Consider the following 144,179-nt stretch of genomic DNA (forward strand, 5'->3'; position numbering starts at 1 on the left):
ATTGACAGAAAAACACAGAATTGTTGACATTTTTGCAGATTTATTAAAAACTGAAATATCACATGGTCCTAAGTATTCAGACCCTTTGCTGTGACAATCATATATTAAACCCAGGTGCTGTCCATTTCTTCTGATCATCCTTGAGATGGTTCTACACCTTCATTTGAGTCCAGCTGTGTTTGATTATACTGATTGGACTTGATTAGGAAAGCCACACACCTATCTATATAAGACCTTACAGCTCACAGTGCATGTCAGAGCAAATGAGAATCATGAGGTCAAAGGAACTGCCTGAAGAGCTCAGAGACAGAATTTTGGCAAGGCACAGATCTGGCCAAAGTTACAAAAAAATTTCTGCTGCACTTAAGGTTCCTAAGAGCACAATAGCCTCCATAATCCTTAAATGGAAGACGTTTGGGACGACCAGAACCCTTCCTAGAGCTGGCCGTCCGGCCAAACTGAGCTATCGGGGGAGAAGAGCCTTGGTGAGAGAGGTAAAGAAGAACCCAAAGATCACTGTGGCTGAGCTCCAGAGGTGCAGTCGGGAGATGGGAGAAAGTTGTAGAAAGTCAACCATCACTGCAGCCCTCCACCAGTCGGGGTCTTATGGCAGAGTGGCCAGACGGAAGCCTCTCCTCAGTGCAAGACACATGAAAGCCCGCATGGAGTTTGCTAAAAAACACCTGAAGGACTCCAAGATGGTGAGAAATAAGATTCTTTGGTCTGATGAGACCAAGATAGAACTTTTTGGCCTTAATTCTAAGTGGTATGTGTGGAGAAAACCAGGCACTGCTCATCACCTGTCCAATACAGTCCCAACAGTGAAGCATGGTGGTGGCATCATCATGCTGTGGGGGTGTTTTTCAGCTGCAGGGACAGGATGACTGGTTGCAATTGAGGGAAAGATGAATGTGGCCAAGTACAGGGATATCCTGGACAAAAAACCTTCTCCAGAGTGCTCAGGACCTCAGACTGGGCCGAAGGTTTACCTTCCAACAAGACAATGACCCTAAGCACACAGCTAAAATAACGAAGGAGTAGCTTCACAACAACTCTGTGACTGTTCTTGAATGGCCCAGCCAGAGCCCTGACTTAAACCCAATTGAGCATCTCTGAAGAGACCTAAAAATGGTTGTCCACCAACGTTTACCATCCAACCTGACAGAACTGGAGAGGATCTACAAGGAGGAATGGCAGAGGATCCCCAAATCCAGGTGTGAAAAACTTGTTGCATCTTTCCCAAAAAGACTCATGGCTGTATTAGATCAAAAGGATGCTTCTACTAAATACTGAGCAAAGGGTCTGAATACTTAGGACCATGTGATATTTCAGTTTTTCTTTTTTAATAAATCTGCAAAAATGTCAACAATTCTGTGTTTTTCTGTCAATATGGGGTGCTGTGTGTACATTAATGAGGAAAAAAATGAACTTAAATGATTTTAGCAAATGGCTGCAATATAACAAAGAGTGAAAACTTTAAGGGGGTCTGAAAACTTTCCGTCCCCTCTGTATATGTTTAATAAAAAAAAAGCAGAAAACACACTTCCAAAAAGTAGAATTTAAAACAGCATGGATCACCGGCCGGCTTGCGAACGCCCGTTCGCTCAGAGGATCAAACGCGATGACATCGGCACGTTCACGTCCTGTCCCCCCTGACGCCAAGTGTCACAACGTCATTTTATGACGAAACGCAAGTAAAATTTTTACCTGATTCGGCCCTGAAACGGAGCCAAATGGTTAGCGTTCCTGTGCAAGCCACTCCGCAGCCGCAACAGAGATAGAGAGCCGGTCACAATCTCCTGTCATGCGAATTGGATGCCAGGAAAGCGGCATCCAATTTGCATAGGTGTAAACCCAGCCTCAGTGAAGCTACCGCCCTGGATATTGAGTGCAGGCTGTTTATGTTCTTTGCAATCGAGATCTACTTGTTTGTGTAAGAGGCCATCTGCTAACATTTAGGAGTACCTTTTGCCACATTGGAGCACCTTGGAGTGTTTTTTGCATTTATGAAGTGACTTTATTCTATTGGCACTTTCTTGATGGACTTTATTTCATACTTTTTGTATTTTCAATATACTTTTGAATCACATTGCACTTTGCTTAGTATCTAAACACTTTATTAAATTTCTATATGCAATCTATTTTGTCAAAATTATTTTAGGTTGAATTTACATGTGTTCAGTTTAAAGGAACAGTGCAAATTTTCTATTTTTTCGCTTTTTATATGCAATTGTTCTTTGTTGGATCAATTCAGAGTTGATTGTCACATTCATTTAAAGGAACAGCGCACCATTTAGTATTTGCATTGTATTTGTTCCATATCCAGGATTTGGGTTGCAGCAGTTCCATAGGGAGTGTATTACCATAGCGCGGGTATTCCATCTTAAGTTTAGTAATAACTATTCGCCTTTTATGGTTGCAGTCAGCATGCAGGGGGAGTGTCGGCATGAGCAGTACAATGGAAAGTGTTATCACTCACACCAACCCCACTTTTCATATGCAAATATCATAAGCAACGGCAGAGAAGAGATAACGTGTAATAAAACTGCTCATTGTGTAACATTATTGTTGTAGAATTATTTAACAGCTTTATTACTTGTATAAATCTGTACCTCCAGGAAAATTTGTTATGCAATCCAGTTTTATAACAAGAATATGACATAAAAAAAGGGGCATGACCCATTTAAGGACCAATTCAGACCACTGCAGTGACCACACTGAAAAGCACCAGTCACTGCTAGGGCATACCGAAAATAATTGTTTTCTATGTGTCCTATTCACAATGAAATGCAGTCCAAAGCTGTGCTCCAGTGATCTGTGATAAAAATGCAGATATGCAACGCACTGGATAGGATCGCATGTAACTAGGGTTGCCACCTCATCCCTTTAAACCCGAACACATATGAATTACACAGGTTCTGGGGCTAATTTAATGCAGATAAGGCACCAAGTGAATTTAATTACATCCTTAATCAGCCACAGAGCCTCTGTAATTAATATGAGTTTGGTTTTAAAGGGATGAGGTGGCAACTCTACATATAACTGTACAGCAGTGCAATGCACCATGCTGCTGTACAGTGACATAAATGGTCACTTTTTTGCACTTAAAATAAAGTTTGTTCAAAAAAAATGGGAGCTGTGTGATGCGCTGAATCTCCCACCACACTGCCCCCTACTGCCGGCTCACTGCAACTGGAACAGACAGACAGCAGTAAGTGCCGGTTCACACTGGTGCGATGCCAAATATCGCATAGACATCGCATGTAATTCGCAGCGCACTGCCGTTCACATTACATGCTATGTCTGTGTGGTGCGATATCAGCCATAGAGATAGTACGGCTGATATCGCACCGCATTCGGTGCAAACACGCACAGGACCCTTTTTTCTGTTCGGACCAGAATCGGATCGCATGTGTGTTCACACATATGCGATCCGATTCATGTCCGAACTGTCAGTTCGCAGTGCGATATGCAAGCTGAACTGGGGGTGTCGTTAACAATGTATTGACACTCCCCAGCGATTCACATATGGCAGTGTGAACTGACATGCGATGCGGGAACACGCAGTGGATTCGCAGTGTTCTCGCATCGCACCAGTGTGAACCGGCACTTAATAGCTGTGGTTTCACTGTGGGGCAGCTGTCTGTTTATGTGTGAATGGACCCTAAGAGAATGGGGCTGAGCCCCAACCACCCTGTAACCACATGGAATGCATGGTCTTGCCTTACAGCGCCCCAAGCTTTTTAAGGGTTGAAACAGGTGCCCAGGAGCAGGGACGATCCTAGGGTCACAGAAATATTTCTGGCGCCCCCCACATGGGTGTGGTCATCTTTACTAACTCCTCCCCTTTACAAATGTTTCTTTGGCAACGACTCAAACACAGAGATGCTCCCCTAAGGAGTCTTCGTTACCCTGGGATCCTCCCATGATCTGTTAACAATAAAAAAAACACAGGAAGAGAGTACTCTAATGGGACCTGGAGGGTAGGGTTGCCACCTGTTTGGGATTCACCTGGACAGTCCGAGTTTTGAATCCTGTGTCTGTGTTTCAGGCAGACTGAAACCTGGACACATTATTCAGACCAGGCTGTGGCCCCCAAGTAACCAAGATAGTCACACACAAACCTTTTACCGTCTGGGAGCTGCGGGCGGCTGTCTGGGGGCAGGTTCAGAATCACTGGGGGGGCAGGGTGATGATGTCTGCAAGAGCAATTTGGCCTTACCCAAATTTTGCTGCGGCATGCTATGCACACCCAAAGGTGTCCCAGGCCGCTAAAGTATTCAGGTTTGGCTTGAAGAAAATGTGGCAACCCTACTGGAGGGGGGTCTATCTAATGGACACAGAGAGGGCCTCTGTTAAAGAGTCTGTTAGAAAGAGCCCCCAGACATACTGCAGACATAGTACAGGAGATGGTCAGAGACTTTAGACATGATACAAGAGATGGTCAGAGACTGCAGACATGGTAAAAGAGATGGTCAGAGACTGCAGGCATGATACAACAGATGGTCAGAGACTGCAGACATGATACAAGAAATGGTCAGAGACCGCAGACATGATACAAGGGATGGTCAGAGATTGCAGACATGATACAAGAGATGGTCAGAGATTGCAGACATGATACAAGAGATGGTCAGAGACTACAGACATACTAGAGGAGATGGTCAGAGACTGCAGACATGATACAAGAGATGGTCAGAGACTGCAGACATGATACAAGAGATGGTCAGAGACTGCAGACATGATACAAGCAATGGTCAGAGATTGCAGACATGATACAAGAGATGGTCAGAGACTACAGACATATTAGAGGAGATGGTCAGAGATTGCAGACATGCTACAAGAGATGGTCAGAGACTGCAGACATGATACAAGAGATGGTCAGAGACTGCAGACATGATACAAGCAATGGTCAGAGACTGCAGACATGATACAAGCGATGGTCAGAGACTGCGAGCATTATACAAGAGATCAATGCATCAAATGCAGCCTACCAGTGCCAACCAAATTAAGCCTACCAGTGCCCACCAAATGCAGCCTCATCGGTGCCCGTCAAATTCAGGATGGCCCCGCCCCTTACCTATTTAAGAAATGTTACTCGGCTTACAATGCAGTTGGCGGGTGGCCGTGCTAGAAAGTGGAGCAGGGTTTATATGCAACTTTTTAGTGCATCAGATAGAAAAAGCATTTGATTAATGTATGTTAGCCTAACATTGCAGGCAGCCACTTAGATTTAAAAAGTGTCATTGTTCTTTCAATGTTGGGGTAAAATACAAATTTATATCTAAGGCACTAAAGTTGCATATAAAAAACCCCATACTTTATACTACAAAAGGAATACAAATGACCTGTTGCTCCAGGATTGGATTTGCTCAGGTTGTGTTCCTTTGGGCTCATTTACACTTGCTTCAAAACATGGCATTGGATACGCTTTTTTTAAAGCTCTCTGAATGCTAGTCAATGCTCCTGTCACTGAATTAAATGGTTAGCTTACAGTCCTGTTTACACCTTGCATTTGCTTTGCTTCAAAAATTATACCCCTTGTCACTTTAGTGATGCTTCAAAACATCTTCAAAGCCTCCATAGAAGTCTATGACAAAGCTCGCTTGAGGCACCGGAAGCTTTTGAGAGGCGTTCGGCTTCAGCTTCGCTTTGTTTTGGAGATTTTTTTCTCTTGCAGGTGTGAGATATCTACGCACACACGGCATCTGTCAAGCTTCATTAAAGCTTCAAAATAGCACCACGGAAGCATCATCAAAGCACCACGGAAGCATCATCAAAGCACCACGGAAGCATCACAGAAGCAACACCAAAGCACCATCAAAGCACCACCGAAGCATTATCGAAGCACCACCGAAGCATCATCGAAGCACCACCGAAGCATTATTGAAGTACCACCAAAGCATCATTGAAGCACCACTGAAGCATCATAGAAGTACCAACAAAGCACCACCGAAGCATCACAGAAGCAGCGCCGAAGCATAAGAGAAGCACCACCAAAGCATCATAGAAGTACCAACGAAGCATCACAGAAGCATCACCAAAGCATCATCAAAGCACCACCGAAGCATCATAGAAGCACCACCGAAGCATCAGCGAAGCACCACCAAAGCATTATAGAAGTACCACCGAAGCATCATCGAAGCACCACTGAAGCATCACAGAAGCAGCACCAAAGCATCACCAAAGTACCACCGAAGCATCATAGAAGCACCACTGAAGCATAAGGGAAGAACCACATAAGGGATCATAGAAGTACCAACGAAGCACCACCAAAGCATCATAGAAGTACTGTACCACCGAAGCATCATCGAAGCACCACCGAAGCATCACCGAAGCATCACCGAATCATCACAGAAGCACCACCGGAGCATCATCGAAGTACCTCAAAAAAGCATGTTGAAAAGGTAGGCGCTTTAATGTGTGATGAAGTGGAAGCAAGTGTATATGAGCCCTTAGGAGGCCTGTTTAACATATGCATGAAAGTGAAAATAGGTTGTATGTGCGGTGAAAGATTTAAGCCAGCCATAGATAGTTCGAATATAGGCCGATTCAGCTGGGACTGGCTGAGATGCGAACCATCTATGGGCAGGATGAATTTGACCAAGTCAATCCACTGACTGACTTGGGTACAACCAACATGCTGCATTTTCAGCATGCGATTGTTGCCAGCAGCTATAGCTACTAGCAATAATCACTCTGTTCTCCACGCTCCCCCAGCGGGAGAACACAATAGCTTAATGGGAGGGGAATCCCTCCATTGAGCTATTGTGTTTTCCTAGTGTGGGAGGGGGGGGGCGGGGGCAGAGAGCTGTCCCTCCTGAGAGAACACAATGATTAATGCTAGTGGCAATCAGGTGATTTTCTTTCGTGCAACCCGTGGGATCAGGAAAGAAAATCCCATCATCTATGGTCTGCTTTAAGCCCTATACACATGGGTCGAATGTTGGGAGACATTGACTGATTAAAAAAAAAAAAAAACGGCCTACATTCAGCCTGTGTGTATGGCAGCTGGTCCGACAGAAGCTGGTCGTTTGGGCAGCTTCTGTCAGATGAGCATGTTGGAAAACCAGCAGCCGACCGACTCCCGATCAGCGTTCTCAGCCAATGGTGGAGAGCATTGATCAGAGTGTTCTGGGGGCAGAACACAACAGCTCAGCAGGGAAGGCCGCTGTACTAACTACGCATAGTTAGTACAGCTGCTATGACTGGCACTGACAGTTTTTTTTTCATTCAACCCACTGGGTTAAATGAAAAGAAACTCATCGTGTCTACCAGGCTTTTAATCTCTGAGGCGCAGTCATTGCTCAGTATATTTCCTATTGCAGAGTCAAGAAGGCAGATGTTGTTAAAAACAAGAGTTGCCTGCAGATCCTGAAATCCTTGTTTTCGCCGCTTCTTCATATGACACAAATTCCTAGGAAGAGTACCAACTGTACAGCTTCCTCTTCATTTGTCAAACTTGTGCCCTACATAACCCTTTCCAGTGTTATATGAGCATCAGGAACTTTTCTGAAATCTCATTTGATCGGGCTATTGTGTACTTCAACAAAATGTTGTTGAGAAAGCAGGAAACTGAAATTGTTGTTTTTATATGGCGAGGTCACACCCAAGTGACCGCTTTCAGGAGACAAAGTGATTGAACAGGTTGCAAAAATGTGTTGCTGCTTATTGTTTATTTTGTTGAATGAGCAAACTGAAGATAGGGAAATCATGCAGGAAGCTGTATAGCTGAAAGTTTGTAAGAATAAGAACATAGAATAGTGAAGGCAGAAAAAGACGATTGGGTAGGTGGTGGCTCCAAACTGTGCAAGTCTCTGCCCTGCTTCTTTTCAGATAGGACAACCACCACCTGTTGTTGCGTTAAACTCTCTGCCATCTTGTGTCATTCCCTTGGCCTGGGGCATGCCCACAACATCCTTGGCCTTAGGCCTTAATATTTGAGAATAAAGGAATATCCATACACAAATGCATTTTCCGCACTTTACTGTAATGTTTCTGTGACATATCACACTGACATTGACTCTGTCCAGGCCTTTAAGGTCTTAAGCACCCCACTACAGGACCTGCAAAAGGTCAGGGGAGGCAGGGCAACCACAACAATTCCTCCCATGTTTTCTACCAATTTGCCTGAGACTTCTTCCCTGTAAAAAGCATTAGAGATCAGCAGAATAAGTCCAATTGGGGGAACTGAAGAAGTGTCTTGGATAAGCTATGAAATATTGTCAACATAACATAACAAGTACTGTTAAAGAACCTAAGAAGTGTCTTGGATAGGCTGTGAAAGGTCTTCAACATTATGCGTAGAAGTCCATTTGAAGAACTGAGGTAAAGGTAGTGAGGTGAGGTAGTAGATCTTGGATAGGCTATAAAATGTCTTCAGCATTACGAAAGAAGTCCAGTTAAAGAGCTGGAGAAGTGTCTTGGATAGGTTATGAAATGTCTTCAACATTACAGAGGAAGTCCAGTTGAAGAACCAAAGAAGTACCGTATTTTTCCGTGTATAAGACGCCCCAATGTATAAGACGCCCCCCACTTTTCCAACCCAAAATTAAGAAATCAATATTTTAAATAGGTAAAACAGAACACAGTTTTATTTAGTAATTACCGCAGGTAAAGTTTACATACCAGTATATTATGCAGCATATCACTTTATTCAGCCTCTGTTGCATCAATGTTCTCTTCTTCATCACTAGTGCCAGACAGAATTTCTTCAGCTTCTTGTGCATCACTGCTGTCTTCTGAGTCACTGTCTATATATGTGAGATCATCCTCAGTTCCGTCCATTTCATTGCTGATTCCACATTTCTTGAAGGACTTCACAATCACCTCTTGTTTGACGCCATATCATGAGTTAAGGACCCAATTGCAGACCTCAGTAATGGTTGTTTTTTTCACTCTTCCTGCCGGTGTCAAGTTATCACCTGCTTTTTGCATCCATCTACTCCATTCTTCTCTCATCAGGACTTTAAAAGGCTTGTTGATTGAAACATCTAGTGGCTGTAGCTGACCTGTAAGTCCACCAGGAATAACTGCTAGGTGTGTTCGCAAATCTGATGCAACCCTTTTAGTCTTTTCTGTTAAATGTACTCAGAAATGATCAAAAACAAGCAGAGCTGGCTTCTTTAAGAGCCCTCCAGGTCTTCTGGACCAAACCAAATGGCCATAATGTCTTCATTCATCCATCCCTTCTCTTGAACTTGCACAATAATGCCAGGTATGGTCTCTTTAGGATAGGTTTTTCTCTTGAAAATAAGCATAGGAGGCAGTTTAGTACCATCTGCACAGCATGAAAGCACAGCAGTATAGTGTGTCTTTTCATGGCCACTTGTTTTAATTGCCACTGTTTTGATTCCTTTCACATCAACAGTTCTGTTGGAAGGCACATCAAAATTGAGAGGAACCTCATCCATGTTTGCAATCTGACTTGGTTCAAAATCATATTTTTTCCTAAGTTGTATGACATTGGAGTGAAACTGTTGGATTTTATCCTCATAAACTGATGGCATTTTCTGAGCTAACTTTGTTCGTGTTCTCATGGCCAACCCTTCTCTCCTCATGAAATTGAAGCACCATTTTGCCTTTCCTGTAAAATCAACAATGTTCATTTCACTTGCAAACATTCTTGCCTGACATTGAATAAGTTTGGTTGACACACATAAGCCACTCTGGCGCTGCTCTAAAATCCAAGTTTTAAGCCTCGGCTCCAAATTTGGCCATTTTGCTGGTTTTCCCCTTAAGGCCTTCTTCTTTTTTGGCATCTTAAGGAGTTGCTCTTCCTGTTTTCTCCACTGTCTGATCATACTCTCAGTGGGGGGAGGTCCAAACTGTCTCTCTGCAGCTCTATTCCCATGCTCTTTTGCATAGCTAACTACACTGCGTTTGAATTTTGCAGAATAAGACAATCTCTTACTTTTACTACTCTGTGACATCTTGTAAAAACTCTCCGCTCCACTCTCCGCTTCCTGATGCATCTGCGCAAGCTCCACGACGAACGGGATCGCATCAGAGCCCTCTAGACCTCTGCCTCCACCTCCAGCTGACGTCACGAACATTTGGCTCGTGATTGGAGGAAGCCGCTATGACCAGCTACGCATCCGCGCGGCTCTCTCCCAGGCGCTGCTCGATTTTCAGTCAAAATTTTTAGGAAAAAGTAGCGTCTTATACACGGAAAAATACGGTACTATGATTAAGCTATAAAATGTCTTCACCTTTACATAAGAAGTCCAGATGAAGAGCTGAAGAAGTACTATGGATAAGCTATGAAATATCTTCAACATTACAGAGGAAGTACAGTTGAAGAACTAAAGAAGTACTATGTATGGATAAGCTATGAAATATCTTCAACATTACAGAGGAAGTCCAGCTGAAGAACTAAAGAAGTACTATGGATAAGCTATGAAATGTCTTCAGCATTACAGAGGAAGCCCAGTTGAAAAAATGAAGACATGTCTTGGATAGGTTATGAAAGGTCTTCAACATTACAGAGGAAGCCCGGTTGAAGAAATGAAGACATGTCTTGGATAGGCTATGAAATGTCTTCAGCATTACAGAATAAGTCAGGTTGGATGTGAATAAAGGTGGCCATAGTTGAATCGAAATTCAGCTGGTTCAGCAGGGTCCTGCCAAATTTTGATCGATCTATGGCTGTTCCTGATCATGAGAAGTCGATCTAACGGTCAACTTGTCATAAACGGGCTTGTTGGAAAATGTTGCTTCGATCAGCACTGCAGCCAATCGGGTGCAGCGCTGATTGGTGTATTCTGATGGTGGGGGAGTCCCGCTGTTGACGCATCGGGAAGGATTCTCCTCAAATGTGTGAATGGGGGAATTGGTTCAGTGTTTTTTTTTTTTTTGTTCAGCCCTCTGCCTAAATGAAAAAAAAAACAGCCATGTATGGCCAGCTTAACTACTACAGTACAATCCAAGATCCAGGAACACAGCTCCCAGCACAGCATTTAGGGCAGGGCTATAAAGTGGCATTTCTGGTCTTTGGCAGTTGCACGTAACTGAGTTTACTATGCAATTGCCTGGTGTAGGAATGACCTGACATATCAGTGCAGTGAAGGGAGGGACACTCTGTCATGAGAGTATAATACAGGTTGCAGCTTCCTGGACGGTGGACAAAGGTGAGGGTGACTGCCAGAGGAGGGAGACAAAAAGCCGGAGACAAGAACACACAAAAATCCGCTGACTCACACAGGAGGCACAGGGAATTTCCAGCATCCGCTCTGCTCCATAGTAAAACTTTACAAGCACTTTTCAAACTTCGAAGACAGAATGCAGAGAATCCACTGACTGTTCCAAGGAAGAGAAGTGCTGGATATTAGTGAAGACTAACACATTTTTTTGGATATGAAGCTCTTCACGATGGGAAACGCCAGGTGACATTGGGGCAAACCGGAGAGCGGCATAACGGACGTAACCTGAGTCTACGTAGCGAGCGGCGATCATTTCCCAAATCTAGCTGGTAAGTTGCATCAAAAATTAAGAAATTGGTGTTAAAATATATCTAAACTCAAGAACAAAAGTGTAATGTTCTTCGGCATATCAGCCCTTAGATGTGGTGACCGCGTTTTATTTCTTTTGTTTTGTGATTTTTTTCGTAATATATTTTATAATATATATATATATCCTAAAAAAAGTATATATATATAATATATATACTCTTTTTAGGATATTTTGTTCTTAGATTTGGTGACCACACTCGTTTTCATTTTTTCGGGATTCGTTTTTTTTGTAATTTATTGTATGTTTTATGTATATTGGTATGTTTTATGTATATTGTATGTTTTATAACTTATTGTCTTTTTTCCAGGTGATTTTATAATATATTTTAATTTTTTTAGGCTTTTTTTGTCATATATTTCATCTTACCAGTCCTTAGATGTGGTAACAACAATAGTTTTATTTGGGGGGGGGGGGGTTTGTAATATATTATTTTTTTAGGATATCTTTAATATATTTAATCTTACCAGGCCTTAGATGTCGTGACCCCGTTTGTTTTATTTTTTCTCAGGATTTTTTGTAATACATGTTTTGTGACGTATTGTCTTTTTTGAGGATTTTTTTGTAATATATTTCATCTTACTAGTCCTTAGATAGGGGGTGACTGCATTTGTTTTCTTTTTTTCAGGATTTTTTTAGTCATATATATATTCTTTGTAATTTATAGTCGTTTTGCATGATTTTTTGTAATATATTTTATCTTACCAGTCCTTAGATGTGGTAACAACAATAGTTTTATTTGGGGGGGGAGTTTGTAATATATTATTTTTTTAGGATATCTTTAATATATTTAATCTTACCAGGCCTTAGATGTCGTGACCCCGTTCATTCTACTTTTTCAGGATTTTTTGTAATACATGTTTTGTGACGTATTGTCTTTTTTGAGGATTTTTTTGTAATATATTTCATCTTACTAGTCCTTAGATAGGGGGTGACTGCATTTGTTTTCTTTTTTTCAGGATTTTTTTAGTATTATATATTTTTTGTAATTTATATTCGTTTTGCATGATTTTTTGTAATATATTTTATCTTACTAGTCCTTAGATGTGGTGGCCACATTTGTTTTCTTTTTTTTTCCAAGACTTTTTCTCCTTTAGGCTTCATGCACACAGCCATACTGTGGTTATGTGCAGAAAATGCAGTTGGACGCGGTTATGCGCCAGGTGTTGCATACAGCACTTGCACGGATCTACGCTCTGAAGCACACTATCTGCATTCTGAGCATACCTCTGTGCGGGTGCTTCACTCAACCCCCGGTGCATAACCACCAACAGCATCTTCTAATTCATCTCCAAGGACGGCTGTACGCGACAATGGTGGGTCCTGGGAGAGTGATTTTATAGGCTCTGCTTACTGTACAGCCCTTGTATGATCAGAACACCACAATTCCAGATGCATTTCTGCATTTTTGATGCGCTTTTGATGCATTTTTCCCCTCTTTTTTGTTGACTCCATTGGTGTGAACTAGGGCCATTGGAATACATGGAGAACACCGTGCATGCATTTTTGATGCAGATTAAAAATGCACTGGACTGCATCTGGCATGAACCAGCTCTTAGGGTTCTTGCACACAATTTATGGATCTGAATGCAGTGATTTTTGTTTTTTTTTGAGTCAATACATGCAATGCGTATAGATCAGTAAAGTAAAGGTTCAGATCTGTAAACCAAAATTTGATAATTTACATGTGTGGTCAGTAATTTACGCATGTACATGGGTACACACACACTCACCGGACACTTTATTAGGCTCACCTGTTCAATTGCTTGGTAACACAAATTGCTAATCAGCCAATCACATGGCAGCAACTCAATGCATTTAGGCATCTAAACATAGTGAAGACGACTTGCTGAAGTTCAAAGCGAGCATCAGAATGGGGAAGAAAGAGGATTTAAGTGACTTTGAACGTGGCATGGTTGTTGGTGCCAGACGCACTGGTCTGAGTATTTTAAAAACTGCTGATCTACTGGGATTTTCACACACAACCATCTCTCGGGTTTACAGAGAATGGTCCAAAAAAAGAGAAAATATCCAGTGAGCGGCAGTTGTGTGGAGGAAAATGCCTTGTTGATGTCAGAGGAGAATGGGCAGACTGGTTCCAGTTGATAGAAAGGCAACAGTAACACAAATAACCACTCGTTATAACCAAGGTATGCAGAATACCATCTCTGAACGCACAACACAACAAACCTTGAAGCAGATGGGCTACAGCAGCAGAAGCTCACACCGGGTGCCACTCCTGTCAGCTAAGAACAGGAAACTGAGACTACAGTTCACACAGGATCACCATACTTGGATAATAGAAGATTGGAAAAACGTTGCCTGGCCTGACGAGTCTCAATTTCAGCTGCAACATTCAGATGGTAGGGTCAGAATTTGGCGTAAACAACATGAAAGCATGGATCCATCCTACCTTGTATCAATGGTTCAGGCTGGTGGTGGTGTAATGGTGTGGGGGATATTTTCTTGGCACACTTTGGGCCCCTTATTACCTACTGAGCATGGTTGAAACACCACGGCCTACCTGAGTATTGTTGATGACCACGTCCATCCCTTTATGACTACAGTGTCCCCATCTTCTGATGGCTCCTTCCAGCAGGATAATGCACCATGTCACAAAGCTCCAATCATCTCACCACTGGTTTCTTGAACATGACAATGAGGTCACTGTACTCCAATGGCCTCCACAGTCACCAGTCTCAATCCAATAGAGGAACTTTGGAATGTGGTGGAACGGGAGATTTGCATAATGGATGTGCAACCGACAAATCTGCAGCAACTGTGTGATGCTATCATGTCAATATGGAGCAAAATCTCTGAGGAATGTTTCCAACACCTTGTTGAATCTATGCCATGAAGAATGAAGGCATTTCTGAGGGCAAAAGGGGATCCAACCCGGTACTAGCAAGGTGTACCTAATAAAGTGGCCGGTGAGTGTTCATACACTATATTACCAAAAGTATTGGGACGCCTGCCTTTACACGCACATGAACTTTAATGGCATCCCAGTCTTAGTCCGTAGGGTTCAATATTGAGTTGGCCCACCCTTTGCATCTATAACAGCTTCAACTTATCTGTCCACAAGGTTTAGGAGTGTGTCTATGGGAATGTCTGACCATTCTTCCAGAAGCACATTTGTAAGGTCAGGCACTGATGTTGGACGAGAAGGCCTGGCTCACAGTCTCTGCTCAAATGCATCCCAAAGGTGTTCTCTTGGGTTGAGGTCAGGACTCTGTGCAAGCCAGTCAAGTTCCTCCAACCCAGACTTGCTCATCCATGTCTTCATGGACCTTGCTTTGTGCACTGGTCCAAATCATTTGGTGGAGGGGGGATTATGGTGTGGGGTTGTTTTTCAGGGGTCGGGCTTGGCCCCTTAGTTCCAGTGAAGGGAACTCTTAAGGCGTCAGCATACCAAGACATATTGGACAATTTCATGCTCCCAACTTTGTAGGAACAGTTCGGGGATGGTCCCTTCCTGTTCCAACATGACTGCGCACCAGTGCACAAAGTAATAAAAGCTGATCATTGTAAGCGCTACTGCCAGTCTTAAATTGTGTGTCCCATCCCTGTAACTGCTTCATTCTGCTGGTGAGTTTCTTCTTTTGAAAAGACTTACTGGCTGGCTCACCAGATACAAATAAAAGAAAGAAAGCCTAAAAAAGAAAATGAATGCAGCCAAGAATTGGTACGTTCCAATATAATAAATGTTTGCTTTTGAGTTTAATACTGCTTTAGGTCCAGACAAACAGATGAAATACACATATGAGAGATGTCTTGCCTGCCATAGGATTTGTATTTCTGTCCAGCCAGGAGATTTACACAGCCCTTCCATACAGTACAGTCCTGCCTGGCAGGGCAAAGGGACATGATTTGTCTCTGCTGAAGTTCAGTAGAAACTTCCAGGTCTTGTCCCTCCCCCAGCCTGTGACTGGACAGTGAAAGGAGAAGCAGCAAACTGATGAGCTCATCTCTCTGTCGCTCTGCTCTCTCCTCCTATCAGCATGATCCTGTTCGCACATGAGCACTGCATCAAAACTGTCTCCATGTGCTGCTTCTCCCTCTGAGGTCTTCTGTACAGGGGTTGATTTACCACATCTATTTTCCTGGTGATCATTTCTAAAAAAAGACAGAAAGTGATAGGAAATCAAAACTTTTACAGATGTAAATGGCACACAGGGATCGGAGTTTAACCAAAGAATTTCCTTTACTCTTTATTAGCCTGCTTCACTACAGCCTTGCTTCGGGCACTTTTGGTATCGTCAGTGCAAGGCTTGTCAAACACCGCATCTTTGTGCTATGCACATGGCACCACGTAAAGTCATAGGAGCAAATAAAAAAATGAGTGTGCATGTTTATGACATAAAACCTACGTGTTGCATGGCTCGCTATCCAAGATCTGTTTGTTTTAGTAAACACTCATGCAATTAAATCAAGTAATACCATTCGATCTAATTATGCCCGAGGTGATTTGGCATGGAGATGGGTTTTGTTTGGTACAACAAAAGTGAGCAGTCTCTGCCCATGTTATTTATACTCCTGGTGTCCAACCTGCAGGTAAAAGCAAAAAAAAAAAAAAAAAGCAATTTAAATGCTTATTTGTAATGCTTTTTCTTTCCATTATTAATTCAAACAATAATAATGATAATAATACTTACCGGTATATGTATTATTATTTTTTACATATGAATATATATATATATATATATATATACACATATACACAACCATATGTAAATAATAATAATAAATATAATTATTATTGTTTGAATTCTTACAGGAAAGAAAAAGCATTACAAGCAAGCATTTAAATTGCTTGATTTATATATATATTTTTACTTTCTATTAATAAGTCATTATGTAATACTACTACTAATAATAATAATCATCGTCATAATAATAAATTGTTATGATGATGATGATTATTATTATTACTTTTTTTAATTATATTATTTTTTTTATTCACTTGTGATGTGCCTTTGATCTTGCAAGTACATTTGACTACTTCAGGAGTGTCAGCACAGCCCTCTCCCTCCTTGCACGTCATAGCCCTCTCCCCTTTTCAGACTAATTACTGGCTGTGCTGACCCAGCTCCTCCGTCCCTCCTCTTACCTGCCTGCATAACAATTTAGAGGAGGAGCCAAGGGGAAAAATATATAAGTGACAGGTTTGAGCCTGCTTGGTCTGCTGACATCACATCCAAGTTTCTGGGCTTTTAGATATCTACATGAGAGAAGCATTTACAGGTAAAATGCATGAAATGCACATTTAATCTAATGGGAAGGTTGCTGTTAAAATGAATGGTCTGGTTACAGAGTCTCTTTAGGCTTGGTTCACACTGCTGCGCTGTGAATTTGTTCCGTTTTTTGTCCTGTGTGAGGTGCGAATTTACCACGATTTTACGGCGATTTTGCCGCGAGGAGTTGGACATAGCTGCGATTGATATTCTAGCCAATGGAATCATAATGTAAAAAAAAAAGGAGGTATTAACTTCCTGTGTACTTCCTGGTTTTTATGGGGAGTAGTGTGGTGGAATTCGCACATATGTGAACCATCAATGCGATTCAAGAATGATTTACATTGATGTCTATGGAGACGCAACGCAGTAAACTCGCACAAGACCCTTTTTTTTTATCACATCGCATTCGTAGAGGAATCGCAACGCATGTATGTGAACGACCGTCATTGAAAACAATGACTTCAGGGATGACATGCGAATTTAAAGTATTTTTGACACATCACATTCGTTATGAACTCGCATCAGTGTGAACCGGGCCTTAAAGGGGTTGTAAACCCCGTGTTTTTTCACCCTAATGCATCCTATGCATTAAGGTGAAAAAACTTCTGACACTGACCAGCCCCCCAGCCCCCCCAGCTTTACTCACCTGAGCCCGTTCGTTCCCTCGGCGGAGACGCGCTCTACCTCTCTGCCCAGGGTTCTCGGCTCTTGATTGGATAGATTGATAGCAGCGCAGTCATTGGCTCCTGCTGCTGCCAGTCAAATCCAATGACGCGGGCGCTGGGGGGGCGGGGCCGAGTCCGGCATTCTGTGTCTATGGACGCAAATGCTGGACTCGGGAGCTCGCCCGCAAGGTAACCCCCAGGGAGAGCGCCTCTCCTACGGGGTTTACCGATGCGAGGAGGAGCCACCAGCGCCGTTGGAGGACCCCAGAAGATGATGATCGGGGCCACACTGTGCAAAACGAACTGCACAGTGGAGGTAAGTATAATATGTTTGTTATTTAAAAAAAAAAAAAAAAACACAAGGGTTTACAACCCCTTTAATAAATTTCTTTTAACCATATTTGCTTAGCTATCTTTATGATCCTCTAGTTTCAGGATTTAGAGGGCTTTGAATCCAAAGAATTAACATGGCAGTTGGGGAACTAGCTTTGTTCCTTTTCCTTTTCCTTTCCCTTTATTTCCTTTTCCGTTTCTTTCCTTTCCTGTTCCTTTCCTTTTATTTCCTTTCCTTCCCCTTCGCTTCCCCTTTCTCCTCCTGTCCTTTTCCTGTCTGTTTCTTTCCCTTTATTTCCTTTCCCGTTTCTTTCCTTTTCCTTTTATTTGCTTTCCTTCCCCTTTCCTTTTGCTTCCCCTTTCTCCTCCTATCCTTTTCCTGCCTGTTGCTTCCCCTTTATTTCCTTTCCCGTTTCTTTCCTTTCCTTTTATTTCTGTTTCTTTCCTTTTCTTTTCCTTTCCTTCCCCTTTCCTTTCCCTTTCGCTTCCCCTTTCTCCTCCTTTCCTTTTTCTTTCTGTTCCTTTCCCATTTCTTTACTTTCCTTTCCCGTTCAATTTCTTTCCTTTCCTCATTCAATACATTTTATTCATTTTAAAAACATAAAGGAAAAAGTATGTATACACAGGAAAGTTTTATTCTTTTAAACAAATCCTGTTGTACTATTCTGATCATGGCACCGCTAAAATCCCACTAAAAACTTTCCTGTGTATACATATTTGGTCCAGGAATATTGGTGCCTGCTTGAGTCTGTCACCAGCCCACATCACTATCTCTACATAAAGGAAAAAGTATTGCAAATTTGCACAGAGTAAAAAAAATATATTGAGATAACAATAACAATAGAAGTAGATATATATATAGTAGAAAAAAATCCTCCGTGATTCAGTACTGAATCATCACTTAGATAAACAATTGTGTAAAAGCATGGACAAAATAACAGATAAATAACTAAACTGTACTGCTATAAATTAAAGGTAAAAACTAAATAAATACAAATAACAGAAATAAAATAGAGAAACTAATAAAATAAATTAATTAATGGGAAAATACAAAAGTATAAAGGAACTAGCATTTTTCCTATGGGTGTGAACAAAATAGTAAACTATGAAAGTCAGTACAAGTGTCCTTCAAATGAAAACTACAGCATTGGGGAAAAAAATTGGGCACACTTACTGGTCAGCTTAAAGGGTTCCTACTTTCCAATTTACAATCATGTCATGAAAATGCAACAGGAGTGAGAAGCCCAAGTCTGTTTAAGACAACCCAAAGCTCCAAAGTGGGTATGAGCAGAGTTAAAAATGTACCAATAACTATTAAAATGACAATAGAAAAAAATGGCCAAGTTCTTCACTTCATGGCCAGGTTGAGACTGAACCAGCAAGACTCCACCTAGTTCACCTTTGGTTGGATTCTTCCCTTTTGTATGTCATTTAAACTTTGCATCACTTTCCTTAAACAAAGCAAAAATGTAACACTGCTTTTTCTCCACACACAGATACGCATAGAGAAGCGGCCATGGTATACAGCGATTTGCGCAAGGGCATCCATCGAACAGTGGTGACCCTGGGAATGGCTTTCCTTATCATCGGAGTGGTTCTGTTGACTGTTTCAGACAAAGTCTTTATCCTAGGGATTTGCTTCCTGGGGGCTGGCAGCCTGGGGGTCCTCTTCTTCCTCCTGGTGACCTTTTCCAGTTGCGTTAAAAAGAATCGGAGGAGTGTGGATGAAGAAAACACTACAGAAGCGGAAAACAGACAATCAGCCCAGCGTCATGTTGAGGCGTAAGTCCTTTTTTTCAGTTCAAATGTAGCATGTAGGAAAATCAATGGACTGTAGATCCCACCGGAATAGTAAATATGGAACAGAGAGAAAAGTTGGAGAATTGGAAAATCAGAGGAAGGTTAAAACCCAACATTTTCATAACAGATTTTAAAAAGTTCTTGGTAACCACGGTGGAAAGTTTGAGTTTTGGGAAATCTGTGGTAGGTCTAAAACCAACATTTGATTCATGGATTTGAAAAAAAAATTCTACATTCCTATGATATTCTCACAAACTTAAAAAATACACACAAGACACTGGGACGCCACAGCGCAATATTTTATGTGTATTTTTGTGTATCTTTTACATTTGTGAGAAACTCACAGAAAGGTTTTGAATTCATTAATCAAATGTTGATTTTCAACCCTCCATACATTTCCTACAACTCAAACTTTCCTCGCTCCTTTCCAAGAACTTTTTTCACCATTTTTTGTTTGAATCCTAATCGGAAGTGCAGGCCTATTGGACAAGATAAAGTGCAAAGATCAACAGGAAAACAAAAATTTGCAAAGGGCAGTTAAAATGTATCTAAAGCCAAAACTTTCTTAGTTTTTAATCAGTTCAGCTCTTTGGACATACTATGTATGTCCAAAAGTGGCCGTTTATGAAGCAGTTAAAAAATATTCACTGCTCCATTCTCCGGCATTCACAGAGGAGATCATTTTCCTCTGAGTGCCAGCTTACGAAGCTCCTTTGGAGGAGTGAAGCAATCTACAAACACTTCAAACAGTGGAGAACGCCTCCTGATCATGGAATCTTGTGAAACATAAGCGAGATTACAGTACCAGAAATTCACTGAAACACTCGAGGTGTTTGTTTATTAAGCAGTGATAAATTACAGAGGAGACTGCCCACCTAGTTAATAAAATATCTGTCCCCCTACACTATACAGGTGATACTCGAAAAATTAGAATATCGTGCAAAAGTTAATTTATTTCACTAATGCAACTTAAAAGGTGAAATGAATATATGAGATAGACTCATTACATGCAAAGCAAGATAGCTCAAGCCGTGATTTGTCATAATTGTGATGAATATGTCTTACAGCTCATGAAAACCCCAAATCCACAATCTCAGAAAATTAGAATATTACATGCAATCAATAAAACAAGGATTGCACATAGAACAATATCGGACCTCTGACAAATATAAGCATGCATATGTACTGAGTACTTGGTTTGGGCCCCTTTTGCAGAAATTATTGCCTCAATGCGGCGTGGCATGGAAGCTATCAGCCTGTGGCACTGCTGAGGTGTTATGGAAGACCAGGATGCTTCAATAGTGGCCTTCAGCTCTTCTGCATTGTTCGATCTCTTGTCTCTCATCTTTCTCTTGGCAATGCCCCATAGATTCTCTATGGGGTTCAGGTCAAGCAAGTTTGCTGGCCAATCAAGTACAGTAATCCCATGGTCAATGAACCAGGTTTTGGTACTTTTGGCAGTGTGGGCAGGTGCCAAGTCCTGCTGGAAAATGAAGTCAGCATCCCCATAGAGCTCGTCTGAGGAAGGAAGCATGAAGTGCTCCAAAATCTCCTGGTAGAAGGCTGTGTTGACCCTGGACTTAATGAAGCACAGTGGACCAACACTAGCAGATGATATGGCTCCCCAAAGCAACACAGACTGTGGAAACTTCACACTGGACTTCAAGCATTTTGCAGTGTGTGCCTCTCTCTTCTTCCTCCATACTCTGGGTCCTTGGTTTCCAAATGAGATGCAAAATTTGCTCTCATCAGAAAAGAGGACTTTGGACCACTGAGCAACAGACCAGGTTGTTGTTTCTTTAGCCCAGGTAAGACACTTCTGAAGTTGTTTGTTGTTCAGGAGTGGCTTGACAAGAGGAATACGACATTTGAAGCCCATGTCCAGGATCTGTCTGTGTGTGGTGGCTCTTGATGCACTGACTCCAGCCTCAGTCCACTCCTTGTGAAAGTCCAACACTTTTGAATGGCCTTTTCCTGACAATCCTCTCCAACCTGCGGTCATCCCTGCTGCTTGTACACCTTTTTCTTCCACACCTTTCCCTTCCACATAACTTTCTATTAATGTGCTTTGATACAGCACTTTGGGAACATCCAACTTCTTTTGCAATTAACTTTTGAGGCTTTCTCTCCTTATAAAGGGTGTCAATGATGGTTTTCTGCACAACTGTCAGGTCAGCAGTCTTTCCCATGACTGTGATTCTACTGAACCAGACCGAGAGACCATTTATAGGCTCGGTAACCCTTTGCAGGTGTTATGGCTTAATTAGCCGATTAGAGTGGGACACTTTGAGCCTAGAATATTGCACCTTTTCACAATATTCTAATTTTCTGAGATTGTGGATTTGGGGTTTTCATGAGCTGTAAACCATAACCATCACAATTATGACAAATTACGGCTTGGACTATCTTGCTTTGCATGTAATGAGTCTATCTCATATATTATTTTCACCTTTTAAGTTGCATTAGTGAAATAAATGAACTTTTGCACGATATTCTAATTTTTCGGGTAACACCTGTATATATATATATACACACACACACACATACACATATACACATACACACACACACATACACACACGAGACATGGCAGGGGGACATGGTTACTGTCTTGGGGGATATTGATCGAGGAAGTAAAAAATCTTTCTCCTTCCCCCGGGATTCTCTCTTCTCTCCCTGATTCACCACCTCTGAGCTAGTGAATTGGGGAGTGTGAATTCTGACACTGATCGCCAGTCAAGTGCTGAGATTGCAGGTTCATAAACTGGCCGTTTCTGTGTCAATCACAGCTTCTCTGTGTGCGGAGATCATCGGTGGTGAACATGTTCTCCCACGATCATCTCTGTTTCATAAACCGTTTATGGACTGAGATCAGCGGCGATCCCAGGGATCACCGCCGTTCATAGTTTCATAAACGGACACCAAAGAGTGAACCCTTAATCAGCAGCAGCTATCAGCATGTGTGGGTTGTGTGTAGCTGGCTCCCTGCTTGAAAGTGAATGTGGTTTATTAACCCCTTGCGATAGCAATCAAGTACAAAAAAAAAAAAAGAAAAGAAAAAAGTTTTAAAAAATAAAATTATAATAAAATATATTAAAATAATAAAAAAAAAGTCCTGTAACCCCCCTTGCCACGCACACCTGCGCAAATGCAAGCCCAGGGTGCGCGCACGTATGTGAACTGCGGTCGAACCACACGTGTGACATATCACCGCGAACGTCAGAGTGACAACAATAATTCTAGCACATGAGTTCCTAGTTAACTCTAAACTGATGAGCTGTAAAGGCTTTTAAAGCGCCACCTATGGTGATTATTGGGCACCATATTTTTTGGCGATATAGCAGGCGCACGCAATTTTAAGACATGGAATGTTTGGTATCTATTTACTCAATGCAATGTCATATTTTATATTTTAACAACAGAATGGGTATTATATTGTGTGTTTTTGCACTAAAATTTATTTTATTATATTTTTTCTTGAAAATTTGCATTTAATTAACAGCTGCGCAAATGTGACAAAAAAATTTTCAACTATCACCTTTTTATTCTACAGGGCCTCTGCTTTCACAAAATATATAATGTTTATGCAATTTGATAGCAAAAAATTAAGATTTTTACATGTATGCGACAAATAGCCGAACTGGTTAATAGAATTTGGAAGAGATAAAGGCATGTACACAGGATGAGAATATCGGATGAAAAAAAAAAAATGATTTAGTGTTTAATTATTAGCACACAGCTTTTGAGAGCCGAATTTGTGCGAAAATATCCGAAAGTACAAGCACGAACATTTTTCTCGGAAACAAAAGAACACAATACAATACATCACTTCTGAAGTTGTATTCTGTCTTACAAGCATTTTCGTAACTTTTGGAACCTATTGGTTTTCAATATGAGACAAGCATACAAAAAAACCAAAAAACAGACCATCATTCGTCCGATATTCTTATCGTGTGTATGAGGCTTTAAAGCTCTTGTCTGGTTTTTACCACTGTCTGTGTCTCCACTATGGAGATTCAACCTTTCTGTTTGTCCTGGTGAGCATTGTCACCAAGACAGAAAGTATTGAAAAATCCAAAATGTTAAACATGGAATTAGGGGTAGAGGTTCCTTTCTTTGCACTTGCAGTTGTATCTCCAGGACAGGAAGTGAAGGTAGACAGAAAAAAAAACTAAGAAGAAACATAGAGAACAAAAAAAAAAACATTTTGGCTTTCTGTTGATCATAGACCTTATAGAAGGGCCGAGCGCCTAACTGTAAATATACGTCATTATAACGTTAAATACAGTTGTTTTGGCCGCAACTAGCAGCCATAACCCCGTTATCTTTTTTCTGTTAGGTGGCCAGCTTCCCGGTCAATTCAGTTTAAGGGTAAATGAGAGATCTGGGGCCTTTTTGATCCCAGATCTCTCAATAAAGAGGACCTGTCATGCCTATTTCTATTACAATTCCTTGTAATAGGAATAAAAGTGATTAAAAATAAATAAAGGGATTGTGTAAACATAAAAAATAAATAGTAAAATAAATAAGAAAAGTAAAAAAAAAAGTAAAAAGCACCCCACCCCCCTGTGCTCACACACAGAAGCGAACGCATACCTAAGTTTCGCCTGCATATGTAAAAGGTATTATAACCACATATGTGAGGTATTGCCAGGAACGTTAGAGCAAGTGCAATAATTCTAGCACTAGACCTCCTCTGTAACTCTAAACTGGTAACCTGTAAAAATTTTTTAAAGCGTAGCCTATGAAGATTTTCAAATACTCTCATTTGTTTCCTTTCCACGAGCGTGCGCAATTTTAAAGTATGACATGTTAGGTATCTATTTACTCGGCATAAAATCATCTTTCACATTATACAAAAAAATTGGGCTAAATTTACAGTTTGTTTTTTTGTAATTTATTAAAGTGTATTTTTTCCACAAACATTGCATTGAAAGACCGCTGTGCAAATATAGCGGGTCATAAAATTTTGCTGCCATTTTATTCTCTGCTATAAAAAAAAAAAAAAAAAAAATGTTTGGGGGTTCTAAGTGATTTTCTAGCAAAAAATGTTTGATTTTTACTTGTAAACAACAAATGTTAGAAAAAGGCCTGCTCTTTAAGTGGTTATAAAAGGGTTGGATCTCCATGTGCCATCTCACCATCACATGATGTCTTGTTGGCCAGATTCTTAATTACATAGGAATGCTGTGGTTATACAAGTTCTCCTGCTTAGTGCTAATAGAGGAGGTAGAGAGAAGCCAAATACATACAATTCTAGAGACAAGGACAAGAAATAATGCAGACATCTCAAGTCTCCCGCATTTGGGGGGAGCCTCCTGGACACCCAGCAAGTGCTGCCCGATATCCCGCCTGCAGGGCTGATCCTGGATTGTCCCCTGGTTTTCAGTGATCTCATGATCAGTGCAGCAGGAGGGACAGCTGTGAACACCAATCTCCCTGCATAGCTGACAACTGGCTCTCCTTCTCTCACTCCTGCGGCTGTTGGCTAAAAAGCTATACAGGGAGATCAGTAATCACAGCTGTCCTTTCTGCTGCACCGACCATCCCTGACTGTTCCCTTTATCCTCCTCCTCCAGCCCCACTCCGTGTCTTCTACGGCTCCCCTCCTGTCCTTCACCCGGCTCTCTGTCCTCCTCCTCCAGCCCCCCTCCATGTCCTTCACCCCCCCCCTTCTTCACTGGCTCCCTGTCCTCCTCCTCCGCCCCCATCCCCCCCAGCTGGCTTCCCTCCTCTCCCGCCAGCTGTGGGGATCTGTCAGGATGGCGAGCGGAGGAAGGGACCGGTCATTTACCGGCCCCTGCTTTTTCTGAATTGGACACAGTGAGCGAGATCACTCCTGTGTCCTGTGAAAACTGAGCAGAGTAACCTGTGTGTTCCTCTGCTCAGTTTATGAATGGACAGGGGCATCTGTATCCTGTCCATTCATCTTCAATGCTGAGAAAGGGGCTAAGGAATCAATGTCCTCAGTCCCTTTCCATGTCTCAAAGAGGAGATGTCAGGGGTCTGTTGGGGTCCCCCCAACAGAGTTGATTAAAAAAAATGCCAAAAATATTTAGAAATAAATAAAATTGTAAACAAAAATGATAAAAAATTAAATTATAAAAAATATGTAAAATTAAAAACTTACTGACACCACCCCCTGCCCTACCAAAACTGTCCACTGCCCCAACCCCCTCCCCCCAAAAAGCATTGTGAACAAAAAAAAAATTGAAATAAAAAAAAAAATATGTAAAAATAAAAACTACTGACACCGTCCACTGCCCTACTGACACCGTCCACTGCCCTACTGACACCGTCCACTGCCCTACTGACACCGCCCACTACTCTACTGACACCGTTGGGAGACAAACCAGAGCTAATGAACATCATCGTGATATTAAACAACCCCTGAGGGATACAGAGGCTTCCTTCAAATATCCTGGACCTATTCTTATGCCAAAATGGCCCATCATTTGGTGACTACCATAGACTGCTACATAGACATTAGATTTTGCACTCTCCAGTTTTAGTAAATCCCCCTGTAGTGTCTAATGGGATTTATATGGCTTATTCATGCTAACCAACTAATTTTGGTTAAAAAATCTGGAAATTTTGCTAAATTGTTGCCATTTTGCTATTCCAAAAAAGGAGGGACAAGTTAAAGTGGTTGTAAACCCTTACAGACCACTTTTTGTTACAGGTAAGCCTATAATAAGGCTTACCTGTAGCTACCCAGGATATCTCCTAAACCTGAACGGTTTAGGACAGTGTTTCTCAACTCCAGTCCTCAAGGCACACCAACAGGTCATGTTTTCAGGATTTCCACTATTTTGCACAGGTGATTTGATCAGTTTCACTGCCTTAGTAATTACCATAGCTGTTTCATCTGAGGGAAATCCTGAAAACATGACCTGTTGGTGCGCCTTGAGGACTGGAGTTGAGAAACACTGGTTTAGGAGATATCCCTGTATTTGCCGTAATCATCGGCAAATGCGCACTGCCACAAAATGAAGCATTGGCACGTATGTGCCGTTGCTTCAGTGAGTGTGCTATTACTGCGCGAATGCGCGGGAGTGACACCATCGCGGCTACGGCCAATTACAGTGCCGGAGCCGCGATACCTGGAAGTTGCCCCCGGGAGTGATGTGGCCGGCCGGTGCTGTGTATGGGCACCACAGCGAGGGCTTCGATCTCAGGTGAGTATTACGTAATGAGCTAGTATGCTATGCATACTGGCTCATTATGCCTTTGTCTTGTCTTGTCTTTTTTTTTTTTCAAAGTGGGTTTACACCCACTTTAAGGTTGTTATTTTTTGGTATTTAATGGGTTTTAAATAATTACTGAGAGTAAAAAAGCTCCCTTCTACTATCCTGAACCTGTTCTTGTGCTCAAAATGGCCCATTGTTAGCTTCATTCTTTTTTTTTTTTTTATTTGGGACAGAAAAAAAAAAAAGTAAAATGAAAAAAATAAAACCACAGGAATACAGAAAAATTAATTAAACTACTCTAAATATGTCTCTATAAAAAAGAAAAAGATAAAAACATTTCCTAAATAAATAGAGAAAATATAACTTTTCCAAGCATATTTTTTTCTGAGCAGCCTAGTGAAAAAAATGTCCATTTTCCCAAAATTTGCCAGCAAACTTAAATTTTGCTGCAAAATGTCGCCAAAATTGCTTTGCTCTTCCCTAGCACCATAATAACACGAAGCAGTTTAATCCAAAAAAAAATTTAAACAAAATGGTCAAAAAATAAATAATGAAGCTAGCAAGGGGCCGTTTTTATCCCAAGGACAGGACAAGCTCCTGAGGGTAACGAAAATCCTTTTTACTATCCTGGACCTGTAAAGTAAAATACAAAAAGATGAAAACCACAGGAATATAGAACCACTAAATAAAATAAGCTACTCTAAATACAAAACTACTAGCTACTAAAAAATAAATAAATAAATAAATAAATAAACAGGAAAAAATAGAATTTTTCCAAGCATATTTTTCCTAAGCAGCCTAGTGAGTAAAATTTCCCCTTTCCACTCTGGCAAAATTTTGCTGATGGCAAGATCTGTCATATTGCTGCAACATTTTGCCAAAATCGCTTTGCCCTACCCTAGCGCCAACCATAACACGAAGCAATTTAATCCAGTAGTGGTCTCTCTCACCAGTCCTAAAAGGACAGTATAGCTGCAGCTCGCATATAAAATATAAAAATACATCTACATAATATGTAACCTGATTCTACGGGAGATTACTGCTGTTATTCAACTTGACTTTTGTCAATAACAGAAAAATTCAAGTGAAACTATTACACAAATAGCTAACCCAGTCTTCACTAGACCCAACCAGACAGATCTGGTCCTGGTACGTCCGGCGTTGACACTTACATAGAGTCATCTACATGTCATACTTATGATCTCCAACCCAAGTTATGTCAAACATCTCGGTTCAAACACCGCCCATCGCTTTAGAGGAGAATTCTCAATATGCCTTGGGAGACTAACCAGAGCGAATGAACATCAATGCGATAATATATGACACAGATAAACTATAAATAGATAGAGACATCATTAGAGATCGGAGATAAAATTGAAGTTTAATACTATGTTATTATATGCAGAAACCTGTTATTCAGTTATGCAAGACAAAGAGACCGAACGAAAACCTGGCGTTCCGTATTGTTGTCCTCTGAGCCTTTTGTCTTTGCTGCAAGAACACGAGTATCAATCTGTAAAAACAAAAGTATGCTAGAAAACACATTTTAAAAGGATAAGTAAAACTTATTATTTAAAAAATAAATACAATTTACAGTGTCCTGAAAAAGTATTCATACCCCTTTGAAATTTTCCATATTTTGTCACATTACAACCAAAAACGTTAATTTTATTGGGATTTTATGTGATGAACCAACACAAAGTGGCACATAATTGTGAAGTGGAAGGAAAATGATAAATGGTTTTCAGAATTTTTTACAAATAAATATGTGAAAAGTGTGGCGTACATTTGTATTCAGCCCCCCTGAGTCAATACTTTGTAGAACCTCCTTTCACTACAATTACAGCTGTAAGTCTTTTTGGGGATGTCTCTACCAGCTTTGCACATCTAGAGAGTGACATTTTTGCCCATTCTTCTCTGCAAAATAGCTCAAGCTCTGTCAGATTGGATGAAGAGTGTTTGTGAACAGCAATTTTCAAGATTCTCAATTGGATTTAGGTCTGGACTTTGACTGGGCCATTCTAACAGATGAATATAGTATGCTTTGATCTAAACCATTCCATTGTAGCTCTGGCTGTATGTTTAGGGTCCTGTTTGAAGGTGATCCTCTGCTCCAGTCTCATGTCTTTTGCAGACTCTTAACAGGTTTTCTTCTAAGATTGCCCTGTATTTGGCTCCATCCATCTTCCCATCAACTCTGACCAGCTTTCCCTGTCCCTGCTGAAGAAAAGCTTCCCCACAACATGATGCTACCGCCACCATGTTTCACAGTGGGGATGGTGTGTTCAGGGTGATGTGCAGTGTTAGTTTTCAGCCACACATAGTGTTTTGCTTTTTAGGCCAAAAAGTTCAATTTAAATCTCATTTGACCAGAGCACCTTCTTCCACATGTTTGCTGTGTCCCCAACATGGCTTCTCGCAAACTGTAAATAAGACTTCTTATGGCTTTCTTTCAACAATGACTTTCTTCTTGCCACTCTTCCATAAAGGCCAGATTTGTGAAGTGCACGACTAATAGTTGTCCTGTGGACAGATTCTCCCACCTGAGCTGTGGATCTCTGCAGCTCCTCCAGAGTTACCATGGGCCTCTTGGCTGCTTCTCTGATTAATGCTCTCCTTGCCCGGCCTGTCAGTTTAGGTGGACGGCCATGTCTTGGTAGGTTTGCAGTTGTGCCATACACTTTCCATTTTTGGATGATTGATTGAATGCTGCTCCGTGAGATTTTAGTTAGGGGTATCAGAGTAAAGGGGGGCTGAATACAAATGCACACCACACTTTTCAGATATTTATTTGTAAAAAATGTGGAAAACCATTTATCATTTTTCTTCCACTTCACAATTATGTGCCACTTTGTGTTGGTCTATCACATAAAATCTCAATAAAATACATTTACATTTTTGGTTGTAACATGACAAAATGTGGAAAATTTTAAGGGGTATGAATACTTTTTCAAGGCACTGTATAGGCACAGTCTAAAGCCAACTTAAAAAGTTGACAAAAAGCCTTTTTTTTGTTGTCTACACCAGTGGTTTCCTAACTGTGGCCCTTTGCTTGCTTTTGTCTGGCCCTTGGGGCACCATTCCATCCACTGACACCAACAACAGGGCACTATTCTTCCCACTGACACCATCAAAAGGGCACAGTTCCTCCCACTAACACTATCCATGGGGCACAATTCCTTCCATTGATACCAACGATGGGGCACTATTCCTCCCATTGACACCAAAGATAAGGCATTGTTTACTTTCACAGGACACCTGGATGTTTTCTACTCCCACTGGCCTTAGTCTGCCCCCTCTAAAGTCAGAAGGACAGTAAACTGGCCCTTTTTTTAAGAAAGTTTGGAGACCTCTGGTCTACATAATTCTTCCCCCCCATTTCTTGTACTAGCGCCTCAGATAGGGCCGCCGATAGTGGGGTAGAACAGGCCTTGGGCCCCATCAGTTCTGAGTCAGGGGACTCTTCAAATACCTTTGGGCGCATGCACAGTTATTCCAGGAGCTTTAGCTCCCAGTGAATAAAAGTTCCCCAGGTCCCATCAGTTCAGCAACAGGGGCCTGAGATAGAGAGGGGGTTATTTACTAGTTTTCAGGAGCAGGCTAGGTAATCCTCAACGCCATGACTCCTGTCAATTAAATTAAAGTTACGGCCTCTTCTATATTAATCCGCCAGGGCAGTTCAGAACTTTAATTGTTGGGAGGGTTACTCTGCCTGATCCTGAAAATTAGTAAATAGCCCCCCTCTAACCCTGGCCCCTGGTGCTAAACTGATGGGGCCCGGGCATTGGCATACTTAAGGGGTGCAGTCTGCACTGGGTACCGGCATTTTTTGCAATTTTTTGCATTGCTGTTAGACAGGCAATAGCTCCACTGTATTGCAGCTCTGCTTCTGCCCGTCTGACAGTGGCAGTTCAGAGCCAAGGGAATGGTCCTCCTTGGCTCTGATCACATGACACAGCCAAGGGGTGGACTTCCCTCACTCTGAACTGATGCAGATCAAAAAGGAAATCTGCACTAGGGGAGCCTGTACTGAGGGGTGTCTGTGTTGGGTGGTTAGGTGGGATGGTCTGTAATTTTGGGGGTGCCTGTACTGATTGAGTTTGTACTGGGGGTGTCTGTGCTGAGGGGTTATGCTGGGAGGGGGGTTTGTACTGGGGGGGTCTGTACTGAAAGACTATGATGGGAGAGGGGGTCTGTACTGAGGGGTAAGGCTGGGGGGCTGTACTGGGAGGGTCTGTACTGACAGGTTAAGCTGGGGAGTTTTTTCCTTAAGAGTCGGGCTGGGAGGGGGGACTGTTTTATTTTGGGGGGGGGACTGAGCCGATGGGATGGGAGGGGGGGTCTGTAATGAGGGATTAGACCGGAAGGAGGAGGGTCTATATTGAGGGTATAGGCTGGGAGGGAGGACAGTACTGGCTGGTTTCTTTTCTGAGGGGTTGGGATGAAAAGGAGGGGGGGGGGGGGTCTGTACTAAGGGGTTGGGCTGGAAAGGGGGGGTCTGTATTGGGTTAGAAAGGAAAGGGGTGGTCTGTACTGTTGGGTTACACTGAGAGGGGGGCTGTACTGGAGGGGGGGGGGGGTTACTGAAGGGGTCTATAATGAAGGGGTTAAGATGGGAGGGGGATGACTGTACTGGGGTGTCTGTACTGAAGGGTTGAGTTGGCAAAATGGAATATTACTAGACTATTTACTTTCCAGGTCAGATGTTCTTCATTCATAAGAATAGGAAAATACTGGCTTAATAAAAGAAAATACTGCATTATGGCTAGTAGATGGAGCTGATAATCAAAGGAAGTAAATCATGATTTACTATGATCGTCAGCTCTACCTAGTTACTCAAATGTGGTATTTTCCTGATTCACACTTTTTGGAAGATGAATATCCAACCTGGAAAGGAAAGAAATTAGTCTAGAAATATTTGATTTTGCTACCATTTGCACAGAACAAATGTACATGGCTTTCACAGGAGGAATAGATCTGCATTTTTTTTTGTAAATACAACCCTTTTTTATAAATACCTGCTATTGGCTTGGTATCTGGACTGATTGGGAGCAGGAGGAGGCAGCATTAGGGCCTGTGTCAATGGCATCAGGTTGTTATCAGTCTACGACACTCCTGAGGTCATTAAGAATTAATTGACATGTGGATTTGACCTGCAGTTGATCTTCTTCTCACCTGCATTTGACCTGCTTCAAGAAGGGTTTTCACCCCTATAGACTTACAGTATATGGCAATGTAAAACCCATCTGATTCAAAGGGAGGTGACCCAGCTGTGCTGTTTAACTGCAGCTGAAAAAAAGTCAGATCATCAGACAGGGCTGTGCTGGGCGGCAAAGCTGTGTAAATCTCAGGACTGGATGTAGGTAAAGCAGCTTCCATACATGTACACTATATTGTCAAATGTATTGGGACACCTGCCTTTACACGCACATGAACTCTAATGGCATCCCAGTCTTAGTCTGTTGGGTTCATTATTGGGTTGGCCCACCCTTTGCAGCTATAACAGCTTCAACTCTTCTGGGAAGGCTGTCCACAAGGTTTAGGAGTGTGTCTATGCGAAAGTTTGTCCATTATTCCAATAGCGCATTTGTGAGGTCAGACACTGATGTTGGACGAGAAGGCCTGGCTTGCAGTCTCCGCTCTAATTCATCCCAAAGGTGTTCTATCAGGCTGAGGTCAGGAGTGTCCAGGCCAGTCAAGTTCCTCCACCCCAAACTCGCTCATCCATGTCTTTATGGACCTTGCTTTGTGCACTGGTCCAAATCATCTGGTGGAGGGGAGATTATGGTCTGGGGTTGTTTTTCCAAGTGTTGGGCTTGGTTCCAGTTAAGGGAGCTCCTAAACCTTGTGGACGGCCTTCCCAGCAGAGTTGAAGCTGTTATAGCTGCAAAGGGTGAGCCAACTTAATATTGAAACCTAGAGACCAACTGAGATGCTATTAAAGTTCATGTGCGTGTGAAGGCAGGTGTTCCAATACTTTTTGTAATATAGTGTATTTCATCTGTATTTAGCATCTTCTTGGAAATCAACTTTAAAGTGATATTAAACCCTCAGTTTTTTGGGCACTTTCAAAAGCTGATTTAATCACTTACTGAGCATTCAGCGACTTTATCTTTTAGTTCTTGCCTATGTTCCAGTTTAAGTTGGTGCTGTAACCACTGCCCCTGTTTTAGGGTGGCTCCTATGGAGTATTCTATGGAGTAATCCTTGCATGCAGGGGCTAGATTTGTGTATCCCTACACTTTGTGTGTCAATAAAAACACACAGCCCCATGGCCTAGGACGGCAAGGCCCTCCCCTGTTCCTCCTTCCCACTCTTCTCTAGGCTATCAGACTACACTATCCACTGTTAGCTCTTTTCTGTGAAAACTGGAAGTTCAGGGAAGCAGCACTGAGAGAGCAGGAGCCAGTAGCATTAAAAGTTGTAAACTGCAAGAGCTGGGTTAGGAACAAATTGTTTACTGGGGAACATTTATTTTATTGTGCTCAATGTTTAAAGTTAAACAACTTTGAGTGTTTATTACTGCTTTAATACCACTGTATTACAGTAATACATAGTAAATTGTGTGTGTTATTGCAACACACAGTAAAGCACAAAGAATGTTGCTATGTGTTGCAAGGCCATTGTTAACTACTGGCAGTTGTGATATGCACAGTCGGAAAAAATGCTTCATATCCAGTTTGAGGTCCATTGTGATGCACTGAATGCCCATTAAATAAAGGGATTGACTCAAAACGCACTACATTCGAACTTAATACATCTTAGTGGGCCCAGAAAGCTGGAAATTTCCCTACACTTGTTTGGTGAAACCATAGTCAACAGGACAGTAAATGAGGGGGAAATGTAACTAACAGAGTCCTGGTTAGCAGCAACAACCCAAGAGGAGCTCCAGTCCTTCCCAAGGCCATCCAAATGAAGGGTTTTGCCTGGATTTACACTTTAATCCTTTAACCCCTGAGCCTAACTCTAACATAAGGTTACTTTTAAACTTTTCCAAAATGCAACGTCTGCAGAACACTTACCTGAGTCATCAATGTATGCCATCAATGCTGAAAGCCAACATTCCCGTCCTGACACAGAACACCTGAGACCTATTTAGGAGCTAGGATTCCAGATATGCCATCTTCTCTATAACTTCAAATGCACACAGCTTAGAGCTAAGTGTATGAAGATTAACTTTTGTACATAAACCATAATGGCAGAGCCCTTGATGACATCTCTGAAAGGACAGAATGAGAACTGGAACGGTTATATTTACATATAACACGTTTTAATAGCCTACACTTGTTGAAGGAGCTAATGTGCTGAAAAATTCAAGCCAGACATACATTGGCAGACTTAAGCCCTGTACACACGATCGGATTTTCTGACGGGAAATGTTGCCTGTCAGGCTGTTGGCGGAAGATCCGACCGTGTGTATGCTCCATGGGATGATTGTTGCCGGACTTTCCGTCAACAAATGTTGGCTAGCATGTTTTCAATTTTTTTTTTCAAATGTGTTTTCAACACACAAATGTGTGTTGTCGGATTTTCCAAACATGTATACACAAGTCCGTCGGACAAAAGTCCAAAGTACAAATACGTGTAGCACCCCCCTGGGTCTACTGGGAGCAGGAAGGTACCTCCAGATACAGGGAGCAGGCTTATACACACGAGCGGACTTTACGGCAGACTTTGTCCAGCGTACTTTGACGGACTTTACGACGCACTTTCCGAATGAACGGACTTGCCTACACACGATCTACAAGTCCGACGGATTTGTACGTGATGATGTACGTCCGGACTAAAACAAGGAAGTTCATAGCCAGTAGCCAATAGCTGCCCTAGCATTGATTTTTGTCCGGACTAGCATACAGACGAGCAGACTTTGACCGACTCGAGTCCGTCAGACAGATTTGAAACATGTTTCAAATCTAAGTCCGTTGAACTTTTGGGAAAACAAAGTCCGCTGGAGCCCACACACGATCGAATTGTCCGACGAAATCCGGTACGCCAGACCAAGTATGCCGTAAAGTCTGATCGTGTGTACGCGGCATTACATTCACCCCAGGGCTGAGTCCATGGCTATAATGGGAAGTTAGAACAAATGTGGGCGCCAGTCACTTTAGGTATTTTTCAATGCTTTAATTATAACTTGAGAAAGGTTGTAGAAAAGAGGTTGAGGGGAGGTTTCAGATTTAGCAGATCACTTACAGACTCCTTGAATCAAAGGACATCTTTCTTTCAGCAGATCTTGAATACCTGGGTAGGTCTCTCACACAGACCTAGCAACCAGTAAGATGTCTGGATAAGTCTCTCTCACAAACTTAGCAGCCAGTAGCGTATTACCTTGATAAGATTGTATAGCAGCTTGATAGTACCAGAACCTTTAAGCCGACCCGGTAGTCAGATACAGATGCGTCCTCCAAGTGAGTTACCAGGTCCTTCTGAGAGACCAGCCTTCATCCTGGCTCTCTCCAGTAAGGGTCCTCCCTTGGATCTCCTCAGCTTGGCTCGGCTTCTTCCAAACAGGCAAGACAGCCTAGGACCACCTCAGGAGTAGTAGGCCCCAGACAGGTTTCTGGGCCTATTTTCAGAGCTTGCAGCAATGTAGCCTCAGGCCAGGAGGGCCATGAGGGGAAGACTGACTAGAGCACATGACATCTGACCAATAAATACCCCTTCCCAGAATGCACAGCGGCTAGGAACCTCCTACTGGGCTGTTTCTGGAAAAAGAATATTCATTACAGCTCAACCTAGTTGCTATTCTCACACTGTCTTGTGGTACCAGTGACACCTACTGGCAACAGTGGGAAATGCACAACACAGTCAAGTTTAGAACAGAACCATTTAAACTATGTACAATCAATTTGAGCTGTTTACAGCGCAGCCAAAAACTAAATTTACACTATAGCCCCAATTTTAGGAACAGGGGGCAACACACGCATGCTCGAAAGCAGAAGCGGTCGGTCTTGCAAACTAGCGTTCTTAATGGAGAATTAACATTCGTGACATGGCATTATGAAATCTCCAAATGCAGCGCACATTCTCTTCTTCTTTAATGGGATAATAATGAAGCTGCTTTGCTGGTGATACTGATGGAGTTATTGCAAACAAATTTTCAAAGGCTTTTTTTTTCTAGTGATATCAAGAATAATATGTTTTTTTTGTTTTTTTTTTATTTGTGCAAGTTACCACAACACCATTATCCCGTAGTTTTTAAGATCAAAGATACAACTATGTTGATGTCCCTTGTCAATTTTACATTGTATTTTTTAAAATGTAACTGTCTACTCCCAAATTTTAATTTGAAGTAAAACACATAGCCAAGTATTATTCTACACAATTATTTATTGTGCATTAAAAAAAAAAAAAAAATAGACATGCTATCTGCCAATAGAACTTAACCAAAAAGTGCATTCTATGCATCCAAAAATATGGAAAATATACCAAATCAAATCATTATTCAACCAAAAAAATAATGTCAAAGCAATAACTTCAAGGCCAATAATAAATAACACATTATCTCCAAAATGAGCAAACTTTGTAACCAGGCAATGGGAATAGAGAATAGAATTCTAGGATGCATCACTAGAGGGATCACCAGCAGGAGGAAGGAGGTCTTGATTCCTCTATATACATGTTTATTTGTCACTAGAGAGATCACTAGCAGGAGGAAGGAGATCCTGATCCCCCATATAGATCTTTATTTCACTTAAGGTGGTCACCAGCAGGAGGAAGGAGATCCTGATTCCTCTATAAAGATCTTTATATCACTAGATGGGGTCACCAACAGGAGGAAGGAGGTCCTGATTCCTCTATATAAATCTTTAGTGAGACCTCATTTAGAATACTGTGTCCAGTTCTGGAGACCTCACTTACACAAAGATATTGATAAGATAGAATGAGTCCAGAGACGGGTAACAAAGATGGTGAAAGGTATGAGGAATAAAACATATAAAGAGCAAGTTCAGGAACTACAGTTTGGAGGAAAGAATGGAAGGGGGAGGCATGACTGAAACCTTCAAATACATCAAGGGGGTGAATAAGGTTCAGGAGGGCAGTATTTTTAATATATGAAATGACATGACCTCAAACTAACTGGAGGAAAGTTCTAAATTAATCTTAGAAAGTATTATTTTACTGAAAGGGTAGTTGATGCTTGGAATAGACTTCCAGCAGAATCAATGAGTCATCCAACAGTAAGTGGTTTCAAACATGCATGGGCCAAACCTAGATCTGTACTCAAACAAAAACTTAACCAACAAAAAATCAAACAAAAAAAAATCCAAAACATGTATTAAAAAAAGGGCACACCTAACTCAATAATTTGGAAGGGTGTCCACATATTTTTAGATATGAAATGTGACCCTGAAATCTAAACTATGGAATGTTTTTTATACAGGGCATTTTTTTCAGGGGGAATGTGGGGGAGCGCAGTTTCAGCACCTTCAGAATTGACTGTATGTAATGACAAGGGGTGCTGGAGGGTCTATTGATGCTGGCTGCTGGGGGATATCTGTTGTTGAGGGGGGGGGGGGGGGGTTCTATTGTTTCTAGGGGAAAGTCTTATGTTGCTGTGAAGGACCTACTGTTGAGGGAGGGATCTACTGTTGCTGGTCGCTGGAGATGCATTTTTGCTGTTGGGGTCTATGGTTCCTGGGGTGGATATACTGTACATTTGCTGTGAAAGTATTTTGTTGCAGGGGGGCTATTCCTGCTGGAGAGATCTATTGTCGTTGGGGGGTGTCCATTATTACTAGGGAGTAGCAGCCCGTAATGCAGGGTGCAGGGACCTATCCATGCGTCCGGCCCCCTAATCTACATGTTGGATCCGAGCGCATGGATTCCAATGGTTTGTTTTTTTCGAAGCACATAATTAGAGCCAGAGGCTCTAATTGGCTTCAAAAAAGGGTGGGCTTGGGGCGCAGAACACTGTGCCCCGAGCCCACCCATTTGTGTGACAATAGCAAATTAATATTCACTATTGTCTTCCTCATTCTCCTCCCGGCCAATCAGGAAGCCCCGAATGGCCAGGGAGTCTTAGGACTCCCTGTCCAGTGGTGTCTCAAGGCACAGTTCCTGTTCGGCCGGGAGGAGTATGTCTCTCTGTGTGCTCACCGGAAGATTCGGTCAGAGCGGCCCCGGCTCTTCCTGCTGTTAGATTGCCCACCCACCCCTAAAATATTTAGCACCGGCCGCCACTGCTAGGGAGGGTGAGCTGTTTTTAGTGGCTGCACTGGATCTATTTTACATTTTTTTTTTTTTTTTTTTCGTTAACAAATTACATGTAAATAACTTAGCAAGTGTCACAAAAGGATACTTGGTTCTGTTTTCTCTAAAAGGGACTGTACTAGGAGGTAGCTAGGGGGTTGAACCAAGGGATGGTGCTTGGAGGTGTGACTCAGAAGGGGGGATAACCTGCACCTACCCTGCTTGTTTATATTTACAGATACCCTTCACTTTTGTAGGTAGACTTACAATGAATTGACTAGCTAATTAGATTTTATTACAGGCACGGTTTGTTTGTATATGTTCACTTTATTGATGACCCTTTCTCTTTCTCACAGGGATACCAACCAGTTTGATGCCCCTCGTTATGAAGACGTTATCCTGTGTGGTTCTGCTACAGTATGGACAGTAACTTTGGGCCCCCATCCAGACATCGAGCCTCCTCCATACCAAAGCGAACTGGCCCTAAGGCGAGGTGCTGTGGCAGATCTTAGGATTCAAGCGCCTGTGTTACTTCGGGTTAGCTCAGACATTCATGAGTTCAAGAGCTCTGGATTCATTCCAGAGGAAAGGTGGCCAGAGCCTTTAACCCCTCCCCCGGAATATAGCGAGGCCATGACCCAGTGGGATGAGGAGGTTTTTGAGTCAACGCAGGAAGAAGGCCAACACTGAAAACGTATTATTAAGCTGATCAGTGAAACGCTTCAGCTACTGGATCTCATTATGCCAACATTTCATCAAGGCATCTGTGGATGCAAACTTAAGAACAAAACATTGACTTTGATAGTTACAATGCCAAGAACTCTTCACAGGCCTTAAAAATAAAAAGCAGCCCCCCAAGAACTTTTTTGCGAAACTGCTGGACGCAACCTGTAAGGTGAAAACTTACTGGACAAGACATTTTGACTGTTTACCTATTGCTCAGGTATTAGATACCTCTTGACAAGCTACAAGAGCCAAACTGGACTTTGTAAAAAATATTTTTATATTTATTAATTGTTTAATGTGTTATTTATATATTTGTTTTAGACTACTCTGTAGAAATTGGATGGTTTGATCTGCTAATCAGCTGAATGAACTAAAACACTTTTGAAATATGCATATTTTTTGAGGTTTTGGTGAAATAAATGAGGGTATGTGTGTGGTGAGGTCGCGAGTAGACTGATGTTCTGAAACAAAGTTGAGGTGGCAACAACGCACACTGATTGAAATCACATCTTCTGTCCTGTGTAATTTTTGGCTTAGCCAGTAACGACCAGTACCTGGACGGGTTCGCCCAGGGCTAAGATGCAGAACAGTACCCCCTTCACTCACTGCTAATGCATGACACAGAATGCTCAGGGAGTAGTGGTAGAAAGGGGTGTCCCCACACTGCATGCTCCAGATCTGCTTTCACACCATGCTCCAACATGCCCACTCTCCACCCCATCAACCCACAGCTGACACAAAAAACACACTGTGCATGTGCAACTACCTTCTAACTGCTAGGAAGCAAGTACGGTAATTGACCATGGATGTGTAGTGCACACTCTATGCCACTTGCAGGCAGCTGGAGCAAAGGAGGTAGAGAATGGGTGCAGCCCAAAGTAAGAAACCTTTATATAGAATGTTTTCGAGATAAGAGTACTACCAGCCTAATTACACAATATCAGGTTATGTGTGCTTTGACTTTTTTTTTTTTTTTTTTGCAATCAAGCTGCAGTAAGGCTAGCAGTAAAGATTATGAATTAGTTCACTGCCATTAAGGGAATGGCATGTACTATCAAGAGCTGAATTCAGGACCTGGTTTCCATCACTGGAGCCTGCAGGCACCCAGACATCACTGCCCAAAGCAATGTTCCTTTACTTGCAGGGGTAGGCAACCCCGGGCACACAAAGCCTCTTTTGCCGGCACTCGACTCCCTCCCCATCAGCAGAGCAGCTCAGGGAAGTGTCAGTGAGACACTAATGCATTCCAATTTCAGAATGCCACACCTGCACGGAGGGGGAGGCACTGTGCCCCCACACATTGCAAAAGATGGGAAACATTGTTTGGTTCTCTAACTTTGCTGTAGCTGCGATCGTCAGCTTTTGTGATGGGAAGAGATTGGGTAAAGTTCTGCTGGGGGGGGGGGGGGTCGCTGTTTCCAGGAGGAGGAGGACTGTCATTGGCCAATGCTAAAGCCAATCACAGTCCTGCTAGCCCCGCCCACCATCTGGAGGAGGATGAATCGTTTGGTTACCACTACCAATCTCAGAAAGAAGAGATTTCACTGATTGAGAAAACCACAATCATGTCACAGTTTGTAGAATTACTGTTGAGCCTCTGGGAACTTTTGAAATTATTCCTGAACCTTTGCGTCACTTATTACTGAACCCCGGCACTCTGTGTCCCTTTAAGCCACAGACAGTATTTAGCGCAATGAAAATCGAACCCAACCCCTTTTTCTCAGCTGCGGGGGCCCAAAGTATGATCTTGCACACAGGCCCACTGCTTTTAGAAAATGCCCCTGACCTGAGCTCATCATTGCACATCCATTCTAGATGCTTGTATGTGACATCACATACATCACATACACATTGTGCTCGAAAGGTTGCCTAACCCCTGGTATACTTGTATCACTTTTGTGACATAGAACATTTTCTTGTTTTACTGGTTCTCTCTTGGTTTAGACTATTATAGCAATGCATAAACCAGAGATGACTGGATTTCTATGGATAGTGGTAAAATATTGTGTGGTCAACAACTACACTGTGGTGCCTACAGGAAAAAGTCAACTGACTAGTAGTCAAGTCCGATCTGGCAGATCAGCGTTCAGGCAGAGCCACAAATGGGACCTTTGTTCTAGGACTGCCCAGTGGGGAGACCCTGAATTGCTAATAGTTGTTTATTTCACAGTTCTATTTATCAAATTATTATTCTATTTAATAAATTATTATTATTCGGTTCTATTTATCAAATCCCCCTTCAGTTTATTATGCTGCTAGACTAATACACCTCACTAAACTCATCTGCAGATATCGCCCAAATTGTCCCCTCCGCTCCTCCCAGGACCTCCTGCTCTCTAGCTCCCTTGTTACCTCCTCTCATTCTTGCCTTCAGGGCTTCTCCAGAGCTTCTCCCATCCTCTGGAACTCCCTGCCCCTGGTATATCCGATCCACCTTTCGGAGATCCCTGAAAACGCACTTATTCAGGGAAGCCTATCCCACACCCACCTAACAACTGTCCCCGAGTCACCCCCATCAAATCATTCCCCGCATCTATTACCTTTTGTACCACCACCCCCTCCCTTTAGGATGTAAGATCTACGAGCAAGGCCCTCCTGTCCCTTCTGTATTGAACTGTACTGTAATTGTGCTGTCCCCCCTCTACATTGTAAAGCGCTGCGTAAACTGTTGGCGCTATATAAATTGTGTATGATAATAATAATCAAATTAGATTGTCAGGATATACAGTGCATCTGGAAAGTATTCAAAGCGCTTCACTTTTTCCACATATTGTTATTAGAGCCTTATTCCAAAATGGATTAAATTCATTATTTTCCTTAAAATTCTACAATTATCCCATAATGATACCGTTAAAGAAGAAGTTTGATTGAAATCTTTGCAAATTTATTAAAAATAAAAAAAAAAATCAAATGTACATACAGTATCTCACAAAAGTGAGTACACCCCTCACATTTTTGTAAATATTTTATTATATCTTTTCATGTGACAACACTGAAGAAATTACACTTTGCTACAATGTAAAGTAGTGAGTGTACAGCTTGTATAACTGTAAATTTGCTGTCCCCTCAAAATAACTCAACACACAGCCATTAATGTCTAAAGCGCAAAATCACGCACCTATGTGATTGGACACAGCAGGAACCAATCAGTGGGTCAGGCGGACTCGATGTCCCCGGCGATCGTTCTGAGAGAGGCAGAACGACGGTCTGCCTATGTAAACAAGACAGATCGCCGTTCTGCTAGTAAGGATCACAGAGATCTTGATCTCTTCCTACTGTTAAACCATCCACCACACAATAAGAAATCACTCCCAGGGAACTCATTTAACCCTTTGATTGCCCCTGATATTAATCCCTTCCCTGTCAGTGTCATTAGTACAGTGACAGTGCATGTTTTTTAGCACTGTTCACTGTATGGGTGTCACTGGTCCCCAAAAAGTGTCACTTAATGTCAGATTTGTCTGCTGCAATGTTGAAGTCCTGCAAAAAATAGCTGATCGCCGCCATTACTAGTGAAAAAAAAATAAATAAAAAATCCATAAATATATTCCATAGTTTGTAGACGCGATAACTTTTGCGCAAACCAATCAATATTCGCTTATTGGGATTTATTTGCCAAAAATATGTAGCAGAATACACACTGACCTAAATTGAAGAAATTTCGATTTTTTACATTTTTTTTATTGGATGTGTTTTATAGCAGAAAGTAAAAATATTGCTTTTTTTTCCCAATATCGTCGTCCGTTTTTTGTTTATAGCGCAAAAAATAAAAACCGCAGAAATAAATCTCTATTTGTGGGAAAAAAGGACATCAATTTTATTTGTGTACAGCATTGCACGACTGTGCAATTGTCAGTAAAAGCAATGCAGTGCCTTTACGCAAAAAATTGCCTGGTCATGAAGGAGGGTGAACCTTCCGGAGCTGAAGTGAACCTTCCAGCACACTGAACACCCGGCACATCGCACTATGGCAGCAAAGATGTCAGTGTGTTGCCTGACCAACAGGGGCGGACTGACAACTCATGGGGCCCCCAGGCAATAGGGGATCATGGGGCCCCCTTTGTCCCCACCCACACACAAGCCTCACCCTCACAAAGCCCCACGTATATATTGCACTGCTACATGCATTGGTCACAGAATTTCTCTACTGTATGTTCAAAATAAATGTTTAACCACTTGACGACCGCCTCACGCCGATGTACGTCGGCAAAGTGGCACGGACAGGCAAAATCACGTACATGTACGTGATTTGCCTTCCGCGGGTGGGGGGTCCGATCGGACCCCCCCCGGTGCCCGAGGCGGTCGTCTTTTGTCCAGCGGCGATCCGTGATGAGGGGGAGACCATCCGTTCGTGGCCCCCCCCTCGCGATCGCCGCCGGCCAATGAGAACACTCCTTTGCTGCTGTATGCTAAACAGCAGCAAAGGAAGTGATGTCATCTCCCCTCGGGTCGGTATTTTCCGTTCCGGCCCGAGGAGAGAAGACATCTATGTGAGTGCACAACACACACACACACACAGTAGAACATGCCAGGCACACAAAACACCCCGATCCCCCCCCCCGATCCCCCCCCAATCACCCCCCCCCCCCTGTCACAAACTGACACCAGCAGTTTTTTTTTTTTTTTTTTTTCTGATTACTGCATAGTGTCAGTTTGTGACAGTTACAGTGTTGGGACAGTGAGTATTACCCCCCTTTAGGTCTAGGGTACCCCCCTAACCCCCACTAATAAAGTTTTAACCCCTTGATCACCCCCTGTCACCAGTGTCACTAAGCGATCATTTTTCTGATCGCTGTATTAGTGTCGCTGGTGACGCTAGTTAGTGAGGTAAATATTTAGGTTCGCCGTCAGCGTTTTATAGCGTCAGGGACCCCCATATACTACCTAATAAATGTTTTAACCCCTTGATTGCCCCCTAGTTAACCCTTTCACCACTGATCACCGTATAACCGTTACGGATGACGCTGGTTAGTTCGTTTATTTTTTATAGTGTCAGGGCACCCGCCGTTTATTACCGAATAAAGGTTTAGCCCCCTGATCGCCCGGCGGTGATATGCGTCGCCCCAGGCAGCGTCAGATTAGCGCCAGTACCGCTAACACCCACGCATGCAGCATACGCCTCCCTTAGTGGTATAGTATCTGATCGGATCAATATCTGATCCGATCAGATCTATACTAGCGTCCCCAGCAGTTTAGGGTTCCCAAAAACGCAGTGTTAGCGGGATCAGCCCAGATACCTGCTAGCACCTGCGTTTTGTGCCTCCGCCCAGCCCACCCAAGTGCAGTATCGATCGATCACTTACACTTACAAAACACTAAACGCATAACTGCAGCGTTCGCAGAGTCAGGCCTGATCCCTGCGATCGCTAACGTTTTTTGGTAGCGTTTTGGTGAACTGGCAAGCGCCAGCGGCCTAGTACACCCCGGTCGTAGTCAAACCAGCACTGCAGTAACACGTGGTGACGTGGCGAGTCCCATAAGTGCAGTTGAAGCTGGTGCGGTGGCAAGCACAAGTAGTGTCCCGCTGCCACCAAAAAGACAAACACAGGCCCATCGTGCCCATAGTGCCCTTCCTGCTGCATTCGCCAATCCTAATTGGGAACCCACCGCTTCTGCAGCGCCCGTACTTCCCCCATTCACATCCCCAACCAAATGCAGTCGGCTGCATGAGAGGCATTTTTATGTCCTCCCGAGTACCCCTACCCAACGAACCCCCAAAAAAGATGTTGTGTCTGCAGTAAGAGCGCGGATATAGGCGTGACACCCGCTATTATTGTCCCTCCTGTCCTGACAATCCTGGTCTTGCATTGGTGAATGTTTTGAACGCTACCATTCACTAGTTGAGTATTAGCGTAGGGTACAGCATTGCACAGACTAGGCACACTTTCACAGGGTCTCCCAAGATGCCATCGCATTTTGAGAGACCCGAACCTGGAACCAGTTACCGTTATAAAAGTTAGTTACAAAAAAAGTGTAAAAAAAAAAAAAAATATGAAATAAAAAAAAATAGTTGTTGTTTTATTGTTCTCTCTCTCTCTATTCTCTCTCTCTATTGTTCTGCTCTTTTTTACTGTATTCTATTCTGCAATGTTTTATTGTTATTGTTATTGTTATTATGTTTTATCATGTTTGTTTTTCAGGTGTGTAATTATTTACACTTTACTGTGCTTTATTGTTAACCATTGTTAACCATTGTTAACCATTTTTTTGTCTTCAGGTACGCCATTCACGACTTTGAGTGGTTATACCAGAATGATGCCTGCAGGTTTAGGTATCATCTTGGTATCATTCTTTTCAGCCAGCGGTCGGCTTTCATGTAAAAGCAATCCTAGCAGCTAATTAGCCTCTAGACTGCTTTTACAAGCCGTGGGAGGGAATGCCCCCCCCCCCCCCCCACCGTCTTCCGTGTTTTTCTCTGGCTCTCCTGTCTCAACAGGGAACCTGAGAATGCAGCCGGTGATTCAGCCAGCTGACCATAGAGCTGATCAGAGACCAGAGTGGCTCCAAACATCTCTATGGCCTAAGAAACCGGAAGCTACGAGTATTTCATGACTTAGATTTCGCCGGATGTAAATAGCGCCATTGGGAAATTGGGGAAGCATTTTATCACACCGATCTTGGTGTGGTCAGATGCTTTGAGGGCAGAGGAGAGATCTAGGGTCTAATAGACCACAATTTTTTCAAAAAAGAGTACCTGTCACTACCTATTGCTATCATAGGGGATATTTACATTCCCCGAGATAACAATAAAAATGATTAAAAAAAAAAATATGAAAGGAACAGTTTAAAAGTAAGATTAAAAAAGCAAAAAAATAATAAAGAAAAAAAAACAAAAAAAAAAAAAACACCCCTGTCGCCCCCTGCTCTCGCGCTAAGGCGAACGCAAGCGGCGGTCTGTCGTCAAACATAAACAGCAATTGCACCATGCATGTGAGGTATCACCGCGAAGGCCAGATCGAGTGCAGTAATTTTTCCAGTAGACCTCCTCTGTAAATCTAAAGTGGTAACCTGTAAAGGCTTTTGAAGGCTTTTAAACATGTATTTATTTTGTTGCCACTGCACGTTTGTGCGCAATTTTAAAGCATGTCATGTTTGGTATCCATGTACTCGGCCTAAGATCATCTTTTTTATTTCATCAAACATTTGGGCAATATAGCGTGTTTTAGTGCATTAAAATTAAAAAAAGTGTGTTTTCCCCCAAAAATGCGTTTGAAAAATCGCTGCGCAATTACTGTGTGAAAAAAAAAAATGAAACACCCACCATTTTAATCTGTAGGGCATTTGCTTTAAAAAAATATATAATGTTTGGGGGTTCAAAGTAATTTTTTTGCAAAAAAAAAAAACTTTTTCATGTAAACAATAAGTGTCAGAAAGGGCTTTGTCTTCAAGTGGTTAGAAGAGTGGGTGATGTGTGACATAAGCTTCTAAATGTTGTGCATAAAATGCCAGGACAGTTCAAAACCCCCCCAAATGACCCCATTTTGGAAAGTAGACACTATTGCTATTTGCTGAGAGGCATGTCGAGTCCATGGAATATTTTATATTGCGACACAAGTTGCGGGAAAGAGACAAATATTTTTTTTTTTTTTTTTGCATAAAGTTGTCACTAAATGATATATTGCTCAAACATGCCATGGAAATATGTGAAATTACACCCCAAAATACATTCTGCTGCTTCTCCTGAGTACGGGGATACCACATGTGTGAGACTTTTTGGGAGCCTAGCCGCGTACGGGACCCCGAAAACCAAGCACCGCCTTCAGGCTTTCTAAGGGCGTGAATTTTTGATTTCACTCTTCACTGCCTATCACAGTTTCGGAGGCCATGGAATGCCCAGGTGGCACAAAACCCCCCCAAATGACCCCATTTTGGAAAGTAGACACCCAAAGCTATTTGCTGAGAGGTATAGTGAGTATTTTGCAGACCTCACTTTTTGTCACAAAGTTTTGAAAATTGAAAAAAGAAAAAAAAAAAATTTTTTTTCTTGTCTTTCTTCATTTTCAAAAACAAATGAGAGCTGCAAAATACTCATCATGCCTTTCAGCAAATAGCTTGGGGTGTCTACTTTCCAAAATGGGGTCATTTGGGGGGGTTTTGTGCCACCTGGGCATTCCATGGCCTCCGAAACTGTGATAGGCAGTAAAGAGTGAAATCAAAAATTTTCACCCTTAGAAATCCTGAAGGCAGTGATTGGTTTTCGGGGTCCAGTACGCGGCTAGGCTCCCAAAAAGTCCCACACATGTGGTATCCCCATACTCAGGAGAAGCAGCTAAATGTATTTTGGGGTGCAATTCCACATATGCCCATGGCCTGTGTGAGCAATATATCATTTAGTGACAACTTTATGAAAAAAAAAAAAAAAAAAGTGTCACTTTCCCGCAACTTGTGTCAAAATATAAAATATTCCATGGACTCAATATGCCTCTCAGCAAATAGCTTGGGGTGTCTACTTTCCAAAATGGGGTCATTTTGGGGGGTTTTGTGCCACCTGGGCATTCCATGGCCTCCGAAACTGTGATAGGCAGTGAAGAGTGAAAGCAAAAATTTACACCCTTAGAAATCCTGAAGGCGGTGATTGGTTTTCGGGGCCCCGTACGCGGCTAGGCTCCCAAAAAGTCCCACACATGTGGTATCCCCGTACTCAGGACAAGTAGCTAAATGTATTTTGGGGTGCAATTCCACATAGGCCCATGGCCTGTGTGAGCAATATATCATTTAGTGACGACTTTTTGTAAATATTTTTTTTTTTTTTTTGTCATTTTTCAATCACTTGGGACAAAAAAAAATAAATATTCAATGGGTTCAACATGCCTCTCAGCAATTTCCTTGGGGTGTCTACTTTCCAAAATGGGGTCATTTGGGGGGGTTTTGTACTGCCCTGCCATTTTAGCACCTCAAGAAATGACATAGGCAGTCATAAACTAAAAGCTGTGTAAATTCCAGAAAATGTACCCTAGTTTGTAGACGCTATAACTTTTGCGCAAACCAATAAATATACGCTTATTGACATTTTTTTTACCAAAGACATGTGGCCGAATACATTTTGGCCTAAATGTATGACTAAAATTGAGTTTATTGGATTTTTTTTATAACAAAAAGTAGAAAATATCATTTTTTTTCAAAATTTTCTTCTTTTTCCGTTTATAGCGCAAAAAATAAAAACCGCAGAGGTGATCAAATACCATCAAAAGAAAGCTCTATTTGTGGGAAGAAAAGGACGCAAATTTCGTTTGGGTACAGCATTGCATGACCGCGCAATTAGCAGTTAAAGCGACGCAGTGCCAAATTGGAAAAAGACCTCTGGTCCTTAGGCAGCATAATGGTCCGGGGCTCAAGTGGTTAAAGAGTTAAGAAAATAAAGAAAAATAAACTCACATTAACCACGTACATTTACTGCGGGGCTGCGTCTCCTGTGAGCAGAATCACGTACAGGTACTTGATTCTGCACTTGTGGGTCTGCGTGCTGTTTGACCTGCTGCTTTGCCACACCGAGAGCTAATCAGCGGGTCTGGCGGACCCGATGTCCGCCGGGCCCCGATGATCATTTCCAACAGAGGCAGAATGGTGGTCTGCCGACGTAAACAAGTCAAATTGCCATTCTGTTAGTAGGGAAGACCGAGATCCTGGGGCTAGAGCCCATAGCAGCAAAGTAAAGAAAGTCATATGCATGTATACAATATACACACATATACACATATATATACATATTCACACACACACTGCAGAGGTTGTGGACATGGTACAGGGGTCAGAGGTTGTGGACATGATACAGGGTCAGAGGCTGCGGTCATGGTACAGGGGTCAGAGGCTGCGGTCATGGTACAGGGGTCAGAGGCTGCGGTCATGGTACAGGGGTCAGAGGCTGCGGTCATGGTACAGGGGTCAGAGGCTGCGGTCATGGTACAGGGGTCAGAGGCTGCGGTCATGGTACAGAGGTCAGAGGCTGCGGTCATGGTACAGGGGTCAGAGGCTGCGGTCATGGTACAGGGGTCAGAGGCTGCGGTCATGGTACAGGGGTCAGAGGCTGCGGTCATGGTACAGGGGTCAGAGGCTGCGGTCATGGTACAGGGGTCAGAGGCTGCGGTCATGGTACAGGGGTCAGAGGCTGCGGTCATGGTACAGGGGTCAGAGGCTGCGGTCATGGTACAGGGGTCAGAGGCTGCGGTCATGGTACAGGGGTCAGAGGTTGCGGTCATGGTACAGGGGTCAGAGGTTGCGGACATGGTACAGGGGTCAGAGGTTGCGGAGGGATCTTACCAGGCTGTGATGAGAGGTGTACGTCACTGCTGAGACCTCACAAAGTGCCACTGCTGCCTTACATTTAAAAATAGTGCCGCCTGGTGCCATTATGTCGCTGCGCCTGCATGTTCGAAAATGACCGAACGTGTATGGGCTTGCCCGCACAGCGGCGGCGCTGCATGTGCAGATGACACTCCAGCCCCCCTCATCATACCATACAGGGTTAATGTTACTTTATGGTATGTGATGAGGTGGGGGTTTTGGTGGAGGAAGAGAGCAGTGCAGCTGGCTGGAGCATTGAAACAGGTAGGTGAAAGAGGCTTCCCCTTACTCCCCCCCCCACACACACACACACTGCAAGAATGGACTTTATATTAATTTCCTGGAGATGGGCTGTATTGTGGCACCACATCCTTTGCTGTTATTGCTAAAATTCATTAATATGTTAGGAATATATTGGGACTTTTCAGATGCTACAGAGATATTATACATACACATATATTAAAAAGAATTATTTTGTGAAAATGCATCTATGTATGTAGTACCTGAAAAGTCCCAGTATATTCTTAACATATTGAAGCATTTTACTTTCACCAGACCTGTCCTGCTGAGGTACAGGACAAGTTTAAAGCACAGAATTATACAGTGTGGAAGGCAGAACAATCGTGACTCACAGGAGAAGAATGAATGCAGTCTGTCATTTGTCCTGTTATCTTGCCTTGGAGGAGCTCCGGTGACTACTTTATGGGTAGCAAGGATCGCTACTGTGTTGTCCTGCTTGCCCTGTTCTCCCCCAGGAGGGGAGGGGAGAGGGAGGCTCGGGAACTGCCTGACACACACACAAGCATGGAAGAGATCGAGTTTCTCCTTTCTGGACATTCCTCTGCATGCTCGTTACCCGCTCCTCACTTGTCCATAGACCCGAGGAGTGTCTTATATAAGCAGTGACAATGTCCAGGCTCCTGGGTCGACATTCTCCCCCTCGCTCACTCACTTACTCAGCTCAGTTCAGTTCAGTTCAGTCAGTGTCCAATGTGTGCTAATTGTCAGCGCTGACATTTCCCATCCTTCCTCCAGCTAGCTCCTCTCCTGCTCAGGACTCAGATTTGGCGCCACAATTTCAGCTTCTCTGGAGCCAATGAGAGAATAGAGAGCGATTCTCTCTCTTCTATTTACACACAGCCGCAGCACCCGATGAGAGACTCACGGGCCCCCTACTGGCCAGGGGCCCTCGGTCGGCGTCCAAATGACCGAATGGTCAGTCCGCCCCTGCTGACCAATATACAGTAAAACCCTGGATTGCGAGCATAATTCGTTCAAGAAACATGCTTGTAATCCAAAGCATTTGTATATCACAGCAAATTTCCCTATAAGAAATAATGGAAACTGATGATTCGTTCCACAACCATTTATTCCTTCAGTGTATAGTCCATATAAAAACATTATAGCAATGTGATAGGTTGTGTAACTATAAAATGTCCATCCACAAATGGAAGCCTCCGCAAGGGGATTAGAAGCAAAATCCAGCAGGAGCTCCAGAGTATAAATGATAAGAGAGATGCCTCTAAGTGTAGCATTATGGTTACATTTAATGAAGGTACAACATTTATCAACTCACATGGTTGATGATTAAAAGAGGCGCTTCCGGGGTGAAGCTGTCCACATAGACCATCTCCCACATCGCCAACTCTGTCAGTTTGCAATCGTGACCGGAAAGACTACCCTGCAGTAGAGTGATTGAAGCTCTCGTGGAGCGCAGCGTGGAAGGGATGATGTCGACAGCGGTGAGGAGGATGGTCTATATGGACAGCTTTACCCCGGATGCCTGCATACTTAGATGTGCCTGCTTTAATCATCAACCATGTGAGTTGCTAACTGTTGCACCTTCATTAAATGTAACCATATTGCTACACTTGGAGGCGGCTCTCTTCTCTTTTATAGTCAGTTGTGACTTGTATATCAAGACATCGCTTGTATATCAAGTCAAAATTTATTAAAAACATGTTGCTTGTCTTGCAAAATGCTCTCAAACCAAGTTACTCTCAAACCAAGGTTTTACTGTAATCAAAATACAAACAAGTGTCCACTGCCCCCACCTATAACTGGTCTTTACAGCAAGGAGTGGTGGAAGGGCGACGTATGTCAAACAAATACAAAGATTTCCAAGCTCAAATTTACCAACCAGCCAGCGACCAACCGAAATGACCTGTTTAACAATATGCGTTAAAAACGAGGATCTTGTGATCTGAGAACACCTTCTTATGGCACAAAGGAGCCATCCCCAACCACATCCCAAGTAGCTTCCAATGAACCTGTGAGGGTCACTTGTTGACATGCTTTAGGTCCACTTTATTGGCCTAAGTTAGTAGAGTTCATCATCATTATTGTACTCCACTGAATCTATCGATTCCAATATTTGTGGACAGGACCAGAAAGTGGGCATTGTCTAGGTGTGATTGCCTGGACAGTGTGTGCCACAGGCAGTAGTGACAGTGTCCCTGGGCCTGGGCCTAATTGGTTGGTAAGTATGAATCACGTCTCTGCAAATGACATCCAGTTCTACAAGGAACCAAGCACTGTAAATATTTGCACACGATAGCCATATCTAGGAAAAATGCTGGTAAAAATGCTTTTCAAACCGCCCGAAACCAGTCTGCAAAAATTCTGTATTTCTGCTAAAGAACAGATTATCAAAGAGGACCTGTCCTTCAGTGCAATGACCAAGTTCTTACAGTGTAGAAGAGACAAGCAATATCTGTGTGGTGTTTGTACTTTTGTTGCGTGGATTCCTTCTAGATCTTTCCATTTCTTCTCACAGCTCTTCCCCCTGCTTTATATACAGGCCATATATTAGAAATATAGATCACAATGTAACACTATACCTACAACCTAAGTTGAACAGCGCTCAGAGTGGGAGAGCCAATCACAGGTCAGTTGCTTTGTGCAGTCTTCAAGTGTTAGGGTTCACACTTGTGCTGCTGTGGCAGTTGGGGTCCTTGGCGAGGGTATACAACATGAGGTATATTGATGAAATGGTGAGACCCATCCCAGGTATGGAGTCCTCCTGGTTGGTCTGGTTCAGTCTAGACTGACCTGGTAGTTAAGGTGGTAGGGGTCTGTAGTCAGTGTAGTCCTCGAGGCGGTGTTTGGCCACTGGGGACAGAACCTAACTTGGCGGGACCACAGATTCCAAAGTTGTGGGAGATGGTGTTGTCAAGGACCTGCAGACCCCCCCCCCCCCCCCCCCACACACACACACACACACACACACACACACACACACACACACACACACACACACACACACACACACACACACACACACACACACACACACACACACACACATATATATATAGCATGGGGTGTGGGGTGTGCTGGAGGGTCTATTGATGTTGGCTGCTGGGGGATCTATTGTCACTGGTGAGGATCTGATTTTGTGTGAGGGTCTATTGTTGCTGATAGGGAATCTGTTGCTGGGGGGGATTCTTATGTTGCTGGAAGGGATCTACTGTTGAGGGAGAGGTATATTTTTACTAGCTGCTGGAGGATCTATTGATGCTGGCTGCTGGGAGATCTGTTGTTGCTGCTGGGGGGTCTAATGTTGCTTGGGTGGATATTTTGTTACTGGGTGTGATATTTTGTTGTGGGTGGTTCACTGTTGCTGCAGGGAATCTATTGTTGTTGGGGTGGAGTTCGTTGTTGCTGGGGGACTCTATTTTTGTGTGGGGATCTATTGCTGGGATTCTATTGTTCCTGGCTTCAGGGGATCTAATTTACTGCCTTTCTTTTTATCATTAACATGTTCCATACAAATGATTTAGCACCACAAAATGATACTTGGTTCTGTATTCTCTAAAAGGGGCAGTACTGGTAGGTGGGTAGGGGGTGGAATCAAGGGACGGTGGTCAGAGGTGGGTAGGGGGAGAGACAAGGGGTGACTCAGATGGGGGTAGTTCCTGCACCTATCTATCTATATTTTTTTCTAACACTCTTTTTCTAACACCATATTTGCGCAGCGGTCTTACACATGCACTTTTTTTGGAAAAAATACACTTTTTTGAATTAAAAAAATAAGACAACAGTAACGTTAGCCCATTTTTTAAAAAATTTTGTGAAAGATAATGTTACGTCGAGTAAATTGATACCCAACATGTCACGCTTCAAAATTGCGCCTGCTCGTGGAATGGCGACAAACTTTTATCTTTAAAAATCTCCATATGCGACAGTTAAAAAATTCTACAGGTTGCATGTTTTAAGTTGCAGAGGAGGTCTAAAATGATTGCTCTTGCTCTAACGATCACGGCGATACCTCACGTGTGGTTTGAATACCGTTTTCATATGCGGGCGCTACTCACGTATGCGTTCCCTTTTGCACACGAGCTCAGCGGGACGGGGCGTGTTAAAAAAAAAAAAAAAATTAGCTTTTTTATTTTACTTTTTATTTTTACACTGTTCTTTTTAAAAAAATGGTGTCACTTTTATTCCTATTACAAGGAATGTAAACATCTCTTGTAATAGAAAAAAGCATGACAGGTCCTCTGATGCCGCGTACACACGACTGGACTTTCCGTCAGAATAGACTCCGACTGTCTTTCCAATGGAGTCCCGACGGAGTCACTGATCGTCTCCGCAGGCGGCTCCAGTAAGTGGCGGAGGGCACCGGAGCTCGGCGGGAGGGGGCCCCTCTCCCGACACCGATAAAAGTGATCTTGCAGCGAATCTGCCGCAGAGACCACTTTTATCTGAAATCAGACCACCCGCTGAAGAAGTGGATACCGGGGATATGGCAGCTAGCTGCTGCCATAACTACAATATTCCACTTCAAAGTGCCGCTGTGTAATGACGGCGGGTGATCCGTAAGTGGTTAAAAATGTTTTATGTTACTTATGGTTTTTGGTTTAATGGCCGAACCGACCATTTAACTCCAACACAGTTTCAGTGTCATTATTGAAGATAAAGGGTGGTGGTAGAGTACAATTTTGTGTTATGGTAGTAGGTGTTATCTGAACTACCCTAGTCATGTGGTATATACAGGCCATATATTAGAAATATAGATCACGATGTACCTACAAACTAAGTTGAACAGCGCTCAGAGTGGGAGAGCCAATCACAGGTCAGTTGCTTTGTGCAGTCTTCAATTAGCAGCTTATACAGGCCGACCTTTTATCTTGCTTCTCTTTCATATATGGGTGTGTGTGTGTGTGTGTGTGTGTGTGTGTGGGGGGGGGTCCTTAACAAAAACCACTGGCCCCCTAATACCTGCTGTTCACAGGACAGGCTGACTATAACAGTTATAAGTCCCCTAGTGACCGTTCCACCTAAGCTAAGGAAGAAGAGAGTGAACTGCGCATTTGTACAATTCGAACAGCCTGGAGTGGCCACTACAGAGCTCAGCTAGAGAAGGAGAAAGTGCCTGGAGCGGTCAGTAGGGGGCATACAACTGTATTAGCCAGCCTGTCTTGCATATGGCAGGACAGAGGGGTGTCAAGGCTATTTTTTTTTGCACAGAGCCCCCCCCCCATGGGAGGAGCACTGGAAAATACAGAACAGCATAGGGCACTTTTTGGAAAATGTTGCTGAAGCTGAACTTACATTTTAAATGTATTTTTAAATACAAGCAGTGTAAGTACCTAAATTTTACCTTTTCCAGTCCCTGTACAGTAGAGCTCAGGCTGGAAGCAGAACGAGGAGCCAGTGAGTTGTGCTGCAGTGAAAGGGGCGTGCTAATAGGAGGAGAGAGCAAATGAGCTTATCACTGTGTTGCTTCTTCTTTCACTGTCCAGTCAGACTGGGGGCGGGTCCTGGTTGACTTGGTTGAATGATGCTATTCATCTGACTGAGGACATCTATTGGCAGATAAGAAGTACTGCATTGAAAATCTCTGGATTGGAGGTGAATATTGCAGCTGGATATGATATAGTTTATCCTTCAATAGGCCATTCATTTTTATCTTTTGGTTGGAGTTCTGCTGTAAGAGCAGTAGAGAAACCTTAGGTCACTGACCTGCCAGTATTGTTTTTAGATTACAATTCTTGCGTGACTGATATATTACAGCTGTAAAGTTAGTACAGTCAGTGACAGTCAGTGACGCAAGAGTTAGAATATCATGTTTTAATAACTGCTGGGAAAATCCAACCTCATGACTTCTCCTGGGGTCCACTATCATCATCAGAGGGAAAATCCAGAATTCTGAGTTAAGGAGACATCTTCTATTGAGGATACTAGTTCCAGTGACAAAGATGAAATGTCCCCTTATTTTGCAGAAATTTACATTCACTTCCTGTTAAGTCTCTGAACAGGAAGTGTAAGGAAATCTCTCTGAAGGGTTCTCAGACAGCACTAAAAAATGTACTGCAGTTTTAATGTTTCCCACTTCATCCAAAACGTTAAAGCGGTATTAAACCCAAAACCCAAAATTGTATATATTGCAGCTTACCTTACCAATCATCAGATGCGATGGCTGCATTAGTTTTATCTTCTTTGGCCTTTTTCCTTCTGTTTTCACCTGGTGATCTGGACAGTAACACACCTCCTGTATTAGAGTGTCCCCACTCTGGATGAAGGAGCACAGGGGGCACAGAAGACAGCAACATTGTCACTCTAAGGGGAGGGGAGTGTTAGATGGACTAGCAGATTTAGAACCACTAACAAATTGAAGCTGAACTCCAGCTCACACTTTATAATAAGTTATAGCCAGGACCGAGACAAGGGTGGGCAAAAGGGGTGGCTTCCCTGGGCACTGTGGTAGCATGTGAAGGTGGGGGAGAAGGACATGGGGAGGGGGTAATTTGTGTTGGGAGGGGGGATTTGGAGGGTGGCAGGGGATAAGAATTGTTCCAGAAGAGTAGGAATGGTGATTTGGGGGGATTTGTGTTGGGAGGGGGGATTTGGGGGGTTTGTGCTAGAAGAGGTAATATGGTAGAGGGGGATGGACTTTTTGCTAAGAGGGGGATTTTTTGGGGGGGGGGGGTTGGTATTGTGCTAGTAGGAATGATTAGGGGGTATTTATGCTAGGAGGGGACATTTGTGGGGGGGAGGGGTTGTGCTAAGAGGTGGTGTTAGGCGGAGAATATGGGCCAGGAGGGGGGGGCTAGGGGAGAATATGTGCTTTGAGCAGTGTTGCCAACCCCCTGAAGTGAAAATTACTGGCAGGACGCCAAAATTTACAAACTGACCCAATTTTTTTTCTATGACAAAAATCATGAAATTTACTGACATTTACGTACACTGCAGAAAAAAGTACCTAAAATGTTTTCAGTGCTAAACAGTGCAAATATCAATATTTAAACATGTAGCTAGTGCTATTAGCAAAGTGTTTAAGTTAAATAAAAGTCAAAACGCATATTTCTCTATTTACATGGTACAGGGGGTCAGAGGCTGCGCGGACAGAGTACAGGGGGTCAGAGGCTGCGCGGACAGAGTACAGGGGGTCAGAGGCTGCGCGGACATGGTACAGGGGGTCAGAGGCTGCGCGGACATGGTACAGGGGGTCAGAGGCTGCGCAGACATGGTACAGGGGGTCAGAGGCTGCGCAGACATGGTACAGGGGGTCAGAGGCTGCGCAGACATGGTACAGGGGGTCAGAGGCAGTCTGTGTAGTGTTCTCCTATTGGATGACTCTGCTCTGCTCTAGCTGTCCTCCCTCCTCCTCCATACTTGGCTCAGTATAGGGGAGGCTCAGGCTGATCTGCACAATACACATCAGTCTGACCTGGAGTGGATAGTCACAGTCAGCGGCGCTCCGTTCCAGGCAGAGACCAACCTTCTCCTCTTCCTCTGCTGTAGCGAGACGCTGCCAAGAATGAGTGCCTGCCATTCAAAAATGGCGCCAAGCGGTGCCATCACGTCACTGCAAATACATGACCAGCCAAGCGTGTACAAGTTTTCCCGAGCCCAGCAGGCTTCGGAACAGCGCATGTGCAGTTGCGCTGTTGGCCCGCAGTAATCTTTTTTATGGGCACAGCTGCCCATAACGGGCATTTACAGGCAGCCCGAAATTTACGAGTGGTTGGCAACACTGGCTGGGGGGGGGGGGGGGGGGATGAATTTCTGCTGGGAGATTCTGAGTGGGGGGGAAAGGATTTGTGCTTGGAGAGGAAATTTGAGGGGTAGAGGATTTGTGCTAGGTGAGGTGTTATTTTTGGGAGGGCGGATTTACGGAGAGAGAGGATTTGAGTTTGAAGGGGGATAGGGGGGCAGAATTGTACTGGGAGGAGGGGGAATTTATGCTTGGGGGTAAACATGCAGTTTTAGTACTCAATTTTTTTTTTTTGGGGGGGGGGGGGTATTTTGCTGACACATAATTCTCATTCTTCTTAGGAGGGTGCAGTTTGGTATGTTTGCCCTATGCTTTGGATGACCTTGTCCCAACACTGGTTTCAGCAAATCTTTTTTTGTTCCTTTTGGGAGAAAGGTTTTACATGAATAAAAGCTGATTGTTTTTGCCAGTGTTAAGTGGTTTGTCTCATTCATGTAAACTGATCCATTCTGCTGGAGGGCTTGTACTTGTTAAAAAAAAAAAAAAAAAAATAACAGACTTTCCGTCTGGATCACCAGATGAAAATAGAAGAAAGAAAGCCTAAAAAAGCAAAGTAATACAACCATCATTGGTAAGCTGCAATATAATAAATGTTTGCTTTTGCGTTTATCACCACCTAAAGGGCTCATTTAGACTTGTGACTGGGGGGAAGGGGGGGGGGGGGTGTTAAAAAAAAAATACTCCAACCGCCTCCCCTGCAAAGGCAACAATTGGGGTGGTTTACATGCCATGGTTGGGATGCTTTTTGCCTATGGCAATAACTATTGCTCCTGTCACATCCAACGGGCAGTAATTCCCCCCCCCCCCTCATTCAAGTAAATGAGGAAGCGCTTTAAATGCCCCACAACTGTGTGAAATGTATGTGTGTGCAGTGTGTTGGTACAGCAACTTTAGGGTTAAAACAGGAGGTAAGGAGGCAGCGTATGTAGTGCGTCTCCTCTCCAATGCAACTCCCCCGCCATGTTTTCTGGGCTCCACTGTGCCACTTGTGGGCCCGGGACCCCCATGACAGGTGTCGCTGGGTAGAGGGGAGAGAGAATGAACATGGAAGTGGAGTACATTAACATATCCTCCAACATTCTGAGACGGGAATGAGGGACATCTGTAAGAAAAAGTATGTAGGCATAGGGCACACCCCTTGCCATGCCAATCTTAAAGGAACATTGTACAAAAAAAAAAAAAAAAAAGATTGGTTAAACCCACAAGCACTTTTTTACCACTACTATTCTTTTATATTGCCTTTTAATATTTACAAATGCAAAAAAAATTTAATTGGATAAAAGGTTAAGCACTGGCAAACACTGTGATAGATAAGTAAGGCATTTTATATAAGACTATATAGATAAAAATTGACCAAAATGAGAGACAAATGAGGAGGAAAGAGGGACAGAGGGACTTTGTTCCAAAGCAGGGACAGTCTCTCGAAATCAGGGACAGTTGGGAGCTATGCATTAAGCCAGTTCCAGTTTTGGCTATCACTTTCCCTGGCCGCTGTGGCCTGGGAAGAAGTTAATTGTACACTCTGAGTTTTAGCAGATGGCAGGTGAGACATTGGTGTCAAATAGACCTCTGATGTCTCCCTAAAGAGAACCTGTCTAAACAAAATTCTATCACATAGGGGACTTTTGGTTCCCTCTAGGACAAAAATAAAGCTAACCATTTGCCCACTGGGCACTTAAACCCCCTTCCTAACCAGACCAATTTTCAGCTTTCAATGCGCTCTCATTTTTAATGACAGTTACTCAGTCATGCTACACTGTACCCATATGCATTTTTTGTCTGTTTTATTTAATCACCACTGGGTTTTTTTATTTTTTGCGCTATAAATGAAAATTTTGTAAAAAAAATGCATTTTTCTTTGTTTCTGTAATAAAATTTTGCAAATTAGTAATTGTTCTGCATAAAATTTTTTGCCAAAATTTATACTGCTACATAACTTCAGTAAAAATAATCCAAATCGGTGTATATTATTTGGTCTGTGTGAAAGTTATAGAGTCTACAAGCTATGTTGCCAATCACTGAGAATTGATCACACCTGATGTACTGACGGCCTATCTCATTTCTTGACACTAACAAGCCAGGAAAGTACAAATACCACCCAAATTACCCCTTTTGGTAAAGTAGACAGTCCAAGGTATTTAGTAAGAGGCATGGTGAGTTTTTTGAAGTTGTAAGTTTTTCCCTTAAATTTAAAAGCAAACAATATCACTTATCCAGCGCTTAGGTGAAAAATCTACAATTAGAACAAATAGGCTGCTGCTATTGAATAATTTTTTTCCCACAATTCTTTGCAAAATGAAGATTCTTTTTTCACAAAATTGGCATATTAACAGGTTTTTCTAACACACAGCATATACATACCACAAATTACACCCCAAATTACAGTCTGCTACTCCTCCTGAGTATGGCGATACCACATGTGTGGACTTTTACGCAGCCCGGCAACATACAGAGGCCCAACATTCAGGGAGCACCTTCAGGTGTTCTAGGGACATAAAATACACATTTAGTTTCTTGACTACCTCTTGCACTTTTGAAGGCCCTGGACCACCGTGACAATTAAAACGCCCAAAAAATTACCCCATTCTGGAAAGTAAACACCCCAACGTATATTCTATGAGGCATAATGTGTCTTTTGAACGTGTCATTTCTTTTCCACACGTTTTTGGAAAATGTGGAAAAAAAATGAAAACGCATTTTTTTTTTTTTACACAAATTTGTCAATTTAAACAAAATTTCTAACACACAGCATGTACATAGCCAAAATTACACCACAAAATACATCCTGCTGCTCCTCCCGAGTATAATGATACCACATGTGTGAGACTTTTACACAGCCTGGCCACATAGAGAGGCCCAACATGCAGGGAGCACCAGCAGGTTTTCTAAGGGCATGCATTTCAAATCCAATTTAACTACCTATTACACTTTTGTGAGGCACTGTAGTGGCACTGATGGGCACTGTAGTGGCATGGATAAGAACTGATGTGGCACGGATGTGGCACAGATGAGTACTGATGTGGCATGGATGTGGCATGGATGAGCACTGATGTGGCATGGATGTGGCACAGATGAGAATTGATGTGGCCTGGATGAGCACTGATGTGGCATGGATGTGGCACGGATGAGCACTGATGTGGCACGGATGAGCACTGATGTGGCACGGATGAGCACTGATGTGGCACGGATGAGGCATAAATGAGCTATGGATGGGGATGCATGAGCCATGGATGGGGATGCATGAGCATGAATGAGCCATGGATGGGGATGGATGAGCAATGGACAAGGATGGATGAGCCATGGACAGAGATGGATGAGCCATGGATGAGCATGAATGAGGATGGATGAGGCAGGAATTGGCACATATCAGCGCTGTGGGCACTTTAGATCCAACCCACAGCGCTGCTGCACCCAATCTCTCCCCTCTCCTTGCACACAGTACCAATCAGTACAGAGAGGGGAAGAGCTGAACCAGGCATGTGCCAGCTTGTTGACAACTGATCGCTCCATCATTGAACGGAGCAATCACGTGGTAAAGGGCCACTGTCATTGTCCCTCTACCGCGATGCATCGGGCACCCCTGTCCCAGCTCTGTACAGAGCTTCTCCTGTTAATTCATTCTGTGTAGCTGAGGTTGCAGAGATGGGGATTGAGGGAAATCTTCTTTCTCTATCTCAAAGGTGAAACATTAGCAGTCTGTTTAGACCCTTGATATCTCACCAAGGCCCCCAATGAGGTTCCTAAAAAAAAAAAAAAAAAATGACTGACACCAGTGGTGGACTACCAGGGTTACAAAGTTTGCACTTGTGACCAGTCCCTGGCATTCCAGCACCGTAGGAAGGCCATGTGAAAGGGTCCCACTGTCGGACTGTAATAAAGGGTCCCGCAAGCGGAGTAAAGGGCCCCTAAACGATGGGCCCTGGCTAGGGGTGCCCTTTATGGTTTCTTGCAGCTTGGCCCTGAGCTCTGGTTCACACTGATGCAATGCAGGAAATCCACAATATTTGCTGCGTTTCCCAGCATCGCATTGCATACCAATCACACAGTGTCCATGAGATCTGCTGCGGGCATCAATGCCCGAAACAGGTCACAAAACGCAGTGCGATTGCCAGAATCTCATCTATGAACACCCATGTGATGCAATTCAGGTGCGGAAAAAAAGGGTCCTGCACCATTTTGGTGTGGATGTGGTGCGATTTAAGCCATACAAAATGTAGGCTGAAGGATCTAGTTTTGCTTCTGTCTTCAGGGTCTCTGCTTTCAGAAAATATATAATATTTTGAGGGTTTAACTAAACTTCAGGCCTAAAATATATATATTTTTTAAACATGTCAGCAAGAAACGGCTCTGACAGTGAAAGGGTTAAACCAAGAATTGCGAAATCCTTATACTAACAATCACCACTTTGCAGGTCTTTATCGCATGTGGGAGTGAGTGCATCTAACCTGATACTACGTATCCTGTAGAATCAGCTTTATAGACTGAGGCAGGAACAGGCTGGTTGTGGGTGAAGGTTGGCAGTCATTTTCTTTGTAGAATCCAGAACAGAGGAGACGCACACACCTACTGACGATAGACGAGGCCACGTGTGTGTGACTCAGCAATGAGCCATAGTCATCCGGAGCCATTGTCACACATTGGGTTCAATTCACTACAGGATATTGCATGTGATATTTGGATCACGTGACTCATTTCAGCAAAATATCACATGCAATATAGAAAAGGTGAATTCACTATCAGTTTATGCGGTACTTACCGCAAAAATAACAAACGCACAGTAAATACCCCATAAACTGACATTAAAAAAGAAAGTATGGGTTTTCGCTTTTTTTGCAGAATTATACTTACATAGGTGGTCCGATACTGCATCTGTCCCCCTCCGGCTCTAAAACTGAGAACTGAGCGTTCAAACACCGCCGATCACTCAGTTCTCTCTTCTCACCGTCTCTCTGCTTTGCCCCCTCCCCTCCCTCCCTCGCTCACTGGAATGCTAGACTGTGGAGCAGCATTCTGAGAGGCTGAGCCAGGTGTCGGTCCAGGCATGTGAACGAATCCCCACTTTATTGTTGCGATCTTGCTCTGTGATGTCACTTGATAGCGGGCTTCAGCCAGGCGCCTGCTAAAAACGGGTCACAGGAGTGCAGAACAAACGGCACTCCTGTGATCCACAGGAGAGGTAAAGCCAAACAAGCTTTGGCTGTACTTCTCCTTTAAAGTCAATTCGCAAAAATAAGTGAATAAATATATTTGTTAAATAAATAGCGGTCTAGTCTTGTGTTTTTTAAAGAATGTATGAAAGTAATAGAGCTGATTGTTAAGGAGCTGGCACTCGCCAGTGTCCTAACAACCATAACTCATCCCTGCTGTCATTGGTGGATTCACTGCTGACAGCAAAATGTAAACAAAAGAGCCGAAATAAAAAAAAAAAAAAAAAAAAAAAAGCTTCTCCACAACAACCCAAACAAGGCCCTTCAAGTCTGGTTTCGATTTTGGAGGGGACCTAACACCCAAAAACAAAGAAAAAATTGTGTTATGTCCCCCCCAAAAATCTGTACCAGACACTTATTCGAGCATGCAGCCTGGCAGACCAAGAATGGGGGGGGGGGGGGGGGTGAGTGTGTGCTCCTCCCCTCCTGAACCATACTAGGCCACATTCCTTCAACATTGGGGGGGATGCATTGCCGGGATGGGGGGGGGGGGGGGTCTGGCAAAGCACCCTGTCGGCTTGTCCCAATGTTGATGAGCACAAGGGCCTCTTCCCCACAACCCTGGTCCAGTGGTTGTGGGGGTGCGGGGGGGAGACTTATCGGAATCAGCCGCCGTCGTTGTACATCAGGACTTTGACGTAGAATACTGGGGTTATGGCAGCAGATAGCTATCATAACCCCGGTATTTTCTTCAATGGCGGGCAGTCCTCTTTCAGATATTAGTGGTCTCGGTGGCAGATTAGCCGCAGGATCACTTTTATTGGGGGCAGGAGAGGTGCCCCCCCGCCGAACTCCAGTCTTCTCCGTAGCCGCCGGCAGCAGCAAAGACAATACGATCCTATCTCCTCAATAGCATGGAGCCAAGTGAGGAAAGATAGCCCCCGCTCGGGTCCATAACATTGGATGATGGAAACGACGGCAAACGTCACTTCCGTCCAATGGTCTTAAAGGGGAAATTTAAAAAAAAAATTTTTTTATTGCATTTAAGTGTAAATGTGAGACCAGGGCTGGACTGGGACAAAAATTTGGCCCTGGATTTCCTCATGACTGGCCCAGTTTAATTTTGAGTGTCCCCAACAGCGCCCCCCTTACATTAGAGTGTCTCCAACAGCATCCCCCTTACATCAGAGTGTCCCCAACAGCGCCCCCCTTACATCAGAGTGTCCCCAACAGCGTCCCCCTTACATCAGAGTGTCCCCAACAGCGTCCCCCTTACATCAGAGAGTCCCCAACAGCATCCCCCTTACATCAGAGAGTCCAACAGCGTCCCCCTTACATCAGAGTGTCCCAATCAGCAGCTACCTTCACATCACAGTCCCCATCAGAGAGCTCCCATTAGCAGCCCTTCACATCAGTGTCCTCCCTCTCCTCCCCCTCCCACATGTACTCACCGTTTTGAAGGCAGCTTCTCATTCCTCTCTCCAGTCATGTGATAACAAGTAATAGGGGAGAGAGGAAGGAAAGTCTGCCGTTGGTCTATCTCCCCCTGCAGGCTGGAGGGAGCATAACGCCTAATGCTCTCTCCAGCATATGACGGAAGCTGCTCCTCCTGACAGGAGTGAAATTGCGATCACTCACTGTCAGAGAGGAGCGGCTCCAGGACTGCACCTGATTGGCCCACTGAGCCATCGGCCCTCCGGGAATCTCCCGGCAGTCCCGATGGCCAGTACATGCCTGATGTGAGATCTGAGGTCTTTTTGACCCCAGATCTCACATTAAAGAGGTCCTGTCATGCTTTTTTCATATTACAAGGGATGTTTACATTCCCTGTAACAGGAATAAAAGTGACCCAATTTTTTTCTTTTAAAAGGACAGTGTGAAAATAAAAATATATTTAGCACTAGACCCCCTCTGTAACTCAAAACTGGTAACCTGTAAGAATTTTTAAACGTCGCCTACGGGGATTTTTAAGGGTTAAAGTTTGTCACCATTTGACGAATGGGTGCAATTTTGAAGCATGACATGTTGGGTATCAATTTACTCGGTGTAACATTATCTTTCACAATATTAAAAAAAAAAATTGGGCTAACTTTACTTTGTTTTATTTTGTAATTCTAAAAAAGTGTATTTTTCCCCAAAAAATGCGCTTGTAAGATCGCTGCGCAAATATGGTGTGACATAAAGTATTGCACTATTTTGACTAGTATTGACTGCCATTTTATTCTCTAGGGTGTCTGAAAATATATATACTGTATATATAATGTTTGGGGGTTATAAGTAATTTTCTAGCAAAAAAAAATATTTTAACTTGTAATCAACAAGTTTGAAAAATAGGCCTGGTCCTTAAGTGGTTAACATGGAGGCCCCCAGTTCCCGCCCCTCCCTTCAAGTAAATGAGTAGGGGATACAGTAGGGAATATATAGTACCCCTACTCATTCACCAGAAAAAAATGACAAGTGTAAAAAAAAAAAAAAATCATCACAGTTTTTGACAAGCCCTTCATAAAAAAAAAAAAAAAGTCCCCAATGTACATCCATTCGTAATCAGGAGTGAAAAAAAAAACTTGGGTAATATAGTATATTGAATTTCTGCGCCCTAAAATTAACTTAAGGCAGAGTTCTGCCCAAAAGGGACCTTTTTGGGGGGGGGGGGGGAGCGGGTGGTTGTGGCCCCCCTCCTTACCCTGCAGCCTTCTGGGACACGTCAAGGGTCTCTGAAGACTGTGGCCCGTGTACAAAGAGCAGTGTGCTTTGCACACGCGCAGTAGGAAACCGACTGAAGCCACATGGCTTTACTACCGGTTTTCCTTAGTCAAGATGGCAGCGCCAGCACCCGATAGCCAACTGAAGAATCATCTTGGGTGAGGACATCGCTGGATGCCTGGACAGGTAAGTGCCCTAATATTAAAAGTCAGCAGTTACATTATTTGTATTTGCTGACTTTTATTTCATTTTTATTTTTTGTGGAAGCCTGAAGCTCCACTTTAAAGTGTCACTAAACGCACATAAAAGACTATCAATACATGGTGTATTACATGCTGTTCATACTCAGTCACCATGAGATTAATTTTCTGCAGGTGGAGATGGGGAGATGGTGATCCTGTTGCTCTCCATCTCCCCCTGCTGTCCAAGTCCCCAATTCAGCCAGGGATTTTGCAGCTGTGGTGGCAACTCTGCACATGCTCAGTTTTCAGTGAGTTTCTATGCTGAACATTTTCCCCCCCATTACATCTGAGCAGCCTATGTGACTATAGAGTCACACATGTGGGCGTATACACAGTGATAAATGACAGCCCACTCCCTTTTTCCTCCTCCATGCCCACCTACCAGCTAATACAATTACATGTAGATTGATTGAGGCTTCACTGCCACCAAATGTAACCCATTCTATGCATTAAGATAAAAAGGCTTCCGTGTGTAGCAGCCACCCCAGCGCCCCCTAAGACTTACCTGAACCAAGGGTCAGGACAAGGGTTGGGCAGAAGGGGTGGCTGCCCTGGGCGAAATGGTTTATTGCAGGGATGTGGGCACCCTGATCCTAACCCAAGGGAAGGGGGGGGGATGCTCAGTTTAGACAGATGTATGACAAAAAAAAATTGTTTAGTTTCGATTTGTTAATCTAGTTATTTTGTTTCGTTCAATTCGGTTGATTCGTTCAATTCGGTTGATTCGTTCAATTCGGTTGATTCGTTCAATTCGGTTGATTCGTTCAATTCGTATTCGGAATTCGTATTCAGAATTTTCAAATTTTGTTCGAATTTAACGTTTTTTTTTATTCGAAATGTTCAAATCGATAAATTTTGGAATTGGTCGAAACAAAAATGTTATATTGTTTTCGATTTGAAAGCAGCAAAGTGAACAATTAAAAGAAAAATCTTCATCAAACGCTTATAATGACTCTTTAAATCACCTTTGGTTTAACAGAAACATCATTATTTCAAAATGGTACTCTAATAACACACACAGTTTTTGATTTCAGCAATATGTGCTGTTAGAATTCGACTGGAGTTCAATGTAAATTTCGATTTGAATTTCAGTCCGAATTTCATTACGTTATTTGGAGCATTCGGTAAAATTAGTTTATATTGGAATTCGGGTATTTGGATATATCCGAATAATGAAAAAAAGTCTTCTGAATGTTAATTTGGAACGAGACGAACCGCACATGTCTAGTGCAGTTTGGCATCTTTGTCCTGGGCACTGGATGGCCTTGTCCCGGCACTGCCTAAACCCCATCTCTATCCAGCGATGTCCACGAGTCCCTCGGCCGATGGAGACTCTTCCTCCTTATTGGCTTAAACAGAGCAGCGGTGCCATTGGCTCTTGTAGCTGTCAATCAAAGTCAGTTAGCCAATCAGGGAAGAGAGGGGGAGGGGCCCAATGACATCTCCATGTCTGAATGGACACAGGAAGCTGTGACTTGGCTCAGGTGCCTCCATTGCAAGCTGTTTGCTGTGGGAGCACTCGACAGGAGGGAGGGGCCAGGAGCAGCAAAGAGGGACCAGAGAAGAGGAGGATCCAGGCTTCCTTGTGCAAAACCACTGCACAGAGCAAGTAAGTATAACATGTTTGTTATTTTTTTATTTTTTTAAAAACTAGACTTTATAATAACTTTAAGTGAAGAGGGTTGCTCCACAAACCATGTGATGGTGCAGCATTAAAAGGAATGCAGACCCTACCACTTTTCTCATTAGAACCCTGCAGGTGCAGCAGCGGATAGACAATTATAAAATCACCCCCATTCACCTTCACATGGACACAGAAAAACACACAGCTACAGCATTTCTTCAGAATAACAAAAGGTAGGAATCTGCAACAGAGTTTGTTAAAATCTTCGCAATGTACATCGATCACCTAGAGGGGAATGTTTTTATTTTGTTCTCTATAAAAGGGGAGTTACTATTTCAGCCTCGGATCACACTTATGCAGTGCAGGATGTGCAGTGATTCCTGTGTGTTATCCGCACCGCATTAAATCACATTCCGTTCATGCGAACCCCTGCGGGTGTTAATGTTAACTTGAAAACACCCCAAAAATGTTTTGCAAAACACAGTGCGTTTGGCAGAATCAGATCTCCTAGGTGTGGACACCCATGCAATCCAATTTAAGTGTGGCAAAAAAAAGGCGCATGCATCTTTTTCGTGTGGGTGCGATGCAATTTGAGCAATGCAAAATGAATGGGCTCAAAGCGCACTGAAAAGAATTTCATGTGATTTTGACACTACATAAATAATGTATAATAATAATAATAATAATAATAATAATTTGAACAGGAATGTGGCGCGATTCTTGTCCAAATCACAGGCTAAAGGGACACTTGCAGTCTTCATCATCAGGAGCCCGTGTGATATGGTGACAACCCATGGGCACAATTGGGAGGCAGGGATGGAGCGTTGTCATCCTTTAGCAGGAGGGGTCAGAACGAGGATGGCATGGGGGGGGGATAAACCCAGAAATAAGGGGGCTTGCTCTGTAGCTCTGCAAGTCAATGTTTTCTTACACTAGTGCTCAAGGAGCTGTCATAGAGGGAAGGTGTGTCTGGTAATTACACAATAATTACAATATGAATGAGTCAGTGCCAAGGTCAGTGTGTGACTCCCTGTCTGTACAGGTAATAATTAGCAGTTCACCTTTGGAATGACTCAACATTCCACCATGCTGGAATGCTGGATATACACAACACAATGATGGTGCAATAGGGCCTCATGCACACTGCAGCTGTCAAATGCCTGTTTTACTGTTTTTTTTTGCACCTGAATGCCCCCATGTTAGTCTATGTGTCCATGCACACATAGGCGTTTGGAGGAGCTTAACCACTTGCCAACCGGGCCAATTCTGACATTTCTATCATATATGTAAAAATGTGTGTTTTTGTGCTAGAAAATTACTTAGAACCCCCAAGCATTATATATATATTATATATATTTAGCAGAGACCCTAGATAATAAAATGGCAATTGTCACACAGTATTTGCACAGCAGTTTTTCAAACGCAATTTTTTGGGAAAAAATACAAGTTAATTAATTTAAAAAAAAAAAACACAATATATAACCCATTTTTTTTTTGTAAAACATGAAAGATGATGTTATGCTGAGTAAATAAATACCCAATATGTCATGCTTTAAAATTGTGCATGCTCACAGAATGGCACCAAACTACGGTATTTAAAATTTCCATACAATAGGTGACACTTTATAAGCCTTTACAGGTTACCAGTGGGGAGTTACAGAGGGGATCTAGTGCTAGAGTTATTGCTCTCATTCTGACATTCAGGGTGATACCTCACATATGTGTTTTCAACACTGTTTACATATGTGGGCGTGACCTACAAATCCCTTCACCACTATACGCGAGCATGGGGGGACAGGGGCAATTGAAAAAAAAAAAAAAAATTTTATGTCACACAATAGTATCTAAATGGTTTATCAAGCACAAATTTGAGTTCAAAAATACAATAAAAATAAAGTTCCGTTTACAAAGATGACTTCTGCTCTAATATTGAAAGTTTTGGTAAATTAGATTCTGTATGGGGGGGGGGGGGGGGGGGTACACGTTAGCGGGCCTAAGGCTGTATTCACTTCTATGCATTTTTAGTGCTTTTTGCATTTTGCAGATTTGCACTACAGCCCATTTAACAGTTTCCTATGGAACACGTTCTGTAGTGCAAATCTGCAAAATGCAAAAAGCACTAAAAATGCATAGGTATGAATCCAGCCTAAGGGAGAATCTGGCCCTGATACCCCGACTAAGGACCACTAATTACACCTGATTAAAGCCTCGTTCTCATTTGGGTGATCCGGAATCGCAGGCAGAATCTTGTTTCCGGAACAAATTAAAAGTGCATTAAAATACACAACACATGTTTGGGTGCCATTTATTGTTACTGGCACCCTAAACCCACTAAAGAAATAGGCGTTTTGTTGTGCGACAAAACACCACAAAATGTGCAAAAACCATGCTTTTCAAAAATGCGCCAAAGTCAGCTCCAAAAAAGGGCACAGGAGCTACTTTGGCACATTTTTGGAACAGAGGGCAATCAAGTGAATGGTGTCGCTCCAAAAACGGGCAAAAAAAAAGTGTGAAAACACAACGCTTCCCTGTCACTCAGATGTTATTGGGGCCTAAAAGAAACCAAGCTGGGAACTGGGAGCTGTAAGGCTGCATTCCCACTATGCCGCTTTGGAAATGTGAGCAGAGTCATGTGTTCCTGCCTGCGTTTTCAAAAATGTGGCAAAACGCGTAACATGCTTGTGGTTCTTAACCCCTTCACGCCTAAGGGTAAAACAAATCTTAATTCCCAAGCCCAATTTGCAACTTTGACATGTGTTAGTAAAACCATATATATCATCACAATTACTTTGTGCATCCAGGTGGATTATACCGCCTTTGTTTCAGAACAAATTGGGCTTTCATTTGGTGGTAAATGGATATTTCCAGATTTTTTTTTATTATCTAAGAAACATTAAAAATAAAATAAAAAAAAGCAAAAAACCCATTTGTTTGAAATGTAACTCTATACAGTATGTCTTGCTACTACCATAACCTACCACCAATGACCAACCCAAAATAAATTCTCCTGCTCCTGACGATCGCAACGATACCACATACGTGTATGTCAGTTGTTGTTTGTACAGCTCAGAAACAATAGTGCCCATTTTGCTTTTTTTTTTTTAATCCTAACTAAAACACACCGACACTAACTGACACTGATACTAATTAAAAAATAAATTAAAAATCCTGTCCAAAAAATACTGACCTTTGACCCAAACACTAACTCTGGGGCTGACCCAGATCAAACCCTGATCTAGGTATTTTTTAATTTATTTTTTATTTTTTAAATTATTATTATGTTTTTGTTTTTTTCTACACACTTTTTTTTTTCTTTCTCTGCAAGGACAGAGAAAGGTACAATGTATCTCTCTCGTCCATTCACAGATAACATGGGGGCGGGCTTCGCGGTGACAGATCACTGTGGTAGCCAATCAGAGGCTATAACATCGTTCAGGTGATCCGGAATTCCAGGTCCGATCGTTAGAACGGGCCATGCGGCGCACTCCCAGCACAAAGGGAGATACGCAAATATGCAGCCCCATGGAGAAAAGCCCAGTCCAGTGGGGCCGCATATTTGCGAACGGTAGGCGTGAAGGGGTTCATGACACCCCAAAAAAGTGGTGCAATTTTGCCATGTTTGTTGTGCAAAAATTGTGGCAAAACGCGTGATGCTAAACGGATCTGGCTCAAAGTCTCTTTGGCACGATTGTCGCACATAAGGAAGCCTATTCAAGTGAAAGGGCTGTCCTATGTGCAAGGCACAGAAACACGCCATAAATGTTCAAAAGACCGCAAGCGAGAACATTAGTTCCCTCTACGCGAAGTGAGAATGGGCCTAGGGCAGGAAGCTCCCTGCAGAACGATATGGAGATGTACATTTTGAGATGATAATTAAAAGTCTGGTCCAGGAGAGGGGGATGGGAGCTCCAATTGAAAGGAGCCGCTTACTAATAATAAAATATGAAGACTGCAGGGTCCTTGTCACTTTCTGGGAGAAGAAAAGACAGCAAAAATGATATTATACTTTTTTTTTTTTTAACCACTTCAATACTGGGCACTTTCACCCCCTTCTTGCCCAGGATAATTTTCATCTTTCAGTGCTGTAACATTTTGAATGACAATTGCGCGGTCATGCAACTCTGTACCCAAATTAAATTTTTTGATCATTTTTTTTCCCCACAAATAGAGCTTTCTTTTGGTGGTATTTGATCATCTCTGCAGTTTTTATTTTTTGCGCTATAAATAAAAAAACACGACAGTTTTGTAAAAAAAAAAAAAAAAAACACAATATTTTTTACTTTATGCTATAATAAATATCCCAAATTTATTTAAAAAAAAAAAAAAATTTTTTTCCTCAGTTTAGGTCGATATGTATTCTTCTTCATATTCTTGTTTAAAAAATTGCAATAAGTGCATATTAATTGGTTTGCGCAAAAGTTATAGTGCCTACAAAATAGGTTATTTATTTATAGCATTTTTATTATTCCTTTTTCTTTTTTTTTTTTTTTTCACTAGTGGCAGTGATCTGCAATTTTTATCATGACTGCCACATTGCAGCGGACAAATCGGACACTTTTGACACTTTTTTTTTCTATTTACTTTACTTTCTAATACTTTCTATTGACATTTATACAGCGATCAGTGCTATAAATAGCCACTGGCAGGGAAGGGGTTAACACTAGGAGGCGATCAAGGGGTTAAATGTGTTCCCTGACTGTGCTGTGGGGGGGGATGGGACTGACTAGGGGAGGAGGCTGATCAGTGTTCCTATATACTAGGTACACACGATCGGCCTCCTCTCCCCTAACAGATGTGGATCTGTGAGTTCACACACACAGATCCACGTTCCTGTTCTGTCACGAGCGATCGCATGTGCCCGGCGGGCATAGCAGCTGCCGGGCACGCGCATTAGCTCCTTGGGGAAGCGGCACACGCGCACGCCCCCTAGGGTTACCACTTTTTATTCAAGCCAAACCCGAACACTTTAACGGCGCACAGAATTTTTTTTTAGATTTTTAATATACACTATAGAAATGTAACAGACCTGGGACACCTTTGGGCACTTCAATAAGAATAGTAATGCGGCACACATAGTGCCCTCCCCCTCACCCTCCTGTCAGGCCCTGTTCTGAACCACATTACTGTCTGAATATTGTGTCCGGGTTTCAGGTGGACTGAAACCCGGACACATGATTTAAAACCCGGACTGTCCAGGTGAATCCCGGACAGGTGGCAACCCTAGCGCCCCCTATGCCAGCGGGAAGCCAAAGATGACATATGATGCCTGCCCAGAGGGACAGAGTGTTCCTGCGGACGTCATATGACAATGGCCCGGTATGGAAGGGGTTAAACTACTGATCCCATCAATTCACCATATAATGATGAACAAAGGCAGAGGTGTTTTTTTGAAGTCCCGCCTGGGTGACAACCATGGCGCCCATGGTGAGCGTTGTCACCCTAGGACAGGAAGCATGTGATTCCCATGATCAGCATTTGATAATGAAGGACAAAAAGCCTAAAAACGAATGCAGCCACCACATCTAAGGACTGGGGAGCTTCAAGCTAATAATTTTTTTTTTGGTTTAGTTACACTATAATACTTGTTCACCTTCGGAAAGATTTACCAAAACCCCCCCTATGCATTTCGATATCCTCTGAATAATACATACCAACTCAATAGTCCTCCTGTTACAGATGTGACTGTCGGGGGGGCCTCTCCACTTAGAACGCTGGCCCCTCACTCCCCCTGCAAAAGGCAGATGGGTTGAATGCTACAGTAATGCACCCCCCTAGTGGCCGTTCAAACTGCACATATGCACAGAGCGCTCTCCCGTAGAAGGAGGCTGCGGACATGCGCATGCATGCAATTTAAATATCCTGGAGTGGCAGCTATTGAGCAAATTTGAAGGCGTAGGGTGCACTATGCATGCATGCAGGTTGAACAGCCTGGAGCGTCCACTAGGGGGCGCATTACTGCAATGTTCAGCCCATCCTGTAATAGGGCAGGACAGAGAGGGATTTAGCAGCTAGAATTTTTTTTTTTTTTTTTTTTTTTTGTGGACAGCCCCCCCCCCCCCCCCCCCCCCCAGCAGCTGCATGTGCAATTGGAGAAGGTGCACCTTATACAACAAGAGGAGCTTTGGTTACTTTAATTACTATTCAGAAGATATAGAATTGCCTAGGGGAACTTACACTTTAGAACAGTAGTAGACAAAGATAGAAGTAGACAAAGGGGCAATCTAATAACAATGGTCTGTACTATTGTATAACAGGTACAAGATATGCTCAGATAGTGAGAGTGAAGTATATGGAATGCATGTATTGTCTGGAGGTATGCTGAGAATTCCAGGAATGCACTGCAGAGCTATAGCTGTACAATCTATTAATCATATTTTCATTTGGCTATAGGGTGTATTACTGCTGGTCATGTACACAGGGAATTTCCATTTAAAATAACAAGAAAAAAAATTTTCATTTACATTTTTTAGATAAATAAGTTTAGTGGTACATTTCTGCCCCTAGAACCAAAGACATTCCTTCCACAAGCATGTTATCTATCAGTGTACTCCCCTGCCATCTACTGGCTGCATTGGGGTACTGCAGGGAAGGCACCCAGACTTAGGAAGATATTCAGGGAGAGTCTTCACCCCAAGACTGGAAATAAGAAACTGTCGGGATTGTCAACTCCTAACGAAGGTATATACAGTCATTTATACTGCCAGTGACCTTTGCCAGTAATACACAGTTATTTATACTGTACCATACAATCCCAGCACCACGGGAACCCACCTCCTCAGGAGATTTACAGCCTATATGGGGGGGGGGGGGGGGGGGTCTTCTGAATCGGGAGAGGCTGAACCCGACAGAATGAATGGATGGATGGATGGATGGATGGATGGATGGGAAGAGAAAAAATAACTAAATAAAAATAAACTTTAAAAGGCGTCCGGAGCAAGGATGAAAAAAAGAACACTGGTGTGGCAGACAGCCGCCCTTTTATGGGCTAGAAAAGAGGTGGTCCTGGAGGGGTCAGAGGGGGCGGAGCTGACCCATAGTAGGCTGACATGGGGAGGTCCAGGAAAAATAAGTTTAATGGTACAGTTCTACCCCTAGAGCCAAAGACCTTCTTTTCACAAGCATGGGCCCTCTGATCCCTCCTGTAGTGATTTATATTGAAAGTGTACTGTCTGCCCCCATGCTGTAAAGCGCTGCGCAAACTGTTGGCGCTTTATAAATCCTATATAATAATAATAATAATAATAATGTTATCTATCAGTGTACTCCCCTGCCATCTACTGGCTGCATTGTGGTACTGCAGTGAAGGCACCCAGGCTGCTCCCACTTAAGGAGATATTCAGGGAGCGTCTTCACCCCAAGACCAGAAATAAGAAACTGGCGGGATCATCAAGTTAACTCTTTCAATGCCAAGCTGTTTTTGTACACGTTAAAAAAAACCCCAAAAAGCAGTTTAGGCCTGAAGACTAAAACGGTATTAAACCTAAAATCAGAAATGTAATATATTGCAGCTTACCAATCATTAGAAGCGGTGGCTGCCCTCGTTTTCTTTTTTAGGCTTTTTTCCCTTAAATTTCACTTGTGATCTGGCCAGTAATACACCTTCTGTATTAGAGTGACTCCACCCCGAATGAAGGAGCACAGGGGGCACCTCTAGGCAGCAGCATTGTTAATTAGGGGGAGGGGAGATGTACTAGCAGATTTGGATACACTAACAACTTGAAGCCAAACTCCAGCTCACACTACAGTTACACAAGCAGTTACGGCAATTGTTTTTTTTTTTTTTTTTTCATTTTGGGATAAAGCACCCCTGTTAGTAGTAAATGGTTTGTCTCAACAGTCACACATATGCGGCTCTGAGTCAATTTTTTGCGTGGGCACGGCAGCCCATTTATTTTACTCTCCTGAAGTGCAGGGAAAAGGTAGCTGCAGCATTTTAGAAGACGCAGCCCTGCAGTTCCCAGCACAGGTGTGATTTTCAGTGCCATTGGTATTATTGTCATCCGCACCCATCCAGCACGTTTTTCTGTGCTGCTGAAGGAACAGGTGCGGACCCGCACAGTTCTGATCCTAACCCAACTGGAGAGCTTGTTCTGTTGAAAAACAACAGACTTACTGGCTGGATCACCAAATGAAAATAGAAGAAAGCCTAAAAAAGAAAACAAATGCAGTTGTCACATTTTAATATAGTAAACAATTTCTTTTGGGTTTAATACTGCTTTAATTAAAACTCCTAAACCTTATATATTTTCTGAATGCAAAGACCCGGAGAATAAAATAGCGATAGTTCCACTTTTTTAATGTCACATGATTTTAGCTCAATGACTTATCAAGTGCAAATTGTCATTAAAAAATGCAGTGTGACCCCTGTGCGAATGACATGCGATGTGCCACATTGCAGCAGTGAAGTGTGATCCTAATATTGTAAGTTTTGGTAAATTAGCTTGGGTTCTCATTGCCCTGTGTGTTGGGGGGAGGGGCACAGGTTAGCTGGTATAAATTCATCTCTGATCTTCCAGCCAGGGATCATTAATTACTTCTGATTAAAAGACACCAAGCGGGGTACTGGGAGCTGCAAGGGGTTAATATCATAGCAAGAGACTCCCCGCAGAATGACAGAGAGATGTAATTAATGAGACGATAATTAAAGGTCTGATATAGGAGAGGAGCTCCAATGGAAAGGAGCAGCTTATTAATAAAATAGAAGACATTAAAGGGACTGGAGGATATTGGAGTGGATGTCATATCAGATGATTGAACCCCTTCCTGCCCAACCCCCGCCTTTATTTTAGTGCAAAATAAATGCAAAATTTTACACAATTTGTGGGGATTGAATAAAAAAAAAAATTGAGGTTGCACTGAGTAAATATACTATATTACCAAAAGTATTGGGACACCTGCCTTTACACGCACATGAAATTTAATGCCATCCCAGTCTAATGCCGCGTACACACGAGTGGACTGTACGGCAGACTTGGTCTGGCGTACTGGATTTCGTCGGACAATTCGATCGTGTGTGGGCTCCAGCGGACTTTGTTTTCTCAAAAGTTGGACGGACTTAGATTTGAAACATGTTTCAAATCTATCCGACGGACTCGAGTCCGGTCAAAAAGTCCGCTCGTCTGTATGCTAGTCCGAGGGACAAAAAGCCACGCTAGGGCAGCTATTGGCTATGAACTTCCTTGTTTTAGTCCGGTCGCACGTCATCACGTACAAATTCGACAGACTTGGGTGGATTGTGTGTAGGCAAGTCTGTTCATTCAGAAAGTACGTCGAAAAGTCCGCCGGGCAAAGTCTGCCGTAAAGTTCGCTCGTGTGTACGGGGCATTAGTCCGTAGGGTTCAATATTGAGTTGGCCCACCCTTTGCAGCTTCAACTCTTCTAGAAAGGTTGTCCACAGGGTTTAGGAGTGTGTCTATGCCTCTATGGGAATGTTTGACCATTCTTCCAGAAGAGCATTTGTGAGGTCAGACACTGATGTTGGACGAGAAGGTAGGGTTGCCACCTCATCCCTTTAAAACCGAACACATATGAATTACACAGGTTCTGTATCTGACCAAGGTGTTAATTAAACTCACTTGTTGTCTTATCTGCATTAACTTGTGTAATTCATATGTGTCCGGATTTAAAGGGATGAGAAGGCAACCCTACGAAAAGGTCTGGCTTAAAGTCTGCGCTCTAATTCATCCCAAAGGTGTTCTATTGGTTTGAGGTCAGGACTCTGTGCAGGCCAGTCAAGTTCCTCCACCCCAAACTCGCTCATCCATGTCTTTATGGACCTTGCTTTATACACTGGTGCGCAGTCATGTTGGAACAGGAAGGAGTCATCCCCAAACTGTCCCCACAAAATTGGGAGCATGAAATTGTCCAAAATGTCTTGGTATACTGACACTTTAAGAGTTTCCTTCACTGGAACTAAGGGACCAATCCCAACCCCTGAAAAACAACCCCACACCATAATCCCCCCTCCACCAAATGATTTGGACCAGAGCACAAAGCAAGGTCCATAAAGACATGGATGAGTGAATTTGGAGTATAGGAACTTGACTGGCCTGCACAGAGTCCTGACTTCAACCCAATAGAACACCTTTGGGATGAATTAGAGCGCAGACTGTGAGCCAGACCTTCTCGGCCAACATCAGTGCCTGACCTCACAAACGCGCATCTGGAAGAATGGCCAAACATTCCCATAGACACACTCCTAAACCTTGTGGACGGCCTTCCCAGAAGAGGTGAAGCTGTTATAGCTGCAAAGGGTGGGCCAACTCAATATTGAACCCTACGGACTAAAACCTGGTACACACGTTCAGATTGTTGGCCAACAAAGCGTCAGACTTTTGCACAAAGGGCATGTGCCAGGAACTTGTCTTCCAAACAGTACACAATTGTTGGGCAACAAAAATGTAGCGACATACTATGAGGAATTTCAGCTCTTGAGTGCCACCCTTTGGGCACCTTCTGCTAATGTTGTGTTTGGTGAACATGGATTCTGAGCATGCGTGTTTGCACTTTCAACGTTTGTGTGACGGACTTGTGTACAGATGATAGGAAAATCTCACAGCAGGCTAGAGTTGCCACCTCAACCCTTTAAACCCGAACACATATAAATTACACAGGTTCTGGGGCTAATTTAATGCAGATAAGGCACCAAGTGGGTTTAATTACATCCTTAATCATCCACAGAGCCTGCGTAATTGATATGTGTTCGGGTTTAAAGGGATGAGGTGACAACCGTACAACAGGCCGTTGTCCCACGAAAATGTACTAGCCTGCCATCCAACATTTGTTGGCGGAAAGTTGGACAACAGTTGTATGAAGGAGCGTACTAACGGTCAGATTTTAGGCCTACAGTCTGTCAACAGACAATCCCCTGCCGAAAATCCAATTGTGTGTACAAGGCTTGAGGCTCGATTCACACCTATGCATGTTGCTTTTGAGCGTTTTTGGAGTTTTTTTTTGTCATGCTTGCCACGTTTTTGAGCAGCGTTTTTGTAGCGTTTTTACAGCGTTTTTGTGGCGTTTTTGCCGCATTTTGCGTTTTTTTTTTTTTTTTACAGTTTTTTTTTAGACTGTATACAGTCTAAAAAATAATTAAAAAAAAAAAAAAAGCCAAAAACGCATCAAAAACGCTGCAAAAACGGTGCACTTGCGTTTTTGATGCTGGTCCATTGAATTCTATTACATGCAAAACGCTGCATTTTGCATGAAAAAAAGTCCCTGACCCTTTCCAAAAATGCAGAGGTACAAAAAGGCATTGATGTGAACATGTTCCATAGGAACCCATGTTAAAAAATTCCAATGCATTTCTGCAAAATGCAAAATGCATCAAAAAACGCGCTAGTGTGAATGGGGCCTTAGACTGGGACGCTATTAAAGTTCATGTGTGTGTAAAGGCAGGCGTCCCAATACTTTTGACAATATAGAATACATATAAACCCAACCACCAAAGTTTTATATATAACCTATCATGTCAATTTAAAAAAGTGTTTTCATTATTTTTAAGTCTGCAGACCTCACTAAAAATACTTGTCATGTAGTTCCTTGTTCAGGCACTTCCTGGCATAGGGTGACAACGCTCAGTCCCAGTCTCCCAATTTCACCCTTGCGTTGTCACCCCTTCAATATTTCCGATATAGAAAAGCATCCATTTCAACACACAGTATGCAGGCACAGTCCACTGTTTTCACCTTCCCTGGTTATGAGAAAATCCATGCAGCCGTCACTAGAGTGCATGTAGACAGGAGGTGGCTGCAAAGTGGCTACAGGAGATCAGCATTGAGATGCAACACAGGAAGAAAAAAAAGGTGAAAACAAGTCATTTATTATTGTTACTTTGTTTTTAATGCAGTGGTTTAGCAAACTACATGTCATTAATGTAGGGTTTATATCCCTTTACTCGTGAAATGAAAGCGGCGTTAAACACAGAAGCAAACATTTTATTATATTACAGCTTATCAATTCTTACATGTGATGGCTGCATTCGTTTTCTCATTTGTCCGGCCTGTGAACTCCCCTCTCCAGCCACCGTGTGAAATTTGGAGGTGGGTGGCAAAAGCACAAATCGCCCAACTATTTTTACTGCTCCTCCACCATCGTTTGAACCGTCTTACTGCTGACCACAAAGTCTCCGGTAATCACCGACAATTCTGGTCTACCCAAGAGCTGCATTGTGGGGTGGTCCGTGGTTTTCTAATGCCGAGACGTTCTAATTGGCAGTCCACAGGAAGCGTACATCCTGGGGTGCCAACACTGCTCCCGCTAATGCCCCGTACACACGATCCGAAAATCGTACGAAAAATTCCGCATTCGAATCGATCGTGCGATAATCGGATTGTTAGTACAGAGCTTTCGAGAGCCGATCAGGACAGTTCATCTGATATTATTCTATCGGACATGCACAGAAATTTTTTTCGTACGATTTTTCGTTTAATTAGTACAGCTATTGTTCGAAAATGCAATACAAATGCATTACAACACATGACATCAATTTTTATTCTGTCGTACGAGAATTTCCGTGACTTTGGTAAACTCATCATATTCGACGTGAGATTAGCATGCAAAAAAAAAAACGGACGATCATTCGTCCGATAACCGGATTGTGTGTACAGGGCATTAGGCTCGGTTCACACATGTGCGAATTGGATGCATTTTTAACCGCATCCAATTGGCATAACGTGTGAGTTGGACCGGCTTTTAATAGAGCCGATTCACACATGTGCGGGGCGGCCTCGGTGTGGTTTTAAAAAGGATCCTGTGTATTTTTGGGTCCGGTTCAGGTGCGATTTCAGGTAAAATTTGCACCTGAACCAGTGAACAGAACCGCACCGGACTCCCGCATTGAAACTGTGGCCACATATGTGTGACTATAAACCCAGCTTAACTACTAAAGGACCGTAAGATTTCCCCCCTTAATGACCAGGCCATTTCTTGCGATGCGGCACTGCGTCACTTTAACTGACAATTGCGCGGTCGTGCAATGTTGTACCCAAACTAACTTGACGTCCTTTTTTCAACACAAATAGAGCTTTCATTTGGTGGTATTTGATCACCTCTGCGGTTTTTATGTTTTGCGCTATAAACAAAAAAAAAGAGACAATTTTGAAAAAAGAAAAAAAAAAAACAATATTCTTTACTTTTTGCTATAATAAATATCCCCCAATTTAAAAAAACAAACAAACAAATTTCTTCATCAGTTTAGGCCGATATATATTCTTCTACATATTTTTCATAAAAAAAAAAAAAATAACTGTATATTAATTGGTTTGCGCAAAAGTTATAGCGTCTGCAGAATAGGGGATAGATTTATGGTATTTTTATTCTTTTTTTTTTTTTTTACCAGTAATGGCGGCGATTTTTAGCAGGACAGCAGGACAGATCGGACACTTTTTTTTTGGGACCACTGACATTTATACAGCAATCAGTGCTATAAATATGCACTGATTACTGTATAAATAACACTGGCAGGAAAGCTGTTAACACTAGTGGTGATCAAGGGGTTAAATGTGTTCCCTGGGAGGTGTTTCTAACTGTGGGGGGAGGGGACTGACTGGAGGAGGAAAGAGATCGCTTTTCCTGATCACTAGGAACAGACGATCTGTCTCTACTCCTTTGTCAGAACGGGGATCTGTTTGTTTACATTGACAGATCCCCGTCCTGGCTCTCTGTGGTGTGATCGCCGGTGGCCGGCGGACATCACGGGCGCCGGGCATCACCTTCCCCTGGGGTGCAGCGGGCGCGCGTGCCTGCTTTAGGTCTTAAGAGTCGACATACACCTATGGCGATTTGGGGGAACGAGACGATCTGCCGCAGTATAGTGATGGCAGCTGGTCAGCAAGTAGTTAAAGGATCTGTTCAGAGAGCGTTGTCACCTTTAATAGTGGAAATAAGAAACTGGTAGGATCATCAAGTTAAACTGTTTGCTACCAAGCTGTCTCTGTATGTTTGCAGGATCACATTTTATATATATATATATATATATATATATATATATATATATATATATATATATATATATATATATATATATATATATATATATATATATATATATATATATATATATATAGGCATGGATCCTGTGTTCCTGGACTCATTCCTTCCCCTAGTAAAAGCATCCCCCACACAGTTGGAAAACATATTTTAGGCACACATTCAACCCTTTGATCGCCCCTGACGTTAACCCCTTTCCAGCCAGTGTCATTAGTACAGTGACAGTGCATATTTTTAGCACTAATCACTGTATTAGTGTCACTTAGCGTCCATTTTGTCCACCACAATATTGCAGTCCCGCTATAAGTTGCTGATCGCTGCCATTACTAGTAAAAAAATAAATACATACAAATTCCATAAATCTTTCCCATAGTTTGTAGATGCTATAACTTTTGCGCAAACCAATCAATATACACTTATTGGAATTTTTTTTTTTTTTTTACCTAAACTATGTAGCAGAATACATATTGGCCTAAATTGACGAAGAAATTCGATATTTTAAAAAAAAATTTTATTGGATGTGTTTTATAGCAGAAAGTAAAAAATATTGTTTTTTTTTGTTTTTTTCAAAAAATAAAAACCGCAGAGGTGATTAAATACCACCAAAAGAAAGCTCTATTTGTGGGGAAAAAAAGGACATACATTTTTTTGGGTACAGCGTCGTACGACCGCGCAATTGTCAGTTAGAGTAACGCAGTGCCGTTTCGCAAAAAAATGGCCTGGTCATGAAGGGGGTAAATCTTTCGGAGGGCAAATGGTTATTTTTTTTTTTTTTTTTTAGTATAATTCTTTATTCAAAAGATTATAGGTTAACAATTGAAGCAATTTTCGCCTATCATATATTTTGGAGGTTACTATTCTTTTTTTTTTTTCTTTTTCATAATGAATTTTCATTAAGGTGGTGTATTAATTCACAACCCGTACCAACCTCCTATTATTATTATTTTTTTAGTTTACGAACTCAATAAGTGCTATTGTTGGTTTATTTGTTATATCTGCTTAGGGATGTTGGTTTTGATGCTATTTATTTTTTTATTCTAAAATAGGCTTATTCCCTTTTTTGGTTAATATGTTTATGCTGGTTATAATTGGAAAAAAATCTTTTGAATAAAGAATTATTAAAAAAAAAAAGGGGGCAAATGGTTAGTAAAAAAACCACTAAGCATGATATATTTTCTGAAAACAGAGAACCTGGAGAATAAAATAGCGACAGTTCCAATTTTTTTAATGTCACATGATTTTAGCTCAATGATTTACCAAGCACAAATTTACATTTAAAAATATACCAAATGTAAGTTTACAAAAATGAGTTCCGCTTTATTATTGTAGGTTTCGGTAAATTATCTTGGGTTCTATATGCCGTGTGTGTTGGGGGGCACAGGATAGCTGGCCTATGGGTATGAAGTATAAATTTGTCTCTGATCTTTCAGCCAGGGATCATTAATTACTTCTGATTAAAAGACGCCAAGTGGGGAACTGGGAGCTGCAAGAGCTGAATATCATAGCAGGAAACTCCCCGCAGAACCAGAGAGATTTAATTAATGAAACAATAATTAAAGGTCTTGCACAGGAGAGGGGGAGAGGAGCTCCAATGGAAAGAAGCCGCTTACAAATAACACATGAGACATCGAAGAGAATGGAAGATATTGGAGTGGATGTCACATCAGATGTTTGAACCCCTTCCTGCCCAGCCCCTGTCTTAATTTTAGTGTATATAAATGCAATTTTGTACACAATTTTTGGGGGTTAAATATAAAATTTGAGGTTGTGCCGAGTAAATAGATACCCAACACATCAAGCTTTAAAATTGTTTGCGGTCGCTAAATGACGACTTGTATGTGGCGGCAGGGCAGGCTCAAGATTTTATTATTTTTTTTGCTTTGGGAGGTGGTGGGGCATTTAAATGATTGGATGTACCTTAACTTTTTATTAGCGTAACAATTTTTTGAAACCACTTTTAATGCCAGCGACATATTACATACATCAGTGGCAGTAGAATGGTTAAAATACATAATTGAAAGGAAGATAAGTAATGAATGGCAGGAATGGAGGGTAAGTTACTATTTTAGGTGTATTACATTGTATCAAAACAGTTTTTTTAGAAAATCAGACTAGATCTAAAATCCAATGTGTTTTATATACAGAGTACAGCAATATAAAGGAACTTCATTTTCTGTCTGATATGTGAATTATCTGGGGACAATAGACAAAGAGCTTCTCTGACCCAGACGTATAATTATGGCATGTAGCTTTTATCCCAGATCTCCTGTACAGGAGGAGATCAGAAGACTGCTATTCATGGAAATGACATGGATCAAGGCTGTGATTAAACCATCATGGGGTTTAAATTATCATTATATAAATATTAATGAGATAAATGATCACTGAATTCAGTACTGGGGGAAACGCCACTGAGTACATGGAAGGTAATACACGCTCCATACCATGCTTGGTGGCTATGGGAACTCTCCATAATGAACACAACAGGTGTACAGACTTCTGAACTGAGCACAGGGATGGTGAGAACCCCTAATAATGAGCACAACAGGTGTACAGACCTGAGAACTCAACACAGGGATGGTGGGAACCCATCATAATGGGCACAACAGGTGTACAGACCTGAGAACTCAACACAGGGATGGTGGGAACCCATCATAATGGGCACAACAGGTGTACAGACCTGAGAACTCAGCGCAGGGATGGTGGGAACCCATCATAATGGGCACAACAGGTGTACAGACCTGAGAACTTAGCGCAGGGATGGTGGGAACCCCTCATGATGGGCACAACAGGTGTACAGACCTGAGAACTCAACACAGGGATGGTGAGAACCCCTCATGATGGGCACAGCAGGTGTACAGACCTGAGAACTTAGCGCAGGGATGGTGGGAACCCATCATAATGGGCACAGCAGGTGTACAGACCTAGAAACTCAGCACAGGGATGGTGGGAACCCCTCATGATGGGCACAGCAGATGTACAGACCTGGGAACTCAGCACAGGGATGGTTGGAACCCCTCACAATGGGCACAACAGGTGTACAGACCTGGGAACTCAGCTCAGGATGGTGGGAACCCATCATAATGGGCACAACAGGTGTACAGACCTGAGAACTCAGCACAGGGATGGTGGGAACCCATCATAATGGGCACAACAGGTGTACAGACCTGAGAACTCAACACAGGGATGGTGAGAACCCCTCATGATGGGCACAGCAGGTGTACAGACCTGAGAACTTAGCGCAGGGATGGTGGGAACCCATCATAATGGGCACAACAGGTGTACAGACCTGGGAACTCAGCTCAGGATGGTGGGAACCCCTCATAATGGGCACAACAGGTGTGCAGACCCAGGAACTCAGCACAAGGAATAGTGGAGGCTGGTGCTCAAATTTTTTTGGGGGGGGGCAAACAAACTGAAAAATTCTGAAAAATACTGAAAAAAAAACATCAATTGCAGCCACTGTGCCCCATCCAATGCTGTCACTGTGCCCTCTTCCTGATAGGCGTCCAATAGCAGCGCCTGTCCTTTCAGCCAATCAGGTGATGGGTAACAGGCCCGCGATTCCTGATTGGCAGAGAGGCGGTTCATTGTTAGAAAAGCGAATATTCTTTTGCTTTTCTAACACACCTGGGTGGACTCCAAGCACAATGCTTTGCGCTCCAAGTTCACCTTTTTTGAAGCCTATTAGAGCCGATGGTTCTAATCAAGTGCTTCAAAAATACACCCCCGCCTCTGTAATTCAGGAGCCCAGTGTCCAAAAAGGGGCCTGAATAGGGAGTGGCGGCGGTGTCATAGAGGGGGTAGCTGGAGAGAGGGGGCAGCGCCTGTGCGCCGTTAATGGACTGACAGGGATGATGGGAACCCTACATGATGGGCACAGCAAGTGTATATAACCAGGAACTCAGCACGGGGATGGTGGGACCACCTCATAATGGGCACAGCAGATGTATAGACCCGGGAATTCAGCACAGGAATGGTGGGAACCACTCATAATGAGCACTAAGGTATGTAATGAAGGTTTAATTTACAAAAAATAATGCATGTTAGTGAGGGAGGGGCAGGGAGTGCAACCAGGGAAGGCAAAATAGATTCAATTTTAGCCTTTAAGTCTACTTAGATGCAATCTTTTTTTTAGCTTTGGATGAAATTAAAGAGGATTACAATCCCTGTTGGGTTTTTATTGCTGTCTGATTATTTTTCCCACTGGGCAGGAAGTGAGGAGAAATCAGCAGAAATCATCCAAATTGGAAAGCAGAAAGGAAAAAAAAACCACACATTTACAGGAGCTTTAACCATTCTGTACACCATGTAAACCTAAAAAAACCCTTTATTCAGTTCATTGTCTCAGGGACATTCTTTCATCTGATCTTGTTTTATACAAATTTTATATTGGCTGTATATTTAAATTTATTATTACTCAGGATTTATATAGCGACAACAGTTTACACAGTGCTTTACAACATGAGGGCAGACAGTACAGTTACAATACAAATCAATACAGGAGGAATCAGAGAGCCCTGCTCTTTAGAGCTTACAATCTATAAGGGAGGGTCAAGTGATACAAAAGGTAAACTTCCAAAATAGAAAATGAGACTCTCTTCCCTCTTCTGAATTTTTTCACCTTGTAAAAATTCCATCAGTGTGAAGCAACTACTCGTTAGTGTCTATTTGCAGGCAGGTGACAAGGAGATGACAGACGTGGAATTTGGGAGATTGATGACGAGATCACAAGATGTATACAATGATTCTACCTGGAAGGAAAAGTACAATGGGAATTTATAATTTTTTCGTTTTGGATAGAGCAAGGGAGGATTATAACCCCTCCTTCACTTCCTGTCCCATAGTCCAACAGGAAGTGAGAGGAAATCCCTCCAACGTGAGGGAATCCCTGGTTGTCACAAAACTAGTGTCCCCATTGGATGATTACCCCTCTATTCCTGTTCTGGTGACAACTCATAACTTGGATTTTTTTTTTTTTTCAGTTTTAAGCCTCTTACTAATGGTGCGATTGTTGGCAGGGGATTGTCAGTTGACAGACTGCTGACCTAAAATCTGACCGTTACTACTCTCCTTTTAACAATTGTCCAACTTTCAGCCAACAAATGTTGGATGGCAGGCTAGTAAATTTTCGGCGGACAACGGTCTGATTTTCATATTGTCAGTACACAAATCCATCACACAAAAGTCGAAAGTACAAAAAGGCATGCTCGGAATCAATGCTCACCAAACACAAAATTAAGGGTGTCGCTAAAGAGCTGAAATTCCTCGTAGTACCTCTCTACGTTCGTGTTTGTGGCACGCAAATTTGTGTACCGTTAGTATGCGAGACAAGATCCGGGCACACGCCATCAGACGCTCGGTTGGCCAACAGTCATACCCAGTGTTGCCAACCGCCTGTAGATTTACGGGCAGCCCGTAAATTTTAACCCTTTTTCGGTGCGCCCATGAAAGTCCGTTACGGGCACCGGTGCCCGTAAAAATGATGGCCGCGAGCCGACCACGTAACTGCGCATGCAACGTTCCAAAGCCGGCCGGGCTCGGGAAAGCTTGTACGCACTCGGCCGGGCGGCACATGCGCAGTAACGTAATTGCGCCGCCTGGCGCCGTTTTCAAATCCATCGAGAGAGACCACGGCGGCCAGCCAGGCGACTCTGTCCTGTCATGCAGTGCATGACTGCACTGCACACTCCTCATAGGCGGAGCGGAGGTACCGGAGGAGAGTGAAGCTGTAGGGGGGATAATATCCGTAGTAAAAGGAGGGAGTCGGGAGAAGTAATATGATGGTGAATAGAGCACATCAGTCTCTGTCCCTGGGCCCTGGCTGCATGGCATATGCAGGGGACAGAGACTGATGTGCTCTATTCACCATCATATTACTTCTCCAGTCCACATCAGATTCATCAGTGTGCTGTGTCCTCCTCCTGTGCCCCTTTCATCTCTCCACAGGTCAGGGCAGCACAGTGCTGCCCTGACCTGTGGAGAGGTGAAAGGGGTACAGGAGGAGGACACAGCACACTGATGATGTGGAGAAGTAATATGATGGTGGGCAGAGGAGGAGGCTACTGTGAGGATGTAGTATGTCTGCAGCCTCTGTCCACCTCCTGTATCATGTCCGCAGCCTCTGTCCACCTCCTGTAGTATGTCCGCAGCCTTTGTCCACCTCCTGTAGTATGCTTGCAGTCTCTTTCCACCTCCTGTAGTATGTCCGCAGCCTTTGTCCACCTCCTGTAGTATGCTTGCAGTCTCTTTCCACCTCCTGTAGTATGTCTGCAGCCTCTGTCCACCTCCTGTATCATGTCCGCAGCCTCTGTCCACCTCCTGTAGTATGTCTGCAGTCTCTTTCCACCTCCTGTAGTATGTCTGCAGCCTCTGTCCACCTCCTGTATCATGTCCGCAGCCTCTGTCCACCTCCTGTAGTATGTCTGCAGCCTCTGTCCACCTCCTGTAGTATGTCTGCAGCCTCTGTCCACCTCCTGTAGTATGTCCGCAGCCTCTGTCCACCTCCTGTAGTATGTCTGCAGCCTCTGTCCACCTCCTGTAGTATGTCCGCAGCCTCTGTCCACCTCCTGTAGTATGTCTGCAGCCTCTGTCCACCTCCTGTAGTATGTCTGCAGCCTCTGTCCACCTCCTGTATCATGTACGCAGCCTCTGTCCTCCTGTATCATGTTCGCAGCCTCTGACCATCTCTTGTCTTTTATCATGTCTGCAGTCTCTGAGGGGATCCTAGAAAGGAGTCAAGAGTGGGAGCGCCGCCGGGATGGGGGTTACGGGAAGAGACAGACATGTGTGGACTGTGGAGAGGAGACTATAGAATAGCCGCCAAGCTGGAGCTGTCTGACTGAGCCCTGCAAGGTGCACCTGAGGTCAGTGACTGCGCCACCAGGCCAGTCTGGGGGATCACTAATGTAAGGGTGGAGTGAATACAATAATGTAAGGGGGCACGCTCTCTTTTGACTTTTGTTTAACTTAAACACATTGCTAATAGCACTAGCTATGTGTTTATAGTTCAAATATTGATATTTTCACTGTTTAGCACTAAAAACAGTAATTGAAGGTACTTTTTTGCAGTGCCAGTAAAGAATGTGGATCCGCCAGTAAATATCATGATTTTTTTTGCAAATTGGCACCGTTTGTAAATTTTGGCGTTCTGCCAGTAAATTTCACTTGGGGGGGGTTGGCAACACTGATCATACCGTGTGTACGAGGCTTTACTCTCAGTGATAACCGTAAACAAGACAAATAGAGAGGGTTAATCTCCTTAACGGTGACAGACATTGATAAAACCTAACCAGGGTTCTAATCCCTCTCCACTATCCAAAACCAAAAAAAAAAGTTTCATCCTTAGTTATACTTTAACCACTTGCTGTCTGCCCCATAGCAGTTTTACTCCGGCGGCAGTTGTGCTCCGGGAACACGTATATATACATGATGCGGCTCCTCCGGTTAGGGGGCGTGTATGCGTATATAAACACAGTGGGAGCCAATCATTTATGTAAAGAAGGCAGATCGCCTTTCTGTCAGTAGGAAAGGCATGGATCCTGTGTCTCTGCAAAGCACCCCCCCTCTGCCACCATCACACCCTGCCTCCATCCCCCTCTGCCACCATCACGCCCTGCCACCATCACGCCCTGCCACCATCACCCCCTGCCACCATCACCCCCTGCCACCATCCCCCCTCTGCCAGACTGCCTCCATCCCCCTCTGCCACCATCACCACCTGCTCCATCCCCCTCTGCCATCATCACCCCCTGCCACCATCCCCTCTGCCACCATCATACCCTGCCTCCACCCCCCTCTGCCACCATCACCCTCTGCCACCATCACCCCCTGCTTCCACCCCCCTCTGCCACCATCACCCCCTGCCACCATCCCCCTCTGCCAGACTGCCTCCACCCCCTCTCCCACCAACACCACCTGCTCCAGTCCATCCCCCTCTGCCACCATCACCTTCTGTCACCGCCGCTCAGCCTCTGTGAGATCCGCCCCCCGCCGGCCAAATAGAGGATCTGCTCGGCAAGCTCCGGAACTGCGCATGCGCAGTTCCAAGCCGGACCGGTCACGGCTATTTTTTACTGGCACATTCCCGCTACTACGGATATTTACGGGCGGGGAAAAAAGTGCCCATTGAAATACGGGCGGTTGGCAACACTGGTTGCCACCACAGCTGCAAAATCCCTAGATAAACTAGGGACATGGACAGAAGGGGGAGATAGAGAGCAGCAGGATCAACCAGGGTTTTTTTTTCTGCAGAATACAGAAAACAAATCTCATAGTGACTGAGTGAGTATGCACAGCATGCAATACACCATTTTATTGATAGTTTTTATGATGTGGGTTTAGTGGCACTTTACTTTATTTAATGTATATTTCTATATTAATGTAATGTCAAATCTAATCCAACAATCAAAATTAACCACATCAATTAAAAATATTAAAATCTAATATATATATTTTGTAACGGTATGCGAGGCCCGGGTTTTTCCAGCCTCTGTGACAGGCTTGGTTCCGGTCCGAATTTACTGACAGAAACTAAGAAAACCTTTTTTATTTTCAAAATTTTTTGTCTTTTTTTTTTTTTTTTTTTTTTAAGGAAAAAATAAAATACCCAGAAGTGATTAAATACCACCAAAAGAAAGCTCCTATTTGTGTGAAGAAAATGATAAAAAATGTCATTTGTTTCTCTGTCTAACCCCTTATTAACCCTTAATTTACTCAAATCAGCCGTATTAACTCCTTATTTTTCTTCATTATTTAATTATTATATTCCTGTTGATTTTTTTTTTTATTCGTTTCTATTTTATAAACTATTAAAACTTTTTTGTTTGCTTTGTTCGTTAAGATTTTTACACCTTTAACATATATTTACATGTTTCACATTTAAAAAAGCTCAAAATTATAAAAAAGAAACATTTAATTCATTTGTAAATAACTTTTCAATGCTTTGTACCATTGATGACAGCCAAAGTGCAAACAAAAAGGTTGCGATCGGTAACTGGTATTAGTGAGTACAAAAAAAAATATCAGTACTCGTAAAAAAAAAAATGGTATTGGTGCATCCCTAATATATACTGTATACAGTATACTCATGCTGTATATTTATATTAATATATCAGATTCAGTAAAATAAAAAATGGTGACTTTGTGTGAACTTTGCAGAAATGGTGATCCGGATGACGGCAGCAATCACTGTAGTAGCTTATTACTACATTGCGTCTCACCTTCCCCAAGGGTCACACAAGTATATTACATATGCACACTTACATGAAACCAAGCTGGACCAATGTAACTATGCAATAAAATCCACACCCAGAATTCAGTTTAACGGTTTAAGGAGCAGGGAAGGGTTGGAAGGTTTATCTCAAAACCTCAAGAAACCCTGAAATGTTATATATAATATACAGAACACGGGTGTAGTTAATATTAGCTGTTGTTATTTGAAATACATAGGAAAACAGCAACATCTTGTGGACCTTGTTGATTACTGCAGCAACAAAAAATTGTGTTTGATTTAGCAATTCCAGTTACTGTATGCAAGAGGGAGACACAAGATCATATATATATATATATATATATATATATATATATATATATATATATATATATATATACCGTGAGGGAAAAAGTATTTGATCCCCTGCTGATTTTGTACATTTGCTCACTGACAAGGAAATGATCAGGCTATAATTTTAATGGTAGGTTTATTTTAACAGCGAAAGACATAATAACAACCAAAATATCCAGAAAAAAGCATTTAAAAATAGGTTATAAATTGATTTGAATTTTAATGAGTGAAATAAGTATTTATTTGACTCCTTCGCAAAACATGACTTAGTACTTGGTGGCAAAACCCTTGTTGGCAATCAAACAGAGGTCAGACGTTTCTTGTAGTTGTCCACCAGGTTTGCACACATCTCAGGAGGGATTTTGCCCCACTCCTCTTTGCAGTTCCTCTCCAACTCATTAAAGTTTCAAGGCTGACGTTTGGTAACCTTCAGCTCCCTCCACATATTTTCTATGGGATTAAGGTCTGGAGACTGGCTAGGCCACTCCAAGACCTTAATGTGCTTCTTCTTGAGCCACTCCTTTGTTGCCTTGGCCGTGTGTTTAGGGTCATTTTAATTCTGGAATGCCCATCTACGACCCATTTTCAATGCCCTGTCTGAGGGAAGGAAGTTCTCACCCAAAATTTGATGGTACATGGCCCCATCCATTGTCCCTTTGATGCAGTGAAGTCCTGTCCCCTTAGCAGAAAAACACCCCCATAGCATAATGTTTCCACTTCCATGTTTGATGGTGGGGATGGTGTTCTTGGGGTCATAGGCAGCATTCCTCCTCCTCCAAACATGGTGAGCTGAGTTGATGCCTAGTAGTTCAATTTTGGTCTCATCTGAACACAGCACATTCTCCCAATTCTCCTCTGAATCATTCAGATGTTCATTAGTAAACTTCAGACAGGCCTGTACATGTGCTTCCTTGAGCAGGGTGACCCTGCGGGTGCTGCAGGATTTTAGTTCTTCATGGTGTAGTGTGTTACCAATTGTTTTCTTGGTGACTATGGTCCCAACTGCCTTGAGATCATTGACAAGATTCTCCCGTGTAGTTCTGGGCTGATTCCTCACCGTTCTCATGATCATTGAAACTCCACGTGGGGAGATCTTGCATGGAGCCCCAGACCGAGGAAGATCGACAGTTATTTTGTGTTTCTTCCATTTGCAATAAACAGCACCAACTGTTGTCACCCTCTCACCAAGCTGCTTAGCGATGGTCTTGAGAAAGTACATTTGATCATGTGCGCTCAATCAGCTGAATAAAGAGAGAGTGGGTAATTAGAACTCTCTTTCACATCGAGTTCATGAGGAGGAGTACATTTGTGGCACACGGACAGTTGAATTGTTCTTAGATGAGCTGACTGTGGATGGCTGCCAGCTCGTGACAAGCTAGAAGTAACTCTGTGGAACGCAAAGACAGAGGGAGAGTCAGATGAAGGAACATGCATGCTCCGAACGTGCGCTCCACCCTGATCTCTCCCCAACCGGAAGTGATGTACATCGCTGTCTGTGAGCCGTCCTGAGTGTCTGAAAGCGCTGGGAACCACCGGCATCCCTGGACCCATCAGCTGCCTCTTCACCAGTGAAAAGATAGTCTTTTCCACGAGTGGGTGAACCCAGTGGCGTAGCGTGGGTTGTCAGCGCCCGGGCGGGACAAGTAATTTGCTCCCCCCTGACTCGCGATGTAACCTATTTTCAGCTAGCTCCAGTCTGGTTACATGATCCTCTGTGTGAGCCAGCGGTGGCTGCAGGGGAGAGGAGAGCGTGCTTGACAATGACTGGTAAAGCATGGAGTGGTGACATCACCTATAGGTTCCTATGTCCCATCTGTTGTTGGCGCGCCCTCCTCTCCCCTGCATACATCACAGGATCACACAGGGAATAACATGACCAGACAGCCTGAAAATAGGCGTTTACATCTTTTCTTCACAGGTTAGCCATCATAGGCATTAGGAGGGGGGATTTTATAATATTTCAGTTAATGGAAGCTACATATCTCTTATTCACACTATAATACTTGTTGCAGCACTGTGCAGTTGGGATCAATACCCAGTAGGGTTTTGTATTTAACCTTTTTGAAAATGTTCTATATATATTTTGGTATATCTATATATAAACCAATATATATATATATATATATATATATATATATATATATATATATATATATATATATATATATATAAACCAATATATATATATATATATATATATATATATATATAAAAATTCAAAAAGGTTAAAAAAAAACCCTAATTGGTATTGATCCCAACTGCACAGTGCTGCTACAAGTTTTATAGCGTAATTATGAAATATGTAGCTTCCATTAACTGAAATATTATAAAATAACCCTACTGTTAGTGAGTCCCAATCACCGGTGCTGCCAGAAACCTCAACCTCATTGTGCAAATAAAGCAATTAAATAAAGTACAGAAAATGTCATAAAACAATTCATCAAATACAATAATTCTAAGATAGTCCTGCTGGGATAATGAATTGTGCAAATATATAAATAAACAAACTAATTCCATATAACAATCAATAAAAAGCATCCAAAAAGCATGGCTATGAAATAACATTTTATTGATAAATATATAAAATGAGGTTGTTTATTTATATATTTGCATAATTGTGTGTTTTTGCAACACTGGTGATTTGGATTCACTGAGAGAGACATTGGGTTTAGAGAGACAGTGGAGCTGAGGGAAAGGGGGGAGGCTGAGAGATGACGAGAGAGACTGCTAGCCCTACCTTCCATGCCAGTGTGTCTCCTTTCATCCTTCCAGTGGCTCCCTGGCAGCATGCCCGTCCTCTGGGTCCCCAGTCAGCCTGTTGCCCGGGGAGGAAGTTAGAGCAATCCATGCTCTAGAGGCACGGGAGATTCTGCGCCCGCCGCTTCTCACCTCTTGGTGGTTGGGGGGGCAAGGTGAAGGAGGAGGCGGCCGCGGAGGAACTATTCTCCCGACTCCCGGGCTCTCAGGCCATTCTGTCCTCGGCTCGGCCCCTCGCTGGTCACCGCCATGAGAGAGATCCCCCTGCTGCTCGCCCGCTCCCCAAGAATGGCCGCTGTTGCTGGACAATGTGGACTCATCATAAGTTTAACAGGCGCTTTTATCCCCGTGCTAGACGGTCCACACTCGTGACAGCGCCCCTCTAAATTTGGTGCCCGGGGCGGTGGCACCCCCCACGCTATGCCACTGGGTGAGCCACATTATTAATGCCACATGCGCTGACATCTCATACATCTTGTGACTTAAAAATTGTCTTTTATGGAATAAAATATCTTAATAATGTAGTACTTAGATGGCGCTGCTCTCCTTCTGTCTTGGCGATGGTCTTGTAGCCCTTTCCAGCCTTGTGAAGGTCTAAAATCTTGTCCCAGACATTCTTGGACAGCTATTTGGTCTTGACCATGGTGGAGACATTGGAATCTGATTGCTTCTGCGGACAGGTGTCTTTTATGCAGGTAAAAAGCTGAGATTAGGAGCACTCCCTTTAGGAGAGTACTCCTAATCTTAGTTTGTTACCTGTATAGAAGACACCTGGGGGCCAGAAATCTTGCTGATTTAATAGGGGATCAAATATTTATTTCACTCATTAAAATGCTAATTGATTTAATTGAAATGCGTTTTTCTGGATATTTTTGTTGTTATTCTGTCTCTCACTGATAAAATAAACCTACTATTAAAATTATAGACTGATCACTTTTTTGTCAGTGGGAAAATGTACAAAATCAGCAGGGGATCAAATACTTTTTTCCCTCACTGTGTGTAATGTATATGTAATCTATGTGTATATACTGTGTGTGTGTATATGTATGTGTATATATATATATATATATATATATATATATATAGTGACATCAGACAATTCAACTTCACTTGCCTCCTTTACTAAAATTCCACTTCACTTCGATAAAGCTTTTCGGTGGAATTTGTACAATAAAGACAAAGTACACTTTCAGTGAGGTTAAAGAAGAATTCCAGGTATGGCTATTTTATACATAGTTACATGATTTGCTTCATAAAGATAAAATAGCTAGATCAGGGCTTGATCTAGGTCAGTGGTCTTCAAACAGCAGCCTGTGGGATCAATGTGCCCTTTGCTTGTCTTTATCTGGCTCTTGGGGCACTATACCTCATGACACCAATGGGGGGGGCACTATTCTTCCCACTGACACCAATGATGGGGCACGATTCCTACCACTGATACCAATGATGGGGCACTATTCCTCTCACTGATACCAAAAGGGGGGGGGCACTATTATTAATACTGACGCCAATGGGGGGGGGGACACTATTGCTACCACTGACACCAATGATTGGGCACTATTCCTCCCCCTGACACCAATGATGGGGCACTATTCCTCCTACTACTGACCACAGGCTCTATGTACTTTTTTTACTCCCACTGACCACCAATCCTGAGACATTTTATACTCCCACTGACTACAGTCCGGCCCCTCTAAAGTCTGAAGGACAGTAAACTGACCCATAAATGAACAATAAATAAATCTGTGGTCCAGCCCTAAAGAACTACAATCCCCAGCATGCCTTGTCGGTGACTTGTACTATGTTACCAGTGGGTGGATGTGAAGGAACCCCCCTTTATACTTGGTTTGTAGTGTAGCCCAACCCTGACAGCACAGGACGGAGGTGTCATTCATTCTCGGGGTTAGCTCGCTGTGCATTGCACAGTTTCCGGCTCAGAAGCTCCATACAGACAGAACTGACTTCAGTGACAGATGGCGGAGATCTCACGTTTGATCCTCACCCTGGGCTGCCTCGGCTGTAAGATTCCCATGATTTAAACACCATTTACAAGTGCAGGTTGTTGATGCCAAATTTGCTTTGCAAAAATCTCAATTAGCACTGAAGTCCTTCTCTGGAAACTGAGAGAAGCAAAAGCTGCCATTACTGATTCTGAAAATACTAGTTGCCTGGCTGTCATAGTGATCCTCATGTTTCAGTGCTTTGTGTTGCAAACCCAGAAGAAGGGTACAGACATAGAAGTTTGATGTTACTTTGATTTTATTTTTATTTACTTTGACTGCCCACTTGTCAGTGACTCAGAAACCTTTGTAGCCAAGAAGTTGCCATAACAGCCAGGAAACTGGTATTTTTAGAATATCAGCAATGGCATGTTTCTGTTAAGAAAATATTTGCATTATTGCTGACTATACAATTTTTGGGATGGGGTGTAAAATATTTTTTGAAGATCTAACAATTCCTAGGAGTGCATATACTGTGGATGAGCGGAGCGATTTTTGGCAAATTTATTTGTCGTTAAGCTGCCTAGAGAACATTTGTTTAGAGAAAAAAATTCTAATTAATGTGTTTTTGGGTGGTTTCATTGTGGTGGTTTATTTAATTTATGATTCTTCTATTTGTGTTTTTTTTCCTGCTATTTGTGGTGTACTATCACTTTACCATTTTTTTTGTATTTTACCTTTTTTCTGTGGGAAAAAAATAAATAAATAAAAAATAATGAAGCTAATGAGGGGCTATTTTTTGCACAAGAACAGATCCTGGATTGTTAAAAGGAGATTCTCCTACCCTTGGGTCATTTAAACCCCATCTACACTATATTGTCAAAAGTATTGGGACACCTGCCTCTCCACGCACATGAACTTTAATGGCATCCCAGTCTTAGTCTGTAGGGTTCAATATTGAGTTGGCCCACCCTTTGCAGCTATAACAGCTTCAACTCTTCTGGGAAGGCTGTCCACAAGGTTTAGGAGTGTGTCTATGGGAATGTTTGACTATTCTTCCAGAAGCACATGTGAGGTCAGGCACTGATGTTGGACGAGAAAGCCTTGTTTGCGGTCTCCGCTCTAATTTAGTCTCCTAAAGATGTTCTATCGGGTTGAGGTGCAGGCCAGTCAAGTTCCTCCACCCCAAACTCGCTCATTCATGTCTTTATGGACCTTACTGGTCTGAGCTAGGCTTGGTTGATAAATTAAACAAAATCCATAAATGGCGTAGCACAACTAACACATACAGTCTTTATTCTTGCTTTGTGCACTGGTCCAAACCATTTGGTGGAGGGGGGATTATGGTGCAGGGTTGTTTTTCAGGGGTTGGGTTTGGCCCCTTAGTTCCAGTGAAGGGAACTCTTAAGGCGTCAGCATACCAAGACATTTTGGACAGTTTCATGCTCCCAACTTTGTAGGAACAGTTTGGTCCCTTCCTGTTCCAACATGACTGCGCACCAGTCCACAAAGCAAGGTCTATAAAGACATGGATGAGTGAATTTGGGGTGGAGGAAATTGACTGGCCCACACAGAGTCCTGACCTCAACCTGATAGACCACCTTTGGGGTGAATTAAAGCGGAGACTACAAGCTAAGCCTTATCGTCCAAAATCAGCGCCTGGCCTCACAAATGCGCTTCTGCAAGAATGGTTAAACATTCCCATAGACACGCTCTTAAACCTTGTGGACAGCCTTGACAGAAGAGTTGAAGCTGTTATAGCTGCAAAGGGTGGGCCAACTCAATATTGAACCCAACAGACTGTCCCAAAACTTTTGACATAATAGGTAATCACAATAGTAACAAAATTTTCGACTAATTTGAAATAAATTATAAGGAAAACTAAGAATTCATTCATATTCATTTGTTTCATTTAGATGACAGGAGGCGATAGTTTGGGACTTTTGCCAATGTTTAAAGCATCCGAAAATTACGTAACAACATGATCCAAATTGATTCAGATCAATTTCTTTTTATTCTAGTGAGCAAAGGGTTGCTATTCTAATACGATTCTCCTCATATTGGGGTTAAGAAACTATTAATTTCATTTGTATGTGAGCGGCCCAACAAACAAAGTCAGTTGGCAATCGTGCATATTGAAATTACAGACCTAAATCCACGGCGCAGTACACTATACACTCCCAATCATATTAGACGGGGGTCTGGAACTTTTCATCCACATCTGATCAGTATTTCCAGAAGTAGCCAATTGCTTTTCACATTTTGGAGGTTGAGGACTCTCAGGGGGCCTAGGGGCACTGCAGGTCACTATGAGAGGGCTGGAGGCTCTGCCACAGGCTGGGGGTGGGGGGCACTGTGGGAGGTTGGGGGGCAATGTGGAGGCTGAGGGCTCTTAGAGAGCCTGGGGCCCTGTGGGCCACTTTGGAAAGGGTGGGGACAATAGAGGACTGGAGACACTGCAGCAGAATGGGGACATTGTAGGATGTTGGAGGCACAGTGAAGGCTGAGAGCTCTTAGGGGGCCTGGGGGCACTGTGGGTCACTATGGGAGGTTGGAGTACTATAGAGGGCTGGTAGCTCTGCAAACAGACTGGGGGACACTGTGAGAGGTTAGGGGGGCACAGTGGGAGGTTGGGGGGCAATATGGAGGCTGAGGGCTCTCAGCGGGGGCTGAGGTCACTGTGGGTCACTTAAGAAAGAGTGTGGACAATGGAAGGCTGGAGACACTGCAGCAGACTGGGGACACTGTGGGTCACTATGGGAGGTTGGAGTACTATAGAGGGCTGGTAGCTCTGCAAACAGGCTGGGGGACACTGTGAGAGGTTAGGGGGGCACAGTGGGAGGTTGGGGGGCAATATGGAGGCTGAGGGCTCTCAGCGGGGGCTGAGGTCACTGTGGGTCACTTAAGAAAGAGTGTGGACAATGGAAGGCTGGAGACACTGCAGCAGACTGGGGACACTGTGGGTGATTGGGGGGCACAGTTGAGGAATCTAGATCTGCCAAAGGGAGCCCATGACCTGGCATTTGCCCATAGCCCGGTGGTTGAGAATCACTATGTTAGACAACAAATCTGAAACAAATAGAAACATTGTAACCCTTTTGTTGCTGTTCCTCTAGGTGTAAGCCTTGCAGTAGATGTCGTTCAGACCCCACGTTTAATCATGCCAGCCGCAGGGGAAAAAGTGCACCTGAAATGCGTTCACAATGTCAACGGCTTCCCCGTTAAGCTCTGGTACCGTCAAGTGAAACCAGGGCAACCGATTATCTTGATTGGATACAACTACAGGGAACAGCTTAATATGGAAAGCAACTTTGAGGGAAAACACTTCCAGATCAATTATAAGACAGAAATGGAGAGCGTTCTGGAGGTGTCCAAAGTCTCCATCCAAGACAACGCTGTCTACTACTGTGCCAGCAGTATACACAGCGAGACAGCAAGGGAGCAACACTGTACATAACTGGGGCCACCAAGATCCCCTCCTCTCCCCTCTATACAGAGATATACAGTATAGAGCCAGTTCAAAAAAAAAAATAAACCACAAGGCTTCCTGATAGATGATATGGAATGTGCTCATAAGAAAATACCACTTCCTGATAATTAAAGCTGAGCTTCAGCTTTCCCATCAGTTGTACCGACTCCTCTCCTGAACTGAAAATGCTTACTTTGATTTCACTGCACACTGTGAAATTACACAATTAAAGTGCATTTTTATGAGTGCATATTTTGAATTAGTATTGCAGCATTAAAGCATTAAACCTACATTTGAAAATTATAAGTCACATTTAGAAATGCTAATTGTGTCAAAGCAATATCCTGAAAAATGTATCTTTTTGCCGCGTAAACACGAGCGGAATTTCCGTCTGAAAAATCTTGGATGGTTTTTCCAACGGAATTCCGCTCAAGCTTGGCTTGCATACACACGGTCACACAAAAGTTCGCTGAACGTTCGACCGTCAAGAACGCGGTAACGTACAACACTACGACGAGCCGAGAAAATGAAGTTCAATGCTTCCGAGCATGCGTAGGAATTTTGCGCGTAGGAATTGGTACAGACGATCGGAATTTCCGATCGGAACTTTTTCTGACCGAAAAGTTGAGAACATGCTCTCAATCTTTTGCTGGCTGGAATTCCGACAGCAAAAGTCCGATGGAGCATACACACGGTCGCATTTTCCGACCAAAAGCTCTCATCGGTCTTTAGCTGGCCGAATTTCCGATCGTGTGTACGGGGCATATGTCTTGAAATTATACTGGAAAAATAGCAATGCACTTCTTTGTGATGTGGGGGTGCCTAGGCACTCCTGTTTTGTAGCCTCTAGACATGTGCACTGCTGAAAAATTTGTTTGTTTTTGTCTTCGTTTCATTTGTTTGTTTGTTTTTTGGTCATTCGTTATGATTGCAATTCGTAAATTCGAAAATAAAAAATAAAATCCGAAAATTTGAATAACTATTAAATTATAGGTACAAATTAATAATAATAAAACATTTTTATTATTGTTATTATTTATTATCATTAATTTGTTACCTTTCATTAGCTTAGATGCGGCATTCGTTTTTTCGGATAATTCATAACTTCGGATAAAGTCGTATTAGTTACGTTCCCTAACAGCCAAATTTGAAAGGAAATTCCAATACCTATAATTTAATAGTTAATAATAGTTAAGTTATTATTAGTTATTATTTTAGATTTTTTAATTTTCTGAATTTTTAATTTCGAATTTACGAATTTACCAATTTTCAAATATTCAAATTTACTAATAATCGGAAACATTCGTTAAACGGATTTTAGTTAATTCGGATATTTCCGAATTAACAAATTTGTCGAAATTCGTTAAAAAATGAATTTGGAACGAAACGAATTGCACATGTCTAGTAGCCTCATATCTGTATATCTGCAGTGTGAGATCTAAGGCACTGCTGCTTCTAAACTTCTAATCTGTCAGATCACCTGAGGCCAGGTGACAGATGCATGCCATTGGGGTTAGGAGTGCACCGCTAAGGTAGTGGACCTTACGGCTGACTGCCGCGGATGGAGCTCTGGGTGGTTCAGGAAAGCAGGTCCTCTGAAACACCAACACGGATCGCACTGGGAGCTAGAGCATGAGATTCCCCAGGGCCCAGAGTCTAAGAGCCAGCAGGTGTTCACCAGAGCCCCTAGTGGTGAGGATGGACTTTGCTGCAACTGGCTCTAGGTCACGGTCCCCAGGGTCTCCCAGCTCAAGCTCACGAAAGGCTACTGGAGGATAGAGAGGAAGCAGCAGACCTGGACAACAAGGCATAGTCATGAGATAAGCCAAAAGGTCGGGGCAACGAGCAGACGGGTAGTCAAAGAATACGCCAAAGGTCAGAGTATGAAGCAGACTGGCATGTACCTGGTCCTGAAGCCGAAATGCTGAGAGGGCTCTCCTTGCGGCTGATTGCTCGGTGCCCCTGAAGGTGGTAACAGGGGACACGAAGCCCAAAGAAGCAGGGGTTGCCAGCTGTGCCACAGAGGAGAGATGGTGATGTGGAAGTCTCTCTGCAGGTGAATCCCAGATGAGATGTGCAGTAGGACCCAGGAGTAGGTGGTGCAGACTGCACACAGCAGGAAGCAGTTTGCAATGGCAAATGAAGCAGGCTGGATACAATAGGTAAGTGATGCAAGCTGGAGCAACAAGTCAGTACTGTAGATAGGTACTTCAGGCTTGATACAGCAGGTAGGCACCAAGTTGGATCACAGTAGACAAGGCACAGCAGAAGGTGTAGTCGGGGATGGTAGCAGAGGTCAGGAAGCCAGTGGTCAGCAGATCAGGTATTAGAATCGTGGTTAGGCAAGCCGGGGTCATACACAGGATGGGAGACAAGAGAAGATCGGTGGGAAATCCGAGGTCAGAGCTGGCAGCGAGACAAGAGGTATCCAAGGGCAAGCCGGGTCGGTAACAGGTGATCAGAAACAGCAGCAAACACAGGAAGCAGGAAGCTGGAAGCTGAAGACCAGTCAGCAATGTCCATGTGCCACAGTAATCCTTTTAAAGGCCTGAGGGCGACAGGGTCTGACGTGCATTGCGTGCGCTAACACGCACATGTGTTCCCCATGGCGAACATGCATTTACAATACGTGTGCGTGTATTTATGCGGGTGCGGCCATATTGGGAATTGGCTACTGTGCCAGGTCTGCAGATAACTATCCTCTGGTTTGTTCCCTGACGCAGACAAGGATAGTCAAGAACAAGCCAAGGACGGTAAACAGAATCAGGCATAGAGCACACAGCGAGACACACACAGGAAGCCAAACAATGTTGATCAGTGAGGCCTGGCTGCAGTGCAGTTAATATAGTGTTTCCTGTTAGAGGCTGGGGTGGAGCCATGCCGAGGGAAGATTACTTAGCCATGTAGGTGTGAGAGTGCAGACCCTAAGGCTGCTGATACACAGACCAGAGGTAAGCGGACAGGGCATCAAAAGTATTACTGCAGATTCATGACATAATCTCAGGAGATTTGGAGTTAGATTGGGTGAAATCACTTCTGTGCTCCTCTCTGTTCTTTTTGCTGGAGGTTGTGACCTGAGGAAGCAACGCCCTGCCTTTGCCAGGATGGTCACCTCCACACTGAGACACACCTAATCATTCCCTCAGACAGAGCTGTTGGAACTCCAGGATGGTGTTACTGGCCCCCAGTAATACCCAAATTGTCTCACCAGCAGTTCAATGATGCACAACCATTGTCAAAGGCAGCATTTCTCAACCTTATTTTATCCACGGCACTCTCTAAATTATGTAAAATCTCAAGAAATCTCAGTCTAAAACAGCCTTTCTAAAACTTTTCAACACAGAGGAACCCTCAAAATAACGTTCCAGTCTCAGGGAACCCCTGCTAAAAAATTACTATATCTACAACTCATGATACAGTACATTAATGAGATGGTCAGTGGGAAGAAGGCTCCTTACACTTGTGGTCATTGGGAAGAATTACCACCTTATAGATAGCTAAAAAGATCAATTGTGTCAGTGGGAACTTATCTAAGAAGCAGAAAATGCTCATTGCTCAAGGAACACCTAACAACATCTAAAGGAACTCTAGGGCTCTATGGAAACCTGGTTGTGGAACTCTGGTCTAAAATGTAGAAAACGCAAATGTTACTAATCAATGGAAAACTTCATATCAGAAGCTCCATTTCACATAAGAGGTCCCCATCACAGTAGAGGTCCTCCTATCACATCAGTGCCCCACCCTCAACATAGGAGTTCCTCCTTCAGGTCAGGGGCCTCATCACATCAAAGTTTTCCCTATACGTCAGAGGTTCCCCCTTCACCACAGAGTCCTCCCATCACAGAGTCACAGTTCCCCATCTCATCAAAGTCCCCCCTATTCATAAGAGCCCCCATCACATTAGTGTACACCCATGACAGAGATAACCCCCCCATCACCAGAAAGTCCCCCCTGGAGCACAGGTCCTTTCATCCATCTCTGGTCCAGGGCAAACAAAGTCTCATGCTTGCGTCACTCTGGGGGAACTTAAAGGGCACCCTGGTTGAGAAAGACTGGTCTGAGGAGCTCACTGGGCAGGTTGGGCTCCTGACTGCACACATGTAAAGGAAAAACATTTTTTAACCACTTCACTACTGGACACTTTCACCCCCTTCCTGCCCAGGCCAATTTTCAGCTTTCATCGCTGTTGCACTTTGAATGACAATTGTGCCGTCATACTATACTGTACCCAAACAAAATGTTTATCTTTTTTTTAGACAGATAGAGATTTCTTTTGGTGGTATTTAATCACCACTGGGTTTTTTATTTGCTAAACAGAGGAAAAAATTCACAAAATTTTGAAATAAAAAGTTCTCGTAATTTCTGTTATAAAATTTTGTACATAAGTAATTTTTCTCCTCCTAATGAGGCTGCACTGATCGGCTTCACTGATGGGCACTGATGAGGTGGCACTGATGAGGCAGCATAATAGGCAGCACTGATGAGCACTGATGGGCATCACTGATGAGCACTGTTACAGTACTGATGGGCACTGATAGTCACTGGTAGGCATCACTGATAGGCACTGACATGCAGCACTAATGGGCACTGACAGGCAGCACTGATTGACACTGAGTTACTTGGGTAGACATGTGCAGAATGAAAAAATTAGTTTCATTTAGATCTGTTATTTACAAAAATTTGTTTAGTTAAATTAGTTCGACCCCTTTAATTTGTTTTCGTAATTCGCTTTGTTTATTCGTATTCAAATCGATTTGAATTTTCGGAATTCAAATTGATTCGAATAGTTTTCAAATACTTTCCAAATAGTATTCGAATTCAAAAAGTTTTCGAATAGTTTTCGAATTCGAACAGTTTTTTGATTTTGAATAGTTTTCCAATTTCCAAAGAGAATAATATAGAATAAAAAATAATGGAATAGAATAGAAAAAAATATAATAGAGAGAAAAAAAACAGAAAATAAAATAATAGAAAATAATAGAGTAAAACAGAACAAAATAGAATAGAAAATAAAAGAACAGACTAGAATAGAATAGAAACGAATAGAATATAATAAAAAAAATAGAATAAAATAGAATATAAAAATCTTTTTAAATTCAAATAGAATAGAATAGAATACAAAAAAAAATTAAAAAAACAATAGATTAGAATAAAAATTTGAATTTGAATAGAATAGAAAATAATAGAATAGAAAATAACAGAATAGTATAGAAAAAAATAGAATAGAAAGAATATAACTATCTTCCTATTCTAATTGATTCTCTTCTATTCTATTCAAATTCAAATTGATTCTATGTGAATTTTGGGAAATGGTTTTATTCTTTCTATTCTATTGTTTTTTTACTTCAATTCTTTTTCTATTTGTTTTGTTCTATTTGTTTATTCTATTACTTTATTTTCTATTCTATTCTAGTCTTTTCTATTTTATCCTATTCTATTTTATTATTTTCTATTCAAATTCAATTTTTTTCTATTCAAATTTAAGAAGATGGTTATGTTCTTTCTATTCTATTATAATTCTTTTCTATTCTATTCAAATTCAAATTGATTCTTTCTTAATTCTGGGAAATGGTTATATTCTTTCTATTTTATTTTATTCTATTGTTTTTTTTTTAAACTGTATTCTTTTCTATTCTATTATAGTCTATTTTATTCTATTCTCTATTCTTTTATTTTCTATTTTGTTCTGTTTTACTCTATTATATTCTATTCTTTTAATTTCTGTTATATCCTTTTCTATTCTATTATATTTATTTCTATTATATTCCTTTATTTTCTATTCTATTTTATTCTTTTTGGAAACTGGAAAACTATTCGAATTTGAGAACTTTTCGAATTTGAAAACTTTTCGAAATTCGAATTCGAAAACTATTTGAATTTGAAAACTATTCGAAACGATTCAAATTCGAATTCCGTCCAAAAAATTTTATCGTTCTTTTGGATTCTTTTAAATTCTGTACTATTGTAATTCAGAAATTCAAATACATCCGAATTTCCAATAAATTAAAATTTGCCCGAATTTCTATTCGGAACGAAACGAACTGCACATGTCTACTGTTGGGGCTGTCAGCGTGAGGTGAGGAATGCTGATAACCAGCATATCCTGTTTACACTCTGATCGTCTGTGATTGCCTCTTTAACATTATCAAGGACACAACGATCACAGATGCCTGCAGATGCATCAGGAGACATCCCTGATAATAATTCGCTTAACCACTTGCCGACCGCCGCACGCCGATGTACGTCCCTTTTTTGGAGACGGATATCGTTGTTATGGCAGCCGCTAGCTGCCATAACCCCGGTATCCCCGTTTTCGGACGGCTACAAGATAAAAGTGGTCTCTGCAGCGGATTCACCACGAGATCAATTTTATCGGTAGCGGGAGAGGCCCCCCCTCCCGCCGCGATCCGGTGCCCTTCGCCGCTTACCGGAGCCGTCGTAGCGGCAGAGGCGATCGCGTCTGTTGCCTAGCTGTGCATGGAGACGAGTGAGGGGAAGATGGCGCCCACTCGTCTCCATGGCACTGCAGGGCGGAAGCGACGTCAAAATGTCACTTCCGCCCATACGTCTTAAAGGCATATTTTTTGCAATGTCATTTTTTTAAATTACTTTTTTTTTTTTTTATTGCATTTTAGTATAAATATGAGATCTGAGGACTTTTTGACCCCACATCTCATATTTAAGAGGTCCTGTCATGCTTTTTTCTATTACAAGGGATGTTTACATTCCTTGTAATAGAAGTAAAAGTGACACAATTTTTTTTTTTTTTAAAAACAGTGTAAAAATAAATAAAATCATGTAAAATAAATAAGAAAAATAATAAAATTTTTTTTTTAAAACACCCTGTCCCGACGACCTCGCGCAGAAGCGAACGCATACTTGAGTAGCGCCCGCATATGAAAACAGTGGTCAAACCACACATGTGAGGTATCGCCGCGATCATTAGTGCGAGAGCAATAACTCTAGCCCTAGACTACCTCTGTAACGCAAAACATGCAACCTGTAGAATTTTTTAAACGTCGCCTATGGAGATTTTTGAGGGTAAAAGTTTGGTGTCATTCCATGAGTGGGCGCAATTTTGAAGCGTGACATGATGGGTATCAATTTTCGGCGTAACATTATCTTTCACAATATAAAAAAAAAATTGGACTAACTTTACTGTTGTCTTATTTTTTTTATTCAAAAAAATGATTTTTTTTTCCCAAAAAAAGCACGCTTGTAAGACCGCTGCGCAAATATGGTGTGAAAAAAAGTATTGCAATGACCGCCATTTTATTCTCTAGGGTGTTAGAAAAAAAACAGTTTTAAACATGTAAACACCTAAATTCCAAAACGAGGCTGGTCCTTAAGTGGTTAAGAAAACAGTCAACAAATAAAGACCAGTACATTTGTATTCATGAATATTGTATAATAATTGTATAACAATATGATATTGTGTTTTTAAATTTTATATATATATATATACATACAGTATCTTTGTTAGACTTTTTCTGAAAGAAACACAGAGAGTTCCAGTCTGATCAATCTTATCATGATGTTGTTCCTTAGGCTTTAACATTAATGCCACATTAATGCCGCGTACAGACGATCGGACATTCTGACAACAAAATCCTGGATTTATTTCCGACAGATGTTGGCTCAAACCTGTCTTGCATACACACGGTCGCACAAATGTTGTCGGAAATTTCGATCGCCAAGAACGCGATGACGTACAACGCATGCGACGAGCCGAGAAAAATGAAGTTCAATTGCCAGTGCAACTCTTCTGCTTGAATCTGTGCATGCGTGGAATTTTGTGCGTCAGAATTGTGTACACATGATCGGAATTTACAACAACGGATTTTTTTGTCGGAAAATTTGAGATCCAGCTCTCAAATTTTTGTTGTCAGAAATTCTGACAACAAATGTCCGATGGAGCCTACACATGGTTGGAATTTCTGACAACAAGCTCACATCCAACATTTGTTGTCGGAAATTGCGACCGTGTGTACGTGGCATAAGAGATAGATAGATATATCTATATATACAGTATCTCACACAAGTGAGTACACCCCTCACATTTTTGTAAATATTTTATTCTATCTTTTCATGTGACAACACTGAAGAAATGACACTTTGCTACAATGTAAAGTAGTGAGTGTACAGCTTGTATAACAGTGTAAATTTGCTGTCCCCTCAAAATAACTCAACACACAGCCATTAATGTCTAAACCGCTGGCAGCAAAAGTGAGTACACCCCTAAGTGAAAATGTCCAAATTGGGCCCAAAGTGTCATTATTTTGTGTGGCCACCATTATTTTCCAGCACTGCCTTAACCCTCTTGGGCATGGAGTTCACCAGAGCTTCACAGGTTTCCACTCGAGTCCTCTTCCACTCCTCCATGATGACATCACGGAGCTGGTGAATGTTAGAGACCTTGCCCTCCTCCACCTTCTGTTTGCCCCACAGATGCTCAATAGGGTTTAGGTCTGGAGACATGCTTGGCCAGTCCATCGCCTTTATCTTCAGCTTCTTTAGCAAGGCAATGGTCGTCTTGTAGGTGCGTTTGAGGTCATTATCATGTCGAAATACTGCCCTGCAGTCCAGTCTCAGAAGGGAGGGGATCATGCTCTGCTTCAGTATGCCACAGTACATGTAGGAATTCATGGTTCCCTCAATGAACTGTAGCTCCCCAGTGCCGGCAGCACTCATGCAACCCCAAACCATGACACTCCCACCACCATGCTTGACTGTAGGCAAGACACACTTGTCTTTGTACTCCTCACTTGGTTGCCGCCACACACACTTGACACCATCTGAACCAAATATGTTTATCTTGGCCTCATCAGACCACAGGACATGGTTCCAGTAATCCAGGTCCTTAGTCTGCTTGTCTTCAGCAAACTGCAGGCATTCTTTTGCATCATCTTTAGAACAGGCCTCCTTCTGGGACAACAGCCACGCAGACCAATTTGATGCAGTGTGCAGCGTATAATCTGAGCACTGACAGGCTGACCCCCCACCCCTTCAACCTCTGCAGCAATGCTGGCAGCACTCATACGTCTATTTTCCAAAGACAACCTCTGGACATGGTGCTGAGCATGTGCACTCAACTTCTTTGGTCGACCATGGCGAGGCTTGTTCTGAGTGGAACCTGTCCTGTTAAACCGCTGTATGGTCTTGGCCACCATGCTGCAGCTCAGTTTCAGGGTCTTGGCAATCTTCTTATAGCCTAGGCCATCTTTATGTAGAGCAACAATTCTTTTTTTCAGATCCTCAGAGAGTTCTTTGAGGTGCCATGTTGAACTTCCAGTGACCAGTATGAGAGAGTGAGAGCGATAACACCAAATTTAACACACCTGCTCCCCATTCACACCTAAGACCATGTAGCACTAACGAGTCACATGACACTGAGGAGGGAAAATGGCTAATTGGGCCCAATTTGGACATTTTCACTTAAGGGTGTTGCCAGCGGTTTTGACATTAATGGCTGTGTGTTGAGTTATTTTGAGGGGACAGCAAATTTACACTGTTATACAAGCTGTACGCTCACTACTTTACATTGTAGCAAAGTGTGATTTCTTCAGTGTTGTCACATGGAAAGATATAATAAAATATTTACAAAAATGTGAGGGGTGTACTCACTTTTGTGAGATACTGTGAGATACTGTGTATATAAATAGATAGATAGATAGATAGATAGATAGATAGATAGATAGATAGATAGATAGATAGATATACACCTGTAACACTAATGTTAAACAATCAAAAAATCAAATTAAACACCTTTATATCAAGAATCATCCCTCTTTACCTCTCCTTTACAATAGCTAAGCCACATACTAACATTCAGGTTGCAAGGGAATTTACTCTTATGCCGTGTACACATGAGCAGATTTTCCGTCTGTTTTTCCAACGGCATTCCGCTCAAGCTTACTTTCGATTGTCAAGAACGCGGTGACGTACAACACTACGAGGAGCCTAGAAAATGAAGTTCAATGCTTCCGAGCATGCGTGAAATTGTTTCCGAGTATGCATAGGAATTTTTTCCAAGCATGCGTAGAAATTATGCGCGTCGGAATTTGTACAGAGGATCGCATTTTCGGATAGGAACTTTTTCCGACCGAAAAATTGAGAACCTGCTCTCAATCTTTTGCTGGCGGGAATTCCGCCAGCAGAAGTCCGATGGAGCATACACACGATCGCATTTTCCGACCTAAAGGTCTCATCGGTCTTTTGCTGGCAAAATTTCCGATCGTGTGTACGCGGCATTAGCTTAGTGAATGAGGTAGAGCTCTACCGACTTCCATCATCCAATCACGTAAAATAAAAAATACTTGTTTTGGATTAGGTATTCTTTCCAAAGTGAAATTTCACCACATTCACTAAGCCAAAGGAAAAATTCCTTACAAAGCGCACAGCTTATTTGTATATAGTACATTAACCCCATACTGTGCCAAACCAGGACCCTTTCCCAGTACTATACCTAATCCACAGCCAATTTAACTATTCATAGTGAAAATGCAATATGTATAATGATGCCTTTCCCAATCCACTTTTCATTCTTAGCTTTTTAGTGAATATCTTCCAGCGTTGAAAACCACAAACATGATACTGTGGGGTTGATTTACCAAAGTTAAAAGGAAAGATTCACTTTTTCTCGTCAAATTTGTTTATTTTTTAAATATAACAAAGATTGACAAATTAAATACATACAAGGATGGTGGTACAATATTCAAATAGCAATAAAGCTAAACCTATTGATTTATGAACAGGATGAGGACATAACAATGTAAAAATGTAACGAGTAGAGCAACGAATAAAACAATAAAGTGTTACATCAAAAGCATTTGAAAATTCTGTCAGAAGGAAAAAAGTAAGCTAGTGACTATTGATTTATTTTGCAAGAGCAGCAATAAGTAGATCAATCTAATAGGTATATATTAAAAACAGAAGCGATAATGTGTATATAAGTACCACACAATATTAAAAGAAATGTAGAAAACAAAAAATAGGAGTTAGAGAGAAGAGGATAGAAAAAAAAAGGGGGGGGGGGGGGGAATATGGGTGATGTGATCCCAGATGAATAGAAATTATAGTCAAGGCAAATAGAGTAAAATTACCAAGGCAATAATAGTGTGTGATCAAAGTCTGGAGGTAAACAATGCTTAATCCAAGGTAGGCAGAGTATCTAAAACTGACTATTTCGATCTCTTTCGATTGCTTCAATTTTAGAATGAATAAGAGCTTTACTAGTTCTGTGTATGGTTTCAGCTAGAATTAAATATTTTGTTTTCTATGCCTTAGCAATGGTTTGTTTTGCAGCTGTTAGGAGCTGTAAAAGAAGGCAAAATTGATTCTGTGTGATCCCATCAGGTTTCAGGTTTAATAGGGCTGTAGCAGGATTGGGCTGTACAGATGTATCAAAGATTTTTGAGGCTAAAGCCTTGTGCACACAATCAGATTTTTGGCCAACAAAGCTTCAGACTTTTGTCCAAAGGGCGTGTGCCGTGAACTTGTCTTGCATACAAATGGTACACAATTGCCGGCCAACAAACGCAAAAGTAGTGATGTACTACGTGGACTTTCAGTTCTTGAGCGCCACCCTTTGGGCACCTTCTGCTAATGTCGTGTTTGGTGAGCATTGATTCTGAGCATGTGTGTTTGTACTTTGGATTTTTGTGTGATGAACTTGTGTACACATGATAGGAAAATTTGACAACAGACCGCTGTCCGCCGAAAATTTACTAGCCTGCCATCCAACATTTGTTGGCGGAAAGTTGGACAACAATTGTCTGATGGAGCGTACTAACGGTTGGATTTTAGGCAAACAGTCTGTCATCACACAATTCCCTGCCGAAAATCCAATCGTGTGTACGAGTCTTAAGTCAAAAACTGCCTTCCAGAATTTTTGAGCAGTTGGGCATTCCCACTAAATATGAAGCTCCAGGGTAATCAGAAGCATATTTCAATATTCTAACAGGAACCAAATACCTACGGGTTAGCACTTAAAAGTTAGTTTCCACAGCAACAACATTAAAAGAAGCAGACTTAGTGGCGGACCATATGCTAGACAATTTAGTAGCATTAAATGAGCGAGTAAGGTCTAGTTCCCATTTGGAGACATATTTGAGGGGACCAGTGTTAGTACTAGCTAAAATTTGCTTATAGAGAAAGGAAACGAGTCCTCTAGCATGAAGGTCAGAAATGCATATGCGTTCAAAACGCCTGGGATAGTTGGCAGTTGGAATTAAGATAAGGTTTAAAAAAATTTTTGATTCGCAAATATCGGAACAGTTCCAAATGAGGAAGTCCAAATATATCACAAAAAGTAGGAAAATAATGTATGGAGGAGGCAGATACCAAATGATATAAACGGGATAAATTATCTGTAGTCCATGCTTTGAAAGAATTAGGAGCGATCCAAGCTGGGTAAAAAGCGGAATTTTTAACAAAAGAAAGGAGCAGGAAATTAGAAGATTGAAGGCCTGGAGAAGTTTTGAATCTGTCCCAGATGGATAAAGAATGTTTTGTGATAGGATTGCGAATAAAAGTACCAGGGCCGTCTTTAACCACTTGCCGACTGCCGCACGCCAATGTACGTCCAAAGTTTGGCGGCGGATATCGTTGTTATGGCAGCAGCTAGCTGCCATAACCCCAGTATCCCCGTTTCCGTGCGGCAGTCGGCTTTCAGATAAAAGTGGTCTCTGCGGCAGATTTGCCGCAAGATCACTTTTATCGGTTGCGGGAGAGGGGCCCCCCTCCTGTCGCGATCTGGTGCCCTCCGCTGCTTACCGGAGCCGTCGGTAGCGGCAGAGGCAATCGCGTCTGTCTCCTTTCTGTGCCTGGAGACGAGTGAGGCTAAGATGGCGCCCACTCGTCTCCATGACACTGCAGGGCGGAAGCGACGTCAAAACATCACTTCCGCCCATACGTCTTAAAGGCACATTTTTTTCAATGTCATTTTTTTAAATTAATTTTTTTTTTTTTTTATTGAATTTTAGTGTAAATATGAGATCTGGGGTCTTTTTGACCCCAGATCTCATATCTTAATATGAGATCTGTCATGCTTTTTTTCTATTACGGATATTTTTCTAAACGGATGTTTACATTCCCTGTAATAGGAATAAAAGTGACACAATTTTTTTTTAAACAGTGTAAAAATAAATAAAATCATGTAAAATAAATAATTAAAAAAAAATGTTTTTAAAACCTCCCGTCCTGATGAGCTTGCGCGCAGAAGCGAACGCATACATGAGTAGCGCCCGCATATGAAAACGGTGGTCAAACTACACATGTGAGGTATCGCCACAATCATTAGAGCGAGAGCAATGATTATAGCCCTAGACGCAAAACATGCAACCTGTAGATTTTTTTTTAAATGTCGCCTATGGAGATTTTTGAGGGTAAAAGTTTGACGCCATTCTGCGAGCGGGCGCAATTTTGAAGCGTGACATGTTAGGTATCAATTTACTCGGTGTAATATTATCTTTCACAATATAAAAAAATTGGGCTAACTTTACTGTTGTTTTATTTTTTTATTCAAAAAAGTGAATTTTTTCCAAAAAAAGTGCACTTGTAAGACCGCAGCGCAAATACGGTGTGAAAAAAAGTATTGCAATGACCGCCATTTTATTCTCTAGGGTGTTAGAAAAAAAACTATATATAATGTTTGGGGGTTCTCGGTAATTTTCTAGCAAAAAAACCTGTTTTAAACATGTAAACACCTAAATTCCAAAACGAGGCTGGTCCTTAAGTGGTTAAGGTAGGGCAAAAGGGGCAGCTGCCCTGGGCCCTGTCATTGTTGTGGGGCCCAAAGCAGCTGCCTCATACTTGCTAACTATCCCAGTTTAAATTCCCTTTTCCCTTATAGATTTAGTCCCGTGCTGTGTCCCAATATCTCAGTGTGAAGTGCTGGTACGCATGCTGCCCGCCTCTGCCCTATTGTTGTGTACAGATGACTCCCCTGCAGACCCTGTGTTCACAGGTAGATAACCACCATTCATATGTAAATAGCGGCAACATTCATAAGTAATTAGCTGCGGCTGGCAACATTGATATGTAAATAAAGGCGGCATTCATATGTATATCATGTCCCCCTGCAGTGAGGAGATGATGTGCTGTAACCTCTAGCAACCAATCAGTGAGCTGTATTACTGTACAGTAATCTCTATCAACCAATTAACAAGCAGAAATCATTTGCTGTAACCTCTAGCAACTAATCAGTGAGCCGTAATGTGTGCTGTAACCTCTAGCAACCAGTCAGTAAGCAGTAATGATATGCTGTAACTGCTGGCAACCAATCGCAATTGCTGCCTGATCTGATACAGTAAACTGATTTTAAGTCTAGCTGCTATTTATTGTATGTCTCAGAGCAAGTGGGGAGTGAAATTGCAAGGGGGGGTGGGGGCTGAAAAGTACGATCAGTTGGTCTTAACCATAACATGTTAAATACTGAAATAGGGTCACAGTCAATAGATTCAAATGTTACCCATAAAGGAATTTCTTTGATTACATGGTATTTTGGTAAATGTGCAAGGTGTGCAGCATGATAGTAAGCAGAAATATTTGGGAGACCTAAACCTCTGCAGTATTGTGGGAGACAGAGAGTGGATTTACAGGTCCAAGGTTTCCTTTTAGGAAAGTTTCACTTTTCATGGGAATTTGACCTGCACTTAGTGAATGAGGTGTAGCTATGCTGACTTACATCATCCAATCATGTGCAAGAAAAATGCTGTTATATTATCCTTGTATGAGATTGGGTATTCATTGCAAAGTAGAATTTTAACAAATTCACTAAACTCTGGGGCAAACTCCCTTGCAAATTGCAATTTCCCTTGCAAAGCAGACAGCCTATTCACCTTGAGTAAATCAGCCCATATGGCTGGAAAATTCTAAGCAACATCCTTTACTATTTTTCATAAATTGTAGGTGGAGCTGTGCCTGTGTAATGTGTTATTATGTGACTCCAACTTCTGTGATATTCAGTGTCATTTCCTGTTCAGCTATCAGTCTTTGTGTTCAGCTTACAATCATTGAGCTTGAATATGATACGGATTCTGCATTTCCTCCTATCCATCTGCTTCTTGCCTTGTAAGTGAAAAAATTCATTTGTAACTGTGTATTGATGAGAAAAGATACTGCATGTACTTTAATCCTTCTATTTTATATATTTTTTCTACATTCCTCTAATTTTTAATCTTGTGCAATGTTGTATGTATATAGTTAATATGGGTTCATGTGTGATTGTAAATTTACTCTAAAGTTGCTAATACAGTATTAAAATAGCACAAAATGTTCTAGTAGACGTTTGAAATAGTGCCCTTTAGTACACCTGGTGATTATCAATGATCAAATCTCACCATGTATGGACATACATAGGACAAAAAGGATCTGACCACCATACCATGCTATGAGCAATGCATATCAGGCTGAAAAAATATACAGGGGTACTGGTATGCTGAGCTAAAGTGGTATAAAAATGATTATAATATTCCTGCACAGGATCTTATAATATAATATAAGCAGTTTTGGTATTTTAGGTTGAATATATTTTTATTATTATTTTTTGCATATAAAAATCAAAGCATATGCGGGTACAGAATAGAAGAAAGTGAGGGGAAATAAAGTGTAACAATTATCATAAATATATAAAAAGGACCCTTCATAGGCCACGAGTTACAATTGTGGTATTTTAAATAAGATACAATCCAGGTACTTTCTAACATAGAAATATAGAAGCATGACAGCAGAAAAAAGTCAACTTAGTCCCATTTTTTTGTGTTGTTTTTATTTTTTTTTCTACCAGAGTATAGATCTATGGTTTTTCTCCAGCATGTTTGAATCTACTTGTTGTTGACTGACTCACTACATCTGCTGGAAGTCTATTCCAAGCATCAACTACCCTTTTGGTAAAACAATACTTTCTAAGATTCGTTATGAACTTTTCTCCTGCTAGTTTGAAGTCATGTCCCTGTGTTTTTGGTTTTAGCTTCATATTGAAAATCCTACCATCCTGAACCCGAACCCCCTGCTAGCTTAAGATCATGGTCCTGAGTTCTTGATCTAAGCTACATTTTGAAAATACTTCCCTCCTGAACCCTGTTCATACTCTTTATGTATCTAAAGGTTGTAGTCATGTCTCCCCTTTTCCTTCGTTTTACCAGACTGTACATATTAAGTTCCTGTAGTCTCTCATGGTCTTATCAATATCTTTTTGTAAGTGAGGCCTCCAGAACTGGACACGATATTTTAACTAACTAAATATCTATATAGGATAATCAAGACCTCCTTCCTTCAACTGATGATCCCTCTAGTGATAAATAAAGATCTATATAGAATAATCAAGTCCTCCTTCCTCCTACTGGTGACCCCTCTAGTGATATAAAGATCTATATAGAAGAATTAGGACCTCCTTCCTTTTGCTGGTGACTCCTCTAGTGATAACTAAAGATCTTCATGATGGAATCAGGACCTCCTTCCTACTGCTTGTGATCCCTCTACTGATACCTAAAGATCTACATAGAGGAATAAGGACCTCCTTCCTACTGCTGGTGACCCCATCTAGTGATACAAAGATCTATATAGAGGAATCAGGACCTCCTTCCTCCTCGTGGTGAGCCCTCTAGTGATACACTTCAGAATTGTATTCGCTTTTCCCACTGCCAGCTTTCTCTTTTTGCAATCAATATATACCCTCAAATGTTTTACCTCTTTAGTGCTGACCAGTACTGTACCCCCAATATTGTACTCTATCAATGGATCCTATTCCTTAGGTGCCTTATTTTCCACTGCTTTGACCAATCTTCCATCAAAAATCCATGCCAAATCATGTTCGATGCTAAAGACCCCTCCTGGGATATCAACCCATTTACACACTTTTGTGGCATCAGCTATAAATATACTTTACCCACCAAACCTTCAGTAATATCAATTAGATGATGAAAGTTTTTTTTAATTCCATAAGAATGGGTGAAAGTTCATTAAATAAAAAAGGAATAAAACTTTGCATAAAAAAGTGGATTTTAATTCCATTCTTGGTCTGGTAATGGCATGAGCCAAAAATGTAGAGGACAATAATTTCCAGGGAAAAGCTTCAAAACCAGAAGGTCAATGGCATTTAGTAGCTATGGTATGCAGATAATTTTTCACACAATGCTAAACATTACAAAGGAGAAAGTATTTACAAATTACCAACCATAGATATTCATAGATTTTAAACTGTGTGATTTTCAAAATTCTGCGTTGCTATACTTATAACATATAACATATGTTAATATAACATATACTTATAACATATGTTGTAAAAATGAATATAGATGCGCATAAAAACTCAGATACGTTGACGACATACAAAGTATTTTTTCTGTCCCAGCAGTCTCGCTGGCTGCTGATGTTATCCAGACACCAAAGCTGTACATGGCTCAGTCTATGGACAATATATCACTGACATGTACACATGAGGACTCCAACTTCGATAACAAGTATTGGTACAGACAGAAGATGGGGAGAAACCTTGTATTAATAGGCTTCACAACATTCAAGGAAAAACCTGCAATGGAGAAAGATTTTGGAGATGGAAGATTTATCATTCATCCTGAAAAAACTGAGAAAAGTATTCTGATCATCAGCAAAGTCACTACAGAAGACAATGCTCTCTATTACTGCGCTAGTAGTATCCACAGCGAGAGAAGATTAGCCACAGAGTGTTAAGAACCACTTCCCTGATAAATTGTTACATATAAATATGACACAGGAAGCGTTAGTTGGAATTTATTAAAGCAGGTGCAGTGTCTGTATTGTATCAATGGCAGTGCTTTGATCTATTTTGTTTGTGATCACATGACATGAAGGTTTGGGGTGTTTCCTCTATGATTGCATACATTTGTGGAAAGTATTCCATCTTGTTTGCATAAATAAATGTCCTTATTTATCAAAGCAGAACTCTAGGCAGATATAAAAAGGCACAAGTTAATGGCTAAGTTCAAATTTCTGAACATGTTACAGCCGTTTTTAACATGTAACATGTTCAGCATGCACCCCTCTCAATGCACAAAATTCCACACATGCTCGGAATCAAGCAGAAGAGCAGCACTGGCTATTGAACTTCATTTTTCTCGGCTCGTAGTACGTGTTGTACGTCACCGCGTTCTTGACGTTCGGAATTTCCGACAACATTTGTGTGACCGTGTGTATGCAAGACAAGTTTGAGCCAACATCCGTCGGAAATAATTCCAGGATTTTGTTGTCGGAATGTCCGATCGTGTGTACACTGCATAACAGTGTAACGCAAGCCGGCTGCCCCCTTGCAAAGTGCTGCCCTAGGCCTGTGCCTTGTCGGCCTAGGCCAGGATACAGCGTTGGATGAGACACTGAATAAATCTTAATTATTAATATACATTATTGTATTATTTTATCGTTGCTTCATATGGGTTCATTTAGGTATGTCATCTACAAGTGCCCTACAACCTTGTCCAGTACAGCAAACAAGGGGTTAAAGCAGGCAGCATTGTGTTGCTTTCTCACAACCTGCTTTAACCAAACAAAAGAACTCGCTGCTCCAGGTGAGACAGGAAGCCTAATGATATCACGGGTGCCCACCTCGGCTCGCCTCCGCACACGATCAACACTTAAGAAATGGCTGCACTCCAAGATCCATCAAAGTTCTTGTTTAATAAACAAACATCCCAAGTGTTACAAACAGTTCAAATGGTACATTTGAACTGTTTGTAACACGGGACGTTCGTTTATTAAAGCGGGATTCCGGCCAGGAAATTTTTTTTTTAAAAGTCAGCAGCTTCAAACACTGTAGCTGCTGACTTTAAATAAGTACACTTACCTGTCCTGGGTGCCCGCGATGTCGGCCGCCCGAGGCCGACCCGTCCCTCGGCTCTCCGGTCCCGGCACCGCCATCCTAACTAAGGGAAACAGGCAGTGGAGCGCTCTGTGAATGGCCCCGTGGTTTTCTGGGAACACACAGTTCCCAGAAGGCGACGCGGCCGCTCACCGAGGAGCAGAACACGCTGCGGAATATTAAGAGGCAGATTAGGAAGACTGCCTAGCAACTAGGGTTCAGGTAAGTTTAAAAAAAAAATTTTTCCCAAATGTTTTTTTTTTATTTTTTTAGGATTTTTCTTGCTATTTTTTATTTTAGGGTGGCCCTCCACTTTAACCGCTTGTACTTGCACTGCGTCGCTTGAACTGACAATTGCACGGTAGTGCGACGTTGCACCCAAACAAAATTCACGTCCTTTTTTCCCTACAAATAGAGCTTTCTTTTGGTGGTATTTGATCACCTCTGCGGTTTTTATTTTTTGCGCTATAAATGATAAAGAGTGACAATTATGAAAAAAAACGCATTTTTTACTTTTTGCTATAATAAATATCCCCCAAAAATATATATAAAAAAATTTTTTCCTCAGTTTAGGCCGATATGTATTCTTCTACATATTTTTGGTAAAAAAAATCGCAATAAGCGTATATTTATTGGTTTGCGCAAAGGTTATAACTTCTACAAAATAGGGGACAAATTTATAGCATTTTTATTATTAATTTTTTTTTTTACTAGTAATGTCGGCGATCTGCAATTTTTATCGTGACTGGGACATTATGGTGGACACGTCGGACAATTTTGACACATTTTTGGGACCATTGGCATTAATACAGCGATCAGTGCGAATAAAAATGCATTGATTACTGTAAAAATGTCACTGGCAGTGAAGGGGTTACCACTAGGGGCAGTGAAGAGGTTAAGTGTGTCTTAGTTTGTGTTCTAACGGAAGGGGGATGGGGACTGTGCAGGGAAGATAACAGATCGCTGTTCATACTCTGTATGAACAGATGATCTGTCTGTTCTCCCCTCAGAGAACCGGAAACTGTGTGTTTACACACACAGTTCCCGGTTCTCTGTGTCTCAGCGGCGATCGCGGGAGCCCGGCGGCCGCAGGGCGAAGTGACGTTACATAATATCGTTTCGCCCAGCCATGCCATTCTGCCACAGTTCTGCGGCACTGGTCGGCATGCAGTTAAATAAGAATTTTGAAGGACCTTGTAGTGCAGCCATTTCTTCAGTCTTGACCTGCTTTAACCCCTTGGACCTCTGAAAAGTGGTCCCAGTATGTATGACAGGTGGTGAGGAGGCGATATGTTGCCTCCTCACCACCTGATTTAAACCCATGATTGCCATTCAATGCATGTGTTTGCGACACGGTAGTATGATAATTAGAGGTTTAAATCAGGTGTAAGGAGGCAGCACTGTGCCCGGTGATCTTTGACTTCTATGTTCGGGTAGATCTCCACCTCTTTAAGGTTGCCTATCCCTGGTCTATAGTAATATCACTGAATTACTGTCACTGGTGATGTCAGTGTTAGTTAGTCAATTCCCACCCAGTGTCAGTTAGTGTCAGACTATCACAGTCCCATTATAAGTTGCATTCTGGAAGGTTGGGGGGTACTGTGGAGGCTGAGGGCTCTCAGGGGACCTGGGAGCACTGTGGGCTACTATGGGAGGTTGGGGGAAACTATGGAGGCTGGTGGTTCTGCAGCAAGCTGAAAGGCACTTTGGAAGGTTGGGGTCACTGTGGAGGCTGAAGACTCTCACGGGGCCTGTGAGCATTGTGGGCTACTATGGGGGTTGGGGGGCACTATGGGGGCAGATGGTTCTGCAACAGGCTGGGGGGCACTCTGGACTGGAAAGTTGGGGGGCGCTGTGGAGGCTGAGGGCTTTCGGGGGGCCTGAGGGTACTATGGACCACTATGTGAGGTTGATTGGCACTTTGAAAGGTTAAGGTATCTGCATGTGGAGAAGGGGGGCAGTGGGCTATGGCCCAGTGGTTGTGAATCACTGTATAAGACTACAAATATTATGAAATACGTTAAAGTCTTGTAATCCTTTTTGTTGCCTGTCCACTAGGTGTAAGCCTTGCAGTAGATGTCATCCAAACTCCCCGTCTGGTCTTGCCAACCGCAGGGGAAAAAGTGCAACTGAAATGTGTTCATGATGACAGTAACTTCCCTAGGAAATTCTGGTACCGTCAGATGAGATCTGGAGATCCGATTATATTAATTGGATACAGCTACAGGGAACAGCTTACTATGGAAAAAGACTTTGAGGGGAGAAACTTTAAGATCAACCGTAAAACGGACACGGAGAGCATTCTGGAAGTGTCCAATGTGTCCATCCAAGACAACGCTATCTATTACTGTGCTAGCAGCATACACAGTGAGACAGCAAGGGAGCAACACTGTACAGAACTAGGGCCACCAAGACCCCCTCCTCTCCCCTCTATACAGAGACATATGGAGCCGGTTATAAAATAAACCACAAGGCTTCCTGATAGATGATATGGAATGTGCTCATAAGAATATACCACTTCCTGATAATTGAAGCTGAACTCCAACCTTCTCTTTAGTCTTGAACAGTTTTACAGGATCATCTCATGTACTGAAATAGTTTACTCTGATATCACTGCACACTGTGAGCTTCTCATAATGTGAAGCTGTAGCAAGTTAGATAGAGCCTGTCTAATTTCCTGGCTGGCGGATATCCAGCTTCATCTAGCCTTTTTCTCCCCAGCCTGGCCTGCCCCTTTTATTCAATGAATTTCAGTTCTTTCAATTATGGAGGCTCGTTGTCACCTAGGGTTGTCTGCATTCAAATACAACCTGTCTAGGAACACCCACCCCCCCAGACTGACTGACACCCACCCATTAAGCTATTTTGATATTTGCATAACTCCTCCCAAGAGCCAGCCCACTGCTTGCATCAGGACTGAGTATGGCATGGTCATAAGGGGGGTAAAATCCGCAACATATTTAGCCATTCATGGTGCTGAAATTGCATACACATATAATTGCATTCCCAACCCCTCTTTCATTTTTTGCTCTTTAGTAAATATCTTCCAGCCTTGAAACCCACATGCATGACACTATGAGGTTGATTTACTAAAACTGGACAGTGCAAAATTCAAGTAGTTGTGAAGCCTCAAGGTTTTTTCACCTTAATGCATTCTATGCGTTAAGGTGAAAAACCTTCAGACTCCCCCCGACCCCCCCCCCCCCCCTTTTCTTACCTGAGCCTGATCTGATCCAGCGATGTGGTTGAGCGCAGCAGCTCCAGCCTCTGTCTCTCTCCTCATTGGACAGATGGATATCAGCAAGAGCCATTGGCCAGTGACATGGGAGAAGGGGGCGGGGCCGAGTCCCGCTGTCTGTGTCAAATTGATGCAGCAGCAGGACTCGGGAGCGCGCCCGCACGGGTGCCCCCAGGGAAAGCAGCTTTCCGTGAGGGCACCTGATGAAGAGGAGGGGCCTGGAGAAGAAGATTGGGGGTGCTGTGTGCAAAATGATTGCACAGAGCAGGTAAGTATAGGCATGTTTGTTATTTTTATTTAAAAAAAAAATGAGGGTTTACAACCCCTTTCAGTGCTGCTGTGCATAGAAACCAATCAGTTTCCATTTTTTTAACTTTATAAGCTGAAGTTAGAAGCTAATTGGCTACCATGCACAGCTGCATCAGATTATGCACTCTCCGCTTTTAATAAATCAACTCCTATGGGTTTGAGTTAATAACCACTTGCCGACCAGCCGCTGCCATTATACTGTGGCAGGTCGACTCTAGGGGTGCAACGGATCAATAAACTCACGGTTCGGATCGTTCCTCGGATCAGGAGACAGGGTTCCGATCATTTTTGGATCAACAAAAAAGAATCCCCCCCACTGTAATATCCATGTCATCTCCCCCACTGTAATATCCACATCATCTCCCCCACTGTAATATCCACGTCATCTCCCCCACTGTAATATCCACGTCATCTCCCCCACTGTAATATCCACGTCATCTCCCCCACTGTAATAATATATTAGCAGGGTATTGGCAGAGTATCGGCAGGGTATGGCAGGGTATTGCAGAGCATTGCTGGCTGCCTCGGAGGGGACAGCGAGGGGGCGGGACGAGTGCCATACATACAGTGAGAATTTCCTGATTACACGGTGGCCTCTGTAATAGGAAGTCCCGTCTCCTGGGCTGCCGTTGGACGACTGTTCTTTCTATCATAGGAGGCAGGACTTTGTATTAAAGAGGCCGCCGAGAAAACAAGAGATTCTTCTGTATGTAATCTGTGGGCACTCGTCATGCCTCCCCTCCCTGTCCCCTCCAAGGCTGCCGATGGGCATAGATCAGGCTGCACTGATGGCAATGGTGAGTCCGCATTCATGGAAATGGGGTGCTGCATTCATGGCAATGGGGATGCTGCATTCATGGCAATGGGGATGCGGCATTCATGGCAATGGAGATGCTGCATTCATGGCAATGGTGAGTCTTCATCCATGGCAATGGGGGTGCTGCATTCATGGCAATGGGGGTGCTGCATTCATGGCAATGGGGATGCGGCATTCATGGCAATTAAGACGCTGCATTCATGGCAATGGGGATGCGGCATTCATGGCAATGGAGATGCTGCATTCATGGCAATGGTGAGTCTTCATTCATGGCAATGGGGGTGCTGAATTCATGGCAATGGGGGTGCTGCATTCATGGCAATGAGGATGCTGCATTCATTGCAATGGTGGGGCTGCAGATGGGCACTAATTAGGCTGCATTGATAGTTCTTTATTTAAAATTTACATTTTTTCCTGAAACTTCCCTCTGTGTTATACGCCGATTAAATATGGATACGCCGATAAATATGTTATAAATATCCAAAAAACACGCCCGATCTCATCTCTTCACCACACACAGCATCAAAGGCAAGATAATTCTTGTTGGGTAGTATATTAGTGCTCAGACAAACACACTTAGACCGAATTTTAATGGTTCAAAGAATGTCAGTCAAAATGGTCGGCCCTCACGCATGTTCACTTCATCAAATCTGGCCCTCTTTGAAAAAAGTTTGGACACCCCTGGCCTAAACTGATCAAGACATTTTTTTTTTACATTTATTTTGGATATTTATTATAGCAAAAAGTAAAAAATATTGTTTTTGTTTCAAAATTGTCTGTCTTTTTTTGTTTATAACGCAAAAAATAAAAAAAAGCAGGAAGTGATCAAATACCACCAAAAGAAAGCTCTATTTGTGGGAAAAAATACATACATTTTGTTTGGGTATAATGTTGCACCACTGCACAATTGTCAATTAAAGTGATGCAGTGCCGTATCGCAAAAAATGGCCTAGTCATTAAGGGGGCAAATCCTTCCGGTCCTTAAGTGGTTAAAGGCAAATAGGCTGTTCACTTTGCTAGAGAATTTGTCCTTTGCAAGGGAATTATCCCCAGAGCTTACTGAATGAGGTGAAACTCTGCTGACTTCCACCATCCCATGAAAGAAAAAGACTGTTTTTGGTTTTTATTTTGTTAAATTTTCCTTGCATGTGATTGGTTTTTTATTCTTTGCAAAATTAACCACATTCACTGAACTAAGGAATAATTTCCCTCATAAAGTGCAACTTTCCTTGCAAAGTGAAAAGCCTATTTGCCTTTAGTAAATTACAGTACCCCTATTACTGACAAATTCTAAAGCAGCTTTTGTCTGCAGTACTTTACTATTTTTCATAGATTGCAGGCGGAGCTGTGCATGTGTAAGGTGTTATTATGTGACTCCCAATTACTGTAGCATTCATTGTCACTTCCTGTTCAGCTATCAGCCTAAACTTGTCTTCACATTTCTAGCGTTGTAACAGAAGGTAGTGTAGCGCTAATAAAGAACCATATGTTGTATGATATGAAAAGCAATATGCTTTTCATATCATACAACATATGGTTCTTTATTAGCGCTACACTACCTTGTGTTATTTTGTTTTTGCTTATATCCTACTAGCTGTGTTAGCTGCTTGCTGTTTGGGTAGCGCAGAATTATTTTAATTATTATTTATATTATATGTTACATTTCTAGCGTTGAGCTTGAAGAATTCATTTATCACTCTTTACAGATGGGATAAGACCATGGATCTTAATTCTTGATGTTCAATATTGTATGATTGTGTAAAGTTCATATAGGTTCATGTGTGTTTGTAATTTTGCTCTAAATTTGCTATTACTGTATTATAGTAGCACAACATTTTCTAGAAGAAGTTTAAAATAGCACCTTTAGTATAACCCATACCTTGCAATTAACAATTTGGACACAACCATGCAACGATCTCAAAATGAATACATACGCTGCTCTCCCAAATGCGCTCCGTCCTGTCCCTGAAGTGAAGCAGGTGATCTGTCAGGAAGGATCCCCATACCATCCCGATACCGGTCCAGTATTTTAGACGTTTTTTGCCCGATGTAGTGTGGCGCACTGATGCGCCTGTCTATGTGAATACCCCACAGGGGCGTTTATTTGTGATTAATAAACTGTTCAAACTATATTACACCATCCGGTCCTTTTTTTACTGAACCAAGGTATTGCGCTGACGGATCCAGGAGTCTGGTTAAAACTGCTGAGCCCCAGAGGTGGTTCAAAGGCGTCTATTGACTGAGCTTAAGTGCAAAGTCACACTCTCTGAGATGAGTGCCTATTACCTAGGGGGGAGCACCTGAGTGTGATCACTGCAGCTTGCTTTGGATTATCCACACAGCAGTCTCCAAATTGCATGGACTTTAAAGCACCTTTGAACTGACACCATTGGATGTCACATATGCACACAGAAGCACTTTCTCTTTATATTTTTTAGTGGATCTATTATATATGATCCTATGGACACTATATATACTTTTTGCATAGCTATTTATCGCATGGATGCACAGTAGCATTTTTTAAACTACCCTGTTTCCCCTAAAATAAGACCTAGCGTGATTGTCGGTGATGGCTGCAATATAAGCCCTACCTCCCAAATGAGCCCTAGTTAAAGTCCTTGTAGGTCTTATTTTCAGGGTAGGGCTTATTTTCGGGGAAACAGGGTAAGGCTTATTTGGGGGGTAGGGCTTATATTGCAGCCATCACTGACAATCACGCTAGCTCTTATTGTCGGGGAAACAGGGTAGTATATTTAGTATATGCTAAAGTATGTTATCTAGGATGTGTCCTATACATAGTTGTGTTCACAAAGGGTGAACCAAATATAAATAGTATAAAAAGATTTTTTATTTGCATAGGTCCTAGAACCATATACAGTCATGAAAAAACATCATATGCAACATTTAGGCATGCAGTAGACAGTATATTTTGAAAGACATAATAAAGACACTGGTTGTACAATTTACAACAGAGAATAAATGCAATATATGCTGGATAAATATGTGCATCGATAGTTATTAACTCAACGCGTTTCTTGGCTTGTAACCAATCATCAGGAGTCCGATGCAATTTAAGCTGCATTGAAACAATAAACGTATATTAATATGTGGGCAGATATGTAGGAGAAAAATGCAAAAGAAGTTCCAATTGGCCATCGTACTCACAGACAGTGTCTTGGTCCATGATAACCTAAATCCTAGAGTGCAGCAATGATCCGGGTCTATAAAGTTTTTTTTTTTTTTTTCCTTCTAAACTTCCTTATTTTCCTCCCTTTTCCCCCCATTTTTTTCTCTTCCTTTCCGTTCTCTGTTTTTTTCTTTCATTAATCCATTTTTTATTATTTTCGAATACTGATACATACATCTTTATCCTACTATTCCCTGAGTGCAGTTGGTGTTGTGGTCTGTCTGGTCCTATACCCGGGGTTGCGATGCGCCCAGCTCTTGACCTGTCACCCGTCCTGTCATGTGACGGGGGCGGGCCTTGACCTTGGCGCATCGGCGTCATTTTCCCACGCCCCGCACGCGGCGCCAGGTGCCGCCGCTCTGCGGGAATTAGTGGCATACCACTCTCTGGCTTTTGCGCTGCTAGGATGGGAGGCGGCCGCCTTTATGTCCGGGCTGTCTGTCCCTCCCCTAGTGCGTAATTACACCAGCAGATGACGTTGGCAGGTGCACGCCCCTGGTCCGCGGCATATAATGGCGGCCCCAGGCCGGGTGCATGTAGGTTCGCTAGGGATTTGTGGCAATCGGCCGAGCCCATCACTCTCAATACACAGGTAACTTCGTTGCACTTCTCCACTTTGGCTCTTCTGCCCCCCTGTTCAACACACATTCTCTCCCTTATTTCCTTCACACACTTCCCTATCTCTCCTTCTGTGTTCCTTTGGGCTCCGGTCTATAATCCACATTCACCTACTTTTTGATTTTTTCACCTTACCCATTTCTTCACGGCTGTCCCATGCTCAAACACTTATTTCATTTTTCACAGCTATTCCAGGGTTTTGTGGCTTCATTGTTTGTCCCTGCCTGGCGGCCCCTATGTGTACCCTGGTCATCCTGGTGGCTGTCGCCGAGGACCTCCTGGGGTGAGCTTCCTGCCTCAACCCCGGGGAAGACTTTATAGACCCGGATCATTGCTGCACTCTAGGATTTAGGTTATCATGGACCAAGACACTGTCTGTGAGTACGATGGCCAATTGGAACTTCTTTTGCATTTTTCTCCTACATATCTGCCCACATATTAATATACGTTTATTGTTTCAATGCAGCTTAAATTGCATCGGACTCCTGATGATTGGTTACAAGCCAAGAAACGCGTTGAGTTAATAACTATCGATGCACATATTTATCCAGCATATATTGCATTTATTCTCTGTTGTAAATTGTACAACCAGTGTCTTTATTATGTCTTTCAAAATATACTGTCTACTGCATGCCTAAATGTTGCATATGATGTTTTTTCATGACTGTATATGGTTCTAGGACCTATGCAAATAAAAAATCTTTTTATACTATTTATATTTGGTTCACCCTTTGTGAACACAACTATGTATAGGACACATCCTAGATAACATACTTTAGCATATACTATTCAGTCTACATCTCCACCAACATGCCTCACGTAAAGTCCCGCTTTTCTCCTCTATCTTCATTTATCACCCAATTGGGATGGAGGCATGTTGGTGCATTCTTTATAAGTCAGTGGATAGGTCACACCCCCCATTTTTTAACACTTAACACCAGGGTGGCAAACACCTATTTCCTGTGACCTAATTCCACCTATCAAGTCTATACATATCCTTTGCAATTTACTCCATCTTATTCATACTCCGTTTTATGTTTTACTTTTTTCAATTTTCATATGTTGTGTTCCTTTTTTCTAGAGTAATTTATAATAGATTGAGACCTATGGTCCCCCCCTTTGTCTATTGAAATATTTTCAGTGCAAGAGTGGTATACTATTTTTATAATTTATATATATACTCCTTTACATAATATTTATTTACTGTAAAAAACTTTGAATAAATAATTTCTCCATTTTTTATTTTTTAATACCCCTGAAACTTTCTTTTCCCCCCCTTTTTATTCATTTTTCAATTATTTATTTTTTATTCTTCTTTAGTCAGATAATACTGATTAAATTCAGGGCTAAAGTTTCTGTTCTCCCTTCAGTCAGATAAATACTGATTTAATTCAGGGCTGAAGTTTTTGTTTTTGTTTTTTGTGTATCTTTAGTCAATATTATGCTGATTCAATTCAGGACTAAAGTTTATACCTTTCACACTTTTTTGTATTTTGATTTATTCAGTGCAAAGAATGTGTATTTTATTACTGTGCCATTTTTTTTTTCCTTCTAAACTTCCTTATTTTCCTCCCTTTTCCCCCCATTTTTTTCTCTTCCTTTCCGTTCTCTGTTTTTTTCTTTCATTAATCCATTTTTTATTATTTTCGAATACTGATACATACATCTTTATCCTACTATTCCCTGAGTGCAGTTGGTGTTGTGGTCTGTCTGGTCCTATACCCGGGGTTGCGATGCGCCCAGCTCTTGACCTGTCACCCGTCCTGTCATGTGACGGGGGCGGGCCTTGACCTTGGCGCATCGGCGTCATTTTCCCACGCCCCGCACGCGGCGCCAGGTGCCGCCGCTCTGCGGGAATTAGTGGCATACCACTCTCTGGCTTTTGCGCTGCTAGGATGGGAGGCGGCCGCCTTTATGTCCGGGCTGTCTGTCCCTCCCCTAGTGCGTAATTACACCAGCAGATGACGTTGGCAGGTGCACGCCCCTGGTCCGCGGCATATAATGGCGGCCCCAGGCCGGGTGCATGTAGGTTCGCTAGGGATTTGTGGCAATCGGCTGAGCCCATCACTCTCAATACACAGGTAACTTCGTTGCACTTCTCCACTTTGGCTCTTCTGCCCCCCTGTTCAACACACATTCTCTCCCTTATTTCCTTCACACACTTCCCTATCTCTCCTTCTGTGTTCCTTTGGGCTCCGGTCTATAATCCACATTCACCTACTTTTTGATTTTTTCACCTTACCCATTTCTTCACGGCTGTCCCATGCTCAAACACTTATTTCATTTTTCACAGCTATTCCAGGGTTTTGTGGCTTCATTGTTTGTCCCTGCCTGGCGGCCCCTATGTGTACCCTGGTCATCCTGGTGGCTGTCGCCGAGGACCTCCTGGGGTGAGCTTCCTGCCTCAACCCCGGGGAAGACTTTATAGACCCGGATCATTGCTGCACTCTAGGATTTAGGTTATCATGGACCAAGACACTGTCTGTGAGTACGATGGCCAATTGGAACTTCTTTTGCATTTTTCTCCTACATATCTGCCCACATATTAATATACGTTTATTGTTTCAATGCAGCTTAAATTGCATCGGACTCCTGATGATTGGTTACAAGCCAAGAAACGCGTTGAGTTAATAACTATCGATGCACATATTTATCCAGCATATATTGCATTTATTCTCTGTTGTAAATTGTACAACCAGTGTCTTTATTATGTCTTTCAAAATATACTGTCTACTGCATGCCTAAATGTTGCATATGATGTTTTTTCATGACTGTATATGGTTCTAGGACCTATGCAAATAAAAAATCTTTTTATACTATTTATATTTGGTTCACCCTTTGTGAACACAACTATGTATAGGACACATCCTAGATAACATACTTTAGCATATACTATTCAGTCTACATCTCCACCAACATGCCTCACGTAAAGTCCCGCTTTTCTCCTCTATCTTCATTTATCACCCAATTGGGATGGAGGCATGTTGGTGCATTCTTTATAAGTCAGTGGATAGGTCACACCCCCCATTTTTTAACAGGGTAGTATATTTATTTGATGATTTTATTTGTTGCAATATTGTCACTTTCTTCAGTTGGTTAAAACTGTGTGTAGCGCTGGTAGATTTTCAGTCTACTGCTGATAGGTAAATTTAGTTGGTTATCTGTTCATACATAGTCAGATTTGCCTCTGTTCCAGCTTGGCTGAGTTGCATGTAGTTTCACACTGTGCCTGTGGGTGTCGTTGTCACCATGGGTCGGTGTTGGAAAGGCAACACATTGAAGCGTATGAGTGCTCCTCTGTCCCGGAGATAACTCGGTGGAGGTGGTTCTCGGAGTTGCATTCTGGGAGAGGGTATTTATGGGACAGACGCCATGTTTTAGGGTTTGTTTAGTTCCACCTGTTGGCCCTGCTGGCCCTCCTGGCCGACAGGTATGTGCTAGGAGTACTAACTCATGGTCCTCCAACCGGGAGGCCCACGTTGCTGCAACGTGTGGGTGGGCCCAGAAGCCTGTCTGGGGCCTACCACAGCGGCAAGGGAATGGTCCTGGGCTATCTGTCCTATGTGAAGAAGCTGGACAACTGAGAAGATCCCAGGGAAGGACCCGTCATGGAAGGATCATGCAGAGTGCTGGTCTAGAGAGGGGCCTGGTGACTCAGTTGGAGGATGTATCCTAAAGTAATCCTACGGCATAGTGCTGCCGGGTCGGCTTAAAGGTTCTAGTGCTGTGTTTGATCAGAAAGCTCTCAATCGCAAGCAGCTATCAAGAGCTTTCCATTAGCTACTGGTACCTGTAGTGGGAGCTCTCGGCACTGTTCACTTTTTGCAGTATTGCACGCCCATCTGCTACATATTCACGCTCGCTTGGCGTCAAGAGGTTAGCCTTTTTGTCTGAGTATAGGGCTATGCTTGACCCAAGCATGTCCGAATCCACTTATTGTTGACCGACTCTCTACTTCTGCTGGAACTCTATTCCAAGCATCAACTACTCTTTTGGTAAAATAGTACTTTCTAAAATTTCTAATATTCATTTTCAACTTTCCTCCTGTTAGTTTAAAGTGATTGTAAAGGTTTTTTCTTTTTAAATAACAAACATGTCATACTTACCTGCTCTGTGCAAGGGTTTTGCAGAGAGCGGCCTCAATCCTCCTTTTCTGGGGTCCCCCGATGGCTCTCCTGGCTCCTCCTCTTCATCGGGTGCCCCCACGGAGAGCCGCTTTCCATAGGGGTACCCGTGTGGGGGTGCTCCCAAGTCCCACTGCTGCGTCCATTGACACAGACAGCAGGACTCGGTCCTGCCCCTGGCTCCAATGTCACTGGATTTGATTGACAGCAGCGTGAGCCAATGGCTTCTGCTGCTATCAATCTATCCAGTGAGGACAGAGACAGCGGCGGGAGCTGCTGGGCTCATGCTCGTCGCTGGAACGATCAGGTTCAGGTGAGAAAAAGGGGAGCTATGGGGGGCAGCTGCAGTATAACCATGAGACTATACAACTCCTTTAAGGGGACGTCCCTGTGTTCTTAAGCTTCATGTTGAAATCCCTGCCCTCCTGAAGCTTCACTACTAATATTCACACCCTTCATGTATCTAAAGGTTTCAATCATATTACCCCTTTCCTGGCTTTCCTCTAGACTATACATATTAAGTTCCTGAAGTCTCAATTGATATGTTTTATCCCTCATACCCTTCATAATTTTTGTTGCCTGACTCTGGACTTGTATCTTATCAATATCTTTTTGTAAGTGAGGTCTCCAGAACTGGACACTAAACTTTTAGTTACATTACCTATACAAACCCTGTAGCTATATCACTTGTATGATGAAACTGTAAAAGAGATCCAGCCTGGGTGAAAAAAATTAAATGTCAGCAGCTACAAATACTGTAGCTGCTGACTTTTAATATTAGGGCACTTACCTGTCCAGGGAGCCCACGATGTCGGCACCCCAGCCGATCTTTGGATCGGCTCCAGGGTGCTGCTGCCACCATTCCTTTCGGCTTCACCGCTGGTTCCCTACTGCACATGCGTGAAGCATGATGCACTTTCTAATTGGCCCGGCGGCGGCGGGGGAAAGAGGAGGGGGGCGAACTCCCAGAAGTGGGGAAGGGGCCCATCTCCCGGAAGAGGGGAGGGGGACTTGTCAAAAACAGGTCCCTGTTCCCCTCTGATAGGTACCAAATGTACACTGGAGGGGGGGAGGAAGCATACTTTTGAGTGGAACGCCGCTTTAAGTATTTTTCTGCCATAAGTACTGTATGGGCGAAAGCCCATTAAACAAAAACAAATCAAACTTGCATGAAAAGTTGATTTTAATTCTGTTCTTCACCTATTAATGGCAAAAGCCAAAACTACAGAGAAAAACAACTTCCAGTGCAAAGCTTAAAAACCATAAGATCAATGGCAATAGGCAGCTATGGTATTCAGCTCTTTTTAAACATGATGTTAAAGATTACAAAGAAAAAAGTACTTACTAATTACCAGCCATTGATATTGATAGATTTTAATTTATGTTTTTCAAAATTTTGTGTTGCTACACATTAATATACAAAGATATATCAAAAAATAACTACAGTAGTGCAATAGGAATTCAGATACGTTGACGACATACAAAGTGTTCTCTCTCTGTCCCAGTAGTCTCGCTGGCTGCCGATGTTATCCAGACACCAAAGTTGTACATGGCTCAGTCTATGGACAATATATCACTAATATGTGAACATGAGGACTCCAACTACAATAGAAAGTATTGGTACAGACAGAAGATGGGGAAAGAGCTTGTGTTAATGGGATACACGTCATACAAGGAAAAAGCCGAAATGGAGAAAGATTTTAAAGATGAAAGATTCATCATTCATCCTGAGAAAACTGAGAAAAGTATTCTGATCATCAGCAAAATCACTGCAGAAGACAATGCTCTCTATTAGTGTGCTAGCAGTTTCCACAGTGAGAGAAGAACAGCTGGAGAGTGTTCAGAAACAAAAGAGGCCTCACTGATAAATTGTTACATATAAATATGACACAGGAAACGTTAGTGGGAATTTATTAAAGCAGGTGCAGTGTCTGTATTGTATCAATGGCAGTGCTTTGATCTAAGAGATTTTATTTTGTTTGTGATCACATTTATTTAGTTTTATTTATTTCAGGTACTTATATAGCGCTGTCAATTTACGCAGCGCTTTACATATATATTGTACATTCACATCAGTCCCTACCCTCAAGGAGCTTACAATCTAAGGTCCCTAACTCACATTCATACATACTAGGGACAATTTAGACAGGATCCAATTAACCTACCAGCATGTCTTTGGAGTGTAGGAGGAAACCGGAGTACTCGGAGGAAACCCACGCAGGCACAGGGAGAACATGCAAACTCCAAGCAGGTAGTGTTGTGGTTGGGATATCACATGACATGAAGGTTTAGGAAGTTACCTCTATGGTTGCATACATGTGTGGAAAGTGTTCCATCTTGTTTGCATTTTAAATTTCCTTATTTATTAAAGCAGTATTCTTTCTGAACATGTCACAGCCATTTTTAGGGTGACACAGAAAACCTTAGTGGGATTTTATTAAAGCAGGTGCAGTGTCTGTATAGTATAAATGACAGTGCTTTGATCTATGGCATTTTATTTTGTTTGTGATCACATGACTCAAAGGTTCGGGTTGTTGCCTGTTTGTTTGCATGTGTGGAAAGTGTCCCATCTTGTTTGCATTGCGTGTTAAAATATATCTCCTTATTTATTAAAGCAAAACTCCAGCTTGATATAAAAGGCACACGTTAATGCAGCTCTGCAATTAACACAATATTAACCCCTTAATGCCTAGTAAATAAAATTAAAAATATTAATTTTTAATTTTTATTTTTTTTAATTATTTAAAAAAATATATAAAATATTTTTGCCATTACCATGACCCACCGTCTTGTTGTTTGTGTCCCTTCTTGCTGTTATTGTGCACCTTTGTAAGTTTATCCTCTGTTCTTTCTCCTATTTACTCCTATTTTTAGTCCTTTATCTTTTCTATGTTTTTCTAGTGTTTTTAATTTCTTCTCCCCACTTTCTGTCTCATTGCACACTTCCTTCTGTGTAAAATCACTTCTTTCTTTTTGCCCCCCCCTACACCCCCCCCCCCCCCTTGCTTTTGCCACCATGTGAATGTAAGCAGGTGCAGTTAGCTAGTCTGACACTAAGTGGCTCTTTCCCAATATAATGTTGTAATTGGGTGTTATGTCCCCTTTTAAAACAAAGTGTTCCTGTAGTTGTGTAATCAGTGAGGCAAATGCCCATATCTATGACAGGGTGGGAGGAGCCCTAGTGAGATTGGGCATGGGAGCCAAACATCCCAGAGGTATGTGTATGTATTCATATTGCAAGGCACCAAACAGGGCTAAAGCACAAGTTTGGTAGTTTAACACCCAGATGAACCAGCTGTAGTCACCTTGAATTGAATTGTGGTCTAAGTGGACTGTGAGTGGGATGGAAAAGGCCTTTTTTTGGCCAGGCTAAGTGTTCTCTGACATGAGTACAAGTACACCTAGGAGTGCTAGTAACATCTGGGAGTTTACCTGGCTGGGTAGAGCTATGTAGTGGGACATAGAGAGAGAGAGACTGGTATGATACAGAAGGCACCTTGTTAATCTCGGCAGACAGAGCAGAACACTTCATGTTGTAAATCTCAGTTTGAATAGAGCAGAATGCTAGAAAACCTAGTATGTAGGGAGACGGGTCCCAACACTGTGGTGCTCCCAAGGAGAGAAGAGAGCAGATGCTATCGGAAGATGTCATGACTTATCAGTGATGTGCAATGTTCAGCTTTCATAATGGCTGCAACAGCTTGCCCACTTTTGTGTATGGCGATGTATGCCAAAAACACCTGTCAGTATGTCTATGTGATGTGATACGGCCATCTTTGAAGAACATGAGTAAAGTGCAGAAAACATCTTTCTGGTGTGGGCATTCCTTTCTTCAAGAATATAAAGGCTAATTCCCAGGCATGTTGTGGGAAAGCCTATGGCAAGAAGTGGGAACAATATGGCGAAGACTCCTAACTACCGTCAGTGGATCACTGTCCTATCCAAGCAGAAGATGGGTGGGGACTTGTACATTCTGGTGCCACCACCTGGCCAGTCAGAAGTCCCTTTACACAGATTTCCCTCACTTTTTATTTAGCTTTTTTTTTTGCCCTGATGTCTTGGGTTACCACGGCACTGCTGGCCCAGCCATCTGGTGTCCTTGGTTGCCTTGGTGCAGGTGGCCACAGCACACATTCGCAAACAACACATCAGGTTCCTATTGGGCAACAGTCCAGTCACCTAGAAACGGTGATGCCAGACTTAGTGGATGTTCACGCACCTCTCCAATCGGGCTTATCTGACAAATGTGTCCCAATGGGTGTTGTGCATTATATATATGGTTGTAAGTACATGCAATATCTATTACCCAGTGTCCACTTTTATTATTTTGATTTCCATATATGTGACTTTGGAATAGGCAGGGGTATTTAATATTGATTTTTCCAGTACTTTTGGTGGGTTGATGACTTCCTATGACATCAGAGGTCAGGGGGGCTCCCTAAATTGCTGGTTTGATTGGCGGGTTACACTTTAATGTTCTTGCACTGCATTATGCACTTACCACATGCCTGACAAAGGTGTCCTGCATGGCCCTGAAATGTTGTACTTTACTGCTGTGATGTGATCACTTTAACCTCTTGCCGACCAGCCGCCATCATTATACTGTGGCAGGTCGGCTCTCCTGCGCAAACCGCCGTAGGTGTACGTCGGTCTGTGGAGGAAGGCTAGCGGGCACGCTCCGTTGGAGTGTGCCCGCAGGTCCCACAGACTCGATGTCTGTCGGCGACCCGCGATCGGTGTGTACAGAGGCAGAACGGGGGAACTGCCTATGTAAACAAGGCAATTCCCCATTCTGTCTAGTGATATGTCAGAGATCTTCTGTTCCCAGTCATCGGGAACAGCGATCTCTGTCATGTACTAGGTATCCCATACCCCCTACAGTTAGAACACACTAAGGGAACACAGTTAACCCCTTGATCACCCCCTAGTGGTAACCCCTTCCCTGCCAGTGACATTTATACAGTAATCAGTGGCTATTTTTAGCTCTGATTGCTGTATAAATGTCACTGGTCCAAAAAAAAAAAGAATAAAAAAAGTGTCCGATCTGTCTGCCGCAATGTTGCAGTCCTGTTAAAAATCGCAGATCACTTCCATTACTAGTAAAAAAAAAAAAATAATAATAAAAATGCCATTAATCTATTCCCTATTTTGTAGACGCTATAACTTTTGCGCAAACCAATCAATCTACACTTATTGCGATTTTTTTAAACAAAAATATGTAGAAGGATACATATTGCCCTAAACTGATAAAGAATTTTTTTTTTTTTAATTGGGGGTATTTATTATGGCAAAAAGTAAAAAATAATGTTTTTTTTTTTCAAAATTGTCAGTCTTTTTTGTTTATAGCGCAAAAAATAAAAACCACAGGTGATCAAATACCACCAAAAGAAAGTTCTATTTGAGGGGAAAAAAAGGACAAAAATTTTGTTTGGCTACGGTGTCGCATGATCGCGCAAGTCAGTTAAAGCAACGCAGTGCCGAATCGCAAAAAAGGGCCTGGTCATTAAGGGGGAAAATCCTTCCGGGGCTGAAGTGGTTAATAAATGCTTGGACATTATTCTGGGGAGCCAAGGTGTGCTAACAATTCATGCTTTGATGTATGGTGTTGCCAGTCTCCAGCTGATAGTTCCTACAGCACCCATTTACCTCTTGCCCACTCTAGGAATGTGCAATTGAAATATGACTTATTGTTACCTAAAACGCTAACACTAAATAACATTTTTTTTTAAATCCTTCATTCTGGCCTTTAGCCCTGACCCTGACCTTTGAGCATGACCTTGGCACTAACATAGATCTAGGTCTTTTATATTTATTATTATTATTATTATTATTATCATTAATATTCATTTATTTTTTCATTTTCTCCTGTGGCTAGGAGAAAAAGATATAAGGTATATTTTTCTCCATTTAAGAGTAGAAAGAGTACAGGAGCTGGCTGTACAGTTAAAAAATCAAACAAAAAATCCAAGCTCACTTACCAGCCAGCCTGCAAAAAACTGAATAGACCCTGTCTAACATTTTAGGTTAAAAATAAGATTTTTTTTTTTTTTTTGCACACATTTGCAAATACATGCACATGCTGCAGAGGCCAGATCATGGCACCTCAGTGTCCTAACTCTATAATTTGAGTTTCCAAAGTTGAAACACATATACAGTATAATAATGGACACTAAACCCCTTGTTTTCAATGTAAACTTTTAGACAGCGTCAATTCAGTTTGTTGCTGGCTGGTAAGTGAGCTGGGAATTTTTGTTTGTTTTTTGACATCCGTTACCCTTCCATGTGCTCCTTGCTGTAAAGGCCAGTTATAGATTGGGGTAGTTGCCATTTGTTTGTATTGTTGGTAATTTGGTGCAGGGGCGCACTGGATACCTTTCCTGCCATTGTGTTATTGCTGGGTGTCCAGTGCATCCCTGTACCTTTAAGGATGGGTGGGCTCCCTCCAGGCATACCTGCCTTTAAAATAATCTATCCATTAATATATATCTGCTCCAACTTTGGCAACTCTCAAATTATAGTTAGGACTGCAGTACACTGGGGTGCCATGACATAGCCTCTTCAGCTTACGCATGTATTTGCAAACATGTGCAATCTAAACCCATTGTTTTTAACGTGAACTGTTAGACAGAGCCTACTGGGTTTGTTGCAGGCTGGCTGGTAAGTGAGCTGGGAATTTTTGTATGTGCCTTCATATAATATATGTATGAGCTGTGTGTGGAGTGGAGTGAAGCAGTGTGGACAACCAGGTTTCTGAAACAACCCAAAGGGTGATGTAAAGTGCTTTTTTTACCTCCCAATTCCTTATGAGGTCAAAGCAGGAGGTGAGCATTTAATCATTACGCGTGGTGAATGCACACATGGCACAACATTTTATTGGGGTTTAGTAGAGAATTCTTATAATTCTTCACGTTTGTCGCAGTGGTGATTGGCAGTAACATTTATTTATGGACTTTAAGTTACACTATATTGTCAAAAGTATTGGGACACCTGCCTTTACACGCACATAAACTTTAATGGCACCCAAGTTTTAGTCCGTAGGGTTCAATATTGAGTTGGCCCACCCTTTGCAACTATAACAGCTTCAACTCTTCTGGGAAGGCTGTCCACAAGGTTTAGCAGTGTGTCTATGGGAATGTTTGACCATTCTTCCAGAAGTGCATTTGTGAGGTCAGGCACTGATATTGGATGAGAAGGTCTGGTTCGCAGTCTCCAATCTAATTCATCCCAAAGGTGTTCTGTCGGGTTGAGGTCTGCAGGCCAGTCAAATTCCTCCATCCCAAACGTGCTCATCCATGTCTTTATGGACCTTGCTTTGTGCACTGGTGCGCAGTGATGTTGGAACATCCCCAAACTGTTCCCACAAAGTTGGGAGCATGAAATTGTCCAAAATGTCTTAGTATGCTGACGCCTTAAGAGTTCCCTTCACTGGAACTAAGAGGCCAAGCCCAACCCCTGAAAAACAACCTCACACCATAATCCCCCCTCCACCCAATAATTTGGACCAGTGCACAAAGCAAGGTCCGTAAAGACATGGATGTGTCCATAAAGACTATATGTGTTAGTTGCGCTATGCCATTTTTGGATTTTGTTTAATTTAGCAGCCCAGCCTAGCTCAGACCACCCTCCTGGGACAACATTGTTCAGCATATTACAGCTAACCAGCATCTTCTGCTCCCAGTGAGACACAGAACAGAACAACACCTCTTCCTTTCAGCCGCTCTCCAGTTGGTACTTTTCCCAGCTGCCCTCTCTCCTTCAAGGGGTTTTCTATTCATAAGACTCCTCCTGCTCTCAGGTATCACTGGGTAATGTAGTTCATTTCCCAGTGATGGCAATGATTCTGTACTCCCTCCAGACTACATCTCCCAGAATGTTGCAGCCTAATGTCAATTACAGCTAAAAAGCACACCTGCTGCTGCCATCTTGTGGATGAACAGGAGTCCTGCAGAGCCAGTAACATTACCTTCTGTTACACTCTAATAAAGACCGGTCGGTCACTGCTGCCACTGTGCCTGTAATTGCGGGGACTGAAACAACACGGTTTCATTTGTACTCATCTGATTAAACAGAAATAAGCTATAATACCCGCTGTGCTTCAACAGAAAAATTATCATTCCAAGAACAGAATAGGGCAGCCTATGTATATGCCGTAGATATTTACATTTTAAGATAACTTCCAGAGATATTTTGCTGCTGAGCTAATTTATAAAATATTATTACAATAATTCCCTTATGAGACCTTCCGAAGTTATATATGCAATTGTGAAACAGTAATTAAAGGGTAATTAAACGTGTATGTAATTAAACGTGTAAATGTAATACTGTACATTATTGTAATATGGTACTGTATTACGCTGCAGCTTTATAAACTACCGATTGCTCTGAAAAGAAGATGAAGAAATACGGATGTTTGCCGTCCATATCAGGGAGAATCCTAAGGTGACAACCATGGCTACCTTCATAGATACAATCTATAGATCCCCACCCAGGGACAGAAAGTGTTGTTTGCAGGATTACTAGGTGAGAATAAAGCAAAAAAAAAAAACCTGAAAAAAAAAAAAAACTGAATTAGAGCCACCATACAAAGGATTGGAAAACTTTTAATCCAAGCACTTTTTGTAGGATGAAATGTTTCTAACTGTTAGAAACCATACATGAGATGAAATGTGCTGTATATAAAACCATAAATAATGGAAGCTAAAAGCAAAATCAAACATGGATAAAAAAAAAGTAGATATTCACCACTTAAGGACTGGAAGAATTTCCCCCTTAATGACCAGGCCGATTTTTGCAATACAGCACTGCGTCGCTTTAACTGACAATTGCGCGGTCGTGCGATGCTGTACCCAATCAAAATTGATGTCCTTTTTTTCCCCACAAATAGAGCTTTCTTTTGGTGGTATTTGATCACCTCTGCAGTTTTTATTTTTTGCGCTATAAACAAAAAAAGAGCGGCAATTTTGAAGAAAAAAAAAAATATTTTATACTATTTGCTATAATAAATATCCAAAAAAAATAAATAAATTTCTTCATCAGTTTAGGCTGATATATATTCTTCAACATATTTTTGTTAAAAAAAACGCAATAAGCGTATATTGATGGGTTTTTGCAAAAGTTATAACGTCTACAAAATAGGGGATAGGTTTTATAGCATTTTAATTATTTTTCTTTTTACTAGTAATGGTGGCAATCTGCGATTTTTAGCGGGACTGCGACATTGCGGCGGACAGATCAGACACTTTTGACACATTTTTGGGACCGTTGACATTTATACATCAGTGCTATAAAAATGCACTGATTACTGTGTAAATGTCACTGGTAGGGAAGGGGTAACACTAGGGTGCGATCAAGGGGTTAAATGTGTTTCCTGCTAGGTGTTTCTAACTGTATGGGGATTTGACTTATTAGAGGAGAAGCTAGATCGCTGTTCCTACTTTAAACACACACATCCCCGTTCTGGCTCTCGTGCCCGCCGTGCAGCAAGTACGTGTGCCTGATAGAGCTGTTTAAAGGGCCGACGTATGCGATTCGCAGAAACATACCGATCTGCCACAGTAGATGGCTTGTCGGCAAGTGGTAAATTTAATAGCTGGTTCTGTTCAGGGCAGTTTTTTCCACTGGGCACGCTGGGCAGTTGCCCGGGGGCCCCACTTGTCTGGAGGGCCCCATCCAGGGCCGATCCTCAGTGCTGCAATCTGCTTCTTAAGTTGACTGACTGCACTGGTTGCTCACTTGCTAGAATCGCCAGCCGCTCGGCGTCTAGCTAGCAACCAGTGACGTCAGTCAGAGGCCGCGGCTGCCCCAGCATTCATAGCTCGCCGCGGCTGCCCCAGCTGCTAGTGAACAAGCTCCGCCCACCTCTGCCATGTTCTTCAGACAGCAGGGAGAGGGAGCGGAGCGGAAAGACGGCCCTTGATAGCTGGCACTTCCTTGCTGCTGTGAGTGACACACTGTACTACACCAGGCCGACGGCCTCAAGTAAGTCTAACACTGTCTACTTAAGTACGTTCAAGTTGTGCATCACACACAGCCACTGTCTGTGCCCATCAAACACAGCCACTGTGCCCATCAAAGCTGCCACTGTGCCCATAAAATGCTGCCACTGTGCCCATTAAATGCAGCCACAGTGCCCATCAAACTCGTGTTATATTGTCCAAACGTTGTGTTAATGTTTAAACACTGATTTTGTTGGAAGTACTAATAAATATAGCCTTTTTGATCATTTGCATTTTTATTCTCGTGGGTGATTGTGTAGACAGGGCCCCAGTGCACTGTATTGCCCGGGGGCCTATAATGCTCTTAAGATGGCCCTAGTCCTGTTGATGGTAGTAGACATATAAAAAGCTTCAAGAGTATTGCTTCAAAACAAAGTGATTGACAGCAACTGTTAGCTGTGGTGTATGAATACTTTTACAGGCAAACAATTGTAAAAGGAAAAAAAAAAACACCTAATTAAAAAAAAAAAAACAGTTGCTAACTGAAATTGGTCCCAAATCTCTACTATTGCACACTTAAAGGGATTGTAAAGGTATACTTTCAAAAAAACAAAACAAAAAAACAAACATGTCTATACTTACCTACTCTGTGCAATGTAATCACACAGAGTGGCCGAGAACCTCCACTTTTTGGGTCCCCCGCCGGTGCTCCTGGCCCCTCCTCTCTCGCCAGTGTCCCCCATGGGAAGCCACTTCCCATGGGGGCACTCGTGCATGCTCACACCCGAGTCCCTCTGCAGCGTCCATTGACACGTGTAGTGTGACTTGGCATCACCCTCTGCTCCCTCGTCACTGGCTTTGATTGACAGCACTGGGAGCCAATGGCTCTGCGTGCCCCAGCAAAGCCAGCGAGACCCAGAAGTGAGGGGAGACATGCACGGCGCTGGTGATGATGGCTGTTTTCTTTTTTAGGCTTTCTTTTATTTTCACCTGGTGATCCAGCCAGTAAGTCTGTTGTTTTTCAACAGAACAGGCTGTCCTGCAAACATTTTAAACTAGTGTTGCAATATATATGACATGATTATAGTGAAATTATAATAAAGAATTACCTGCAGATAAATGTTTTCCCTTAGGTACATTCTTATTTTTTATAATTCATAGGTGGAGTTGTACTGTAGGGTGATATGAGACTCCCATTCATTGTATCATTCAGTGTCACTTCCTGTTAGCTAAAACTTTAACTCAGGTTCAGCTCCAGAGTACAAGCTTCAAATCTGGAAAATGATACGGATTTTACATTTCCTCCTTCCCCTCTGCTGTTTGCCTTGTAAGTGATAAGTTTTATGTATAGCTATGTATTAATGGGATAAGACAGTGCATAAATCTTAGTTATATGTGTAGTCTTGTATGGTGATGTATGAGCTTCATAAATAATAAAAATAATAATTATTATTATTATTATTACAATACAATAGATTATTCTGTTACAAAGTAATCTAAAAGTATTATACTGTTTTAAATTTTTAAAATTTATTTCAGGTACTTATATAGCGCCGTCAATTTACACAGCGCTTTACATATACATTGTACATTCACATCAGTCCCTACCCTCAATGAGCTTACAACCTAAGGTCCCTAACAAACATTCATACATATACTAGGGCCAATTTAGACAGGATCTGATTAACCTACCAGCATGTCTTTGAAGTTAAAATGAACATGAGTGGTAACAGTTGTAATACATAAATATAACAGATATACGTAAAATCTGTAGTATTAAAATATATATATATCTTAATTTAAGTAAGATATCAAAAATATATGTCTACTTGTTACGTCTCAATTCAAGAATCAAAAAATTAACTATACAAAGTAGAATACAAAAAAAAAAAAAAAGAAAAAAAAAGGAAATACGACCATATAAGGTGCAAATCGAGTAAAAAAAAGATAAGTCACAATGCATCAGAAGCAGGATTTGTAATCTAATTACCATTTAAAAGTCTATAAAGAAATCAAGGAAACTGAACTAAGAATAAAAAAATAAGACAACAATCATAGCACAGTCCTTAAAGAAATATATAATATAATATATAAATATACACACATTTAGTCTTACTCAGTACTAATTATGTAGACTTACTTTTGCACGAGGTAGATCAGATGACACATTTTTGCATTTTACATTTTAAGACAATTAAATGATTTAGAAATCAGTATATGTGGAGTACATGTCTGGTGAAAAGGAAAGTGATGAGTCTGACATTGTTTATTTATGTGATGTATTGGGTTTTTTTTTTTTTTGCTGTCTGTGTCCCATTGTGGAAAGGTGCCATTACTTTCTAATCCATATATATTAACAATAGGACTCACTGCAAAATACACTTTATTAATAGTGCGGAGAGTGCATTGCATGTTTTACTTAGGTTACCTTAAATAGCACTAATTTTGTATTTTTTAGTTATGGTGGAGCATCATTTTAATTTTGTTAGGAGCATGGAGTTTGTAATTGCTTTTTTGCAACAGCAATTGAGAAGAAATCTCTCCAAAGTGAGGGAGAACCTCTCTTAAAGTGTTGTCCCCACCAGATTTCCTTTGAGCCCTTTTCTGGGGGCAGGTAAACATTTTGGACTTTCCCTTCGGCAATGGTCATCATGAGAAATAGAGAGGGTCAATCTCTCCGGTGGGGACTCAGACAGCAATGAAAACCTGACAGGTGTTCTAACTCACCACTTTTTCAAAACCCCCCCAAAAACATAATAGTACTACAGTATGGGCGTTAGATACACTGTAGTTATTTTACAATGCCCTCATAGTGCACAATTCTTGGAAGTCTAAATGAGATTGTATAGTGGCTGTACAATAAGATCATAATGTTTATGAGCAGCTTTATTCATTAAGTGGTTTAGAACCCTTTTTTAAACACATGCAAATCACAAAATTTCAGTTCCAAATACTGAAATGCTGAAATAAAGTTTTTTTCCTAAATCAAATAAGTTTAATTATCTGATGATTTGAACAATTCAGACTACACATTAATGCTTCACATTAACATGCAAAGATATATAAAACATTACTACAGTACAGCATAAAAACTCAGATATATTGACGACATACAAAGTTTTCTCTCTGTAATAGCAGTCTTGCTAGCTGCTGATGTTATCCAGACACCATAGCTGTACATGGCTCAGTCTATGGACAATATATCGCTGACATGTGAACATGAGGACTCCAACTACAACAGAAAGTATTGGTACAGACAGAAGATGGGGAGAGATCTTGTATTAATGGGGTATACAGCATTCAAGGAAAAAGCTGTAATGGAGCAAGATTTTGAAGATGGAAGATTTATCATTAATCCTGAGAAAACTGAGAAAAGTATTCTGATCATCAGCAAAGTCACCGCAGAAGACAATGCTCTCTATTACTGCGCTAGTAGTATCCACAGTGAGAGAAGATTAGCCACAGAGTGTTCAGAAACAGAAGACGCCTCCCTGATAAATTATTACATATAAATATGACACAGGAAACCTTAGTAGGAACTTATTAGAGCAGGTGCAGTGTCTGTATTGTATCAATGACAGTGCTTTGATCTATGGCATTTTATTTTGTTTGTGATCACATGACCTGAAGGTTTGAGACCTTGCCTGTATGTTTGCTTACATGTGTAGAACTTATCCCATCTTGTTTGGATTGTGTTTTTTTTTTAAGTAAATCTCCTTATTTATTAATGCAGAACTTCAATACTATACAATACTACACAGCTTTGATCCACAATCTACTATTAGTTAAGATAGCAGTCACTTATGTTGGTTTATTGGATTCATTTTATTTTAAGAGATACAGTATACTGAGAAAACCTTTATTGATACTAGCAAGATTCTAATTTCTGAGTAAAAAAGATGCTTTCTCTACCACACTTCCTCCATGGTTACAAAAATTCCTCATTCTTGGATATTCCAAGTCATTATAATATACCAATGTGCAGGGTCATTGGTCTTTGATTTTGACTGTTTATAAAAAGCTCAGATAAACTAAACAGAAATATGGTTGGTTATTCTTTATCTGGCATTTCTTTTCTTTTTTTTATTTTATGCCATTTATTTTATTATTATTATAATTTTCTGTTTTCTTATCTGGATATTTTTGTTGTATAATTTTGAAAAATTCAATGAAGATTTTGCAAAAAAAAGCAGAACTCCAGGCATATATAAAAGGTTACACAGGTTAATGCAGCTCTGTAATTAATACCTCATTAACCCTTTAATGCTTGAGAGGAAATCAAAATTTAATGCCTAAATGCAATTTTGCAACTTTGAGATGTGTTAGTAAAACTGTTTATATCATTGCAACTACTTAATGTATCCAGGTGAATTATACCACAATTTTTTCAGGATAAATTGGGCCTTCATTTGGTGATAAATCGTAATGGATATCTCCTGTTTTTTATAATCAAGAAAACTGGCCCAAAATCGTAAAACAAAAGTTAGTTGCATATTTCTTGCCATTGCCATGACCCACAACCCCCCTCCTACCTCCAAAAAAAAAAAAACCAATGCCAATAAGCTTGGTAACAAGCATCATATTGGCCTTTAAAGCTTAGATCTGGGATAAGCTAATGTTGTCTGTATATAAGAGTCATGTGTACTCTTCCTTGAATCTCGGTTTGCTTTGTGTATTTCTTCCAGACCTGTGCAGTAATCCAGTGTGAGACTTTTCCTGTAATAAAGACCGCTCACTGCTGCTCTCTCTCGCTGTGC

The sequence above is a fragment of the Aquarana catesbeiana genome, linkage group LG08, assembly GCF_042186555.1.
Source record: "Aquarana catesbeiana isolate 2022-GZ linkage group LG08, ASM4218655v1, whole genome shotgun sequence".
In the NCBI taxonomy this organism is placed as follows: domain Eukaryota; kingdom Metazoa; phylum Chordata; class Amphibia; order Anura; family Ranidae; genus Aquarana; species Aquarana catesbeiana.